Source organism: Sinohyriopsis cumingii, chromosome 1, assembly GCF_028554795.1.
Source record: "Sinohyriopsis cumingii isolate HCF-2022 chromosome 1, ASM2855479v2, whole genome shotgun sequence".
NCBI classification, from domain to species: domain Eukaryota; kingdom Metazoa; phylum Mollusca; class Bivalvia; order Unionida; family Unionidae; genus Sinohyriopsis; species Sinohyriopsis cumingii.
Genome location: NC_142961.1, coordinates 174,152,644 through 174,296,822, shown reverse-complemented (window position 1 = coordinate 174,296,822; position 144,179 = coordinate 174,152,644). Strand labels below are relative to the sequence as shown.

The 144,179-nt window shown below is 38.6% G+C and overlaps 1 protein-coding gene across 3 annotated transcripts; it reads left to right on the top strand.

Moving 5' to 3' along the window:
• Positions 1 to 36,345: 36,345 nt before the first annotated feature.
• LOC149808408 (interferon-induced protein 44-like) lies at positions 36,346 to 136,578 on the top strand. Of its 3 annotated transcripts, XR_016424916.1 has the most exons (8): positions 36,346 to 36,499; positions 87,242 to 87,787; positions 89,066 to 89,130; positions 95,736 to 95,933; positions 105,308 to 105,454; positions 126,644 to 126,815; positions 129,177 to 134,168; positions 134,719 to 136,578. XR_016424916.1 is itself a non-coding variant. In XM_089976791.1 (7 exons), the coding sequence occupies exons 2-7, from the start codon at positions 87,259 to 87,261 to the stop codon at positions 129,485 to 129,487; spliced, it is 1,422 nt and encodes a 473-aa protein (XP_089832917.1). In that variant the 5' UTR covers positions 36,346 to 36,499; positions 87,242 to 87,258; the 3' UTR covers positions 129,488 to 136,578. The 3 variants fall into 3 exon arrangements, 2 of the variants coding, with proteins under 2 accessions (XP_089832917.1, XP_089832921.1); XM_089976791.1 differs by having other exon boundaries at positions 129,177 to 136,578; XM_089976795.1 differs by lacking the exon at positions 36,346 to 36,499 and adding an exon at positions 84,295 to 84,431 and having other exon boundaries at positions 129,177 to 136,578.
• Positions 136,579 to 144,179: the final 7,601 nt, after the last annotated feature.

The window sequence follows — 144,179 nt, the reverse complement described above, 5'->3', positions numbered from 1 at the left end:
CCTGTCCAAAGACACCCCCTGTAGCATTCCTGAAATGCAAAAATTGCAAGATGTCCTAGCTCCACGCTACACCTTGAAAGTGCACCCTCAAGAAGTGCGCGGGCCTCTGTTGTTTCGAGGCAAAGATTTTAGGATTGAAAATACATTCACGTCTATTATCATAATGCACATTTCGATGCCATTACCAATGTCACTGCATTCTTGGGATACGGTTATTACTGTGAGAAATGTGACTATGGCTATAAAAGTCGAGAGCAACACAAACATTGTTGATCGAAATGCTCTGAATGTTTGGCCTCTCAACCCTGTCTGGACGAAGGACAAAAACGAGTGCATTGCTCTGCTTGTCAGCGTCCTTTTGTCAGCCCTGCCTGTTACCAATAACATTTGAAGACGCAAGGTTCACAGCAGAAAAGTGCTTGTCAGCTCCTGCGACTGTGTACTACGTGTGGACAAGGCATACGTATGTTCAGGAAAGAAAAAATGTCACATTTGTCACCAAATCTTGGACTTGGAACACCAATGCTATATTCAAAACTACCTACCCCAAGAGGAAGATGATGACCACAAGAAGAAAGGGAATTTCATCTTTTTCGATTTCGAATGCATGAAAGAGACCGTCATTCACATTCCTAATTTCTGCGTGGCTCATCGTGCGTGCGGAAAGTGCATCCAAGAACCTATCTTTAGTCATTGCCCTCACTGCAGTAGGATTCCTGGAGGACGTGAAAAAATCTTTCGGGGGCCTAACACGTTAGCCGAATTCGCTCAATGGATCTTAGACCCCATCGACGAAACGTGGAACCAAGATGAGATCGAACGTTACGGAGATTGTCATCGCCATGCCACGGTGATGGCTCACAATTTCTCCGGATATGATGGATAGTTTCTTCTCAGATACTATACGGAACAAGGCACCGCACAACCTAATGTGACTTTGAACGGAGCCAAAATCATTTCCATGCAAGTGGGACAAGTAAAGTTTAAAGATTCGATCAGCTATTTGGCCATGCCTTTGACTCAAATGCCTAAAACGTTTGTAATGACAGAAATGGCCAAAGGTTACTTCCCACACTTTTTCGATACCGAAACCAATCAACATGCCGTTCTACCCCATTTGCCTGAGGCTCAATATTACGACCCCGACAACATGCGTACCGAACAACGAGAAACTTTCTACGCTTGGTACCAGGCTCACGCTTCGGACCTCTTCGACTTTCAGGAAGAAATGCTAAAGTATTGTCGTTCCGACGTAGACATTGTACGGCGTTGCTGTGAAAAATTTCGAGAACTATTCATGGAACACGGAAGGGTCGATCATTTGAAAGAAGCTTGCACCATTGCCAAAGCATGTTCCTTAGTGTACCGCCAACGATTCATGCCCGAAAACACACTGGCTGTCATCAGTCCTCAAACGACCAACTTTGTCAAACGTCAATACTCAGTCCAGGCCCTATGCTGGATACATTACTTGTGCGACAAGGAAGACAAATGTATTTAGCACGCCATCAACGGAGGGTTGAAAAGACCATCGGAACGTAATCGGTAGATGGCTGAGACTTAGAAAACCCCAAGATCGTGTACTAGTTTAACGGTTGCTTATTTCACGGATGTCTTGTCTGCTACCCTGAACGTGGCACTAAAAATCAGTTTTTACAACGAACCATGGAAGACTTGTACCAGGCCAATTGTCAGCGATGCTTGAAGTTAGAACAACAAGGATACCAAGTGGTGGAAATGTGGGAACACGAGTACGATCACCGTTTGAAAACCGATCCCGAGTTTAAACGCATCGTGGAATGTTACAAGTTTATGGACCCCCTGAACCCGAAGGACAGTTTGTACGGAGGACGGACAAATGCCACCTGTTTGTTGTACCACGCTGACGAAGAGAAAGGAGAAGAAATCATATACTTGGACGTGTGTTCGCTTTATCCTTATGTGTGCAAATATTGTCACTTTCCTGCAGGGCACCCGCAATTGCTGACGGAACACATCGACCTGGACAATATTAGACAATACGAAGGCTTGATTAAATGGAAAGTCTTGCCTCCCACCAACTTGTACCATCCCGTTTTACCTCACCATTGCCAAGGAAAACTGATGTTTCCCTTGTGCCGTACTTGTGCCGAAACGTGTAACCAAGACCAGACTTGTCAGCACACCCAGGAAGAACGCGCCTTGACGGGAACGTGGGTCGGCGTGGAATTGTTTAAAGCTCTGGACCTGGGATACCAGTTGTTAGAAGTGTTCGAAATTTACCACTTTCCCAAGACACACAAATACCACAAGGGCGACGAGACTCAGAAAGGCATTTTCGCAGACTACGTGGATGCCTTTTTGAAACTGAAACAAGAAGCCAGTGGCTATCCTTCCTGGTGTCACACTCCTGAAGATCAAAAGAAATTCAAAGAGAAAAACTGGGAGCAGGAAGGTATCACTTTAGACCACATCGAGAAAAACGAAGGCAGGCGATCGTTTGCCAAAGTGATGTTAAATTGGTTGTGGGGAAAAATGGCACAACGACCGTGTTTACCCAAGATGGAGTATTTGACAGAACCTTCCCGCTACTTCCAGATGATTCTTGCCAAAACCAAATACATGAAACACGTGGACGTCGTTCGTGAGGATTTGATCTTAGTCAATTACGAAGATGATCTGGACTTTGTACAAGCCGACGAACTTGGAAATGTCATCATTGCAGGCTACGTGACAGCTCATGCTCGCTTAAAATTGTACGAAGGTGTAGAACTGTTAGGGGATCGCGTCCTGTACTTTGACACGGACAGTTGCATTTACATTGATTGCCCGGGTCAACGTCACCCTGACATCGAAGGAGACCGTTTAGGAGCCTGGACAGACGAGCACCCTGACGACAATATTTCAAATTTTGCTAGTGGCCGTCCTAAAAGTTACGGCTACGAATACCGTGACAGACAAGGAGAAGTGCACTCCGAGTGTAAAGTGAAAGGATTGACTCTCAATTATCTCAACAATCGAGTGGTAAACTTTGGAGTATTGAAAGAAGCCTTGCAGTCAGGAGAGGATGGAAATTTTAAAGTGACCACCTACCAACCGCACAAGATTTTACGTTTACCCACTTACCAAATCGTCAGTCGACCTTTGGAAAAAGTGTATGAAATCGTGTACCAAAAGTGAGTGCGTCTTCCCAACCACTTCACTTTGCCGTATGGACATGTCGGTATAAGAAATTGGTTGTAAGAGGATAGCCACCATCCAGAAGGATGACTTCGCCACAGCAAGAGTCGACTGAAAAACCCAATGAGAACTCCAAGTTCAAATCCTTCCATTTTCCGGTCTTCTTTCCTGACTATTGTGATTGTGCCCGTCGATTGGAACCTTTTAAAAAATGGCCCACGGATAGGGATGTATTACCTATGTTTTAGCTAGAACAGGATTTGTCTACTTGTGACCTGAGACTGGCTTGGGATACGAAGTACAGTGTTTGAGTTGCAGCCTGAAGTTACAAATGGATCTATGTATCTATAAAGATTCAACTATTCTGGAACATACTCGATGGTCTCCGCACTGTCCTTACCTTTCTATTACATTTTCACCCATTACACTACGGTACAATTATGACGTTATCTTAGAGAAGGTAGTACCGTTGTACAGGAAGAAAACAAGGAAGACTTCCAAAACTAGACATAAAAAAGGAACGATGTACAATCTTGAGACTTCATTGCGAATAGTATTAAAAGGGACAATGTGCCAGATCGATAGTTCATTGTGACTACCGAGACCAAGCGAAAAAGATGAATCCTTTGAAAGTGACATCATTCAAGTTCGGGGATTGTAAAACAAATTTACCTCCCCATAGTGTAACTAGTAGTGAATGGATAAGACCCATGCATTACGACGGAAAATGTCCGGAAGGAAACTGTAAGTGTCCATGCGGTTACCATTGTAATTGCGTAGCGGACTACGATCCTGTGTCTTGCGATGAGAGCGATCGTGTACGCTGTGACCTCAGTGATACATTAAAGGATCATGGGAACTTTGTTCTAACTACATCTACCACAGAAAGTGATGCTGTGCGTGTCAAACCTGACGGATGTGAAAGCGATGCCACTCCTTATCGTGGACACTTTACTGGTTTTCATTGCGGATGTCAACCTTCACGTCTACCACCCTATGGATGTCATCCATCCCTGAGCAAACTCCTGTCTATGTCACCCTACCTCATCGAAACGAACATGTGAAAGACGATTATTCGTTCCCTGTGCGTTTGCCTGAATACTGCAACTTTGAAAATCGTTTTCAATCGTTCAAAGGAAAATGGCCGAAATATCTGGGAGGACCGACCCCCGAAGAATTAGCCAGAGCCGGATTTTTCTACTTGGGCGAAGGGAATAAAATGAAGTGGTTCAGTTGCGGTGTGTCACTTCATCAGTGGGAACAACAAGATTCGGCAAACCTGGAACATGATCGATGGTCTCCGAATTATCACTATTTACCTTTAGTGGGACGATATCAGTAATCCCTGAATGGATACTTTACAAGAGAACATTCGTAGCTTGCCTGTGGAATTGAGAGAACGTATTTACCAAGAACTGGTCAAAATTCAAGTGAAACGTAGGGAACAATTGCATCCGTTCAGTCACCTGTGTTTGAACCACTGGTACCTAAAAGCTATAAAATGACTGATTCAGTTGAAAGTGTTCCATTGGTCAGACATTCATCAACTACCTCTTGGTTCAAAGGATCGATTTGTTATTGATGATTCTATTTGCTACCAGGTAGACTTACTGCAACAAATTCCAGAGGAAGAGTTAGAGAGTTACCAAAATCTTTTACACAACGTCACCTTAGTGAAAGAGGAAACTTCTGAACGAACTGTGATGTGCAAGTTAGTGACTAAACTATTTAGATTCGTCACTGGAGTAAAATCATCTCTGGCCAGACAGTACACTTATTGTCTCCGACAAAAGAGAGCTTAGTATGACCTAATCATGGATACTTTACAAGAGAACAGTTGTGGCTTGCCTGTGGAGTTGAGAGAACGCATTTACCGAGAGTTGGTCAAAATTCAAGTGAAACGTAAAGAACAATTGCATCCGTTACGTCATCGGTGTTTGAACCACTGGTACCTGAATGCTATAAGATTACTGATTCATGAGAAAGTGTTTTAGTGGTCAGACCTTGTTAAACACTTCGAGGACGAGAAGGATCATGATTTTCATTACTTCGAGCTACACCTACTGCAACGAATTGAGGAAGAAGAGTTGAATGATTCAAAAAATCTTTTACGCAACATCTGCTTAGTGGAAGAGGAAACTTCTGAACGAACTCTGAACTGTAGGTTAGTGCTTGGAGCATTTAGATTCCATACTGAAGAATGAATATCTCTCTGTAGAAAGTACATTTATTGCTTCCGAAAAAAGAGGGTATAAAAACAGGTTGCCATGCCACGGCTTTTATCAAAAGTGATTCAACAGATTCCGTGGGAGGAACTCAGTGACACTATTCAAACCGTGGAAGATTGCCAACACTTAGTACGACAACTGTATCCTTTGAATTTGAGTCGACGTGTGGTGTTTGTCTTAGTGACTTGTTTTCTGGGATTTCGTTTACCAGCCGATTCCTTGTGGACTCTTTATGAACAGTACTTACCACCCAATCAAACATGAAAGTGGTGCCTTTAAATGGTCACGAGAGACATCCCTCTTTTAAACCGAAAGGAAAGAAAATGAAAGGACTGCCTCCTCGTTTAGTCAAACATGGGGACATGTTGTCTGTCCTGCCCAAAACTTCTCCACCCATGCGAGAAAAAAAACTCATTCAATCAGCTTCCAAAGATGTCATTGATACCGTGTGCGAATGTTGTCTGAACGTCTTGAAAGGTACGATCCCTTTGTCGAAACACCAGAAACAATGCTTAGGCAAACATCGTCACGTTCTTCGCCAAATGGTTCAAAAGAAAATCCCCATTCGTCAAAAGAAGAAGGTGTTGGTCCAACGTGGAGGAATTTTGCCACTATTGTTAGGACCTTTGCTGAAAGGAGTCATTTGACCATGTTGGGAGGACTCGTGAGAGCAAGATAAAAAGGCCATCAGGAGTCCCAAGATCTCAGACGTAACCCTTGACATCGAATGGAAGGACGAAAACTAGCTTTAGTGCCTTACAAACGATGGATGGAATACCATCGTTGGCAATAACAACGAACCCCGCATTTGCCTCCAAATCCAAATTTGAGCGAGATGGCCCAGTTACAACAGGAATTGCAGTCGTTGATGGATCGCCACGATTTGTCCGAAACAGAAAAATCGCAAAAGTACGGTCAACTCTTGCAACGACTGCAAATCTATCACCAGAAAGCTTTAGACGAAACAGCTCTACCCACTCTGAAAGATTTTAAGACCTTGATGAGAAGTCCATCTCCACACCACCACTGCCATCACCACTACCATCCCCAGTGGTCATGAAAGATGCCACCAAACGAAAGCCTGAGGAAGAAGAGATACGAGAAGTTTTTCAAACACCTTTAGCAGCTCCCATTTCTAGTAAGATTGCAGCGTCCATGTTGACCCCTTTCACCACACCCCAACGAGAAGAAATGAAAGCCAGAAGTGAAAAAAGAAAAGAAGACCAAAGCCATTCCATTACCACCTCCACCACTAGCTTCGACTTCTCCCGTGGCGCATCGGACACGTAAATCAGTTTCCAAACCATCCTTTCGTCCTGTCCAAAGTATCATCAGCGAAGAGTGGGTAACTTATTAACAAACAATAAATGGAGAAGGTGTTAGCCAGCATTTACTACGATCCATCCCATCCTGCAGACTACGGAAGAGTTCAGAAATTGTATCGTGCAGGCTAAACCCGTCTGAAAAGTCTCCGTTTACCTCAAGTGCAACGATGGTTACAAGAACAAGCTACCTACACTTTACACAAACCCATTCGACGCAAGTTTTCCAGAAGTCGTACCCGAGTGGAAGGCATCGTTCATCAATGGCAAGGCGATTTAGCCGATAACTCTCATTTGGCCACCTACAATCGCGGCTACAAATATTTGTTTTGTGTCATCGACGTCTTTTCCAATTTTGCCTGGTTCGTGCCATTGACTTCGAAATCGAGCAGTGAGTTAGTGCGAGCCCTGCAACAGGTGTTGAAACAAAGCGGTCGTCATCATCTTCGATGGCAAACTGACACAGGTACCGAATTTCTGAACCAAGCTTTCCAAAAAGAATTAAAGAAACTTGACATTTGTTTTTACCACCGAGAATCCTGAAACCAAGGCCACCATCGTGGAACGTTTTCAACGCACTTTCAGAGAAAGCATGAAGAAATATTTTACGCATCACCACACAACGAAGTGCTGGTTTCTTATCGCCAGTTTGGTACGTCCCCGACGGTGGCTGTCCCCAAGAAAGGTGAAGTGTTGGCAGTAGTAGATTAGGTGCGCATTGGCAAAACCAACCGCTCTTTTGAGAAAGGTTCCTTACCTAACTGGACCACCGAATTGTTTCGTGTCACTGGACGAGTGCATGGCCGTCATCTTGCCGTCTATAAATTGGAAGACAGGAACGGAGAAGTGTTAAAAGGAACATTTTACTTTCCTGAGTTACAACGTGTCACCAAAAAAGAAGACGACGTGTACGACATCGAAAGCATTCTCGAATGTAGAAACCGTAAAGTGGGAAAACGACGTGTCAAAGAAGTCAAAGTGAGTTGGAAAGGATATCCACCCAGTTTTGATTCTTGAATCGACGCTTCGCAAGTCATCGACTATAAAAAGAAGTGACCATCATGCCCTTTCAAACAACTTCAGCTACCGCTACCACTGCAGCGACCACTCCTTCACCCAGTCCTTCTCTTCAAGATTTACAGAAACAACCCTTGTAGGTGTGGTGTGGAGAACGTGTGCCTAAAATGCAGATCGTCTTTTTCTGCCAAATCTTTGTGGTGTATTGTGTCATCGGTGCAGCCATTGCCAATTTGAGTTTGCAACAAGGAGACAAACAATTGTGGACCATTTTAGTGAGTAGTTGCATCGGTTACCTTCTCCCCAATCCATCCCTGAAATTATCCTCGAACGGCAACAACGGGAATCTTGCGTCCAGTGCCAGTCACCACTCCAACATCAACAACAACCCTATTTTGCGCGGAGACACGCCTCTGACTTCCAGTAACCCCTCAGACAGCCACAGAACTCTGGAATTATGAACCTCCATAACCAATTTTACTTAACCTTTCCCAGTGACAGTTCCATGGAGGTGTTTCCCAACAACACTTTGTGCTGTTACACGGCCAAATTACCTCAGGTCATCCAATTAGATCATGAAGCCTATTGCGAAGTGGCTTTGGTGGAAATCATTCACCCGACACAAATCAAAAACATCAGTGAAACTCAAAACACTTTTGAGGTCGAAGTTCTCGACCAAACACTGCAACAATCCTTGATTAACACTAAACAACATAGATTGCTTGCAAAGCGTACAATACCCAACAGCGACCCTCCTTTGTATATCTATGAGTGTAAAATTAACTCCGGCCATTATGTTAGTGGTCAACATCTGGTGGAGGCAATTGCTGAAAAATTCCATGCAGCATTTGACAAAGTTTTGACCGCACTGAAAAACGTGTCACCATTCACTACCATAAAGTGTCTCATCGCTTGCTAATAAACTTTGAAAGTGAAGAAAAAGGGATACGTATTAAATTTTGCTCTGGATTGTATGACATTTTGGGTGGAGACCTCAATATGGTCATGGATAAGCACACCAAAAAGATTAACATAGCAGACATTGACAACAACAGGCATTTTGCGATGTATTTTCGATGTCCGGTAGAACTGAATCAAGGACTGAATTTGATCTTTGTGTACTCTGATGTGGTGGAGTACAACGTAGTGGGACACACCTCCGTACCGTTACTGCGCGTCATTCCTTTCAAAGTAGATTCTACCACGAACACTGCGCAGGAAGGTGGAAACACGTATCATGTTCACCGCGAATTTGTACATCCACACTATTTACCTGTCAGTAAGTCGTATTTGGACACTGTCAACATTGCTATAAAAGGAGATCTGGGACAAAATATTCCATTCACCAAAGGGAAAGTCACGGCGAAACTCCATTTTCGAAAACGATTTTCTGACGACTCGTAAGTCATGTATCCAGTGTACCGAGGCGTTACTCGACAGCGATGACACGGTTTAGGAGATATATTGAAATCAGCCTTTCGTTCGGTGGCTCCTGTGTTGAAACCAATGGTAACACACGGATTGCACGTCTTGAAAGATGCCGCATTGACGCGAGGCAAAGAATTTCTCCAAAATGTTATCATTGACAAACAAAACCCTAAAGAAGCATTCTTGAGAGCAGGCAAAAATGTCTTGCTCCAAGCGGGCAAAGACATTTTGGGCCGACGAGAAACACCTATAAATACCCTGGACGCTGCCAAGTCAGGCATTCCTGCTTCCCTAGTGTCACAGGACAAGGCAGAAAGAGACGAAAAAGAAGAAAACACCCCATCAGAAGCCTTCATACTCCTAAAGCTAGAAAGACTAAGAAAAGAAGTACTGTTCGAGACTTAGACGTTTCTGATTATTAAAAAAATCACAGAGACAAAAAATAAATGATGCACCGAGAGCCTTGTGCCTGTTCCAAGTCGGAACTGGATATGTTTGCCATGCCCCCCACCATGATGACGATGCAAGAATCCCAATGGGTCTAATTTCACCCGTTTCCTCTTTGACGGATTCTGCTCCCATCGAGTTTGAAATCAAAGGACAGTCCGCAGATTACATCGATCTGAAGAGCAGTTACTTGTACTTGAAAGTGAAAGTGATCAAAACGGGCGACGAACCCTATCTAGTTGTCGGATCTAGAGTAACTCCCGTTAACAATTTTATGCATTCCTTGTTCAGCTTTGTGGATCTGTACTTGAATAACAAACTGATCATCAACAGCATGGATACTTAGCCTTACCGAGCGTACTTGGAAAATCCCTTGACGTATGGAAAAGAAGCCAAGAACACTCATTTGGATGCTTGCGTGGTATGGAAGCCTGACGCCCTAGGTGCAAAGTTCGACAGCACTACGACTGATGGAGGTGAGACAAATTCGGGATTTCTAGAACAACGAAACAAAATTGCACTAAGCCGTAGTTTAGATGGATCGTTTGCATTTGGACATGTGGTAGTAAGAGAAGTATTTGCTGAACGGTGTGTATGTCCGCCTGAGACTGAATCGCAACAGTGCCACTTTCCATCTGTTGTCTAATGCTGCCGAGTACAAAACAGTCATCCAATAAGCCAGACTTTACGTGCGGCGTGTGGAAGTGTTACCTAAAGTGGGAAACGAAATCAGTCACACGTTAAGCAGAACGACCGCCAAGTAACCGATATGACGTGTGGAAGTGAAAACGTTCACCATTCACCATTCTCAGTGGAAAGAAATCCATGATCGAAGATCATCTGTTCCAAGGACAGTTACCCAAGCGTTTAATGGTTGGTATGGTCGAGAATGCAGCCTTCAACGGAGCTGTCGATAAAAATCTTTTCAACTTTCGACACTTTGGCGTGTCGAAGATTGAAGTCAGTCGCGATGGCAAGACCTTGTGTACCAGACCCTTCAAACCTAAGTTTGGTGATGAGAAGAAATACTTGAGATCGTACTTGTCCCTGTACGAAGCCACTGGACAGTTAGGAACCAACACCAGTCATGGCATTACGTACGAGGTTTACGCAGGAGGTTACGCTTTGCGGGCTTTTGATTTCACTCCAGACCAAGGCAGCGACGAGGGACATTTCCACCCTATAAAATCCGGCCAGATTCGTGTGGAAATTCAGTTTGCAAACCGAGATCCTGATGGAACGGTGAACGTGATCCTGTATGCAGAATTCGATAATACCATAGAAATCAACAGTTTGAGAGAAGTCATTCTAGACTATTAGAAACCAAGGAAGACTGTTATCCCTCTTTACATAGTGGAGAATCTTTGGATATGGAATGTGAGGAGAGCATGGAAAGAGAACCCCAAGACAAAGACGAAAAGGACCTAGTGATAAAGTCGAGATGTACAGAACAAAAAGAACATTTAGTCTCATGTTTTGCTACATAACTGTCTGAAGAAATTACGGAATTGATCAAGAAAGATTGCTATGGATGTCAAAACGATCATCCCAGTCAAATTCAACACGATAAATGTCTGATGTTGAGTTAAGAAGAAAAATTGGACGAATATCTGGACGAATCTTGGAGTCTCATCTCGGAAGAAGACGTGTTGCATCAGTGGTATAAAGGCTTGCGTGAACATTCTTGTCCTCCATTAACAACTCAAGAGATCCATCGAATTGTAGCTCTCTTAGCTCAGAGTTGGAAGACGAGGCGAAGAAACGGATACTTGTCAGACATTTTCAAAGAGAAAGTTAGTGCAAAAAAAAAAACAACACAAAAGTGGATACCTGGGAACTTTATTACCTTTTGAACCACAGTTCGTACACTGCTTCTTGGAATCCTGTCGTATGCGCTAAAGATGAACTACCTCATCGCAAACCTCAAGACCATCAAGCTTATGTGATCACCACGGACGACATTCATCTCCCAGGAACCCACTGGGTAGCCGTCTACTTTCCTTAAGAAGGATGTGTGGAATATTTCGATTCGTATGGATTGCCCCCTTTGGAAGACGATATCATTGACTTTATGAGTAGAAATGCTCAGACAACACGATTCAATAATGTGAAATCACAAGGCACAGATTCACTGGCGTGTGGACAATATTGTGTGTGTTTTCTACATCAACGCAGTCTGGGATATTCTTTAGAACATTTAGTGACTTTTTTTGATCGTCATTTTTCTAGAAACTATGAGAAAGTAGATCGATGGTTCTGTGACCATTATGGTTATCTTTTGTTTTTAGCTACGAAACGTAGTGTACATCAATGGCCGAATGACTTCCAACAGTGGAAATCACAGTTTAATTCACAACGTTGTCAACCTTGTCCAAAATAAGATAGTTAGTTGAAATATGTTTGTTATTTGATTGAATAGTTAATGTTAAAAAAATTGTTAATTGTTAGTTGTGAGCTATTTGAATAAAAAATGTTTTGAAAAAATTCGTATGTCGTTTGTTTGTCATGGGTAACATGAACCATGCTCTTTGACTTCTCTCTATCCCTCACATCAAACTATTTTAGCGTTCCGACTCGAAACCGTGTAGGGATGTTTTCCTTTGTGTCTGCGCTTTTACCATAAATGCGGGGTGGTCTCCAATCCGACCATCCATTGTTGACTCATCCTCCTAAGAAGATGTGCTCAAGACTAGCCAAGTTGAACGAAGCCTACGTGAATTTGCATCGGGTCATGACAAGTCTGATACCGAGACCTGAAGAGATAGACAATGTTAGAATGTTGAAAGTCACTGAAGACCTGATAGAAGAGCTCTTCAGAGAGGAAATCAAGAAGGAGAAAGAATAACGGACGGAGATGTACAGACTTCAGGATCAGCAAAGAGAGCAGCAGCAACAAGAACAACAGGAACCAGACAGAGGTTATGTCGACTGCCGTGTCGGCACGAAAGAGTTCTCCTTCTCTTTTCGAAAAAGCAGACCCTATCCTGTGGGAAAGCATGTCGCCAGACGAACCCGCAATCTTAGATCATAAAAGATTGACAGAGCTCCTCGTTCACAAAAAACAGTCCTTTTCAAGGCTACCCAATACTCTAGAAAAGAAATAATCATTCAATTGCCAATGGTACGTTAGTCAGTTAGAAAAAAAAAACAGAAGTGAGTATATAAGCACATGATTTCTTTATCTTGGTTAGAAAGTGTGACTCTAAGTCCTTCGTTTCCGTTGCTTGTCAAAACTTTTAGATAAGTGATTGTCAGTAAAAAAAGTGGGTGAGTGTTTCTTTTAGGTCCGCGCGTTTTTGGTGATAATAAGGATAATGTAAGATTTTTGTATATGGGGATGTTTTCCTTCACGTCCGTGCTTAGAGTATTTATAGGAAAAGATCGTCAGTCTGGCTACCCATTGTCAACGAGACATCAGTGAAAATGAGCAGTAGAATCGCAAAACTGTTGAAACTCCAGATGCATCTGGCGCCTCCTGGATGAGCTGGCTATGGAGGCTATCCCAGAAGAAGCCAGGATAGAGGAAGAGGAGGAGAAGAGAAAAATGAAATAATAGGAGGAAAAGAAGAGAGGGATCCTGCCTCACGTAATTATGAGGACTACGTGTGAGGTGAAGCCTATGGTGAGGGCACCTCCACAGGCAATAGCAGCACCACAGCCACAGCCACAACCAGTACAAAGACTAGTGGTTAACCAGAGAGAAAACTGGGAGGAGGAGCTAGAGAGAGAACGGGAACAAAGACAAGGACAGCATCCTAGGCTACGGGATAGAAGAAGAAGACATTGGGAAATCTTTAGAATCCCAGAAACGGAAGATTGGGGTGCTGAGTCTAACCATCAAGCCTCTGCACTCCCATCTGCTACAGTTAACTGGGATAATGACTGGAGCAGGAGATGTGTTTGCGGTGCCAGACCTGGGAGATGCCATCACTAACAGGTGCATGTGGAGTTTAAAAAAACCCAGCCTTTTCAGGGCTAACCAAAGCTCTAGAAAAGAAACACTGTTCAATTTGCCAATTGTATGAGTGTGGAGTAGTGTGATTATAAACAATCACTCCTTTCCTGGTGTAATTGTGTGTGTGTTTGTATGAGCTAAAGTACGTTTGTGTGGATAGTAGATTATTGGGTTTTGTAAGCGCTCATGTACGTTTGTGTAGATAGTAGAGTGTATGTTTTTTTTAAACTTCCCTTCTCTGTGAATGGTATGTTTGCGTTTTGCTTTTGCTTCTTTGTGTGTGAGGATAACATAACTGGGTTTGATTTTTTGGCTTCTTCGTGTGTGTGTGTGGATAGTATATTTGGGTTTGATTTTGCTTCTTCCCGTGTGTGAATAGTATATTTTGGGTTTGTTATGCTTCTCTGCGTGTGTGGATAGTATATTTTGGTTAGTTATTTGTCTCCTCACCTATATGTGGATAATAGATAATGTGAAAAGAGAAAAAATTGGGGATTTTTTCCTTCACGTCCGTGCTTTAGACATAAAAATCAAAGCGTTCGTCATTCGGGCCATTCTACGGAATAACCAAAAAGAAAATAGTGGCAGTGACGGAGTTGTTTAATAATTTGGTAAATATATATTATTGGATAATGGATGCTACCTATTTATTGGAAAGGTTAGAAAAAGAATGGAAGTTACCAGAGTGCCTGGACTATGCTAATGGCCTAATAGTAGCCAAAGACCTGGTAGAAGGGATGATAGAAGAGGAGGAAAAGAGGTTGAGAGGTTTGATTAATCCCCCCTATGTCAGAGTGGGAATCTTAAAGGAATGACTTGACAATGTAAGCAAAGTCAGGTGCTTTGTGGAAAATATGTTGCATGGAACAGAGTGGTCTTATGTGAAGAGGGGTCTGGACAGGCTGAAGAAAGGAGAGGAATTAATGAGAAAAGTGATGGAGGTAGAGGTGAAGAAGATAAAAGAAAAATGGTCAAAAGAAAGAATGGAAGAAGTTTATATTATGAAGAAATTGGACTTCAACTAAATCAGAATTGGATGAAGATACAAGACAAGTTTAGAGTGATGGGTCATCCAGACTGGATGCCAGACAAGGAAAAGAAGAAGAAGAAAGGAATCATTGAAAAGGACAGGCAATGGCTAAAGAAGTGGAGGAAGAAGAAGAAGAACTCAAAGGCCCTTTTCAGGGCCACTCATCTGCCTCGAAAAGAAATGACTTTCTTGCCTTCCCCAAAACAAAATTACAAACCCAATAGTCCCATGTTCCATTTCCCTTGTCGCTATACAGTCCCAGGGTGTATTTCAAAGTCTTGTCACTAAACAGTCCCAAGGGGGTCTGGTAATGCTAATTTCCATTGTCACTATAAATCTTGTCGCTAAACAGTCCCGGGGGGGGGGTCCGTAATGTATTTTCCCATTGTCGCTGAAGCGTCCCCATTCACTACTATCATATTAATGCTGTACTAGATGCAGTATCACAAATTAAGCATATGATTAAGTCATATGATGATGTTGAACGAGACATATATTATTAGGAGTTTGACGATATTGCAACTGTAGAACCTAATATTGATGCAGATTATGACGCGTATCATAGTTCTGATAAGCTGTTAAAAACTATGTAAAAACATATAAAGTTACTGACAGAACATAATACAGAAATATCAAAGAGTTGATTGCTGGATACCTGAACCTACCAGTCAATGACGTAAATATAGAAGCAGATATTAGAGGTCTTTTGAGTTTTGCAACAGCATATGCAATACTTCAGATGAGATTCCATTATATCTGCTATCTGTTAAAATGAAGTATATGATAAGTACAGAGATATTCTTGCTGATCCTGTCAGTAACAATTTTGGAACGCTGATTGAAAAGGTTGCTCCCGAAAATACGTTTACTATGTCAATTGAAATTATTACTGAAACAGTTTCATAATGACAAAAAAAGAAGAAATTATTGATTTCAATCATATTTTATCAAGTCTATCAGACAACGACAGGGATAAGCTTATCAAATGCTACAACTACTATCATGAAAAACTTTACTGCCTCAGACGAGCCAGAAAATATTAAAGCAAAAAATTAAGCATGCTAAACTTCATTCCAATGTTATTTACAACATCGGGAATAGCATCAGCAGGTGCAACTGCAAATCCATTACTTCTGACAGTGTCAGGAGCAGGTATTGTATTATCAACAGTAAAGAAAGCGATCGGACAAAAATATGAGAATAAAAATACTTAGTGTAAAATAGCAGTAGCAACTTATAATACAATTCCTAATTAAATTCGAGGTGAAAAGCTCGTCATGTTAGATCTAATACAAGAACTGCGAGTCAAAGATGATTTGCTAGTTCAGATGATATCGAACAGAGTTGTGAAATATGAAAAACAGTACTCGGTACATTTTGTGCGAAATATGAAATATGGAAGATATTACAGTAGAGGATACTAGGTCAAAGATGAAATTAGCTCTTTTCCGTTGTAAGTATATGACAATAATGCTTGACAATGAAAAATACAGCACGTATTTCAAAAACAGAAATAAGATAAAGTTGTATCTGGTTCGCAAGGAAGATTCAAATTATTTTAGTGGGCTTGCTTGGGTTACAGACTCACTTTCTGATGCTAGTGATAATCTTTACAATCCAATATCTCAGAACAAATATTCTAAGATCACAGTTGATGGCGAGTTAAAAAATATTATGTCGATAAATTAATAATCTCACATGGAAATTGTATCAAGATGCTAGAACCTGGCTCTCTCATCAGTGTCAAAATTAAGTTGTACTTTTTTTCGTGATGATGAGAGTTATATAATAGCAAGTCAGAAACGTTAATAATATCTCGACAAGTGCCTGTGTAAAATTTTGTTTAAAAAAATATAATAAAAACCTCAGTAGTCTTATATAAAGGGAATGTTTCTGAACCAACCCTATTTTGTTGACGACGATGATTTCCTAGATAGGTCCTCGAGTTTGGCAATTGATTTTGTTGCCTCAACAAAATTGGTTTTCGTTTTTGTTTTGCTAGCTCGGGGTCTATGTGTAAGATTGTCTGGTCGTCCTAATACAAAATAGAGATTTGACTCAGAAACCCCCTTATATAAGATTACTATCACATCATTAATATTGAACCTTGTCTTTTTTTCAAAAAGATGTGGAAGAGCTATATTCGGCGTTAAGGCGAGATCCACATTTAATTATAAGGTACCCATGTTAGCAACCAAAACGAACACTTGTGAAATAATAACTGTTGGGGAAGAAACGTCACCTATAAGGGACAATATAAACAACAAAACTGTACTTTTCTTAGTGAAGGGATGCTATTGAACAGGCTATTAGAAATGGCTATTTTTATCGCCATCAATTTTTATAGCAGTGTTTCTCGTCTCACTAAGAGGAAGATGGAAACATCTATAAGTATTTCACGAACAGTGTACGATAGAGGTACGAAATTTGCACAGAAATAAAGAACAGCTGCCCATATAGGTACAATGAAAAGGAAAATTTTATGTGACTACAAGTAATTTTGTAAATTCTCTTTAAAAAATGTCTGGTCACTATAAAACATTATATATATATATATATATATATATATATATATATATATATATATATATATATATATATATATATATATAAGTAGTGAATGGGGGCACCCTAGCGTCAAGGGGAATTAGCATTACAAGACCCCTTGGGCAACTCTAGCGTCAAGGGAAAATTAACATGGAGAAAAATCGTGGGTCAGATTAGCGTCAAGGGAAATTAACATGGAGAAAAATCGTGGGTCACTCTAGCGACAAGGGGAATTTAACATGGAACTATAGTGTGGGTCTGTCTAGCGACAAGGGGAAATTAACATGGGAATAGAGTTTGGGTTTGTCTAGGGACAAGGGGAATTGAATATGGGATTTTTTTTTAAGTTTAAATTTAAATTTAAATTTAAAAAAGGGGTAGGCAATGGAAAGGCTATCTCTTTTCGAGAAATATGGCTGGCCCTGAAAGGGCCTTTGGGTTTTCTTCTTCTTCTGCTTCTAATTTCTTCTTTTTCTCCACCAAGTTCTTATTTTATCTCCAACACTCTTTCTCTTCTTCTCTTTCTTTTTCTCCTACTCTTCTTTCTTCTTCTCTTCCTCCTCTTCTTTCTTCCTCTTCTCATTTTCTTCTTCTTTTTCAATCTTTTCGTTCCATTTGCTTATTCTTATTCTTTCCTCTTCATCCTCCTTCTCCTCCTTTATCTCTTTCATGACACCACTAATCTTGTCCTTTACCTTTTTTAAGTTATTAATTTCCATCTTTACACGATGGAGACTATAGGAATAATGGTCTTCAACCAGTCTTATTAACATCTGCTCCATCATTCCTAAGTTGTCTAAAACGTCTTGTAATGTTTGTATTTTGTCCATTTGGTTAGAAGCCATCTTCTTTTTTTATTCTTTGCAGAATGGTTTGAACGACGAATACTATGGGTTCTTATACTTAAAGCGCGTACGTGAAGGAAAACATCCCCCTAAAACGTAAAATTGATCTTACCTAGATCATGACCAAACAAGGCGCGAACGTGAAGGAAAACATCCCCCTACTTTTTCATTTCATATAATAAAACCCAAACTATACTTTCTCATTTCATATAATAAAAACCCAAACTATACTCTCCACATACGCTAAGAAACTAAACAAAATCCATAATCTACTATCCACACAATCTTACGTGAGCGCTTACAAAACCCAAACTATACTCTTCACATACGCTAAGAACAATAAACAAATCCATAGTCTACTATTCACACAATCGTACGTGAGCGGGTACAAACACAAACACACAAACACAAACACACAAACACATACGCTAAGAACAATAAACTAATCCATAATCTACTATCCACACAATCGTACGTGAGCGCTTACAGAACCCTAACTATACTCTTCACCTACGCTAAGAAACAATAAAGAAATCCATAATCTACTATTCCCACAAACATACCTGAGCTCTTACAAGCACCAACACACAAACACATACCCTCACATTATCTTAAAAAAGAGTTAGTGTTTATAATCACACTACTCTACCTACACACATTGGCAAATCGATCGTTATTTCTTTTCTAGAGTATTGGGTAGCCCTGAAAAGGGCTGTTTTTGTTTTTTTTTTGGAACTTCATGGACACCTGGTTAATGGTGGCACCTTCCAGGCCTAGCGCCACATACACATCTTGTCCCCCAGTTACTTTTTACCTTTTTGGGGGAGAGAGCAGAGGCAGGATATGTCGCTTCAGAATCCCAATTTTCGCTCTCTGGGATTCTGAAATTTCTTCTTCTTCTCTCCTTTTCCTCCTCCTCCTCTTCTTTGTATCTTCTCTCCTCCTCTTTGTATCTTCTTTCCTCTTCTTCTTTATATCTTCTCTCCTCCTCTTCTTTGTTACTTCTTTCTTCCTCCTCTCTTATCCTTCCCTCCTCCACAATGGCTTCCGCGGCCAGTTCATTTAATATGCGCCTGGCATATTCCAGATGCACATGAAGTTCCAACAGTTTCTCCAGTTTCGTGTTCATTTTTGGTGTTGATCAATCAACAAGGGTAGCTGGACTGCCGAACGAGTTTCAATTTATAGTGAAAGCGCGGACGTGAAGGAAAACATCCCCTAAAAACATAAAATTGATCTTACCTACATCATGACCAAAAAACAACAACGCGCGGACCTAAAAGAAACACTCACTCACTTTTTATGCTACCCATCACTATTTTAAAATTTTTTATAAAACACTTCAATAGAATATCCACATACGCAAAGCAATCCAATCTAACCCCAAATTTACACCTCAAACACCAAAAAAAAAGACATCATTTTAATCTACTATCCATACCAACTTACTTAACCACTTACAAACACAAACACACAAACACATACCCTCACATTTTTTTTAAAAAAGAGTTAGTGTTTATTTTCACACTACTCTACCTACACACATTGGCAAATCGATCGTTATTTCTTTTCTAGAGTATTGGGTAGCCCTGAAAAGGGCTGTTTTTTTTGTTTGCTATGGCATTCTTTTTAGTTTCTAAGAATGCGATGTCCTCTGAGGATAGACTTTCTGGCGATAGGTCTGCTTCTTCGGAAAGAGAAGAAGAACTCTTTGGTGTCGATACGACAATCGACAAAGCCTCTGTCAGCTTCAGGTTGCTGCTGCTGCTCTTGTTGTTGTTGTTGCTGCTGTCTCTGAAGTCTGTACTTATCTGTCCATTCTTCTTTTTCCCTGTTCATTTCTTCTCTGAAGAGCTCTTCTATCAGGTCTTCAGTGATTTTTAACATTCTCACATTCTCTATTTCTTCTGGCTTCGGTATCAGACTGTGTCTGACCCTATGCAAATTCACGTAGGCTTCGTTGAGTTTAGCTAGTTTGGAGCACATCTTCTTAGGAGGATGAGTCGACACTGGATGGTTAGACTGGAAACAACCCGGTTCTTAAAGTCAAAGCGCGGACGTGAAGGAAAACATCCCCACACGGGTTTTGAGTCACAACGTTCAGTGAGTGTCATGAGAGGGATAGTAAGAAATGAAAGAGCATCAATCCAACATTCTTATAGCTAAACAAAAGACAAAGGCATTTTTTTCAAAACACAACATTTTTTATTCAAAAATCTCTTAACACTAAACAACAACTCTAACATTTTTAACAATAATCCAACAATATAACATCAAACAATTTTTTCAAAACACAACATTTTTTATTCAAAAATCACTTAACACTAAACAACAATAACTCTAACATTTTTTAACAACAATGCAACACTAAAAGTTTCTCCACTAGGTAAAGAGGGATAACAGTCTTCCATGGTTTCTAGTAATCTAGGATGACTTCTCTCAAACTGTTGATTTCTATGGTATTATCGAATTCTGCATACAGGATGACGTTCACCGTTTCATCAGGGTCTCGGTCTTTAAACTGAATTTCCACACGAATCTGGCCGGATTTTATAGGGTGGAAATGTCCCTCGTCGCTGCCTTGGTCTGGAGTGAAATCGAAAGCCCACAAAGCGTAGCCTCCTGCATAATCCTCGTACGTAATACCGTGACTGGTATTGGTTCCTAACTGGCCGGTGGCTTCGTACAAGGACAAGTACGATCTCAAGTAATTCTTCTTGGCAAAGTCAGGTTCGAAAGGTCGGGTACACAAGGTCTTGCCATCGCGACTGACTTCGATTTAGGACACGCCAAAGTGTTGAAAGTAGAAAGGATTTTTTTCGGCAGCTCCGTTGAAGGCTGTATTCTCGACGATACCAACGATCAAACGTTTGGGTAACTGTCCTTGGAACAGATGATCTTCGATCATGGATCGCTGTCCCTTGGGAATGGTGAAGGTTTTCACTTCCACGCGTCGTATGGGATACTTGGCGGTCGTTCTGCTCAACGTCTGACTGATGTCGTTTCCCACTTTAGGTAACACTTCCACACGGCGTACGTAGAGTCTGGCTTCTAGGATTTTGGTTTTGTAACCGTCACTATCAGCCATCAAATGGAAAGCGGCACTGCTAAGATTCAGTCTCAGGCGGACATCCACCCCGTTCAGCAAATACTTTTCTTGCAACCACATGTCCAAATGCAAACGATCCATCAGTTCTAAACTTGTGTCGGCTCCCGTGATTCTCTTTCTTCGTTCTACAAATCCATCATTGTTGTCTTTCTTTTCATCAGTTTCCAATATTTCAAACTTGGTAGGTTCGTCAGCTTCCCATACCACACAGGCATTGAGATGAGTGTTCTTGGCATCTATTCCGTACGTCAAGAGATTTTCCAGGTAGGCACGATAAGGGTAAGTATCCATGCTGCTACTGACCAGTTTGTTATTCAAATACAAGTCCACTCCACTGAACAAGGAATGCATGAAATTGTTGACGGGAGCTACTGCTTCATCGTCTATAACACCTCCAGTCTTATCTAGAATTTGACTTTCAGGTACAAGTAACTGCTATTCAGATCGATGTAATCTTCGGGCTGTCCTTTGATTTCAAACTCGATGGGAGCGGAATCGGTCAGTGAGGAGACGGGGTGAAATTCCACCCACTGGGATTCTTGCATCGTCATCATCGTGGGGGGCATGGCAAACAGATCCAGTTCCGTCTTGGAACAAGCGCAAGATTCTCGGTGCATCATTTTTTTGTCTCTTTTCTCAATAATCGAAAACGTCTAAGTCTCGAACGGTTCTTCTTTTCTTGGCCTTTCTCGCTTCAAGTCTGGTGAAAGGGTGTTTTCTTCGTCGTCTCTTTCTGCCTTGTCCTTGCTGAATGCCTGACTCGGTAGCGTGCAGGGCATTTATAGGTGTTTCTCGTTGGCCTAAAATGTCTTTGCCCGTTTGCAGCAAGACATTTTTGCCTGCCCTCATGAAGGCTTCTTTAGGGTTTTGTTTGTCGATGATGACATTTTGGAGAAATTCTTTGCCTTGCGTCAGTTCCGCATCTTTCAAGGCGTGCAATCCGCGTGTCACCATCGGTTTCAACACCGGGGCCACCGAACGAAAGGCCGATTTTAACATATCTCCTAAGCCGTGTCCTCGCTGTCGAGCAACCCCTCGGTACACTGGATACATGACTTAAGAGTCGTGAGAGAACCGTTTTCGAAAATGGAGTTTCACCGTGACTTTTCCTTTGGTGAATGGAATATTTTGTCCCAGATCTCCTTTTATAGCAATGTTGACCGTGTCCAAATACGACTTACTGACCGGCAAATAGTGAGGATGAACAAATTCGCGGTGGACGTGGTAAGTGTTTCCACCTTCCTCGTCAGTGTTCGTGGCAGAATCCACTTTGAAAGGAATGACACGCAGTAACGGTACGGAGGTGTGTCCCACCACGTTGTACTCCACCACATCGGAATACACGAACATCAAATTCAGTCCTTGGTTCAGTTCTACCGGGGCACGAAATAACTTGCTAAAAGACTCGTTGTCGTAAACGATGGGTAATTCGTTTTTCTTCATCAAGGTCTTTCTCATGTCCATGTCTCCGCCCAACATGTCATACAATTCAGGACAAAATAAAATGGACAGGATTTTACTCCGTTCAAATTTCATCAAGAAGCGACGAGCTGTTTTGTGGTACTCCATGGTGACATTTTTGTTGACATGCTCCAAAGCTTTCAGAAACACGACATTAAACCTGGAGGTTATGGTGCTGACCAAATGTTGACCACTAAAATAATAGCCTGGGGGAATGAACAAATGATAGGTGGTGTACTTTTGTGTACGGGTTTTCTTGTCATATTTGACATTGCTATCCATCCACTGTTGCATTTGCTCGTCATGAACTTCCACATCAAAAAAATTTTGATTGGGAAGGACATTGAGGACTTGGGTCGGGTGAATCATTTCTACTAAAGCCACTTCCCAATGGGCTTCGTGATCTAACTGGATGGCCTGAGGTAATTTGGCCGTGTAACAGCACAACGTGTTCTTGGGAAACACCTCCATGGAACTGTCACTGGGTAAAGTTAAGTAAAATTGGTTTTGGTGACTCATAATTCCAGAGTTCTGTGGCTGTCCGAGGGGTTACTGGACGTCAGAGGCGTGTCTCCGTCTAAAATGGGGTTCTGGTTGTGATTGAAGTGGTGACTGGCACTGGCACTGGACACAAGGTTCCCGGGGTTCCCGTTCGAGGTGAATTTCAGGGAGGGATTAGGAAGCAGGTAACCGATGCAACTGCTCAATAAAATGGTCCACAATTGTTTGTCTGCTTGTTGCAAACTCAAATTGGCGATGGCTGCCCCGATGACACAATACACCACGAAGATTTGGCAGAAAAAGACGATTTGCGTTTTAGGCACACGTTCTCCACACCACACCCACAAGGGTTGTTTTTGTAAATCTTGCACAGAAGAACTAGGTGAAGGAGGAGTGGTCGACGTAGCTGCGTCTGTGTGAAAGGGCATGATGGTCACTTCTTTTTATAGTCGATGACTTGCGAAGCGTCGATCCAAGAATCAAAACTGGGTGGATATCCTTTCCAACGTACTTTGACTTCTTTGACACTTCGTTTGCCCACTTTACGGGTTCTGCGTTCGAGAATGCTTTCGATGTCGTACACGTCGTCTTCTTTTTTGGTGACACCTTGTAACTCGGGCAAATAAAACGTTCCTTTGAGCACTTCTCCGTTCATGTCTTCCAATTTATAGACGGGAGGATGACGGCCATGCACTCGTCCAGTGACGCGAAACAATTCGGTCGTCCAGTTAGGTAAGTAACCTTTGTCGAAAGTGCGTTTGGTTTTGCCAATGCGCACCCAATCTCCTACGGCCAACTCTCCACTTTTCTTGGGGACAGCCCTCGTCGGGGACGTACCACACAGACGCTCAAACATCAGCACTTCGTTGTCGGGAGTCACGTCTTGCGGGGCACGTCCGATGCTTCGATGGTAAGATTGGTTGTACGCTTGCACCAGGTGCGGTAAGATGTCGATGTACTTCAGTGTGTGGTGATGCGTAAAATATTTCCACATGCGTTCTTTCAAAGTGCGTTGAAAACGTTCCACGATGCTGGCTTTGGTTTCGGGATTCTCGGTGGTAAAAAAATGAATGTCACGTTTCTTTAATTCTTTTTGGAAAGCTTGGTTCAGAAATTCGGTGCCTTTGTCCGTTTGCCATCGAAGAGGGTGACGACCGCTTTGTTTCAACACCCGTTGCAGGCCTCGCACTAACTCGCTGCTCGATTTGGAAGTCAAGGGCACGACCCAGGCAAATTTGGAAAAGACGTCGATGACACAAAACAAATATTTGTAGCCACGATTGTAGCTGGCCAAATGAGAGACATCGGCTAAATCGGCTTGCCATTGATGATCGATGCCTTCCACTCGGGTGCGACTTCTGGCAAACTTGCGTCGAATGGGTCTGTGTAAAGTGTAGGTAGCTTGTTCTTGTAACCATCGTTGCACTTGAGGTAAACGGAGACTTTTCAGTCGAGTTTTGGCAGCACGATACAATTTTTGAACTCCTGCGTAACCTGCAGGATGGGAGGGATCGTAGTAAATGCTGGCTAAGACTTTTTCCATTTTTTTGTGTTGGTTGGTGTGTTAATAAGACACCCACTCTTGGAGGATGCTACTCTTTTTCTCTTGGGGTATTTTCTTGGATTGCAATGATTTGCGTGTGCGGCCAGCAATAGGTGTCGAAGAGGAGAAGGATGTCTGAGCGGGGGATACCGGTTCTTGTTTCACTTCTGTCTTCACTTCTGTCTTCACTTTCTTTTTCTCTTGTGAGGAAGAAGGGGTGGCCATCATCTTTTTAATCCATCCAATTCTGGAGGTAGGTGGTGTTGTTAACTTGCGTACTTTTTCTGGTGGAGTTTGAAACCCTTCCTCTTCTTCTCCTTTTTCTGTCTTGGTCACGGGTACTGGTGGTACTGGTACTGGTACTGGTGATGGTGCTGGACTTTTCATCAAGGTCTTAAAATCTTTCAGAGTGGGTAGAGCTGTTTCGTCTAAAGCTTTCTGGTGAAAGAGTTGCAGTCGTTGCAAGAGTTGACCGTACTTTTGCGATTTTTCTGTTTCGGACAAATCTTGGCGATCCATCAAGGACTGCAGTTCGTGTTGTAACTGGGACATCTCGCTCAAATGGGGACTGGGAGGTAAATGCGGGGTGTGTTGTTCTTGCCACCGATGGTATTCCATCCATCGTTTGTAAGGCACTAAAGCTAGTTTTCGTCCTTCCATGGGGTTGTCAGGGGTCGATTCTGAGATCTTGGAACTTCCGAGGCCTTTTTATCTTGCTCCCACCAGTCCTCCCAACATGGTTCCCAAGACTCCTTTCAGTATGGGGCCTAACAAGAGAGGTAAAATACCTCCACGTTGCACTAACATCTTCTTTTTTTGACGAATGGGAATTTTCTTTTGAACCATTTGGCGAAGAACGTGACGATGTTTGCCTAAGCATTGTTTCTGGTGTTTGGACAAAGGGATCGTGCCTTTCAAAACGTTCAAACAACATTCGCACACGGTATCGATGACCTCTTTGGAGGCTGTTTGAATGAGTTTTTTTCGTAGGGGTGGAGAAGCTTTGGACAGGACAGATAACATGTCCCCATGTTTGGCTAAACGAGGTGGCAGTCCTTTCCTTTTCTTTCCTTTGGGTTTTCTAGAGGGTGACATCTTTGAGTCTTCAGGAGCACCAAAAAACAGATACCCGACTTGGTCACAGGCCTTTTTTATACTGGAACGCGTCGCCACTGATTGTCTTGACGTCGTATTAGTTTGAGGACAGGCATGACACGTCGTGCAGGGGTACGTAACGGACTAAATCGAGCCAGTTCTTGCTTGGAAAAATCCAGTAAAGTTTGTAACATGCCCGATCTTTCTTGAACTTTGATTTTGGGTGATGGTACTTTGTGAGCAGCAGCCACTGCCACTAAATTGGAAGGTCCTGCCACTGGGGAAGTTCTTTTGGGGGTCATCAACGGAGAAGTTCTTGGTGTGATCAACGTCTCCAAGTACTCTTCAGTTCTGGGTGTCATTAACGGAGAAGTGGACAAACGTGAAGCTGCCGGAGACGCAGTCACCGCCGTGGCAGGTCGTGGTTTGCGAGTGTAAGGTTGCGTCCTGGCCGAAGTACCTCTCTTGCGACTAGATTTCTGTGGACTTTTCTTTTTCTGGGGGCTTCTTTTCTTTTTCCGGGGTGGTGGTGGTGTCTGGTCAGAGGAGGGTCCTGCCACTGGAGAAGTTCTCCTTGGGGACCTGGTCTTTTTCTTCATGGGGCTTCGTTGGACTTTTGTCTTGGGTATAACTTTGGGGGCATTAGGATCCCATCTTAAGAGTGAGCGAATGATGACCCCTCCTAGAGTACCGCTCCCTCCAGGTTTCAAAATGATTTGTTTTTTGGTTTGAGTGTCGATGCGGGGATCGGCCAGTTGGACCAAAGCGACTTTGTTTCGATCAAAAAAGCGTTTGGTTTGATGAGGAATCTGAATGATTCCTTGGAGTAATTGACGTGCCGGCACCGTGAACCATCGTAAGACTTCTTTGAGACTAGCTTCTAAGACACGAGCTCGTGTTTGTGGATTTTTTTCTCGACTGATGCCATACAAGGCACGAATCAATTTGACGGGAAGATGCGGCTGAAGGGACGTCATGTTCGCACTGTGTGAGACAGACGAAAAAGGGTCTGAGGTTTTTATAAATTTTTTTATGGGGAGTGAAATGAAGTCGAGGACGGAGACGTGTACAGGACAGGCCCTCCGTCTTGGCACCAGTGGTGAAACAAGTGGGTACTAAATCGCAAATCCTCAGGAGTCGTAGGTTTCAAATCGACGAGTAAATAGGCGTGTGGCGTTTGAGTGGCATCGTCGTAAGCCTGAGTCAGCCAAGGCGTTCCTAACTGTTTGGCTAAGACTTGCACTTGCGATTTATCTCGAGGGCTTTTAAACAAGACCACGTAATGCGCATTAAGACTGATGGTGCGATGGGCTTTACTTTGTTGAAACAAATTTTGGGTGATGTAAACGACACTGGCATTACGGTGATGCCCTTTGCGCGTGAACCACAGTTTAATTTCTTCTTCGTCTTCTCCTAACATGTCGTCGAAAATGACCAAATGGGTTTGACGGGAGTCAGAGACGATGCCGTCGTCTTCTTTAGGAATGCCTTCCACAAACACGATGGAATCGCCTTGACTTTCTCGCAAAAGGCTGTACACCGATTGCCACTCTTTGTAACACCACACGATCCGTTGAGGGGGTCGATCGATCAAATGATGTTTATGTTCGATCAAACGTTTGACGAATTCAGTTTTGCCAGAACCGCTAGGTCCAGCAATGAGCATGTTAAAGGGATGGCGAAGATACAAAGCCTCCCAACTGGCACGATCTAAGTGTTCGTCGATGACTTTGACAGTAGAGGAAGAGGGAGCAGAGACAGTAGAGGTAGCCATGGTGTGAGGAATGTCACTTGTGACACGAAAAAACAAACAAGACAAGAGTTTATATACTTTTTCAGAACACGTTTATTGAATGTTTTTTTCAAACATGAATACGAAAGACAAAACTACATAAAAGCCAAAGGCTTAAGTACAAGAATAAAAGGCACATGAACGTGGAATAAAAAACAAGTGTCTGTACAACAACCACATGTTTTGGGTAAAGTTCTAACCAGTTCTATAGTAGGGGGTAAGGTCACACAAGTGTCCTCCCGAAAGGGTCTTTCAGGCCTGTCCACGACAGTCCTGTCCTGGGTGACGGGTTCTTCTGGCACCGTCACTAACACAGGTTGAAAAGTAACTTTTTTCCTTGAATAACTCTCGTGCATACTGGGCCACCTCTTGTGTCCAAGCCTCAAAACCCTGGTCTCGGTGATGTCCAACATTTGACTCCTAACCAATCTGGTTTCTTCTCCGTCAACGACATGGTAAGTTACTTCAATGAACAATGAACTATTGGTCTTGGACGTTGTCCCTTTTTATATGCTGACCAATATCGATGTGACCGTACGGCAACGTAAAGTGATTGGGAAGTCTCACTCGCTTCTGGTACACGATTTGATAGATTTTTTCCAGGGGTCGACTGACGATGTGGTGAGTGGGTAAACGTACAATCTTGTTCGGTTGATAAGTGGTCACTTTAAAGTTTCCATCCTCTCCCGATTGCAAGGCTTCTTTCAATACCCCAAAGTTGACCACTCGACTGGTACGATGATTCAGAGTCAGTCCTTTCACTTTGCACGTCGTGTGCACTTCTCCTTGTTTGTCCCGGTATTCGTAGCCGTAATTTTTGGGACCACCACTGACGAAACTTAGAATCTTGTCGTCAGGATGCTCGTCTGTCCAGGCTCCTAAACGGTCTCCTTCGATGTCAGGGTGCTGTTGAATCGGGTGATGGATGTAAATGCAACTGTCCGTGTCAAAGTACAGGACGCGTTCTTCTAACAGTTCTAAAGCTTCGTACAATTTTAAGCGAGCATGAGCTGTCACGTAAGCCGCAATGATGACATTTCCAAAAGGGTCGTCTTGTACAAAGTCCAGATCTTCTTCGTAATTGACCAAGATCAAATCCTCTCGAACGACGTCCACGTGTTTCATGTATTTGGTTTTGTCGTGAATCATCTGGAAGTAGCGGGAAGGTTCTGTCAAATATTCCGTCTTGGGTAAACACGGTCGTTGTGCCATTTTACCCCACAAGCAATTTAAAATCACTTTGGCAAACGATCGCCTGCCTTCGTTTTTTTCGATGTGGTCTAAAGAGATGCCTTCTTGTGCGTAGTATTTCTCTTTGAATTGTATTTGGTCTTCGGGAGTGTGACACCAGGAAGGATAGCCGCTGGCTTCTTGTTTCAGTTTCAAAAAGGCATCCACGTAGTCGGCGAAAATGCCTTTCTGAGTAGGGTCACCCTTGTGGTACTGTTGTGTCTTGGGAAAGTGGCAAATTTCGTACACTTCTAACAGTTGGTATCCCATGTCCAGAGCTTTGAACAATTCCACGCTGACCCAGGTTTCCGTCAAGGCACGTTCTTCCTGGCTGTGATGGCAAGGTTGGTCCTGGTTGCATGTTTCGGCACAAGTACGGCACAAGGGAAACATCAGTTTGCCTTGACAATGGTGAGGTAAGACGGGATGGTATAGGTTCGTGGGAGGCAAAACTTTACACTTGATCAAGCCTTCGTATTGTCGAATGTTTTTCAGGTCGATGTGTTCCGTGAACAATTGCGGGTGCCCTACAGGAAAGCGACAATATTTGCACACGTAGGGATACAGCGAACACACGTCCAAGTATTTGATTTCTTCTCCTTTCTCTGCGTCGGCTTGGTACAGCAAACAGGTGGCATTGGTCCTTCCTCCGTACAAACTATCCCTCGGGTTCAGCGGGTCCATGAACTGGTAACTTTCCACGAGGCGTTTAAACTCGGGATCGGTTTTCAAACGGTGATCGTACTCGTGTTCCCACATTTCCACCACTTGGTATCCTTGCTGTTCTAACTTTAGGCGTCGCTGACAAGTGTCCTGGTACAAGTCTTCCATGGTTCGTTGCAAAAACTGATTTTTAGTGTCACGGTCAGGGTAACAGACGGGACATCCGTGAAATACGCAACCGTTAAACTCGTACACGATCTTGGGGTTTTCTAAGTCCCAGCCATCTACCGAATACGTTCCGATGGTCTTTTCGCCTCCTCCGTTGCGGGCATGCTGAATCCATTTGTCTTCCTTGTCGCACAAGTAATGTAACCAACGTAGGGCTTTGACCGAGTATTGACGCTTGACATATTGGGTCGTTTGAGGACTGATGACAGCCACGGTGTTTTCAGGCATGAATCGTTGACGGTACACTAAGGAACACGCTTTGGCAATGGTGCAAGCTTCTTTCAAAGGATCGACCCCTCCGTGTTCCATGAACAGTTCTCGAAATTTTCCACAGCAACGTCGTCAAATGTCCACGTCGGAACGACAATACTTTAACATTTCTTCCTGAAAGTCGAAGGGGTCAGAGGCATGAGCCTGGTACCAAGCGTAGAAAGCTTCTCGTTGTTCGGTACGCATGTTGTCGGGGTCGTAATAGTGAGCCTCAGGTAAATGGGTTAGAACGGCATGTTGATTGGCTTCCGTATTGAAAAAGTGTGGAAAGTACCCTTTAGCCATTTCTGTCATTCCAAACGTTTTAGGCATTCGACTCAAAGGCATGGCCAAGTAACTCATCGAATCTTTAAACTGTACTTGTCCCACTTGCATGAAAATGATTTTGGCTCCGTTCAAAGTGACTTTAGGACGTTCGGTGCCTTGTTCCGTATAGTATCTGAGAAGAAACTGTCCATCGTATCCGGAGAAATTGTGAGCCATCACCGTGGCATGACGATGACAATCTCCGTAACGTTCGATGTCCTCTTTGCTCCATGTCTTGTCGATGGGGTCTAAGACCCATTGGGCAAAATCGGCTAACGTGTTTGGTCCTCGAAAGATTTTTTCACGTCCTCCAGGAATCTTGCTGCAGTGAGGGCAATGACTGAAGATAGGTTCTTGAATGCACTTCTCGCACGCTCGATGAGCCACGCAGAAATTAGGAATGTGAATGCCGGTCTCTTGCATGCATTCGAAATCGAAAAAGATGAAATTGCCTTTCTTCTTGTGACCGTCCTCTTTCTCTGGTGGGGGTTGGTATTTTTGCACGTAACATTCGTGTTCCAAGTCCACGGTGTGGTGACAAATGTGACATTTTTTCTTTCCTCGACATACGTGTGCCTTGGTACTATTGGTACGTATGCCTTGTCCACACGTAGGGCACAATCTCAGGAGTTGACAAGCACATTTCTTCTGTGAACCTTGTGTTTTCAAATGTTGCTGGTAACAGGTAGGGCTGACAAACGTGCGCAGACAAGTTGAACAAGGCACTGGTTCTTCGCTCAGACAGGGTGGAGAGGTCAAACATCCTGGGCATTTCCATCCACAAGACTTGTGTTGCTCTCGATTGTTATAACCATAATCACATTTCTCACAATAATAACTGTATCCCAGGAATCCAGTGATACTGGTAATGGTATCGAAATGTTCATCGTGATAATAGACATGAATGTATTTTCCGTCCTTAAAATCTTGGCCTCGAAACAACAGAGTTCCACGCATTTCTTGAGGGTGCACTTTCAAGGTGTAGCCTGGAGCTAGGGCATCTTGCAATTTTTGCATCTCAGGAATGCCACAGGGTGTGTCTTTGGACAGTCCGGCTTGTTGTAACAGGAGTTCTGCTTCATTTCGTTGTTTGGCTCGATCAGATTGTTGAATAGTTTTCCAGGTTCTTTTCCATTCTACCGTGTCGTTCTTGTTGGCATAGGTTCGTCCCACCACGATGGCACGGGCTAAACACATCTGGTCTTGAGGGTTGTGAATTCGGACGAGACTTGTTTTGGTGTTGCGAAGGTTGTCCACCAATAACATCTTTTTGCGTCATGTCCCTTGAGGAAGAGAGACGTGGGCCATTTTCAGTGTGGCTTTACCATCGGTGATGTCAAACTGGTCATTAGATTGTTGTACGTGTTGAATCTTGTCCATGATTTTGGAAGGGGTTAGTTCTGCGGGTCTGCTAAACTCGATCCAAACAGGGGATTTCAAACCGTCGTGATCTATGGATAGTGTCAAGCGATCGTCTTCTTTGGGTTGACATTGTCGCTTGAGTGCGGTGAGCAAAAAATCCCACATCTCGGTGATAAACCCTTCTGCTTTCTCCAAGGGTACGTCGGCCTTGAAATCTTTAAACTTCACCGTGTAGGTGTAAGCCGTGGTTCTAAATTTTCTAGAGGAGCGCTTTTCCGTCTCTCGAATGGAATAGTACTTTTCAGGGTTGACTAAGGGTGGTGAACTTGGTTTAGAGGGTTCGGATTCTGGTTCACTCATGTCCTCTTCAAAATCACTGGCATGAATTTGTGCCAAGATTTCAGCCCTGGTACGAGGCGATAGATCACGTTTCTGCCTCTTACTTTCTTCTTCTTCTTTCTTCTCGAATGAATAGGATCGTTTCATCTTGAGTGCAAAACGTCAAATGACTCAAGTTCAAACACCATAGACTAATTTATAGTCATGGCAAACCAGCGTATATAAAAAGGGTGTGTCTTGTCCTTTCACTATTCATTTCACTCTCAAACCGAGGAGAACAATGGAAGAGACTAGCCAAATCGAACGTTTCGTCAGAGCTTTGCGAGGGGTCATTAGAAAATTCTCTTCAGACCAGCCGACAGACTACTCTCCTTCCTTTCGAGATAAGAGTCAGGATACTTGCTATATCTGTCAGAAGAAAGGGCATTGGTCTTCAGAGTGTCCAGACCGTCAAAAAAGAAGAAAAAAACAGGGGCTAAAAAAGACAAAAGTCAAGATACCTGTTATTATTGTAAAGAAAAAGGACATTGGTCTCCAGATTGCCCAAAAAAGAAACAAGAGGAGTCAGAAGAAAAGAAGGATTCTTCAGAAGAAGAGAGGGATTCTTCGGAAGAAGAGAGGGATTCTTCGAAAGAAGAGAGGGATTCTTCAGAGGAAGAAAGAAGACAATTCTATTTAAAAGAAGCAAAGAAACAGGAGAAGAAAAGAAGAAGGGAAGAAAATGAGGAAAAAACGGTGAAGAAATTCAAAAAACAGAGAGACTAAACAAGGAGAAAGAAGAAGTCAATGAACTTTTAATTAAAGTGTTGTGCTGTGAATTGGATTGTAAAAAATGGATAAAAGAATACATGAATGATATAAGGTAAGTGTCTTTGAGTTTTGATTTTAAAATAAGAAGCTACAATCACGCACTCATACACAGACACGTACTATACGGGTAAAATGGGTGGGGTTTATTTTTGAGTTATTGGCAAATTAAAATTGTATTTCTTTTCGAGAAATGCGGGTGGCCCTGAAAAGGGCCTTTTTATTTTGGTGTAGGGGTGAGTTTAAGCAATCAACTTTAACTGCCTTAAGCCTTTGCCACGGCCAAGGCCTACTTCTGATGATTGGGTTGAAATCACTAAGGGTGGTACGATAGGGTTAGTCACAGGGTTGGCGTGTTTAGCTCGGGAAGGTCGTATTCTCTTCGGTCGTGATAAAGAAGTCTGATACATTTGTTTCAGACTTCTTAACTCCGCTAAAATGTCCAACAGTACCGTAGCCGTTTGATTTTCACCCTCTTGTTTCTTTGCTGCTGCTTCTTCTTGCTGTTGTTGCTGTTGTTTTTTTCTTACCTCTTCTTGTTGCTGTTGCTGTTGCTGTAGGAGAAAAGCTTGTTCCGCTTCCTTTTGTCGTTGCATAAATTTCTCCAATTCTTCTTTCTGTCTCTGTCTAAAATTCTCCACTTGCGGTAATGAAGAAGGTAACGAAGGTTCCGGAACAAATTCTTGCGAGGTAAGAAAATCCACAAAATCCCAATGTACCTCTTCTGAAAGTAAGTCCGGGTTCCCTTGGGCAGTCTCCCCTGTTGGTGCACCCCAATGGATCGTTTTCTGAGTTTCCGTCATGTTGAATCACTGTCGCATAGATTGACTGCACACAAGCGCTAACGAATCTATATAGACCACGTGACGTCACAGACTGCTCTCTTCGTATTGGATGCGAGCTGACTGAATTTTGTAACGCGTGTTCGGATTGGTGAATGAATTCAATCCGTTTCAATCCTTCCTGTACCTATAAATAAGCGCAGTTCACTGCATTGATTCACCTATTCTCGTCGCTTCAAGATGTGGACCACAGTTGAGTCATCCACCCTTGTGTCTTCCATGATGTTTAGGACGGACATGCTCATGTATGTCAGGTCCAAGTGGACTGTTGTTGATAGGACAGATACTAGTCAATGGATGAGGAGAGTTTACATAGAAAGACAAGGATGTCTCAAGAGGGTACTTGTGTATGGACCGGCAGTTAGAAGGAGTTTAAGAAGAAGAAGAAGAAGATGTGACAGATGCCATCTATGTTAATATTAATATTAACATAAACCCAAAGGCCCTTTTCAGGGCCAGCCATATTTCTCGAAAAGAGATAGCCTTTCCATTGCCTACCCCTTTTTTAAATTTAAATTTAAATTTAAATTTAAAAAAAAATAATCCCATATTCAATTCCCCTTGTCCCTAGACAAACCCAAACTCTATTCCCATGTTAATTTCCCCTTGTCGCTAGACAGACCCACACTATAGTTCCATGTTAAATTCCCCTTGTCGCTAGAGTGACCCACGATTTTTCTCCATGTTAATTTCCCTTGACGCTAATCTGACCCACGATTTTTCTCCATGTTAATTTTCCCTTGACGCTAGAGTTGCCCAAGGGGTCTTGTAATGCTAATTCCCCTTGACGCTAGGGTGCCCCCATTTACTACTTATATATATATATATATATATATATATATATATATATATATATATATATATATATATATATATATATATATATATATATATATATATATATATCACTTCATAAAAATCCCATATAGCAACTTAATGTTTCTCCAACTTTGAGAACACATAAACATATAAAACGTTTTGAGAGAAACAGACGCACACACGTACACTATGTCTAGCTATTTGGTATTATGCTAGAAACTATAGTTCGTTCAACACGGTATGGTGAATTTTATCATATCTGTCGGCCTACCTCAGTAAATTTTCAGGTCTGCGCCATTAAATGTAGCTAAAAGTACCCAATTAGTGTTAAGTACTTCGTGTGAAACGAATTAGGTACTGTTAGCTACATTTAATGATATTGACCTGAACATTTCTTAAGCAAAATAGGATAAAATTCGCGATGCTGTGTGGAACGAACTATGAGAGAAAACACCATTCCAGGCACACAGACTATACAGATCCCTGTCTACAAAAGATGAAAAAATCCAAACTCTCAAGAGCTACAAAGAAGACCGCAACAATCAGAAATATGTTATATCAGACTTGCATTCTTCAAATTTTGTCAAACACGCCCAAACAATACCAGTTTAATTAAAAACAAATGAAAATTACTGGATTTACCAATCAGAGTGTTTCATTCATCAGTCAACAGCTATTCCACAAGATTTCCATCGAGCATATCATTCACTGCACTAGTAATAGCAACACTTGCCGTATTTCCACGAAATGCAATATTAATTTCCAAGAATATCAGGAATTAGAAATCTGATCCGTCACTACACACATAGAACTGTATGGTAGTCTGCACCCAGTATTGTAATGTACCATACTGTTGCCTACCATTGAACTTCTTCCAAATTAGAACTGATGAAAGTTAAAAGTTTTCCGTATAAAATATATTAATTACTTATTGTTTTTGTTATATGACACCAATCGATTAAATAAATAATACAGTAATACTATCAAATGGTTTTGTTTCTATTTTCTCATGCGTAGAATATGTTTACTTATGGTCAGGTCACCTCATTGCTCTCATTAACTTATTCGTATAATTACGCAGTACTGTATTTTGAACAACAATAGCACGTGGCTCGAGACGCTCGTTGCGCATTGCTTCTAACACCTAACCATTATAACCTTTTTCTTGATATTTTTACTCCTTTTTCTAACAAAGACATATACATATCTAGATTCTACTGAAAAAGTTATTCAGATTTCCATAAATGCACAAGACCTGATGACCTTTATATAGAGTGAGAAGTAATGATAATACCTGATGAATAATACTGTTTTTAATCTTTTAACTAAACTGCAAAAGTGCTGGGTTATTTTAATCAAATTGAAAAGCATTGGGTGAGAAAACAATCTATTCGGTGTTTGTACGAAGACAGCAAAGTTCCAGTCACAGCGTTACAATTTTTGCCCCCCACCCCCCACCCCTCGGCACAGCCTCGTGGGGAGACAAATAATGTAACCCCATGACTGGGATTTCCTTGTCTCGGTGCAAACCCCAACATAGATTCTTTTAGTCTACGGTTTAGATAGAGCGAACTCGGTAGTTCATCTCATACTATTGAATAAAAAGTTTCAATTCTCAGTAATTATAATCAGGGCTGCAGAGAGCGATCACGGGCCCTGGGGTAAAACTTTCCTAGTTCTTGTTCAAACAAAATTTCTCTTTAATAAAATTAAAAAGTGTTCATCGGCTCAGGCCCCCTTACGGCCCCGGGGATATATCCCTGGTTGCTCGGCCCGCCCCCCCCCCCCCTTCTCGGCCCTGATTACAATATACTACTTTGCAAAAGAACAAATTATAGTACGCTCTTCATTACACTTTCCATTAATTCATCTAAATGATGCACGGAACGATGAATTTGTTTGAATATGTTTTCCTGTATATAACATTTCTTTAATCACATCACATTCAAACAACGTGCAGTCAATGTATTTATCTTTATTCAGACACCTGAACGGTCAGTCATCTAGCCTCTACCATTAACTTAACCGGAACAAATAGGAGAGATAAAAAGCCGGAAGGACTTGAAGCCAGTCAACGGGCTGATGAAATCAAGGCAGCAAGTATTACTACGGATTTGATCTGACCTCTGACCAAAATTGTACGGAAAGTGTGACGGTAAGTTAGCTGGATTTCAAAAGACCATAATACTTGCTAATCAACGTAATTAGTACACATACCAGGTGTATTGGGAACGAGAAATAATGTAATATATTGCAGTGTATAGTTAAGGCACAACCGAATTTGTCAAACGTTTGATCGAGAACAAATCAAATTTGTTCGTCTACCCTAAGCCTATATTGTGGTGTTATGCTCCAAGAAAGCCAAGAGGAATCTATTTTTTAATAAATGTTAGTGTTTCAAATATTTGATGATATCATGTTATTAAACCAAGGCACAATTTATTCTACTTTCATTTTCAGCTGTCAAGCGCTTACTGGTACTCTAATACACGTGTTTTGTTTTTCTCGGCGTGAATTACAGACTTAATACTCAGAATGCGACCACGCTAAAAATGTATTGATTGGTTATTGAAAACAGTGCATTCAGTTATATACTAAACATTATTACTACATTCTTTATATACAGGCCAAGCGGGAGATTGATAATGAAAACAGTTTCGTTTTGAATTCGTCGGAGATTGATCATGAAAACAGTTTCGTTTTGAATTTGTCGTAGATTGATTATGAAAACAGTTTCGTTTTGAATTCGTCGTAGCACAATCCCGCGTTATGAACTGCTTTACCATCTCCTATTTGCACAGCCATAAACAGAGATAACCCTTTTCCTGGAAATCCAATAGACATCGTTAGAAACTCAGTTTTGCAGGGTCTAAAAAGTTGTAGAAAAATTAAATACTTGTAACTTTATATATTTGATCAGGGGTGGACCACAGGGTCTCGTATCGTTGCTTAAAACTGACCTGTCATACATGCACAATATAATAACTAGTTATATTGTACATGTATGGCAGGTCAATTTTAATTTTAAGCAGTTAACAGTTATGTATGACAGGTCAATTTTAAGCAATTAACTAGTTATTATATTGTACATGTATGACAGGTCAATTTTAAGCAACGATACGAGCCCCTGTGGGGTGGACACGTTTTCCAAATGCAATTATATCTACCGGACAGATGGACTAAAAAATCTGGCTGCATAAGAAATGTATCTAATTGTCTGATTGCAGTTATTTATGGTAATTTAAAGTTTAAGATGGAAAAAATGTAGCTAAAGTAAGCACCAAATTTATTGTGATCATGTTAAACTGAGTGTCAATGTATATAATGTGTTCTATTTCATGCCCACATCATATTTTATTGCTTTTGTATCATGGAGAACAATTAACATACTACTTATTTTAAACCATTGCCAGCAGAATTTGGTATTTGACTCCTTTGTCATTTTCTTCTCCCTGTTTAGTTTTAATTTTTCCTGGGCAATGGATTTTTTAAAATTGTTTGCAGGGCAGGATGGGGAATGGTGGTGATTTTAAGGTGTCTGCCACACCCAGCAACAAAATAACCCAACAAATACGTACCCACAAAGGTACACTTTTAACTTGAAATTTGGTCATCATTTTATTATTGTTCACGTTTATTTGACATCATGTGCACCTTGAATTATTATGACTCTCTGGTCTTATGTAATAGAAAAGAACAGATACCACAAATTGTGTAAAATTCAAAAAATAATTTATTTCCCTAGAACACAAAGTGAAAATATAAAAAGAACTTATGATATTGCAAATTAAATCCCAAATAATCCTAGAATTACTAACACAAGTACTAATATTCAAAATACACTTTAGTGGTATTCCAAATAATTTCCAATGCTGGAGGTGTTGATATGTATCTTGTGGCTGGTAGTCTCTAATGTACTAATTTACCAATGGTCTGAATTGTATTGATGTGCAAAAAATCTTTTATTGACTCACTGTAATATAATCCAAGGTTTTGTTGTTGATCTCACTAAAATTCAAAGATAATGTCTCTTTCGAAGAATATTATAAAGCACATTATATTTCAAGAGAAGAATAAATTGAATTAAAAAATTTCACCAAAGTCAATTTACTGAACACAACAATGATTGAATCTGCTTCAAAATCTTACAGCACAAATAATTATTTTTTTCTAGATAAACAAGATTATAAAGTCCTATACTGGACTGAACTCACAATTAGCATTTTCTGAAAATGCTATGACTTAATGGTGTTTTTTTTTCTTCTTGAATGTTACTTGCCACATGTAGCAATAAAAACCAAATAAGAAAAAGATGTTTATTTCAATTTACATGCAGACCAACTGGTTTCCACCATTTTTTATTAAACAACTATAAGTATTATGCTATCGTCTGTTGGTCCATTCATCTGTTACTAATATTGTTTCAGCACAATAACTTATTAATTTATTTCCCTAGAACACAAAGTGAAAATATAAAAAGAACTTAAAGTATTGCAAATTAAATCCCAAATAATCCTAGAATTACTAACACAAGACCTAATAATCTAAATACACTTTAGTGGTCTTCCAAATAATTTCCAATGCTGGACCGAAGTAACAATTAGCATTTTCTGAAAATGCTATGACTTAATTTCTTTTTTCTTCTTTAATGTTACTTGCCACAGGTAGCAATGAAAATCAAATTATAAAAAGATGTTTATTTCAATTTACATGTTGACCAACTGGTTTCCACCATTTTTTTATTAAAGTGCTATAAGTATTATGATATCCTCTGTTGGTCCATTCATCTGTTACTAATACTGTTTCAGCACAATAACTTAAGTGTTTCACAATCAATGGTTACCACACATTGCAAATGGCTTCCATATGTGGTGAGGAAGAAGCCTCTTTCACATTCGAAAGGTTAATGGTAAAGGTCACTTGCTTACAAGCAATAGTATTAGTTCAACACCACAGACCTACACCAAACATTATGACTGCTTGCACTTGGGATAAGAAAGATGTCTATATTTTTATGATCCAGAGGTCAAAGTTACTGACTGAAAGAACAAAAATGATTTCTGCAAAATAGCTTTAGTTCTCCATTACATACATGGACCAATATTTGCAGTTTGCTTGTACCAAGGTAATCTGAGGTCAAAGGCTACTAACTTAGGTTAATGTGATTCAATGAGGCAAATGTTTCCATCAAAGTTTTTTAGTTCTTGAACGTCTACCTTCACATAAGTTTGTGCTTCACTTGTGCTATTGGTAAGAAGTCTATATATTTTGGGTGTTTTTACGAGTCTATGCACTTAAAATAAGTAACAAAAAAGAGTGAAGACAACAAGATTTGCAAAATTTAACAAATAATTTATTTCCCTGGAATACAAAGTTAAAAATGAGAAAAAATACCTATTGCAAATTAAATCCAAAAATAATCCAAGAATTAAAGACATAAGTATTTGTAATAAAAAGACCTGAATAAAACTCAGTTAAAGTCCTGAAGAGATTTAAAATAGAAGGCAATGATGTGTCTGTTGTGGTTTATGAAGTAATGATGTGTCAACAGGCTCTTGTTGAATCACAGAAATTTTATTCCAGGTTTGAATTCAGTATAAATTCCAATGAATGTCATTATCCAAGAATTTTATGAGAGCACTTTTGCATTTCCAGAGAAAGTAATCACTTAAATTCAATATTTTTAAGAATATAAAATTTAGCCCAAACTAGATACAACATAATACAACTTTAAGTACCAGATGTAAAAGCACGACTAGTAAAATTCTGACAGTCACAAGATAATATAGTTCTCTGTTTGACCTCAGGTCACATATTAGCATTTTCTAAAAACAACAATTGCCTAATGGAAAATAACTTTCTAGCATGATTTAATGAGCCTTGTTTACTTACAACACAATAGTCTATAAAATTCACTTTGATTTCTCCTAAACCCTGACCCAGATCAACATGTTTACCTAAATACTAATTTGATTAATTAGCTCATACACATACAGAATAATGAAGCTATTATTAGTTGTTTACATAAATGAAGTTAAAAAACAAGTCAATCAGGTCAAGCAGAAATGAACTAAATTTTGGGCAAGGTCAAGTCCAGCAAACAATGTTACCATACAATAACTTGTAATGAAATCAAAAAATTTAAAACTAACAGACAAATAATTAAATTAAATATACATAACAGTGTAAAGAGGTCTAATACTAAGGTCACTGTGGCTCAGTGAAATAGGATTTTTTTGCAAAATAACTTTGTAGAGTATGCTCCTTGACCAACCTCTGTGGATGGCATGCACTTAGGGTAGTAAATAAACCTTTAGGATTTGCTGTCTAAAGGTCAAGGATCAAGGTCATAGTAACTCTAATATGAAAATGGTTTCTTCACAGTAAATATGCTTCAAACTTGACCAAAGGTCCAGGTTAATGGGACCGATGGTAAATGTTCTTCAGAGTAAAAAATTCCATTCTAATTCATATTAAATGCAAAGTGGGTGTATATTATATGACATACTCTGTACTCTTTTGTTTGACACTGTTGAGGATGATCCTCAAGAATGTCCAAAAGTATAGAAGTGGCACAGAATAATGTCGATTTAGTAGATATGACCTCCATTGTGCAGTGCACACAGAAATTATAGATAATAATAATAATGAGGACTTTGTATAGCACCTAATCTTTAGAAGCTCTAAGCGCTTTACAACAATAGACAACACCTATAAGATAAAAAAAAAACATATAATGATATGATTACAAAACAAACACCATGAAATTAGAAAAACATTAAAAAAAACATGCTGAGAATATTTAAGGTAAGAAACATTATTAGGTCTTTAAGTTTGTTCTTGCATTTGAAATAAGTGAGTTTTGAGAGCACTCTTGAATTCGATCTCTTGTGTCTTTTTGTCTAAGTTCAGTGGGCAATTCATTCCACATTGCTGGGCCCTGGTATGCAAAAGAATGCTGTCCATATGACTTTGTTTTCATAGTGGGAATAATGAGTATACGATTTTCAGAAGAGGAGCGTAAGTATCTTGCTGGTGTGCACACATTGGTGAGGTTGGATAGGTATGTTGGACTAGAGTCCGACAGTGAAACATAGCACAGAGATCTAATTTTTTGTTTGATTCTGGATCGAATGGATAGCCAGTGTAGGGTACAGAGCAGCGGGGAGGTGTGCTCTGAATGTGGTACTCTAAGTATGATCCAAGCAGCTTTGTTTTATACTTTTTGAAGTTTCTGGAGCAGATATTGACATAAACCAGACAGAATTGAGTTACAATAGTCCAGTCTTGAAAGTACTAATGAACACACAAGTGTTTTAGTGGCATCAGCTGAAAGATATTTGCGAATGGAGCTGATGTGTCTCAGCTCAAGATATGCAGCCTTGCATATGTTCGTGACATGTTGGTGCAGTGTGAGAGTACTGTCCAGAGTAACACCTATGTTTTGTACTGATTGTGTGAATTTAATGTTGGTGTTGCTGATATTTATTGTTTGAAGTAAAGGATGTGAATGAGAAAGTCTTTGTGTTGTGATCAGAATGGCCTCAGTTTTATCATCATTCATCTGCAGCTTGTTACATGTCATCCATGATTTCACATCAGAAATGCACCCCTCTACACCTTGGATGGTAGCATCAACTTCAGTTGGGTGGCTAGATTTGTATATTTGGGTGTCATCAGCATACAATTGGTGAGACAATGGATGATGATCTATGACACTTGAGAGCGAGTGAGTGTACAGAATGAAGAGAACAGGTCCAAAAACAGGCCTCTGTGGAACACCACAACATAGATCAACTGGGCTGGAGTGTATTCCATTTGCAGATACAGTTTGTGTCCTGTTGACTAAGTAGGACTTGAACCATAGTAAGGCTGTATCATGAATGCCAAATACATGCTGGAGACGGTGAAGTAATATATCATGGTCTATTGTGTCAAATGCTGTAGACAAATCAAGGAGGGTGAGGACTGTAATCTTTCCGCTATCCAATGTAGAGAATGTCATTAACTACTTTTAGAAGAGTAGTTTCAGTACTGTGGCAAGGGTGATATGCAGATTGTACATTGCTTAAAAGACTGTTTGAATTTAGATGAGATACAAGCTGGGATAGAACAACCTTTTCTAAGATTTTTTATATGAATGGGAGATTCGAAAATGGGCGGTAGTTCTTTAAATCATTATGGTCTAGTGTTGGTTTCTTCAGCAGAGGCTTTACAATGGCAGTTTTGAAAAATGATGGGAATTCCCCGGATGAGAGAGAGGTATTAATAACTTCAGTTAGTGAAGGCAATACTGGATCTAAACAGTCAAGCAGCAGTGATGCTGGAATTGGATCAAGTTCACATGACTTTGGTGCACTCTTCGCCATGATTGTACGTACGAAATCCAGGTTCAAATGCTGCTAATGGTCACACTCAGATTCTGTATCCCAACTGTATGGTGACGATGAGTCAATTGAAATTGTGGTGTCAAGCTTATCTCTAATGGTTTGTACTTTGTCATGGAAGAAATTTGCACTTATGTCCTGAAGGTCGACTGGAGAGACAGAAGTTGGAAGTGGTGTAGATTTGTTCCTTGACATTAGCTTGTTAGTAATCTCAAGGAGCTCTTTGCAGCTGGAACTTTCCATGATCTTAGCAGAGTAGTGGGCTGATTTCGCTGCATGGACTATATTTGTGACATTCTTCTTAGCGGCTTCATAGATTTGCTTATGAATAGTGAGTCTGGTGGGAAGCCAAAGCCTCTCAGCTTTACGGTAGTCTCTTTACGGCTGGTCCCTAACACTGCTATACCATGGAAAACACTTTTGAATTGATACTCTGCAGTTGGTAGCTGGGGCATGTTTGTCAAGCAATGAATGCAGGCAGTTATTGAGTTGTTCTGCTGTAGGAGGTAAGCAAGTTGCTAGGTTAGCATGGATGTCATGCATTAGTTTGGTTATATTTATCATATGGAGGTTTCTCTTAGTAGCAGATAAAGGTAGAGGGTTAGGGACTGATACGTCAAGATGGCATATAATGCAGAGATGATCTGATGCAAGGTCATGGAATACCAGGGAGGACCGTAAAATGTTGTCATCAGGTCTGTGAAGAATCCAGTCTAAAATGTGACCATGTTTATGGGTGGGTTGGTTAACTGACTGTTTGAGGTTGAAAGCATTAATGGAATCTATGAGTTTTGATGAATTCGGGGTTTCAGGGACAGTCAAAGTGAAAGTTGAAATCTGCAAGAATAATCACGTTGCCACCTATCGAATTTCCATAGTCAAGGAGATTTGGAAACTGCTCCAAAAAGAGAGTCAGCCAGCTTGTTTTTTCTACTAGGAGGAGGGAGGTATAGGCAAAAAAATGGACTGACCTTTGCTCCAGTGTGAGTGTGGTTTGGACTAGTTCAAATGATGTGTGGTCGAAATTGAATGTTGTGGTGTGGTTAAGACGTTTGATGATGGAGTTCTTTGTGATGACAACATGCAATGATAAGAATGACAAGACTTTGTCAGCTGGTGATAATGGTACAGTACAAAGATTTTCCACAACAGAGGGATATGGCAATTTGACTGCTCAATATATTTGAGTATCCTCAAAAAAAAATGCCTATTCAGTTATCCAGGAAGTATTTTTTGGCCTAATTATTATTTTAGTACCAAGTAAGCATGCATGTATTTGAATTTCAACAAAATACTATTCAGTCTGGATTAATAAAAACAAACATATATAGACATTTTTCACACTAGTGAAGAGTGCATGTGTGTTTTGATGTGCACTTATAAATAGTTAATTTATCACAATGCAGTAAAAGTAATATAACATGTACAAGATCAAAAACCATATTACCTACATAAATATTTAAGGAAGGAAAGACTGAAAAAAGAAAAAGCAAGAGCAGAACAATATGTCAATGTAAAGTAGTGCTAATTTCTTGTTTACGAATATAAAATGCATTAGGGGAGTGAATTTTATGTCTTAAAATATCTCTTTTATTTGACATCTATGTATGCACTTATTTTGCTACAAAACTACTGGAAGACCATTGTGCACATACTTTTTTGGGTTTAAAAAATTAGGAATTTAGAGGATTTAATACACACTGGTTTACAATAGCACCATTGTTTCAATTTAGTGAGGTATGTTTTAATTATTTAACTTTTTGGTGAAATACTCAATTGCTTCATTATTTGATAATACATACCAGCATACATGTTATCTTTGAGTAATGGATTTGCTACCTGCCCCATCCAGATCAGTTGGGATGCCTCAGTGTAAAGTGTGCATACTTCTAATATACTTACTATCAACCAACATATACTGGTACACTGTACATACTTATAATGTACTTATTACTTACCAAAAAGCAATATTGTTTGTCCTAATTTTTCAAAATTTGTATAGGATACACCTATGCAACATCTGTACAAAGGGGCATGCTCTCCCCACACAGTACAGTATAGCTATATTGTTATTACCCTCAGGTTCTTGCAGCACCTTGTCTGGCAGCAATCCCAATCAAACAACCCGTCCAACACTCTAAAGTAATTATTGTTGAAGAGGGAAGGTTTTGTTCAAATTTGTTCCCATTTCATGGGGGAGGGGGGAATAAAAAGACCACACTGAAGATTCACGATGGCTTCATTATGGCACTACTGGAAGTTCTTAGACAAAATATAACAAGTTTAAACTAGAATATGAGAAATCATACACTCTGATGAAAGAAAACTTTTTGACTTAGGGATGAGGGTTTTTGCCCAAACATTAATGCCAATTTTATTCCCTTGCATGTGAAAATGAAAAGTATAAAAGATTTGTATGGGTCACAATGAGAGAGAGATTCAGAGGATCATGGGAGTTAAATTTGTGTCTGACACAAGAAATATTAATATGTCCTTACAGCAACAACTGTTAGTTCATACATTTTAGTCTGTTTCCAGAAATAGCTGCATTGAGAATTGCCTTCTACTGTTGAGATGCCCTGTTTATTGGTCCTCTTTATTTCATTAAAAATTGCACAACAAAGCAGGCATAAATGTTTCCTGGTTATGTAGTGTTTATTTAGTAGCAATGATCTATATAAATACAGGTTATATTCAGAATAAGCACATGATCAGTGATAACTCAAGGTCGTTGAGAATTATGCTGTCTCTGATATTAGGCATATCCACAACAAGCATGCAACAAAGGTCATCAAGTTTGACTGCAATGCTCAGTTTGAAATTATAGTCAGGTCACATATATAATTAATGATAGTTTCAGTCAGGGGCGCCTGCAGAATTATTTTTGATGGGGGTGGGGCAAACACGTGGTGGTCAGCTATTAAATTTTACAGATGTAGGCCAAAACATGTTATGCAGGGGCTCCCATGGGTACAATATCTTACCTGTGATAACAATGTATGATACAATTCATTTACTTCTCTTTATAAAATGTACTGAGATAATTATACTTTTGACAAACATTTGACCTGATTAAGATGGGGTCAATTAACATGGATTTAATTAATGACTGATAATCAGTGCACAACTTGATATATTTAATGATGGACAATATATGTACAACTTGACATGTTTAATGTTGGACAATGGGCGTACAAATTTACAACTATATTATTGGACAAATGGGTATACAACCTGACATGTTTAATGATGGATAATGGGTGTATAACTTGACATGTTTAGTAATGGCTAATGGGTTATAACTTGACATGTTTAGTAATGGCTAATGGGTGTACAACTTAACATGTTTAATGGTGGATAATGGGTGTACAACCTGATATCTTTAATGATGGATAATGAGTGTAAAACTTGACATCTTTAATGACGGATAATTGGTATACAACTTGACATGTTCAATGATGGGTGATGGGTATACAACTTGACATGTTTAATGATGAACATTGGGTGTACAACTTGACATGTTTAATGATGGCTAATGGGTGTATAACTTGACATGTTTAGTAATGGCTAATGGGTGGACAACTTGACATGTTTAATGGTGGATAAATGGTGTACAACTTGATATGTTTAATGGTGGATAATGTGTGTTTAACTTAACATGTTTAATGATGGATAATTGGTGTACAGTTTGACATGTTTAATAATGGATAATTGGTGTACAACTTGATGTATTTAATGATGGGTGATGGGTATACAACTTGACATGTTTAATGAGGGATAATGAGTGTAAAACTTGACATCTTTAATGATGGATAATTGGTATTCAACTTGAAATGTTTAATGATGGGTGATGGGTATACAACTTGACATGTTTAATGATGGGTGATTGGTGTACAACTTGACATGTTTAATGATGGGTGATGGGTGTATAACTTGACATGTTTAATGATGGGTGATGGGTGTACAACTTGACATGTTTAATGATGGGTGATGGGTATACAACTTGCCATGTTTAATGATGGACATTGGGTGTACAACTTGACATGTTTAGTAATGGCTAATGGGTGTACAACTTGACATGTTTAATGGTGGATAATTGGTGTACAACTTGATATGTTTAATGGTGGATAATGGGTGTACAACTTGACAAGTTTAATGATGGATAATTGATGTACAACTAGATATGTTTAATGATGGAAATTGGGTGTACAACTTGACATGTTTAATGATGGATAATTGGTGTACAGCTTGACATGTTTAATAATGGATAATTGGTGTACAACATGACATGTTGAATGATGGATAATGGGTGTATAACTTGAGCAGCAGGGAGGGCGAACAGACTCTAATTGGTTCACCTGTGTTTTCGCAAATTAAGACCTCCTGGGGGATCGCAAAAAATCGTTCAAAAAAATGCGCGATCGTCGGTGACGCGTTAAGAGCGTTGCCCTCCCTGCTGCTCAATTAAAATTTTTTCTAACCCGATTCGATACCGTATTCAAGGATCGTGTAAATTTATTGTTATAAATCCGTGTGGGGTTATTTTAGCACGACTAAAGAAATTTTTAAATTTAATTATATCCATATCATCACTACACTAAGTTTGATGAATATTTCGTAATGTGTGAGTATCAACTCCGTTAAAGACAGTAAGAATATTACAGTTATCTCTGATCACTTTAGAAATCTGTGTATACCGCTGGGTTACATAAATGACATCCGTTTTTTTATGTCTACCTCTGGAAAATATCCTAGCTGGATTTGATTGTCTATCCAACATTACATCATCGTAAATAACTAAATTGTTAATTGACCCGTCAATGGAATCGATACTTGGTGCTTCATTAATATCAGTAATAAATTCAACCACATCATCTCCGCTTAATGATTTTGCGCTTTCATTATAATCTTTTATTACGTCATAACAACGTTGATCGTCTACAGATGGAGCTACCAAATATAATTTATCCCATTTCATCCGTTTCATTATTAAATTAATTAACAACTGCGTTTTGCCACTTCCAGATGGACCTATAATAATCATACGAACAGAATTTGGTAGCGCTGCGTGATGCTTAACTGGTTCTCGTCGTTTTGTAGCAGAAAAGTCAGTGATTTCCATTAGAAAATATATAAAAAGAATATGGATTTATATTGTGTGAAATGTAGGCATGTACACCGACAAGTGATCTAACAACCATTACAACAAAAAATAATAGATCTGCGGTTACGTGCAAGTGTGAGCGATGCGGTACAAAGAAATTTGAATTTATTTCCACTGGCAAGTCAGGTGAAAAACCAAAACCAAAGTCAAAACCAAAATCAAAACCAAAATCAAAATCGAATAAAAAAAAAAAAAGCAACACGGAGGTGATATTGCAGCAAAATTAGGAAATCTACCCGGGACTCCGTGGGCTAAATACCCAGGAGAAAAATATCTTCCAGGATATAGTTACTGCGGCCCTGGAACCTGACTTGATATCAGACTTGATGACCAGGATCGACCAAAACCCGGAGAAGAACCAATAATGCTATTGATAAAGCGTGTCATGCTCATGATGTAGCTTATAAAAGTAAAAATCTACAAGATAGGCATCTCGCAGATGTGAAGTTAATTCACGCGTTAAATTCCATCACTGATAAATCTCTTAAGGAAAAATTAGCTAATTGGTTAATAAAATCCGCGATGAAAGGTAAATTAGCGCTAGGTGCTGGTAATTAATTATAATGGAGTCAATTTATTATTCCCCAAAAGGCTATTGGAGAGGTAGCGCAGCAATTAGTAAACTCGCTAAAGCAGTAAAAGTTACGCTAGTTACTGCTAAAAATTGGTTATCCAAACAGGCAATATGGCAAATTTATCAACCACCGCCTAAACAAATTCACTTTGTACATTTCAATGTCATTGTGCCAAATGAAGTTCACCAAGCTGATATATTATTTCTCCCACATGATACCATTAAAATCCGAAGACGTCAAAACACATACAAATACGCGTTAACTGTAGTTGATGTTGCAAGTAGAGACAAAGATGCGGAACCGTTAATGACTTAAACAGCATCTGAAGTATCCAGTGCTTTTGAACGAATTTATCAACGAGGTGGTCTACGATGGCCAAATCTATTACAAGTTGATCCTGGCAAAGAATTTCAGGGTGCAGTATCATCACTGATGAAACAACATAACGTCACCATCAGACGAGGGCATACTGAAATTCATCGTGATCAGGCAATTGTTGAACGATTTAATTGAACACTTGCTGAGCGGTTATTTGGATATCAATATGCGAAGATATTTATTCAAGATAAAAGATCACGCGAATGGGTCGCAAGATTGCCAAGCGTGATAGCTGCATTAAATAATGAAATTACTCGAACAACCAATATGAAACCTATTAATGCAATTACCAAAAAACATATACCCGTACGACGTGATTCTTCAGCACAACCAATACTGGGTGATGTTACTGTGAGATATTTATATGAAACAGGTGAACTTGAAGGTGGTAAAAAAAAGAGCGACTGATCCCATCTGGAGCATCACTACACAAAGATATCTAACATAACTAGATCTACTGGTAGACCAGCAATCTACAGGCTGGATTCAACTGCTCCTCAACGTGGGTTTACACGTGAGCAATTACAAGTAATTCCCGAGGATACACAATTACCACCCAAATCACTTAACTAGCACCATGACTTCGATTACACTCAAGACAGGTCAGCATCACATTTTCGCGTGTATGACCAAGATGATTATCTTTTCTATCTACGGTGAATTGTCTTGAATGTTTATCCGAATACTGCCACAACATTATACAATTACAGCTCGCACAGTTATTATTCTGCTGTTTTTTCAGTGTCATGATAAATTCAACATCAAGGTCAAATTCTCGATTATTTTTTGTCACTTTGTAACCAGTTAATTTTTTTCTGATTTTATCACTGTTGTTTTCATTATTAATTTCATAAGCCATTGACTCATCCAAGATAATCCTTCGCAGTTGAGATATTCTTCTGACTCTGGATACAGCCAAGTAAACTAAGTTTGACCACTCGATACGATCATCAATGATCCAAACAACTGTATCAGAGATAGTCAGTCCTTGAGATAAATGTATCGTCATTGCGTATCCTAGCGTCCACGGGGATTTATCAGCGCGCAGTGCATCTTCAACAACATTGACATCAACTGTGACAATATCATTCAGCACAAGATTCTGCTTTCCGCCTGACTGTCCTGGTATATCAACGTCGATATTCTGTAACCGCGTATCAGCTGGTCTATAACACAATGGCACTGGCAGTGTTGGGAATTTGTTCTTGTGTAATTGAAATAACTGCCGTTGAAGTGTGTCTCTGACTATCTTTCTACTTGCCACTATCAAATCGTTTGGTTTCCACGTTTTCCAAAAGTCGCTCAAGGAAGTTTCTGAAATCACCTTGCGCATAATTTCACATTGAATTTTATTCGGTTGTAGTCTGATTAATGTTTTAAATTCTTTTCATTCTGCATCGAGAGATCTATGATCATCAGTCACTACTTCGTAATAATCAACAAAATTCTTCAACCAATCGTGTGGAGATGGTCCAACAAACGGAGGTGGTTGACCGTGATCGCCGCACAATATCACAGCTGTATTTTTTGTTAATAACCAATCGAGAAATGTTTGCAATGTTTCTAACGGTACCGTACATATCTCATCCCAGATAATAACTTTTGGAATATATTTCTCCCCCATTCGATCTGAAGTCCACACACCACCGCTGTATTTGAGAAAGCTGTGATAAGTACTAGAATTGACTCCTCGTTGTTTCATCTCTCTGGCAAGTCTGTGTGTAGGTGTTAGCACAATCATATCCGAATTCTGTCGAAATAATTCGATTACTCGAGTTGTCTTACCAGAGCCACCCGCCCCGTTCAAATAAATGGTTTTGTGTCTGGATATTGGATCGTACACAGTTGGTGCATTTGACATTTCTGATAATTCTGATTTACAATAACTATCTTTAACCGCAATATCAGCGGATTCACAATAACAATGTAACATTTCCATTTTTACTCTCCATGAACTCCATGATTCGTCATTGCTTGTGAAACGAGCTAGTAATTCTGAATATTTTTTATCGATATAAAATGAATCCGTTGCAACTCTAACTGCAGTGTCAGGAAATCTATTTACTTGCGATAGTAAATTTTTAGAAACATAAGTGAGCATCGAAGATCTTAAATGGGTGTACTGAGGCGATTCTCCTTCGATGTAACTTACAATTGTGCCCAACTTTGTTCCGTCAGACAAGTAAGCATCTTCCCGATTACAAAGTATATCTCTGGCAGTGGCATCATTAATTATAAAATCTAATTCAGCATCATCCATAATCAATCGTGAGTGATGCCGTTTATGATCATATGCACCACCCTGAGTAAATTTACCGATTATTCTTCTACCAAGATCTTTTGCTGTTTGGGGCCCCGAGTGGCCGAGTGGTCTAATGCGCTCTCCGTTACGGATCACTGCCATCTCACCTCTGTCTGCGTAGGTTCGAGTCTCGGATTCGGCCAATGTGGATATGTGAGAAAGCTTGCCAGTAGCTTCTCGAGGGTCGGTGGTTCTTTCCGGGGTTTTCCCGGGTTCTTCCTCCACCATTAATACTGGCCGCCATGTATAGCCTATCGTGTGCTGAAAAATGGCGTTAAACCCGACAACAACAACAACAACTTTTGCTGTTTTTTCACTGTTGTTGAGTTTAATCTTACAAATATTAACAATGACATCCGCAGACAGGTCTGGATATTCTCGTGCACATTCTTCGAGACTGATACACTCCGGTGTTGGTAACCAAACCGAAGTTTGTTTTCGGTACGATATGATCGCTTCACTGACCGTCAACGATATCAGTATTTTACTGTCAAGCATATATCGTAATAACACTATTGGCGCCCAACGTTTCTCCGAAAAATGTCTGCCAAACCAAACATAACAAATCGGATGAAGATTCATAGTGAATTCAAACGACGTTACACGAGCAAATCCTATCAGATCAAAATCGGGTAATGGACCATTAATCGATACTCTTACCATCTCATGACAAGGATGACCAAACCTCTCAAAATATCCAGCACACTCACCCATCCCAAGAAAACTTCCAGGATAACACGCGGTCATGTCCACGGAAATCATCTCACCGATATTATACTTGGTGTTCCACAAACCTCCGTGTCCGTATTCGATACAACTGTCCTGGACATCTTCAAGGAACTCAGATATGGTTGGTCTCCATGAATTTCTTTCTCTCCGTTAGGTCTTACAAATTGATCATACTCGCCTTCTTCGGAACTTTTAAACATCCACACTGACACAGGGTCGTTTTTGCTTATTCGGCTGATAGTATCAAATATTCCATTCCAAAAGCTCTCTAATATCTCACAACACAATTTCGTGGAAATATTGTGACTGCATTGGTCCAAGCGTGAGAGTTATGGTCAATAATTTCAATTGGCGCTCCTCTTGATTTACTATCTGATTTATATAAAACCTCCCCCGTTAACGTTTTTACTATCATTGGAAAATTTAATTTACTTGATAACTCGGCAACATCGTTTATTGACGCTCCTGTGTCCTTAACCAATTCAGCCCATCTGTTTATTTTTTCACGTCGCAGATCAGTTAAACCGTTTCCATGCTTCGCATTTTTAAAATGTTCTATTACTCACTCGGCTACACAATTCAGCTTTGAAAATCTCATCGGGGTAAGATTATTTATGTTGGGGTTTTTTGTCGGATAAATTCCATAAATGACCGCTGTTACAGGATACGCTTGAGCATAATATGGTTTGTCATCTCCAGTCAGTATTCCTGGTTTGGAATCTTTACTTAATAGAGCGGTTTTTCCACCAGCAAGGACAGGGTCACATTTGTCACGGATAATCCAAGTATCATCATCCGAGCGCACAATAAACTTTATTCTGAAATGGTATTTGTGATTGAGGTAATCGATAATTGTTTTTGCTCGTGCATCGCTCATTGTAGCATCAATGACACCTTCGGTGTCGAGTATAATTTTGAATGTGGACCACACGTGAGATGCTCCATCATTGCGAAATTCGTTTTTGGCATCTCTGATAATATCAAACTGATCAGTCAGGGCTCGCCTTCGCGAATCAGGGGTTAGTCTGTCAAGATCAAATCTAGAAGCCTTTCTGGGTTTGATTGCAGATAATCTCTCAAACTCCTCCATATTATATTTAAGGCAACATTTAAATAAGAAATATATATATATATATATATATATATATATATATATATATATATATATATATATATATATATATATATATATATATATATATATATAATGAACCATTGCAGGTGGCTCAAAGTAGGGTCTATGACTGTCTGTAACAAATCATGCAAAAATGAATTCTTCGGAGAACATTCCCAAAGTATCCGAAAAGGGTGTTCAGGACCAAAACCATGTTTGCAATGTGGTGTTGGGGTCAGAGGTAAAACACAATTATGCGCGGGTTGTGGGGGTAAGCCATACCGCGAACTTAAAAGATATTATAACAACAACAAAAAAATGTTGTGTTGAGATGTGAGCGCGATTATATAACTAAGTTTTCAGACAAATATAAATTAGACAAATGACATTGTTATAATGAACCAAGAATTTGTCCGACACCATATCATCAAGAATTACGAAGCGAATCGTAATGGAATAGTTAGAAATTGCAGGTTGAAAAAAATAGTTGGTGATGTTAGTAATGCTGGTTATCTTAGCTTTACCGTTGGAAAGAAAAGATATCTGTTTTGTGTTTGAGGTATTTAATGGAGTGATCGAAGATGGTCTTGTGATCGATCATACAGATAAAAATAAACTTAATAACTCTCTTCAAAATTTACAAGCCATCTCACAGAGCGAAAATTCTGCACGAGGAGATACTGGTAAATTTAAGAGCATTACAAGGAAAGTTGTCAGATCTCTTAACATAAGCACCGGTGAGAAAAAAAATATTTCATTCGATGTATGCAGCTAGCAAGTATTTCGGTATTCACCAGATATCAGTCAAACGTGTTGCAGAAAATATAATCAAATCAACGTTTTCATATAAATTTAATAGCTGGATTTCATTTCGTTATGTAGATGCAGATAACGGAGATAGCTCTGTAACGGCTGTGTAAAAGTCAAATGATGCAGTTATCCCGAATCAAGGTCATTACCTGTAAATCAGCGAGCAGAACTATATATAGTTTTTTTTTACACAGCCAATTGTAACAGCAGTCTATTTTCACCTTGCGTTTGATTGTCAATCCAGGTAAATATTTCGTCAGGGAGATTGCACAACACATATCATTACCTGTAAAGGTGCATTATCCAGCGGCGGGCAGGACTGTGTACAGTTTTTCACAGCCAATTGTAACCGTCTTATTGTTTACACACTAGTAGCAGTCTATTTTCGTATTAACACTTCCGTGTTTGATTGTCAGTACAAATAAATATTATTTTCACAAAATCAGAACTTAAAATCTAGTTCAGCTTAAAATCTAGTTCAGAACTTAAAATCTATCTCAGAACAGAATTCAGCTGCAGCTGTGTCAAGTTACCTATATGATGTTTTTTAAATCTTATATCTTCAGATTGCGACCGTGGCACAGTGGTTAACTCAGCTGACTTTCGTCCCTGTGACTTATCACTGTCTTCGGATCGAATCTCGCCACGGACAAATTATGTCGACTCTACCGATTATTATTGGTTTTTTTAATATAGGTTGGGGGCCGCAGCAAAGGTCCTTCATGTACATATCCTCCTCCTCACGTTAAATTGTGGGGTGACGTTTTTCACCCCGGGATTTAATTCACAGGGGGAGGGTATGTACATGAAAACACAGACAGCCTTCTGAATACTCTAACATTTCGCCTCGCTTTCGCTTCGAGAATTCACTGGGGGTATGTCTGTGAATAACGCCCCCCAAAAATAAACAGTTGCCTTCGATGCAGAAAGCTCTACGTCACATGGGTCCCACAAAAACAAAACATTCAGAAAGAATGCGGCCAAAAAGAAACGGATCACGAAGAATGCCGAGAATCGACAAGAAACGATCTGTAAGACAAAAGTCTCCGAAGATAAAATCTTGGAACTTAAAGTCTGAAAGGATCTTCGTGGAGACACACAGGCCAGTGCAAGACCCATGATTGATAACCGCTCATCAAGAAACTGTTTATTTTTTCTTTTAAATTTATAATTATATAAATATGAACTACGAAAATATCAACCAAGTAATTGTTGCTATTAAAAAAATTACAAGAAAATAAAATTAATATATCTCATGACTTAAATCCTGAAAAAATCACGTCTGATTTTGAAACACTATATGAGGCTAAATTGGAAGGTCGGTATATTTTGCCTGCTCAGTATAAATTTATAAAGAGAATCCAGACAGCGTTATATAAATCACTGGCCACAATACAAGAACAGCAGCTAGATGAATTTGTCTCTCTGTTCTGTGCAATAGAAAAAATCAGGTTAGTGTTATCCCAAGAGTACGAGGCCAAGAAGGTAATTAGTACGCGTGTAAGACAGCTGAAAAAAATTATATCAGATCGTGAGTTAGATCCCCTTGATGAACTCAAGGACGAAACTACTGGGAAATGAAGTCAGGTATGTGGAAATGAAATCGAAAGTAGAAGTCTCGTACTGACAGAAAAAAAAAATAGTTTACCCGCATTTTTTTTACCCACATTAATCTGACCTGCATCAATCAATCTGATACAGATTTTTTTCAATCCGATAAGTTATTTTCACTTGTATCATCTGCATCTGGATTTGGATCAGTTTGATCCACAGGGTTAAATAATATTTCCTTACGCTGACTAAGTGTAATACACGAGTGCGCGTAATTTAAAATCTGATCTCTGTCACATGTGATCAGGCAAATACGTTTTTGCTGCAGCTCATCTAACTGTTCCTGCGTTAATAAAAAGTCTTCATTACCAAACATATCAATAAACAAATCAGCTGTACTGACCGAGGACTGCATAAACACCTCCTTGATGTATTTTTCAAGTGCTTGCTTGTCGTGAATAAAAACCTTCACATGCTGGTACATATATGATACTCGTTTGATTAATTAGAAATCAAAGTCTGTCAGGAATAAAATTCTTCACAGGTATATTTTTATTTTACTGAATTTATGCAGCGGTTGATTTTTATGATTCTGAAAGTATATTACCCTGCGGAATTGAGAAATTTGACAGTTTTTCAGTAAAAATTCCCTGTCAGATAATCATCAAAAAATTTTATGTTTCATGGAAAATGGATGATTTTTCATGACCATACTGGGGTAATTGCCTTTCAGAATCAGTAAAATGGATGATTTTGTTGACCATGCTGGGGTAATTGCCGTACGGAATTGAGGAATTTGGCAGTTTTTCAGTAAAAAATCCCCGTCAGAAAATCAATATTATCAAAATTTTATTATTATAAGAAATTTTATGTTTCATGGAAAATTGTTGATTTTTCATGACCATGCTGGGGTAAATGCTTTTTGGAATTGAGAAATTTGACAATTTTTCAGCAAAAAATAAATTTCTTAAGATTGAAAATCTCTAGGATTTCACAAGCAAATTAATGTACAGAGTTTCGTGTTTTAAATCCAGAAGGTGGTTAGATTGGTCTGTTAGTTTGAAATTTATTCTTGATAACAGTGGATTATAACACTGCAGATAAACCTGATTGATCGGCTCTTGCACAATCAAATATCCAGGTGGGTCTTTCGAGGTGAATGAATAAAGAACAAATCCTTGCTGGGCTTGATTTGATACTGTTGTGTCCGTGCTGTAGCTGCCATCGATTACATCACACACAAGACTGACCGCGACCGCATTGGTTATATTTACGATATCCGGGGATACATGTCGGCCTATCCCTTCCGGGTCATTGTTGTGCCGGAGAATAGTTGCTGATGGTAGTGTTCTTCTCCACGCAGCAAGTATGTCAGGAAAGAACTCATCAATGAGATCGTTGACGGATTTTTTAGTTCGTCTGGGTTATATCCGGGAAATTAAAAATTTGGCAGTGTAGCTTCTGTCAGCGCGTATGCAGTTAAAAATTGTTGCTTAGATGTACTCCTCTCGGTAATTATTGCTCCAAGTAATCGCCGGTGAATGCATTCCATGTCGGAAACAAGCTGATTTAATACTTCCACACGTTTAATGATTTCGCTGCGTGAGTTATCAAAAAGATGTTCTTGGAAACTTTGCCGTAGTCGTTGCAGTTGTGTTTTATGTAATTGATTAATACTTTTAAAATGCTCAGTGATTTGACTTAAAGTAATACCAATACTTGATTCTCCAGCTTGACGTTTTTCAGAAACAAACTCCCATTCCATATCATCCTTGTCGCAAAAATTAAATTTGTCATCCAATTTCGCTTGCTTCATACGATCCATCGCCGTCTTGTACAATGGTTCCAGATCGTAATACGAAGTTGTATCCGTGATATAATCAGACGTTTTCGGTTCTGGTGGTATCGGTGGTGTTGGTGGAATTTCAGGCCATCCTAACACTGTTCTGATCGAACTCTGATATATATCTACGGCGTAGTCTGGGGCGCTTATTTCAATCGCAGAAGACAGGGATGGTTGATGAACAGTTACTGTTATCTTGGATTCTTTTCGGGTGATATTTTTTATCCGTGGCTGTAATTCCTCATTGATGTCTTCGATTTGATAAGACCCGGTTGGTATCCCAATGACATCCCAGTCGGGAGTACCATCTTCTTTATTTTTATGTGCAAACACGAACGAATTATTCGCTGGTAATCCACCGAACGATTTTGATCTGATATTGGGCCAACTGTGATATACTCGTAATTGTGCTAGTGCGATTTCTTTTACGGGAATCGCAGTTGGAAAATTAATACTAAATTCAGGGTTAGTCGAACTTACCGTTGTCATCGAAATTCTTCTCGGGGTTGTATTTTCGACTATCTGTTGAAGTAATTCCGTCATTATTTATTTTTGTTGTCTTTAAATAGCGGGTGCAGTCTTCGTATATCTTAACCATTAACGCGAATTCGGAATCTGATATTGTTGCATCATCAATGCTTGATTATATCAACGACGATAATTTTGAGTATGCGACTGTGGCTGTGTTTAGTTGCATGACGTAATCGTGGTATTTTGTGCTCGTGCACGAGGATATTTTTTTCGCGATTACATTAAAAACCCCTGCGATGACAGTTGATGAAGAGACGATTGTTGCTACGATTGTTACTGGTGTTAGCGCTGATAATGCTACTCCGGTGGATGCAACTAACGCGGATACCGAGTACACTAATGCATCCAGGATAACCGCTCGTCATTTATATTTTTTTTACCTTTAGGTTGTATTTGTTGATGAGGGTTTTTAACTCTGATTGCCATTCGCGCACTTGATCATATCTATATTGTTGCGCATCCAATGTTGTTGTTGACTTCGTCAAGAGGGTCATTTATTATCTTACGCAGTAACCAGTTCAGGTGTTTCAGCTTCGAATTCCAAACACCACCAGTAAGATGTTGAGTTTAATGTATTATCGACGGCTTCCAATATAAATATTTCTTCGGTTCCTTTATTTAATATTACAGTGACAACCCCGGAAAACCTGTCGGTGAAATGTCGCTAGGGATAATTTGTGAAAATCTCAAACTCCTCCTTGGAAAACACAGACAGTCTGTGCACACCAGTGACTGCTGCGGTATATTTGATATTATTTTCCGGGGTCCATGTTGCTTTTCCGGATGATATCGTGTATACCATGTTTTTAATCTGCGCAGGGATAACCCCAGATGGAATTTTAATGAGATTAGATTTATTAACGATATCAGGAATTCCACTTATAACATCCTCAAGTGTTTTTCTGACTGTGTCCAGGCTATTTTGAGAGTTTCTACGAAATTTTGAAAACACAATTACGTGATCCCTATGCTCGCTCTGCAACGTGGATAATTTATGGTTAATGGTGCCGTGGTTAATGTCTACATATCTTTTTGTCACTGCATCTTCGGGAGATGTTGGATCCACTAACGCTATTATCTTGTTCCCGTTCATGTTGAGCTCACCTGTCATTGTGTCACCGGTATTTTTTAGGCGATTAGTTACACTTGCTGACATTTGATCTCTGATGGTTGTAAACGACATACTTGAGTCTCTGATTTTTCCGCTGTCAGTAAACACAGGAATGTTATCCGGGACAGCTCCAAGAACCCTGCGAACTATGTCATTCCATTTGATATTGCTGATTTTTAGTTTTCCGTATTGGTCCTGAAAAATAACAACCTCATCTGGGTCTATTCCGATCAGGCTTAAAAGATTATCAATTTCATCTTTGGTCGCATATTTTGATAAATCTATATCAGTGAGTTTCACTTTTCTGTTGAGAAGAGATATTCCATAAATATCAACCATTATTTGATAGGAAACTGTTTAAATTGACCCGCGGTATACTCATGCACGACTTTATGAGGCGGTTTGGTTCATTTTGATATCGCGGTGAGAACATTTAATACCTCACGGCCACATATAGGTGGATCGGTCAGTGTTTGTGTTGGTAGCGTTGAGTACCAAACTGGAATTGGAGTTGGAGTACTTCGTACTCTGTGCACATATTTCAGGAATTCAACTGGCGGTGCTAACCCATACGAATCGAAATAGATAATTCCACGTGGATCGATCGCGTAAGCAACCCAGTGAGTTCCTGGACCGTTACTGTTATCGAGATTAATAATTCCGGTTTCTGGATTATTTGGTTTTGTGGTAATTGATCTCGCATAAAGACGCCTTTGAATTTTTGTATACTTAATTGTTTAGCAGCATCGAGCAAATCAAAATTTGACATCGGTGAAAACACTTTATGTTTTATCAGAACCGTTTTGGGTACCATGAAGGCGGAGTTCCTGGAAGTATGAGACCTCGTCCTTTTTTGTATCCTTTTCCAGTTGCTTTTTTTAAATGCCATTTCAGCAGCTGTTCCAACAGCTCCCAACGCGGCTGCTTTAGCGACAGCTGGGGCAGCAGCAGCTATCAGCGCTGGTATTGCTGCGAGAAGTGGAAATATACCACCTGATTTAATCATATCCTTGATAGCTTTTGGAGCGAAATCAAGTTGAACTCCGGTTATTGCTTGCTTCGCTTGCTTTATTGAAATGTTTTAGTTGGGTTTTAGTCAGCGATAACCTGTTTGGACCGCCGCCAGAGATTTGATCGTTTTTTAGTGTTATCGCCGCCCCACATACTTTTGCGTTTTTCGATTATAACTTCTTTACCTGACCAGAAGTCAAAGCGACATTAACGTGACTATATGACATTTTATAATAAACGCGATTGATCTAATTGTCTTTGAAAACTACATGTTTTCCACTGGTGCATCAACGAGTCTCATTCGGCCACTGATACCTTCAAGTAACATTGCCTTATTGCTAAGTATGACCGCGATTGCTTTGCAGGGATCATAAACAACTGGCGGACCAGCCGCGATTTGGGGTAGGGCGCCGATATGAGCTCGAAAGTATATATCAACGACAGACTGCTTGGATAAATCGAGAGGCTCCAACGGGAAGTAATAAATCGGATATAGATTTGTAAAATCAAACTGTGATATCTGCGTCCCATTATATATATTTGTATTACGCGCCAAGAACGTCAGCCAGCGATGATAGGCACGCGCTACATGATTTTGTTCAAAATTTAGTGATATATTTTCGGATGGTTCTTGTTGCCCATTTATTCTCAACGAGATATCAGTAACACCAAGTTTGTCAAATATCATATGAGATCGTTTTTGGTTATCTTCCCGGCTTTTACCCTGCATCGCAATAAAAATTTGTCGTGGCGCAGAAATACCCTGTTGTGATGCTATATGCCAAGTAAACAAACCCGCGGAAGAAATTTGAGCGGAATTTGTGGTTACTGTTAACCACGATAACAATGATTTACCACATTGATTCATAAAAGAAAGTAATCGCGGTTCTTCCGTGATCGATGGAGTTAATACCGGCATCCACAATGAAAGTTTTGATATCTCTACTTTGCCAGCAAGAAGAACGTCATCATTAGGATCAGCAGCAACAACACCAACTCCTCGCCAGATCGCATTATTATCACTTTCTTTTCTGTAAAGCACAACTGTGTTTTTAACTCCAAAGATAACCCTTCTAAAATCTCTGCAAAATCCAAAGATATGGGTTAGTGGAATCGCACACGAAAAATTTCTACCGGCTCCTGACAACATTCCTCGGCGTGTTGCAAATCCCATGTTGTAGGTCGGCGCAATATCTTTTATGATTTCAAACGCAGCACCTGGTCTAGCTTCACGGTCTGGGTGGTCAGCTTCGTGCTGATTATCAACCGATGTAGCTTGTGGCGTAAGTAACTTGGTATATTGAAAATGGTTGGTGTTATCGGTAGTATCAGTAGTGAAGGGGGATACCCTACGTACAATGGGAATTAGCATTACAGAACCCCTTGGGACAATCTACGTACAATGGAAATTTAACATGGCGAAAAATCGTGGGTCAATCTACGTACAAGGGGAATTAACATGGGAATAAATCGTGGGACAATCTACGTACAAGGGGAATTTAACATGGGAATAAATCGTGGGTCACTTTACGTACAAGGGGAATTTAACATGGGATTTTTTTTTTTTTTTAAATTTTAAAAAAAGGGGTAGGCAATGGAAAGGCTATCTCTTTTCGAGATATATGGCTGGCCCTGAAAAGGGCCTTTGGGTTTCTTCTAACACTTCCACTTCTTCAACCATCTTCTCAATTTTGTCACTATTCCTGTCTTCTTTTTCTCCTTTTCCGGCATCCAGTCCGGGTGACCCATGGCTCGGAACTTGGCCTGTATTTTCATCCAGTTGTTATTCAGTTGGTCGAATTCTAATTTCTTCTTCTTATTCTGTTCTTCCTTTCTTTCTTTAGTCCACCTTTCCTTTATCTTCTCTACTTCTTGGGTCAGCACTCGTTTCATAAGTTCCTCGGCTTTTATAAGTTGGTCAACACCCCATTTCACAAATGACCACTCACTCCATACTAATATATCTTGTAGGAAGCATCTTACTAATCTTGTATTATCCAGAGCTTCCTTTAAGCTACCTACTCTTACATAGGGAGGGTTAATGAATCCTCTTATTTTCTTCACTTCTTCTTCCAACATACCGTCAAGGAGATCCATAGCTAGTTTCAGACTCCTCACTTGTCTTGTCACAAAATCCCTTGTAACTGGATATTTCCATTCCTTTTCTACTCTTTCCACAACATATACTCCATCAACTATCCAAAAATAACTGTGTTTCAAGTTGTTGAACAGGTCAGATACAGCTACCATTTTCTTTCCGTTATTCCGTAGAACGGTGCGAACGACTAACACTGTGGGTTCTTATAGTGAAAGTGCGGACGTGAAGGAAAACATCCCCCTAATAACATAAATTTGATCTTACCTAGATCATGACTAACATCGCGCGTACGTGAAGGAAAACATCCCCTTACTTTTTCATTTCATATAATATAAACCTCAACTATACTCTCTACATACGCTAAGAATCAATAAATAAACCCATAATCTACTATTCACACAAACTTACTTCATCATTTACAAACACAAACACACAAATTTACTTCAACATTTACAAACACAAACACACAATCACATACACTTCCACTATTAATAAAGAGTTAGTGTTTATATTCACACTACTCTACCTACACACATTGGCAAATCGATCGTTATTTCTTTTCTAGAGTATTGGGTAGCCCTGAAAAGGGCTGTTTTGTTTGGAACTTCATGGACACCCGGTTAATGGTGGCACCTTCCAGGCCTGGCACCACATACACATCTTATCCCCCAGTTACTTTTTACCTTTTGGGGGGAGAGAGCAGAGGCAGGATATGTCGCTTCAGAATCCCAATTTTCGCTCTCTGGGATTTTGAAATTTCTTCTCTCCTTTTCCTCCTCCTCCTCTTCTTTGTTTCTTCTTTCCTCTTTATATCTTCTTTCTTCTTCTTTGTTTCTTCTTTCCTCCTCTCTTATCCTTCCCTCCTCGACAATGGCTTCCGCGGCCAGTTCATTTAATATGCGCCTGGCATATTCCAGATGCACATGAAGCTCCAACAGTTTCTCCAGTCTCGTGTTCATTTTTGGTGTTGATCAATCAACAAGGGTAGCTGGACTGCCGAACGAGTTTCAATTTATACTGAAAGCGCGGACGTGAAGGAAAACATCCCCCTAATAACATAAAATTCATCTTACCTACATCATGACCAAAAAAACAACAACAACGCTCTGACCTAAAAGAAACACTCACTTTTTTATGCTACCCATTACTATTTTAAAATTTTTTATAAATCACTTCAATTCACTATCCACATACGCAAAGCAATCCAATCTAACCCCAAATATACACCTCAAACACTAAGAAAAGATATCATTTTAATCTACTATCTCCACCAACCTACTTTATCACTTACTAACTCAAACACACCAACACATACCCTCACATTTTTTAAAAGAGTTAGTGTTTATTTTCACACTACTCTACCTACACACACATTGGCAAATCGATCGTTATTTCTTTTCTAGAGTATTGGGTAGCCCTGAAAAGGGCTGTTTTTTTGTTTTGCTATGGCATTCTTTTTTAGTTTCTAAGAATGCGATGTCCTCTGAGGATAGACTTTCTGGCGATAGGTCTGCTTCTTCGGAAAGAGAAGAAGAACTCTTTGGTGTCGATACGACAATCGACAAAGCCTCTCTCAGGTTCAGGTTGCTGCCGTTGTTGCTGTTGTTGCTGCTGTTGCTGCTGTCTCTGAAGTCTGTACTTCTCTGTCCATTCTTCTTTTTCCCTGTTCACTTCTTCTCTGAAGAGCTCTTCTATCAGGTCTTCAGTGATTTTTAGCATTCTCACATTGTCTATTTCTTCTGGCTTTGGTATCAGACTGTGTCTGACCCTATGCAAATTCACGAAGGCTTCGTTGAGCTTAGCTAGTTTGGAGCACATCTTCTTAGGAGGATGAGTCGACAATGGATGGTTAGACTGGAAATAACCCGGTTCTTAAAGTCAAAGCGCGGACGTGAAGGAAAACATCCCCCACACGGTTTTCGAGCCGCAACGTTTAGTGAGTGTCATGAGAGGGATAGTAAGAAATGAAAGAGCATCAATCCAACATTCTTATAGCTAAACAAACCACAAAGGCATTTTTTTCAAAACACAACATTTTTTTATTAAAAAATCACTTAACACTAAACAACAACTCTAACATTTTTAACAATAATAATAATAACATCAAACAATTTTTTTCAAATCACTAACATTTTTTTCTCAATAGACAATCTACTTTAAACAAGGCTGACAACGTTGTGAATGAAATCGTGATTTCCACTGTTGGAAATCATTAGGCCATTGATGGACACTACGTTTCCTAGCTTGAGACAAAAGATAAGCATAATGGTCACAAAACCATCGATCTACTTTCACATCGTTTCTAGCAGAAGAACGAGGATCAAAATGAGTCACTAAATGTTCTAAGGAATAGCCCAGGCTGCGATGATGCAGAAAATACACACAGTACTGTCCACACACCAAGGAATCTGTGCCTTGTAATTTCACATTATTGAATCGGGTGGTTTGAGCATTTCTTTTCATAAAGTCAATGATATCGTCTTCCAAAGGGGGCAATCCGTACGAATCGAAATATTCCACACATCCTTCTTGAGGAAAGTAGACGGCTACCCAGTGGGTTCCTGGGAGATGACTGTCGTCCGTGTTGATCACGTAAGCTTGATGGTCTTTAGGTTTGCGATGAGGGAGTTCATCTTTAGCACAGACGACAGGATTCCAAGAAGCCGTATACGAACTGTGGTTCAAAAGGTAATAAAGTTCCCAGGTATCCATTGTTTTGTGGGTTTTTTTCTTCTTCACAGGTAATAATACGTCGTCAATTCGATCCTGACGTTTTGCTTGAAAATGTCTGACGAATAAACGGTTATTCGTTCTGTTTCCTCACTCTGATTCAGGAGAGCTTCGATACGATGGATCTCTTGAGTGGTTAATGGTGGACAAGAATGTTCACGCAAGTCTTTATACCACTGGTGCAACACGTCTTTGTTCGAGATGAGACTCCAAGCTTCGTCCAGATACTCGTCCAATTTTTCTTCTTGACTTAACATTAGGCATTTATCGTGTTGAATTTGACTGGGATGATCGTTTTGACATCCATATCAATTTTTCTTGATCAATTCCGTCATTTTGTCGACCAAGTGTTTGGCAAAACAGGAGACTAAATGGGCTTCTTGTTCTGGCCATCTCGACTTCATTATGATATCTTCTTCGTCTTTGTCTTGAGATTCTTCTTTTTCCACGGTCTCCTCACATTCCATGTCCAAAGTTTCTCCACTAGGTAAAGAGGGATAACAGTCTTCCATGGCTTTCTAATAATCTAGAATGACTTCTCTCAAACTGTTGATTTCTATGGTATTATCGAATTCGGTATACAGGATGACGTTCACTGTCACTGGTAGTTCTTTTGCAAACTGAAGTTCCACACGAATCTGGCCAGATTTTATAGGGTGGAAATGTCCCTCGTCGCTGCCTTGGTCTGGAGTGAAATCGAAAGCCCACAAAGCATAGCCTCCGTCATAATCGTCGTACTCAATGCCGTGACTGGTGTTCGTTCCTAACTGGCCGGTGGCTTCGTACAGGGACAAGTACGATCTCAAGTAATTTTTGTTGGTAAAGTCAGGTTCAAAAGGTCGGGTACACAAGGTCTTGCCATCGCGACTGACTTCAATTTTCTTCACGTCGAAGTGTTGAAAGTTGAAAGGATTTTCTTTGATGGCTCCTTTGAAGGCTGAATTCGAGACCATACCAAGGATTAAACGCTTGGGTAACTGTCCTTGAAACAGATGATCTTCGATCATAGAATGCTGTCCCCTGGGAATGGTGAACGTTTTCACTTCCACACGTCGTATGGGATACTTAGCAGTCGTTCTGCTCAACGTTTGACTGATGTCGTTACCTACTTTGGGTAACACTTCTACGCGTCGTACGTAGAGTTTGGCCTCTAAAATTGTGCTTTTAGGACCCTTAGTAGCATCATCAGTCTGCAAATGGAAATCGGTACTGCTGCGATTCAGTCTCAAGCGAACATTGACCCCGTTCAGCAAATATTTTTCTTGCAACCACATGTCCAAATGCAAACGATCCATCAGTTCTAAACTTTTCTTGTTTAAGATTTTCTCTTCTCTTGCCTCAAAGCCGGAATTGCTTGGATCCACTTTGTCGAACTTCTCCACTGTGTCAGATTCCCACAGCACACAGGCATTGAGATGAGTATCCTTGGCATCTATTCCGTACGTCAAGAGATTTTCCAGGTAGGCACGGTAAGGGTATGTATCCATGCTGCTGCTGACTAGTTTGTTATTCAAGTACAAATCCACTGAGCTAAACAAGGAATGCATGAAATTGTTGACGGGAGCTATATTATCATCGTCTTCTACTCCTTTATCATCCTTTTTTAGAACTTGGACTTTCAAGTACAAGTAACTGCTATTCAGATCGATGAAATCTTCGGGCTGTCCTTTGATTTCAAACTCGATGGGAGCGGAATCGGTCAGTGAGGAGACGGGGTGAAATTTCACTCACTGGGATTCTTGCATGGTCATCATGGTGGGGGGCATGGCAAACAAATCCAGTTCCGTCTTGGAACAAGCGCAAGACTCTCGGTGCATCATTTTTTTCCTGTGTTTCAATAATCGAAAACGTCTAAGTCTCGAACGGTTCTTCTTTTCTTAGCCTTTCTAGCTTGAAGTCTAGTGAAAGGGTGTTTTCTTCGTCGTCTCTTTCTGCCTTGTCCTTGCTGAATGCCTGATTCGGTAGCGTGCAGGGCATTTATAGGTGTGTCTCGTCGGCCCAAAATGTCTTTGCCCGTTTGCAGCAAGACATTTTTACCAGCCCTCATGAAGGCTTCTTTAGGGTTTTGTTTGTCGATGATGACATTTTGGAGAAATTCTTTGCCTTGCGTTAGTGCCGCATCTTTCAAGGCGTGCAATCCGCGTGTCACCATCGGTTTCAACACCGGGGCCACCGAACGAAAGGCCGATTTTAACATGTCTCCTAAACCGTGTCCTCGCTGTCGAGCAACCCCTTGGTACACTGGATACATGACTTACGAGTCGTGAGAGAACCGTTTTCGAAAATGGAGTTTCACCGTGACTTTTCCTTTGGTGAATGGAATATTTTGTCCTAAATCTCCTTTTATAGTAATGTTGACTGTGTCCAAATACGACTTGCTGACGGGCAAATAGTGAGGATGGACAAATTCGCGGTGGACGTGGTAAGTGTTTCCACCTTCCTCGTCAGCGAGCGTGGCAGAATCCACTTTGAAAGGAATGACACGCAGTAACGGCACGGAGGTGTGTCCCACAACGTTGTATTCCACCACATCGGAATACACAAAGATCAAATTCAGTCCTTGGTTCAGTTCTACCAGGGTACGAAAATACTGGGCAAAAGTCGTGTTGTCGTGAATGACTGGTAATTCGTTTTTCTTGAGCATGGCCATTCTCATGTTCATGTCTCCGCCCAACATGTCAAACAATTCAGGACAAAATAAAATGGTCACGATTTTACTCTGCTCAAATTTCATCAAGAAGCGACGAGCTACTTTGTGGTACTCCATGGTGACACTTTTGTTCTTGATCTGCTCAAAAGCTTTCCCAAACACGCCATTAAACTTGGAGGCTATGGCGCTGACCAAATGATGACCACTGAAATAATAGCCTGGGAGAATGGACAAGTGGTAGGTCCACTTTTGAGTTTTCTCATTATAGGTTTTTTTAACGTCAGATGGTATGGGTCTCTTATCCAATTCCTGTTGCAATGGCACGTCATGAACTTCCACATCAAATTTATTTTGCTGGGGAAGGACATTGAGGACTTGGGTCGGGTGAATCATTTCCACTAAAGCCACTTCCCAATGGGCTTCGTGATCTAAGGGGATGGCCTGAGGTAATTTAGCCGTGTAACAGCACAACGTGTTGTGGGGAAACACCTCCATGGAACTGTCACTGGGTAAGGTTAAGTAAAATTGGTTTTGGTGACTCATAATTCCAGAGTTCTGTGGCTGTCCGAGGGGATATTACTGGACGTCAGAGGCGTGTCTCCGCCCAAAATGGGGTTCTGGTTGTGGTTGTTGGAGTGGTGACTGGCACTGGCACTGGACACAACGTTTCCGTTCGAGGAGAATTTCAGGGAGGGATTAGGAAGCAGGTAACCGATGCAACTGCTCAATAAAATGGTCCACAATTGTTTGTCTCCTTGTTGCAAACTCAAATTGGCAATGGCTGCCCCGATGACACAATACACCACGAAGATTTGGCAGAAAAAGACGATTTGCGTTTTAGGCACACGTTCTCCACACCACACCCACAAGGGTTGTTTTTGTAAATCTTGCACAGAAGAACTAGGGGAAGAAGGAGTGGTCGACGTAGCTGCGTCTGCTGAGTGAAAGGGCATGATGGTCACTTCTTCTTTTTATAGTCGATGACTTGCGAAGCGTCGATCCAAGAATCGAAACTGGGTGGATATCCTTTCCAACGTACTTTGACTTCTTTGACACGTCGTTTACCCACTTTACGGGTTCTGCGTTCGAGAATGCTTTCGATGTCGTACACGTCGTCTTCTTTTTTGGTGACACGTTGTAACTCGGGCAAATAAAACGTTCCTTTGAGTACTTCTCCGTTCATGTCTTCCAATTTATAGACGGCAGGATGACGGCCATGCACTCGTCCAGTGACGCGAAACAATTCGGTGGTCCAGTTAGGTAAGTAACCTTTGTCGAAAGTGCGTTTGGTTTTGCCAATGCGCACCCAATCTCCTACGACCAACATTCCACTTTTCTTGGGGACAGCCCTCGTCGGGGACGTACCGAACAGGCGCTCAAACACCAGCACTTCGTTGTCGGGAGTCACGTCTTGCGGGGCACGTCCGATGCTTCGATGGTAAGATTGGTTGTACGCTTGCACCAGGTGCGGTAAGATGTCGATGTACTTCAGAGTGTGGTGATGCGTAAAATATTTCCACATGCGTTCTTTCAAAGTACGTTGAAAACGTTCCACGATGCTGGCTTTGGTTTCGGGATTCTCGGTGGTAAAAAAACGAATGTCACGTTTCTTTAATTCTTTTTGGAAAGCTTGGTTTAGAAATTAGGTGCCTTTGTCCGTTTGCCATCGAAGAGGGTGACGACCGCTTTGTTTCAGCACCCGTTGTAAGGCTCGCACTAACTCGCTGCTCGATTTGGAAGTCAAGGGCACGACCCAGGCAAATTTGGAAAAGACGTCGATGACACAAAACAAATATTTGTAGCCACGATTGTAGCTGGCCAAATGAGAGACATCGGCTAAATCGGCTTGCCATTGATGATCGATGCCTTCCACTCGGGTGCGACTTCTGGCAAACTTGCGTCGAATGGGTTTGTGTAAAGTGTAGGTAGCTTGTTCTTGTAACCATCGTTGCACTTGAGGTAAACGGAGACTTTTCAGTCGCGTTTTGGCAGCACGATACAATTTTTGAACTCCTGCGTAACCTGCAGGATGGGAGGGATCGTAGTAAATGCTGGCTAAGACTTTTTCCATTTTTTGTGTTGGTTGGTGTGTTAATAAGACACCCGCTCTTGGAGGATGCTACTCTTTTTCTCTTGGGGTATTTTCTTGGATTGCAATGCTTTGCGTGTGCGACCGGCAATAGGTGTCGAAGAGGAGGAGGATGTCTGAGTGGGGGATATCGGTTCTTGTTTCACTTCTGTCTTCACTTCTGTCTTCACTTTCTTTTTCTCTTGTGATGAAGAAGGGGTGGCCATCATCTTTTTAATCGATCCAATTCTGGAAGTAGGTGGTGTTGTTAACTTGCGTACTTTTTCTGGTGGAGTTTGAAACCCTTCTTCTTCTTCTTTTCCTTTTTCTGTCTTGGTCACTGGTACTGGTACTGGTGATGGTGCTGGACTTTTCATCAAGGTCTTAAAATCTTTCAGAGTGGGTAGAGCGGTTTCGTCTAAAGCTTTCTGGTGAAAGAGTTGCAGTCGTTGCAAGAGTTGACCGTACTTTTGCGATTTTTCTGTTTCGGACAAATCTTGGCGATCCATCAAGGACTGCAATTCGTGTTGTAACTGGGACATTTCGCTCAAATTGGGATTGGGAGGTAAATGCGGGGTGCGTTGTTCTTGCCACCGATGGTATTCCATCCATCGTTTGTAAGGCACTAAAGCTAGTTTTCGTCCTTCCATGGGGTTGTCAGGGGTCGATTCTGAGATCTTGGGACTTTCGAAGGCCTTTTTATCTTGCTCCCACCAGTCCTCCCAACATGGTTCCCAAGACTCCTTTCAGTATGGGGCCTAACAAGAGAGGCAAAATGCCTCCACGTTGGACCAACATCTTCTTTTTTTGACGAATGGGAATTTTCTTTTGAACCATTTGGCGAAGAACGTGACGATGTTTGCCTAAGCATTGTTTCTGGTGTTTGGACAAAGGGATCGTGCCTTTCAAAACGTTCAAACAACATTCGCACACGGTATCGATGACCTCTTTGGAGGCCGTTTGAATGAGTTTTTTTCGTAGGGGTGGAGAAGATTTGCACAGGACAGATAACATGTCCCCATGTTTGGCTAAACGTGGTGGCAGTCCTTTCCTTTTCTTTCCTTGGGGTTTTTTGGAGGGTGACATCTTTGAGTCTTTAGGAGCACCAAAAAAACACTGATACCCTACTCGGTCACAGGCCTTTTTTATACTGGAACGCGTCGCCACTGATTGTCTTTACGGCGTATCAGTTTGAAGACAGGCATGACACGTCGTGCAGGGGTACGTAACGGACTAAATCGAGCCAGTTCTTGCTTGGACAAATCCAGTAAACTTTGTAACATGCCCGATCTTTCATGGACTTTGATTTTGGGAGAAGGTACTTTGTGAGCAGCAGCCACTGCCGCTAAATTGGAAGGTCCTGCCACTGGGGAAGTTCTTTTGGGGGTCATCAACGGAGAAGTTCTTGGTGTGATTAACGTCTCCAAGTACTCTTCAGTTCCTGGTGACATCAACGGAGAAGTGGATAAACGTGAGGCTGTCGGAGACACAGTCACCGCTGTGGCAGGTCGTGGTTTGCGAGTGTAAGGCTGCGTCCTGGCCGCAGTGCCTCTCTTGCGACTAGTTGTCTTCTGTGGACTTTTCTTTTTCTGAGGACTTTTTCTCTGTTTCTTTTTCTGGGGGCTTCTTTTCTTTTTTCGGGGTGGTGTCTGGTAAGAGGAGGGTCCCGCCACTGGAGGAGTTCTTCTCTTTGGGGACCTGGTCTTTTTCTTTTTCTTCTTGGGGCTTCGTTGAACTTTTGTCTTAGGGATAACTTTGGGGGCATTAGGATCCCATCTTAAGAGTGAGCGAATGATGACCCCTCCTAGAGTACCGCTCCCTCCAGGTTTCAAAATGATTTGTTTTTTGGTTTGAGTGTCGATGCGGGGATCGGCCAGTTGGACCAAAGCGACTTTGTTTCGATCGAAAAAGCGTTGGGTTTGATGAGGAATCTGAATGATTCCTTGGAGTAATTGACGTGCCGTCACCGTAAACCATCGTAAGACTTCTTTGAGACTAGCTTCTAAGACACGAGCTCGTGTTTGTGGATCTTTTTCTCGACTGATGCCATACAAGGCACGAATCAATTTGACGGGAAGATGTGACTGAAGGGACGTCATGTTCACACTGTGTGAGACAGACGAAAAAGGGTCTGAGGTTTTTATAGATTTTTTTATGGGGAGTGAAATGAATTCGAGGACGGAGACGTGTACAGGACAGGCCCTCCGTCTTGGCACCAGTGGTGAAACAAGTGGGTACGAAATCGCAAATCCTCGGGAGTGGTAGGTTTCAAATCGACGAGTAAATAGGCGTGTGGCGTTTGAGTGGCATCGTCGTACGCCTGAGTCAGCCAAGGCGTTCCTAACTGTTTGGCTAAGACTTGCACTTGCGATTTATCTCGAGGGCTTTTAAACAAGACCACGTAATGTGCATTGAGACTGATGGTGCGATGGGCTTTACTTTGTTGAAACAAATTTTGGGTGATGTAAACGACACTGACATTACGGTGATGCCCTTTGCGCGTGAACCACAATTTAATTTCTTCTTCGTCTTCTCCTAACATGTCGTCGAAAATGACCAAATGGGTTTGACGGGAGTCAGAGACGATGTCGTCGTCTTCTTTAGGAATGCCTTCCACAAACACGATGGAATCGCCTTGACTTTCTCGCAAGAGGCTGTACGCCGATTGCCACTCTTTGTAACACCACACGATCCGTTGAGGGGGTCGATCAATCAAATGATGTTTATGTTCGATCAAACGTTTGACGAATTCGGTTTTGCCTGAACCGCTAGGTCCAGCAATGAGCATGTTAAAGGGATGGCGAAGATACAAAGCCTCCCAACTGGCACGATCTAAGTGTTCGTCGATGACTTTGACAGTAGAGGAAGAGGGAGCAGAGACAGCAGAGGTAGCCATGGTGTGAGAAATGTCACTTGTGACACGAAAAACAAACAAGACAAGAGTTTATATACTTTTTCAGAACACGTTTATTGAATGTTTTTTTCAAACACGAATACGAAAGACAAAAATACATAAAAGCCAAAGGCTTAAGTACAAGGATAAAAGGCACATGATAACTATGAACGTGGAATAAACACAAGTGTCTGTACAACAACATGTTTTGGGTAATGTTCTAACCAGTTCTATAGTAGGGGGTAAGGTCACACAAGTGTCCTCCCGAAAGGGTCTTTCAGGCCTGTCCACGACAGTCCTGTCCTGGGTGACGGGTTCTTCTGGCACCGTCACTAACACAGGTTGAAAAGTAACTTTTTTCCTTGAACAACTCTCGTGCATATTGGGCCACTTCTTGGGTCCAAGCCTCAAAACCCCATTCTTTCCAGGCACGGACATCTGTCCAATGGGGATGTAAGTCACAAGCTACACACACATCGTCATACACGTCTTGGGTAGCTAAAAGTTGACGAATCTTTTTTTCCTGTTGGGGTCGAGAAGTATCCAGATGAAACCGCAAGGCTTTGAGCAAAAGGAGTTTTTCGTGACCATTTAAGGCCATGGAGGTGGTAAGTACTGATCGTAAAGAGTCCACAAGGAATCGGCTGGTAAACGAAATCCCAGAAAACAAGTCACTAAGACACACACCACTTGTCGTCCCAAATTGAATGGATACAGTTCTTGTAATAATCGATGGTAATGATCCACGGTTTGAATATGGTCATTGAGTTCCTTCCACGGAATCTGTTGGATGACATGTGACATAAACCGTGGCATGGCAGCCTGTTTTTATATTCTCTTTTTTTCGGATGCAATACACGTACTTTCTAGCCAGAGATCTTCGTTCTCCAGTAGGGAATCTAAATCTTGCATACTGTAACCGAAACATCAGAGTTCGATTAGGTGTTTCCTCTTCCGCTAAGCAGATTCCACGTAAAATATGTTTGTAATCCTTTAACTTGTCTTCCTCAATGCGTTGCACTAGGTGAATCTCGAAGTAACCATAATCATGAACATGTCGATCATTAGCGACCTCAAAGTTTTGAACAATGTCTGACCATTGAAAGAATTTCTGACGAATCAGTTCTCTTATACCATTCAGGTACCAGTGGTTAAAGATCTGGTGACGTAACGGATGCAATTGTTCTTTACGTTTCACTTGTATTTTGACTAGCTCTCGGTAAATACGTTCTCTCAACTCCACAGGCAAAGCACGAATGTTCTCTTGCAAAGTATCCATGAATAGGTCATACTAAATCCTTTTTGGTCTGACACAAGAAATGTACTCTTTGCACAAACATGGTTTTACTTCAGTGTCGAATTTAAATCGTTGAGTCACTAATCTACACATTACAATTCGTTCAGAAGTTTCCTCTTTCACTAAGTTGACATTGTGTTCAAGATGTTGGTAATTCGTTAACTCTTCCTCTGGAGTTCGATGCAGGAAGTTTACAGTGATGTAGTAGATAGAATCGTCCATACCAAACCAATCCTTTTTAAAACTAGAGGATCGTTGATCAATGTCCGTCCGACGGAACACTTTCAATTGAATCAGTCCTTGTATAGCCTTCAGGTACCAGTGGTTCAAACACCGGTGACGTAACGGATGCAATTGTTCTTTACGTTTCACTTGTATTTTAACTAGTTCTCGATAAATGCGTTCTCTCAACTCCACAGGCAAAGCACGAATGTTCTCTTGTAAAGTACTCATGAATAGGTCAGTCTGTACAATTCACAAAAGTAATCCACATAGTGAGTAATTTCTGACCACTGCCATTCAGGGTAACGTCCAAGAATGTCACTGAACTCTTTTGATGTAAACGGTCTAAAGCGATATAATAGGATGAATGCAACCTTGACCCAAAGAAATCTAACACACTGGTTGACTTTTTTCACTTTCCTCTTATGAATTTCTCGACACAAAAGTTCTACAGTGACCCATTGAGATTTCACTCTGGCAAACCCCTGCCAAACTTCCTTGTAAATCTTCTCTTGCAGTTCTTTAGGTAATGATTCAATATCGTTTTTGAAATGAAGTTTAAATACTGGTCTCGGTGATGTCCAACATTTGACTCCTAGCCAACCTGGTTTCTTCTTCGTCAACGACATGGTAAGTTACTTCAATGTCTCGGTCCCACTAAGGGTAAGTAATGACAATTCGGTGACCATCGAGCATGTTCTACGTAGGCCGAATCTTGCGGTTCCCAGTGGTGAAGTGACACACCGCAACTGAAGCACTTGACTTTATCTCCTTCACCCAAGTAGAAAAATCCGGCTCTGGCTAATTCTTCGGGGGTCGGTCCTCCCAGATACTTTGGCCATTTTCCTTTGAACGATTGAAGACGATTTTCAAAGTCGCAGTATTCCGACAAACGCACAGGAAACGAATATTCGTCTTTCACAGGTTCGTTTCGATGAGGGTTAAGTGACATAGGTAGGAGTTTGCTCAGGGCTGGATGACATCCGTAAGGGGGTAGACGTGAAGGTGGACATTCCCCTTTAAAACGAAACCCAGTTTAATGTCCAAGAGGACGAGCGGCATCACTTTCGCATCCCTCAGGTTTGACACGCACAGCATCCCTTTCCATGATAGGTGTAGGGACACTAAAGTTCCCATGATGCTTTACGGCATCGCTCAGGTCACAACGTACAGCATCGTACACATCGCAAGGCTCACAATCGCACTCGTCTGCAAACTCCGTTACGCAATTACAATGGTAACCACATGGACAATCGCAGTTTCCTTCCGGACATTTTCCGTCGCAATGCCTGGGTCTTATCCATCCAGTATTAGTCACACTAGAGGAAGATACAACTTTTTTACAATCCCCAAACTGGAACGATGTCTCTTTCAAAGTATTCATCTTGTTCGCTCGGTCTTGGTAGTTCCAATGAACTATCGATCTTGCCTAGGGTTCCTTTTTTATATACAGACCAATACCGACGTGACCGTACGGTAAGGTGAAATGATTGGGAAGTCGCACTCGCTTCTGGTACACGATTTGATAGACTTTTTCCAAGGGTCGACTGACGATGTGGTGAGTGGGTAAACGTACAATCTTGTTCGGTTGATAGGTGGTCACTTTAAAGTTTCCATCCTCTCCCGATTGCAAGGCTTCTTTCAATACCCCAAAGTTGACCACTCGACTGGTACGATAATTCAGAGTCAGTCCTTTCACTTTGCACGTCGTGTGCACTTCTCCTTGTTTGTCCCGGTATTCGTAGCCGTAATTTTTGGGACCACCACTGACAAAACTTAGAATCTTGTCGTCGGGATGCTCGTCTGTCCAGGCTCCTAAACGGTCTCCTTCGATGTTAGGGTGATGTTGAATCGGGTGATGGATGTAAATGCAACTGTCCGTGTCAAAGTACAGGACGCGTTCTTCTAACAGTTCTAAAGCTTCGTACAATTTTAAGCGAGCATGGGCTGTCACGTAAGCCGCAATGATGACATTTCCAAAAGGGTCGTCTTGTACAAAGTCCAGATCTTCTTCGTAATTGACCAAGATCAAATTCTCTCGAACGACGTCCACGTGTTTCATGTATTTGGTTTTGTCGTGAATCATCTGGAAGTAGCGGGAAGGTTCTGTCAAATATTCCGTCTTGGGTAAACACGGTCGTTGTGCCATTTTACCCCACAAGCAATTTAACATCACTTTGGCAAACGATCGCCTGCCTTCGTTTTTCTCGATGTGGTCTAAAGTGATGCCTTCTTGTTCGTAGTATTTCTCTTTGAATTTTATTTGGTCTTCGGGAGTGTGACACCAGGACGGATAGCCGCTGGCTTCTTGCTTCAGTTTCAAAAAGGCATCCACGTAGTCTGCGAAAATGCCTTTCTGAGTAGGGTCACCCTTGTGGTATTGTTGTGTCTTGGGAAAGTGGCAAATTTCGTACACTTCTAACAGTTGGTATCCCATGTCCAGAGCTTTGAACAATTCTACGCTGACCCAGGTTCCCGTCAAGGCACGTTCTTCCTGGCTGTGCTGACAAGGTTGGTCTTGGTTGCACGTTTCGGCACAAGTACAGCACAAAGGAAACATCAGTTTGCCTTGACAATGGTGAGGTAAGACGGGATGGTATAGGTTCGTGGGAGGCAAAACTTTACACTTGATCAAGCCTTCGTATTGTCGAATGTTTTTCAGGTCGATGTGTTCCGTCAGCAATTGCGGGTGCCCTACAGGAAAGCGACAATATTTGCACACGTAGGGATACAGCGAACACACGTCCAAGTATTTGATTTCTTCTCCTTTCTCTTCGTCGGCTTGGTACAGCAAACAGGTGGCATTGGTCCTTCCTCCGTACAAACTATCCCTCGGGTTCAGCGGGTCCATAAACTGGTAACTTTCCACGAGGCGTTTAAACTCGGGATCGGTTTTCATACGGTGATCGTACTCGTGTTCCCACATTTCCACCACTTGGTATCCTTCCTGTTCTAACTTTAGGCGCCGCTGACAACAAGTGTCCTGGTACAAGTCTTCCATGGTTCGTTGCAAAAACTGATTTTTAGTGCCACGGTCAGGGTAACAGACGGGACATCCGTGAAATAAGCAACCGTTAAACTCGTACACGATCTTGGGGTTTTCTAAGTCCCAGCCATCGACCGAATACGTTCCGATGGTCTTTTCGCCCCCTCCGTTGCGGGCATGTTGAATCCACTTGTCTTCCTTGTCGCACAAGTAATGTAACCAACGTAGGGCTTTGACCGAGTATTGACGTTCGACAAAGTGGGTCGTTTGAGGACTGATGACAGCCACGGTGTTTTCAGGCATGAATCGTTGTCGTTACACTAAGGAACACGCTTTGGCAATGGTGCAAGCTTCTTTCAAAGGATCAACCCCTCCGTGTTCCATGAACAGTTCTCGAAATTTTCCACAGCAACGCCGTAAAATGTCCACGTCGGAACGACAATACTTTAGCATTTCTTCCTGAAAGTCGAAAGGGTCCGAGGCGTGAGCCTGGTACCAAGCGTAGAAAGCTTCTCGTTGTTCGGTACGCATGTTGTCGGGGTCGTAATAGTGAGCCTCAGGTAAATGGGGTAGAACGGCGTGTTGATTGGCTTCCGTATTGAAAAAGTGTGGAAAGTACCCTTTAGCCATTTCTGTCATTCGAAACGTTTTAGGCATTCGACTCAAAGGCATGGCCAAGTAACTCATCGAATCTTTAAACTGTACTTGTCCCACTTGCATGAAAATGATTTTGGCTCCGTTCAAAGTCACTTTAGGACGCTCGGTGCCTTGTTCCGTATAGTACCTCAAAAGAAACTGTCCATCGTATCCGGAGAAATTGTGAGCCATCACCGTGGCATGACGATGACAATCTCCGTAACTTTCGATATCCTCTTGGCTCCACGTCTTGTCGACGGGGTCTAAGACCCATTGGGCAAAATCGGCTAACGTGTTCGGTCCCCGAAAGATTTTTTCACGTCCTCCAGGAATCTTGCTGCAGTGAGGGCAATGACTGAAGATAGGTTCTTGAATGCACTTCTCGCACGCTCGATGAGCCACGCAGAAATTAGGAATGTGAATGCCAGTTCTTGCATGCATTCGAAATCGAAAAAGATGAAATTGCCTTTCTTCTTGTGACCGTCCTCTTTCTCTGGTGGGGGTTGGTATTTTTGCACGTAACATTGGTGTTCCAAGTCCACGATGTGGTGACAAATGTGACATTTTTTCTTTCCTGAACATACGTGTGCCTTGGTATTATTGGTACGTATGACTTGTTCACACGTAGAGCACAATCTCAGCAGTTGACAAGCGCATTTCTTCTGTGAACCTTGCGTCTTCAAATGTTGTTGGTAACAGGTAGGGCTGACAAACGTGCGCAGACAAGTCGAGCAAGGCACTGGTTCTTCGCTCAGACAGGGTGAAGAGGCCAAACATCCTGTGCATTTCGATCCACAATACTTGTGTTGCTCTCGATTGTTATAACCATGGTCACATTTCTCACAGTAATAACCGTATCCCAGGAATCCGGTGATACTGGTAATGGTATCGAAATGGTCATCGTGATGATAAACATGAATGTATTTTCCGTCCTTAAAATCTTGGCCTCGAAACAATAGAGGCCCGCGCATTTCTTGAGGGTGCACTTTCAAGGTGTATCGTGGAGCTAGGACATCTTGCAATTTTTGCATCTCAGGAATGCCACAGGGTGTGTTTTGGGCAGTCCGGCTTGTTGTAACAGGAGTTCTGCTTCGTTTCGTTGTTTGGCTCGGTCGGAACGTTGAATAGTGTTCCAGGTTCTTTTCCATTCTACCGTGTCGTTCTTGTTGGCATAGGTTCGTCCCACCACGATGGCACGGGCTAAGCACATCTGGTCATGAGGGTTGTTAATTCGGACGAGACTCGTTTTGGTGTTGCGAAGATCGTCCACCAATAACATCTTTTTGCGTCCTGTCCCTTGACGAGGAGAGACGTGGGTCATGTCCAGTGTGGCTTTACCATCGGTGATGTCAAACTGATCATTAGATTGTTGTACGTGTTGAATCTTGTCCATGACTTTGGAAGCAGTCAATTCTGCAGGGGTGCTAAACTCGATCCAAACAGGGGATTTCAAACCGTCGTGTTGTATGGAAAGTCTCAAGCGATCGTCTTCTTTGGGTTGACATTGTCGCTTGAGTGCAGTGAGCAAAGAATCCCACACCTCAGTGATGAACACTTCTGCTTTCTCTAACGGCACTTCAGCCTTGAAATCTTTAAACTTCACTGTGTATTTGTAAGCCGTGGTTCTAAATTTTCTAGAGGAGCGCTTTTCCGTCTCTCGAATGGAATAGTACTTTTCAGGGTTGACTAAGGGTGGTGAACTTGGTTTAGAGGGTTCGGATTCTGGTTCACTCATGTCCTCTTCAAAATCACTGGCATGAATTTGTGCCAAGATTTCAGCCCTGGTACGAGGCGATAGATCACGTTTCTGCCTCTTACTTTCTTCTTCTTCTTTCTTCTCGAATGAATGGGATCGTTTCATCTTGAAAGCAAAAAGTCAAATGACTCAAGTTCAAACACCATGAGCTACTTTATAGTCATAGCAGACCAGCGTATATAAAAGGGTGTGTGTCTTGTCCTTTCACTATTCATTTCACTCTCAAGCCGAGCACAACGATGGAAGAGACTAACCAGATGGAACGTTTCGTCAGAGCTTTGCGAGGGGTCATTAGAAAATTCTCTTCAGACCAGCCTACGGACTACTCTCCTTCCTTTAGAGATAAAAGTCAAGATACTTGCTATATCTGTCAGAAGAAAGGGCATTGGTCTTCAGAGTGTCCAGACCGTCAAAAAAGAAAAAAAACAGGGGATAAAAAAGACAAAAGTCAAGATACCTGTTATTATTGTAAAGAAAAAGGACATTGGTCTCCAGATTGCCCAAAAAAGAAACAAGAGGAGTCAGAAGAAAAGAGGAATTCTTCAGAAGAAGAGAGGGATTCTTCAGAGGAAGAGAGGGATTCTTCTGAGGAAGAAAGAAGACAGGTGAAGAAAAAGAAACAGGAGAAAAAAAGAAGAAGGGAAGAAAGCGAGGAGGAAGAAGAGGAAAAGAGTGTGACGGTGAAGAAATTCAAAAAACAGAGAGACTAAACAAGGAGAAAAGAAGAAATCAATGAACTTTTCATTAAAGTGTTATGTTGTGAATTGTGAATTGGATTGTAACAATGGATAAAAGAACAAATGAATGATAAAAGGTAAGTGTCTTTGAGTTTTGATTTTAAAATAAGAACGTACACTCACGCACTCATACACAGACACGTACTATAAGGGTAAAATGGGTGGGTTTTTTATTGAGTTATTGGCAAATTGAAATTGCATTTCTTTTCGAGAAATGTGGATGGCCCTGAAAAGGGCCTTTTTTATTTATGGTGTAGGGGTGAGTTTAAGCAATCAACTTTAACTGCCTTATGCCTTTGCCACGGCCAAGACCTACTTCTGAACTGCGTAATGTTGATGATGATTGGGTTGAAATCACTAAGGGTGGTTCGGTAGGCTTAGTCACAGGGTTGACGTGTTTAGCTCGGGAAGGTCGTATTCTCTTCGGTCGTGATAAAGAAGTCTGATACATTTGTTTCAGACTTCTTAACTCCGCTAAAATGTCCAACAGTACCGTGACCGTTTGATTTTCACCCTCTTGTTTCTTTGCTGTTACTTCTTCTTGCTGTTGCTGCTGTTGTTTTTTTTCTTACCTCTTCTTCTTGCTGCTGTTGCTGTAGGAGAAAAACTTGTTCGGCTTCCTTTTGTCGTTGTATAAATTTCTCCAGTTCTTCTTTCTGTCTCTGTCTAAAATTCTCCACTTGCGGTAATGAAGAAGGTAACGAAGGTTCCGGAACAAATTCTTGCGAGGAGAGAAAATCCACAAAATCCCAATTCACCTCTTCTGAAAGTAAGTCCGGGTTCCCTTGGGCAGTCTCCCCTGTTGGTGCAGCCCAATGGATCGTTTTCTGAGTTTCCGTCATGTTGAATCACTGTCGCATAGATTGACTGCACACAAGCGCTAGCGAATCTATATAGACTACGTGACGTCACAGACTGCTCTCTTCGGATTGGATGCGGGCTGACTGAATTCTGTAACGCGTGTTCGGATTGGTGAATGAACTCAATCCGTTTCAATCCTTTCTGTCCCTATAAATAAGCGCAGTTCACTGCATTGATTCACCTATTCTCGGAGCCTCAACATGTGGACAGACGTTGAATCTTCAACCCTTGTGTCAACAATGATGTTCAGGACGGACATGCTCATGTATGTCCGATCCAAGTGGACCGTTGTCCACAGGACCAACAGCAGCCTGTGGATAAGAAGAGTCTATATAGAGAGACAAGGTTGCCTCAAGCGGACTCTGATGTATGGCCCTGCTGTAAGACGAAGTTTGAGGACAAGAAGATGTCGCAAATGCCCTTTATGTTAAGGGCATATTAACATAAACCAAAGGCCCTTTTCAGGGCCAGCCATATATCTCGAAAAGAGATAGCCTTTCCATTGCCTACCCCTTTTTTTAAAATTTAAAAAAAAAAAAATCCCATGTTAAATTCCCCTTGTACGTAAAGTGACCCACGATTTATTCCCATGTTAAATTCCCCTTGTACGTAGATTGTCCCACGATTTATTCCCATGTTAATTCCCCTTGTACGTAGATTGACCCACGATTTTTCGCCATGTTAAATTTCCATTGTACGTAGATTGTCCCAAGGGGTTCTGTAATGCTAATTCCCATTGTACGTAGGGTATCCCCCTTCACTACTAGTATCCTTAGCAAACAACATTGATGGGCCAGCCGATCTTGTGTAATCGTCAGAGTATCTTGCTAGACCAATTATTGTTGTAGCAATATCAACATCACTTTGAATCGATTCGATATTTTTTCCATCAATCATGTAGGTGGCGCAGCTCAACAATGCCATGATTCCGTTATTGACAAAACCAACTCGGTCATTGGGATTGTAGTTATTATTATTCGTCTTTACAAGTTTACCTTCCACTTCAGTAAAAGCCTCATGAGGTAGAAAATATCTACTTGTATGATGAGCTTGAAGTTCGATACGCCCTCGTTTATCTGATTCTTTTGCATCATAGGAATAAAATTGATAATCGCGCCCTGACTAATCTTGCTCGACCGGCTCATCCATGTTAAATGCTGTGTCGGATATGCGCTTGAACATTGTATACTATTGCGTGTGTTTTCAAATGGTGATTATCTTCGTCGAACACGAAGTCCACTTCCTGCTATCAAATTCGCTGTTATATTTTTTTGTGCGTCAGATTCTAACGCTAATAGTCTCTGATTTGCAGCTTGATTTATCACCTTACTGACCTCCGCGGGCATAATTCTGTAAGCTGCTCTGTAGATTGGTAATCGTGAGTTTACTGCTCTGATCTGCACAGGTGTATGTCTGTTATATATGACCATGTTATGTTATTTACTATTGTTTAATCGGTGTAATCATCAACGAGTTCGTCAACGAGTTCTCGGTAAATACCAGCATCCATGACACCACCTTGAAACAATCGCCGACAGATATCAGCTGCTTCGTTAATTATTTCTGGTGAGTTATTTCCAGCTCGTTTTCCTCCTATGAGAACTTCTAACCGCGAAAAGTCATTGAAAATACTATCGGGACAGGGAATACTTCCCAGACCCTTGCCGGTTTTTTGTTGTTCTTCTTTTTCTTCGAATTTTTTTTATGAAGTTCGAGTAAAGGATATCTTTTTTATCAATAACAATAGGAACTCCTCTAGCAGCAAAATGTATCACAATAGGCCACTGCTCACGTGTTACTTTTCCATGATATTTATATTTTAAAGTCGAAAAATCATATTCCATAGCAGCATCAACTAATTTATCTAAAGTCACTGGACGCTCTCGAAGCTTTTTTATGAAAGATTCTTTAAACATATCTGCTGGATGTTTTGGAAATCCACCCCAGAATCGTTCTTGCTCTGTTTGCTGCAGTGGCCGAGGAAGTTGATAGGAAGAATCTTCCCCCTGTTTTTCCTCACTTTTTTCTTCTTCTTCAGGTGTAGAAGAAACCTTATACTCAACCTTAACCCAATCTTTCTTTTTTCTCTCTTCTTTTTCTTTTTTCTTTCGTTCTCGCTCTTTTTTTTTTCTTCCAGTACTACTTCCCGTTCTTTCTTTTTTTGTTCCTTTATCTGTTGTTCTAGTTTTTTCTCTTCCTCTTGCCATTCTTTTTGCTTCGCAATATGATCTGCTGCTCCCTGTAAATAATAGATGTAACTATCGCTTGTTTTGTCTATTGGACCAATATCATCTTGATTTACTTTATACAACCAATCATACCACATGCTTCTAGCTACTTTGATATGTTCGGATTTTAAAATATCACCTTTGGTATTAAATCTTTCGGCAGCATACCTACCAAAATCAGCCGCATCCTGGGGACGTTCTATCTTATAAAATCGAATTTCTTCTAAACCCGCTTCAGTAAATCTCTACCTATCATCAGTTATCTTTTTTTTCTTTTCAGGTTCTCCAACAGCACCTTCAAGTTGAGGCTGAACAGCAGCCATTTTTCAGCAGTTTCTTTTAATACCTGAATAAGACTTTCTTGTTTCTCACCTGGTTTCTTTTTAGGTCCTCTGATAGCAGTTAAAACATCTCCAGTCACCGCGGTAATAGGTTTAAACAATTGTTCCGTTTCCGCTGCGTACTCGACTTGTGCTTCCTGTCGCGATTGCACATTTTTTTTGAAATCCTCTTTTACAGGGATATATTTTTTAAGTGCTTGTTCTCGCTCTCTGGCTAGTCTAGCTGTGTAGGATTCCGAGTGTACCATTATTTGGTATAGCAATTTTTAATACAGAGCAGCAGGGAGGGCGACGCTCTTAACGCGTCACCGACGATCGCGCATTTTTTTTAAACGATTTTTTGCGATCCCCCAGGAGGTCTTAATTTGCGAAAACACAGGTGAACCAATTTGAGTCAGTTCGCCCTCTATGCTGCTACTTGAAATGTTTATTGATGGACATTGGGTGTATAACTTGACATGTTTAATGATGGATATTGGGTGTAGAACTTGACATTTTTAATGATGGATAATTGGTGTACAGCTTGACATGTTTAACTTGACATGATTCATATTGGATATTGGGTGTATACTGTGACATGTTTAATGATGGACATTGGTTGTATAACTTTACATGTTTAATGATGGATAATGGGTGTAGAACTTAACATGTTTAATGATGGATAATTTGTGTACGGCTTGGCATGTTTAATAATGGATAATGTGTGTACAACTTGACATGTTTAATGATGGATAATAGGTGTATAACTTGACATAATTGCAATGCCAGTAGCTGGTAAAGGAAAGTAACATTTCCGTTTATCAAAATGTTACCACGTGATCAAAATGAATTGCGTTTATTTCTGTATGAAATGTACGGAGAACTACGTTTCTAAGAATACCCACTTCTATAAATCACGTCACGTGCGCAGCATAAGATAAACACTGCCAGTTAAGGCAGACATGAAGTAAGCAATAAAGGAAAACAACATTCTAACAATTAAAAAAAATTGAATAAATTTGGCTTCCATTGGTTGAAGGACTGATATTTTGATGACCTTATTACGATCAAGTAGGACAATCCCAAGTGCTATAAATAGGTAGGTAAAAGAAAAAAACCCAAACATGTATTACTACGCTCAGTTAAGATTTCTGTTTTTTAATGATGCAAACAAAATAACATAACGAATAATTGACATTTCAATTATAAGAGTTTAACGTTTTTTTTTAGTTTATCGTGGTATAAACTGTCAGTTGGCGACTCACACAGCTTACATAATGCCCTTCGGGCGTTATTTGCTGTGTGAATCAGCAACTAACAGTTTATACCACGATAAACTCAGAAAAACGGTTAAACTCTTACATGTTTATTGATTGACTTTGGGTGTACAACTTGACATGTTTAATGATGGATACTTGGTGTACAATTTTACATGTTTAATGATGGATAATTGGTGTACAACTTGACATGTTTAATGATGGATAATGGGTGTACAACTTGACATGTTTAATGATGGATAATGGGTGTACAACTTGACATGTTTAATGGTGGATAATTGGTGTACAACTTGACGTGTTTAGTGATGGATAATTGGTGAACAACTTGACATGTTTAATGATGGATAATGGGTGTATAACTTGACATGTTTAATGAAGGACAATTGGTGTACAACTTGATATGTTTAATGATGGATATTGGCAGGGCCTAAAAGGGGTTGAGCAACTGGTGATATATCCTGTGGCCCGTAAGGGAGCCTGAACCAAGCAACACTTTTTAATTTTATAAAAGAAATATTTTGTTTGAACAAGAACTAGGAGAGGCCCAGGTGTTTCTTACCCCAAGGCCCGTGATTGCTCTCTATGGCCCTGGATAATGGGTGAACAACTTGACATGTTTAATGATGGATAATTGGTGTGCAACTTGACATGTTTAATGATGGATAATTGTTGTTGTGACATGTCTACTGATGGATAATGGGTGTCCAACTTGATATGTTTAATAATAATAATAATAATAATAATAATAATGACCTTATTTAAAGAGGGTAACATAATTAACTAAAAACTAATCTACCTTGAGGCCCTCATACAAAGGAATTTATTTATTTAAGCTGCATCTCTGAAGCCACTGGATATATTGAGTTTGGAAGAAGGAAATAGAGTGGGCATTTCTAATCTCAACTGGAATACTATTCCAGAGCAGAGTTCCAGAGAATTGGAAACTTTTTTAAAATAACTCCTTATTTGGTTTGGGAATTTTATACTGTTTGGTAGTCATGGATCGCAGGTGGGGAGCATTACCAGGTACTGCCTATACTGCAGTAGTGATTGTAAATAATCAGGAGCACTATTATGAGATATCCTGTACATTAATTTGGCTTTTCTCAAACAGATTTGGTCTTTGATAGGTAATATTTTTAACCTACCAGCTACATTTTCCTTGCTTTCTTTCTGAATTGATATTTGCCCAAATGCTCATTTATGAAGATGTGCCAGCTTTGCTATGTTTTTATCATTTGAATTACCCCATACTATACTACAGTAGTCCAAATAGGGTTGTATGTAACTGTTATAAAATAGTTTTCTGTGCCTTTCAGGGAGAAAGTGTCTTATCCGACTGAAAAGCCACAAACTTGAATTGACTTTTTTACTGATATGTTTGATATGTTCAGTCCATGATAGGTTATTATCTATCAGAACACCAAGTAGTCTATCATGACAGACCATTTACAAATTTGTATCCTTCTATGTCAGACATAGTTCATCACTATCAAGATTTGTCCTTCTTTGCCATGTTGAGATAAGTAATATTTTAGTTTTACCAGTATTTACCACCATGCCATTGCATGTGCACCAGTTTTCCAGTTTAATTAGGGCATTCTGTAAAGAAATTTCGAGTTCATGCTTTGTGTTTTGGATGTCTGACAATGTTGTGTCATCTGCTTAGAGATCTATCAATGATATTGAGTCTCTTAGTAGAAGTGGTAGGTCATTAATAAATAAAATGAATAGTAATGGACCTAGAATTGAGCCTTGTGGTACTCCATATCTAATTGTTTCAGGTTCAGACAGAACATTATTTATGTAAACATGTTGTGTTATCTCACTTAAGTAAGAAGTAAACCATCTAATTGTTCTTTCATCACACTGGTAGATTTTCAGTTTCTTCAAAAGGATTTAATGATCCACCATGTCAAAAGCTTTCCTGAAATCTACAAATACAGATGATATTATTCTACCTTGGTCAAGTGCTTGATGCCATTAATCAGTTAGGGAGACCAAGGCAGTCTCACAGGAATGGTTCTGTCTAAAGCCTCATTGATTAGGGTGTAACAGCAAGTGTTTGGTTAAATATGACATGAATGAGTCATGGACATGTCTTTCAATCAATTTTGACATGTTTGGTAGTATTGAGATAATGGTTGGTAGTTATCAGCATCATCCTTAGAACCAGCTTTGTGAATAGGAGTTACATTTGCAGTTTTCCATATTTTGGGGACAGATGAGGTTGCATTACTTAAATTAATTATGAATGTTATGCTATCTGCAATAGCAGAGACAGAAGATTTAATGAGTCCTGGACCAATCTGATCAAGCCCTGTAGCTTTCTTGGTATCAAGTTCACTGAGACATTTTTGAACAAAGTTTTGTGATACTGGTTGGATAGAGAAACATAACTCCTTAGAGATTTTGCTGCTGCAGAACTTTTTCAGTTCATTAAAGTTGTTTTCTATTACTGGTTCTTTTAACTTTGTGGTAATGTTGGTGAAAAAATCATTGAAAACATTTATATAATTGGTGTACAACTTGACATTTTTAATGATGGATATTTGGTGTCCAACTTGTTATCTTTAACGATGGATAATGTATGTACAACTTTAAAAGTTTAATTTTGTTTATTTATTTATAGGCATATCTTGTTAGACAATGTCTGGAAAGTTGCAGCTGGCACATAAGAAACAACTTGAAGCTTGGATTGGAACAGGACCCAAGGACTTCCAGTTGTTGTACAGCATATCTCAAAATGATGGATATAATGCACAGACTTTCCATCAACAGTGTGATAATCAGGGACCAACTGTAACAGTGCTGTACAATACAAGTAACTCAATATTTGGTGGATACACCAGTGTAAATTGGAACCAACGTGGCAAGTGGGTCACTGATGACAAGGCCTTTTTGTTTCAACTGTGTTTCAGTGGAGCTAACCAATATAACAAATTTCCAGTAAAAAGAACTAATTATTCTATCTACTGTGTCTCTTCATATGGCCCAACATTTGGGGGTGGACATGATCTATACAGCTTTTCTAGCAATGGTGGAAATGTTGGTGGGTACTATCAGCTGAATGGAAGTATGAATATAAACCATAGCTATGATAACAAAGGCATACAGGTCAACCAGATCAACAATGGCCACATGAATGTAACAGATCTAGAGGTGTACAAGGTAGTAGGTGAGTATAAGTCAAATTTTTGCATAAGCTGAATGTTTCTAACTGGTTTGATGTTATTGCTTTTGTTATGTTAACTGAACTCTGAGGCTGAGTGAGTCACTAAAATCTCACATGCTATTTTGCATTCGTCATTTTGTGTGTGCTTGAAATCTATATTTTTGTGAGTACTTGATATAGATGTATATATATATATATATATATATATATATATATATATATATATATATATATATATATATAATTGATTGTTAATTGGTGACATATTGATGTTTTGGGTCTTGATTGATTGTTAATTGGTGACAAATTGATGTTTTCGGGTCTTGATTGATTGTTAATTGATGACATGTTGACATTTTGGGGTCTTGATTGATTGTTAATTGGTGACATTGATGTTTTCGGGTCTTGATTGATTGTTAATTGGTGACAGATTGATGTTTTTGGGGTTTTGATTGATTGTTAATTGGTGACAGATTGATGTTTTGGGGTCTTGATTGATTGTTAATTGGTGGCATATTCATGTTTTCGGGCTTGGATTGATTGTTAATTGGTGACAGATTCATGTTTTCGGGTCTTGATTGATTGTTAATTGGTGACAGATTGATGTTTTTGGGTCTTGAGTGATTGTTCATTGGTGACAGATTGATGTTTTAGGGTCTTGATTGATTGTTAATTGGTGACAGATTGATGTTTTCGGGTCTTGATTGATTGTTAATTGGTGACTGATGTTTTGGGGTCTTGATTGATTGTTAATTGGTGACATATTGTTGTTTTGGGGTCTTGATTGATTGTTAATTGGTGACAGATTGATGTTTTGGGGTCTTGATTGATTGTTAATTGGTGACAGATTGATGTTTTGGGGTCTTGATTTATTGTTCAATGGTGACAGATTGATGTTTTAGGGTCTTGATTGATTGTTAATTGGTGAGAGCTTGATGTTTTCAGGTCTTGATTGATTGTTAATTGGTGACAGATTGATGTTTTGGGGTCTTGATTTATTATTGTTCATTGGTGACAGATTGATGTTTTGGGGTCTTGTTGGTGGGTGAATTGTATGGCTTTTATTAGCTTAAGAAAAAGAGATAGAATTTCACAGTCTGTGATGCAATGCTCATTGATATGGGAGTGATTGGACAATCAGGAATACATAATTAATAAGTGTTGGGGATTGCAATTATGGGTATACTTCTACCTTAGGTTAGATGTTCAACACATTGAGTTAGCAACTATTCATTGCAGTTCTTCTACTGGTATATATAAGTTGTGTGTGCATATTTTCAGATAAACCAGCAAGCATGAAGTCAGAAAGCTCCCCTTGGAGGAAATCTCTACCTTGGAAACAAGAGGTCTGAATTATTTTGATCACCTTCATTTAGTATATGAGAACTTACACTATACCCCTATAGTTGTAGTCATTCATTGGCAGTTCCATTGACTTTGGCATCATTTGTATTTGCAAGAATATTGTAGGTTCCTATGATATCACAGTATTCAGATTTTTCAGCATTTTTCTGCATAATGCCACCTATCATGTGTTTACCTCATATACACCGGATGACCTAAATCACTACTTCTGATTTGCTGCTTCATTTTGAAAAATATCCACATTATTGGTGAGTACACTCTTTTAAAAATAAATCCATGACTTTTCAAACATGGCTATACCCCTATAATTCTCAAATACAGTCTTTATCTTCTTCAAATCAATAATCCTGTTGACCAGTTTTTCATCTGGTAATATCCAATGATGTCTTGCAAGAGTCAGATGATTACCATAATTGTCAAGAATTAAGGAATTGAATCTATGGTTCCAAATAAGAGTCAAAGTGAGAAGTATTGCAACGTCATGGTTTTCTGTAAGGTATGATGGCTTTTAAAATTTAGTGGTGTTCAATTAAAAACTTTTTTAACTTACCTTTTGGCATTAAATGTGCACTTAAGACACACATGTAAGTCTGAAACTGTTATTGTCAAAGCAAACCATTTTCTTTGCACTGTTAATTTGATCAAAATAACAATAATATAATGTACATATTCAAATACAATCCATTTATATATCTGTCAGTCCACTAATATGTCTATGTAACTAATTTCAGACAATTCAATGCAGAAAATGCTACAGCATAATAAAACAAACCTTCAAAGGGCTTTTGAACCCCCACAGAAAGGAATATTATTGTATAGGGCTGCAGCATTCTACAAAGTTCTAGAGGCAACTCTGAGGGACAGAACTTGTAAAAATGTTACATTTGATGGCATTTCTCTGAGGGACAGAACTCGTCGAAATGTCGCAGTTGATGGCATTACTCTGAGGGACAGAACTTGTAGAAATGTTGCAGTTGATGGCATTATTGAATATGTAGCTTTATTCTTTAAGGATGAAAAACAGAAATTAGTCAACCATGTAACATACATGGCTCACATAGGATATGGCTACAACAAATCTTAGCATCCAATATAAGGCCAAAGACTATGCAGAGTATTTGGGGAAACCTGTCAAGACTGTCAACTGAATGCCTAAGTAACTGTTGGTTTTACAGCTTAATGAACAGATGGCCAGGACTGAGTCAAACCACAGAAATTATCAGATGGCCAGGACTGAGGGTAGTCAAACCACAGAAATTATCAGATGGCCAGGACTGAGGGTAGTCAAACCACAGAAATTATCAGTAGCAAGATCCAAGGCAGCTTCAAGAAAAAACTTGACAACATATTACAGAGAACTTGGAAGTATTTTAACTGCCAACAACTTGAATGACAAACCAGAGTGAACGCACAATATAGATGAGACAGGGGTCAGCACTGAACATATACCATTACAAAGTATTTGTAATAAAACCACAAGACCTCAGTGCATTATATCACCAAGATCTTCAACTTTCCCAGTAATTTCTTCTGGAAATGCAATTGGGAATAGTATTCCTCCATATTTTTTGTTTCTTGGACAGAGATCAAATGATGATCTTAGGAATGGAGCCAATCTTGGATGTGTAGGTGAAATGTCAAAATCTGGATGGTCCAATTCACTTATATTGCAAAATCTAATGAAAGCATTTTGTCAAGTATGCAAATGTTTGTGATGGAAAGACAAAATCTACCACTCTCATCTTGTACAATGGACACGGGTCTCATTTTTGCTTACATTAGCAGACTGGGCTGAAAAGATCAATATTTTACTGTTTGACTTACCACTACACACAGCCATTTGACACAGCCTTTAGATGTTGGCATATTTGGACCATTTTAAACTAATGTACAGAAGATAATGATATCATACATGAAAGATAATGCTGGTTTGACCATAACAAAATATTAAGTTGATGACGTTACTGCCAATCCTTACTTGAAAATCATGACTGCAGAAAATTTTATATCTGCATTTAAAAAGACAGTGTGTTAATCCTTTTGACCACATGTCCATCTCTGATGCTTAAGTTGCACCACACTGATATATGCCAAGAATGATCAAAAGGAATGATCAACAGCAGAATTCTCCCATCACAGTAACAAGTCACATTAGGACGTTGTCAAGTAATAACAGTAAATGAGGTGGCACTATCTTTGAACGAAACCTGTGGACAGGGAAGGAAATAGCAAATTTCCGGCATTAAAATTACAGTCAAGTCTACATTTTTTAGGGATGAAATTGTTTCCAATGCCATTATTAAAAAACAAAAAAGAAAATTTATTCCAACCTTTTTATCTATAAGTCATTTTAGAATTCCAATATTGATATTATTTAATCTGCAGCAAAGAAGACAAAACTTACTGATGAAAAAAGTGTGGCTGTAATTATTAGAACTGCAGACCAGAAAAAGAACAGAAAGGAAATTTAAATTTCACAAAGAAAACAAAGAAGCCTTAATTCCCAGTACATCAGGAATGAACAAGAATGGTGCACCAATTGATTTGGAAGGAGTAGAAAGTGAATTGTTTGATGATGATGATGATGTTGAATAATGCTGTGTTTATCTTGACTGGCAGTTCAGTGAAATTAGGGAATGTGAATTTATTGTTTTTGTAACATGGGGAAAATGTGACAAAATTCTGCCCACGCTGGATGCATCTTAAATATTGTTCAAATGTTACAGTTCTGAGGACATACAGTACTGTTAGGTGTCCTCACTGTTTAAACAAAGAATGCTGTTTTCATTTAAACACTGGACTGTAAATATGCCAGTTTTCTATTGAATTATTTCATTTCAGTTCATTATAAACGTGCTTCCTTGACTTCCAGCTACATTTAATGTCATTTTACACTGTGCACAACATACACAGTAACTTTACAAAATTTATGAGAAGTCCATGTACAAATTTTGGGGATTACTGTAATGTCAGAGTAACTCTCCTTGGATAATATGGACTCTACTTGGCATCTATCTGTTGATCACTTCATGCAATTCTACAATATAAACTTTACACACAGTGTATTTTCTTATAGATTAGAGAACAACAAAAGAGACATGTATAATATCTTCAAGTCGTTTTATTTGGTAATTTTGACGATCACTTATTTTAAGACCTGTGATACCATAGCACTTGGGTATAATTTAATCCTATATCAAATACAATTGCCTCTTTAGTTATAAAAGTTGATTTGTGCATGCAGCCTGAGGAGCAAGTCCATCACCATGCTAAAAGTGGATTGCTGTGACCTACTTTTCTTGCTTCAGTGACCATGATTAGTTTCTTGTACACTAGTACTTGTATTCTTGTACAATCATGAAACTGAATATGTGCATACATCCTATGGAGTACTAAACCATCACCCGAGTGGCCGAGTGGTCTAAAGCGCTCTCCGTTACGGATCACTGCCATCTCACCTCTGTCTGCGTGGGTTCGAGTCTCGGATTCAGCCAATGTGGGTATGTGAGAAAGCTTGCCAGTAGCTTCTCGTGGGTCGGTGGTTCTTTCCGGGGTTTTCCCTAGTTCTTCCTCCACCATTAATACTGGCCGCCATGTATAGCCTATCGTGTGCTGAAAAATGGCGTTAAACCCCTACAACAACAACAACTAAACCATCACACCAAATATAGGTCACTGCAATCTACTTTTTGTACACTATGGATCATAGATAATTTTTATAAGTAGGTCAGGTGTTTGTACTATGCTGCTTGTGTGGCCGTGAACCTGGAAATGTGTATTCATCAGAGGAGTACTGCAACTTCATGCCAAGTACATGTATATTTTACCACAACCTACTCTTTTCACTCCAGGAATCATGAATACATTTTATTTTTGGGTGAGCTTTTTATGCTATTGCTCATGCAGTCTTAAAATACACATGTGCATTTTTATTTGGTAGTGCTTCACTTCTGTAGCAAACAAGGTCACAATACGTTTCAGCCATATGTCATTCCTAAACAATTAAACATGCCAGCTCAAAATGTATTTAACAGATTTGAAACTGTGCCCACTATATCATGGCCATAACCTGTTTTTATTTTCAGACCATTACAGCAATATTTCAATAAAATTTTCTTAACTTTCTGGATGTTTTTAAAAAATAACCCTGATCACACTATTAATCAAAAACTGCTAAAGACAGAAAAATGAAATTTGGTAGGCATATTTGAATTTATATTCAAATTTGAATAGATTTTCAGTCCACAGTAAAACTGTTTTGAGCTTTTTCAGCTTTGACTTTAAAAACAAAACTTCATTAGGGTGAGCAGTAACCACTTGAAATGGACCAACGAATTTGTTTGGCATATTTATATTCAGAGGTAGATATCCTGATTAAGTTCTAAAGCTATTGTAAAAAAATTTTTTTTGGGGGGGGGGGAGAGTTTACACTTTTAAACTTTTTAAATTTGGAATATTTTGACAAAATCTTTGTTAGCAGCTTTATGAAAAATCTTAGGTAAACAAAATTAAGGAAGCATATTTGTATTTATTTGTAAATAAACTTGGTTAAATTTCCAGGTCATTGCAAACATTTGTCAAATTTTTACTCAGTTTTGGCCTGTTTTGTTTATTTTTTTTTAACAAAACCCTTACAAGTGAAATTTACACAAAACAATCAGACTAAATGAGTTAAATTTATATGGTATATCTGTATTTACATATAGGACACTTACTTTGTAAGATTTTCAGGCCATTTAACAATGTTCACATTTTCAAAAATTTACATTTTTGGGTCTAGTGGTCATTTTTTTCTTAAGATCAGCCTACTAACCACATTACATTTTACAAACACAAGTTCTATTCACATTTAAGTCATTTTTTTGGACACTTGCTCATACAATAATGCAAATAGATCTGCGCATGGTTTCTTAGAAGTACCTGACCACCATACCAAAGTAGGTCACTATGATCTACTTTTCAGATACTGTTGTTTGTATAGTCATGATACCTGATGTTTGCATGAATCCTTGGGAGTTATACACTGTAATATCAAAAGTAGGTCACCACCTTTGTACACTCCACTGACAAAACTTCTGATGTGTACTGGAGCATCACTGTATCAAAGAATAAATTAAACTGCAACATATTTCTTCTGCCTGGTTTATCCTCATCACCACTTGATGTTCTTTTTTACAGATACAAACCTCATATCATAATAAAAATATGCAGGCAATTAGCTTTGCTAACTTTTCACAGTTTAATTTCTTGTTGTTCTTTCTTGTATTTTTATGTCATGAGCTATCATTGGATTATGGTGCTTTTCTACCATAACCATCGTCGCACTGTGTTGAATGTATAAGTATTTACTTTCAGTGATGAAGCGACCTACCCATAATTACCCTGTCATTATTATTTCACCCAATCACAAAAGTGTGGGGACAGAAATGGCTTCCAACTTTCTGTGCTTCTGTCCAGCCACCTTGTGTATGCTCTGGCACCCCACATTTATTATTGGAATTTAACCAAATTTGCATTAATGCTACATGTCAACAACAGCACATATGAGTTTGATGATTGGCAAATTCTGTAAATATTTTAGCCTTTAATCATCTCATTGTAGGCAAATAAACAACCTTGTGAACTTTCTAGCTTGCAGTATTAATTAATTATCAGATCTGAAGCTTGTGTTGAAGCTAATCATATCAACAAGAACTTGAATGAGTTTGATGAGGAGAACATTCTGAAAATATTTCCTTGAGTTATGGCCCCTTATTATTATAAGATAGGCATTGCTAATGCACAGTCTTGTGAACACTTGCTTCAGCATTTATCGAAAGAACTGAACCAAATTTGTCATGGAGATTCATCTAACAAAGAAGTAGAGGAGTTTGATGAAAAGCAGTCTCTAACCAAATTTCCTTGAGTTATGACCCTTGAAAATCTAATCTTAGACATTGCTAATGCACACCCTCATGAATGCTCTAACTTAAACATTAATCATAAGATTGTAAATCGCCATAAAGATGTATTGTAGCAAGAGCTTGAATGAGTTTGATAATGATTATATAGTTGTACATTTTGTCTTTGCCATCTTATTTGTCTATGAAAAATCTGAAAATTGAGCTAAAGGAAGAAATTTAAAGTAATTTGTTTTTGTATTTTTTATATTGAGAATTCTTGCATTATGATTATGACATATTGTGAATTCAGTTATTTCTTTCAGACAATCGCATCTTTTGTTTAATATCAGCCACATTTCTCAGAAGGTTTTATGTTGATTAGATGAGTTTTATGTTTTTGCCCTCTCTCATGTGATCCATGGAAGGGTTAGTGGTCTCCTACACCAAACCAAAGCCATTGACAATACACCCGGTATGTACTATATTTGGTTATAATAGTCAAAATGAAATCTTTATAAGATGTGGCATCACTGATGCCATGGACAGGAACACTATCTTAAATTGTAATCATAGCTATATAGCCAGTATTGTGCTGACCTACGATTAAACCCAGTACACAATCATTAAGACATGTTTTATATAGTTTTGCTTCAAGGCTCCAAGTTGTCCAATATCCTATTTCTTTTTCATTTTGTTCATTTTAGTCACTCAAGCAATTAATAGAGAGCTTTGAGAATTATGGGCCACCAGATGCTTTGAAACTCCCGGAAACCCGGATCCTGATGGTGGGACCCGTAGGGGCTGGAAAATCCAGTTTTTTCAACACAGTAAACTCCATCTTCAAGGGCCGTATTACCCAAAGGGGCTACAGTGGAAGTTCTGAACACAGCCTCACAACAGTGGTAATATAGCATATCCTCTTGAATAAAACATTCTCTGCAGTTGGTTCATTGATCTCCATCTCTGATGGATAAAATGAGATTTGGCTGAACATATGAAAACAATATATGTGACCCCTATCCCAGAAGCCACCCTCTTTGTAATAATAATAATATACAAGTTTATTTATCCTTGTTATGGTCCACTATCACAGTGTATATGCATTACTCACAGACAGAACTGCACACTTACACACACAAAAGCTACATTTATACATGAACATAATAAACAGCTAGGTACATAGTGTATATTCAGTACACTAAGACAACAAAGAATTTACATTTTAATAGGAGCAATTACTTATCCTGTTGCTTAGCTATTCTATTTTCATGCCAAAAATATACCATCTGTATGATGTGAATGCATCCTCCCAGAGTGGAGAAAAAGTCAGTATGACCTTTGACCTCTTGCACACCAATCTGTAGCATGGTCATGCAGAGAAGGTAGATGTACCTATATGTCATTCTTTTCATGGACGCCATGCTGTACAGACATCTGAAGCCAATGTGACTGAGAAATTGATGCCTGTGGATAACTAATATACTTCAGTTAGTGGTCTCTCTTTCTTTAGTGTTCAATAATTCTCAGTGTTACTATTGTCTGTTCATTTCTAAAAACCCATATTGTAGCTTTTTGTTTTCCCCCTTAGAACTTTGTACTTTGTGGGAATTAGGAAGCTACCTTGTGTTCTACCCATGGTGGTAGACACTTTTAACTTAAATTTTTAACTTAATTGTTTGGGTAAGACCCTGTGATCTGTGAACAAAAACAGGCCCCACTGAAATGTTGAGGATATCGTTTCCTCCAGAAGGAGGGTTTCATCATTTGAGAAGCCATTCAGCTTCCCCCGTAGGGAGATGACAAAGTTTTTGCATTCACACTTCAGGTAGCGGGTTACTCCTTCCTGTTGGGGAGGTTGAGCACTGCAGCTGCAGGCGCCCTCCCATCAGGAAAGTAGAGCACTGCAATAGCGGGTTGCACCCTCCCTCTAAGGATGATGAGTAATGCGACAGTGAATTGTGCCCTTCCTTGAACGAGGTTGAGCGCTGTAACCATAGGTTACACCCTCTTTAGGGAGGTTGAGCACCACATTAGAGGATTGCTCCCTCTCATCATGAGGTTGATCACCACAATACATATTGTGCCTCTTGCAACATGTTGGCCCATTCCGTTAGGGAGACAACACATCACATACATGATGCACAAAGTGAAGATGAGGTATTCTTCATCTATCACTCATTGACCTCATGGTACGGGGCCAGGGCTAGGACCGAGCTTCCCCTTCTCCCCCCTCCCCCTCCACCACCCATTCTGTGCAGGATTTACAATCTGTAGTGTAAGCCTTAATCTAATTAGCTTTGAAATATCACTTGACTGTAAATGTAATCAGATATTCCACACTGGATTAGAACTGATACACACCAACAGCTGGTTTATGTTATATGTTTACTAGGGTTTAAGTTCCATGGGAAAAATACTTTCAGAGCAGTCTTTTCTCCCCTTCCTGACTATACTGATGTCTTGTTTTTAATAAATAGTATAGAACCATTTCTGCAGCGATGTGGGTTGTTTCGGTGTCCCCCACCCACCCAATTATACCTGTGAACCCTTCTGGGATGTGGGGCCTTCCACCTCAGGGACCCTGGTCCATTATGCCCCCAAGGACTATACTGGACCTTGCCATACCAATCAGAGTAATGCTGCGGCTGACCTCCCACCATCACCTCACCAAGTGGTTTCCTTTTGGAAGGCTACAGGTGTTACATCATTGAGGGTAGATAGACGTACTCATCTCCATTCTGTGCCTCCTGATCAATCAGGGACTGTGACACATAGTACTCCTATGCCTCCTCCATAAAGGGACATAGTAATGCCCATCCACTCTCCAACTCAGATTGTCCTTGACTATGAGGATAATGATGCTCTTTCCATCCTTGTTGACTCCAACAAGTTTGAGACAGAAGCTGTGGCAATGACACCTTCTCTCAGGCCCACTCACTCATCTCAGGTGGGTGAGGAGGAAGAGGAGTTGTGGTCCTTTGATAAGGCAGTAAATGAGATTTACCATTTGTTAGTCCCCAATATATGCCCCAAACCATTCGGCACTCAGTTTAATAAGGTTCTTCCAGTTTGGAAAAGATCTCCAAGGTACCACCTCAACCAGACCTCTTCTCTCACATTCATCTATGATTGAGGAAATATCAGGGAGGTTTTCACAAGACCAAAACATTGCTCGATAACATACAGGGTGGTCTGTTCCTTCCTCTGCATTGAAACCCCTTATCTCTTCTTCAAGCTACTGGGTACATTCCCTGAAGTGGCCTATTGAACCTCCTCCATTGGATGCTGATGTGGCCAAAGAGTGTATTTCTTTGGGATTCTGGACACAACTTCCCATCAAAACAATTGATGCCATGGAACAGAAAACCCGGTTACTTGTAACTATAGCTTCACATACCAACCTTTTCTCAGCTACTTCCTTTAGTATGCTGAGAGAGGCCTCCCTGAATCCAGCCACATTACAAAGTATGCTGGAGGCTGTGGCCAAAACATCCTGGCATGTGCTATCTAATGCCATGGCATTATCAGCGGAATTTCTGCACATCTGCTGTGATGTTGCATTGGACATATTGAAAATCTTGCTTCTCTAGAAGCCAAGACCATCTTTGGGGGCCTCATTCCTACTGTAGTGTCTCAAGACTTGCATGAACACCAACATCAATCCTGTTCCATCAGAATCGACCAGAAAATGAGATCAGGCAAATCGTCCTCAGGGACCTTCTGCCAATTTTTTCAAGCAGGCACAACCCCAGTCCAATCGACAAATTCTGGCTAGACCACCTTCTCCCTCATCAGGTCCACAGCACCCAGGTTGCCGCAGATTCAAGAGGAAAATTTCTTACCCACCTTGCGTTCCTACCAGGGCAGGAAGGTGGGGGGGGGGAGCAGCCCTAGCAAATTATCCCCCCTTATGCCATGTATCCCCTTAACAAATGTTTCAGTAGGTGCTCTTCTATGCCTTTTCTCAAAGCTTGGTCAAGCATCACAGACATTTGTTTGGTCCTCTCCATTGTAAACCAGGGTTATCAACTCCACAGTTTTGGGAACAACCCCCACTATCAAGGACCCACATTTTATTTCCCCAGTCCAGTCTGTTGGAAATTTGCAAGAGGTGCACACCCTTTTGCAGAAAGGAGCAATCAAGAAGGTTTTAAACATTCATTCTCCTGCTGGAGGAAACCTTCAAGATGGAGACAACCTCCTCAATCCAGAATACTCTTCATCTGTTTGCTTGTGAAGTCTCCATTTATTTACATGTCCCCATTTTTTCTCTGCACCTCAGATATCTTCATTTTTGTCTTGACCAGGAAGTTTTTCAATTTTGGGTTCTGCCGTTCGGAATCTCTTTTGCATTCTTCACCCGGGTTATGGCAGTAGTAGCAGCCTACCTTCGAATAGAGAGAACATCGATTCTCCAGTATTTTGATCCCTTCGTTAGGATTTGTTCCACTTTTGGTCCACCATAACTTAATTGGGTCTCCTACCCAACCTCAAGAAGTCAGAACTTGTTCCATCACAGGACTTTATATATGTGGGAATGCAATTCCTCATGAACCAAAACTTGGTCCTGTTCCCCTGGCTCGGGTAAATTGAATCCTGGCTCTCCTAGAGATGCTACAGGCAAAAACTGTTTTATCTGCTTGTCTTTATCTTTCCCTACTCGGAACCTTGAATGCCTCTGCCAAATTGGTTCCTTTAGGATGTCTTCCCATGTGTCTGCTACAGTTCCTTATTCAGGCAAGGTGGAAATCTCACAAAGATTCTCTATCAACCCCAATCCCTATATACCCAAACCAAAATGCATCCTTGCTGAAAGCTTGTGGCAAGCTTGCGGTAAGCTTGCGATAAGCTAGTTTGATGTTTATAAGCTAACATGGATGCTTGCGCAAGCTTGTACAAGCAAGTGCAGGCTTAGGCAAGATAGCTGGATATAACCGCAAGCTTGCACAAACTTGCACAAGCTTGTACAAGCTTTCTTGTTTGCTTCAGAAATTAAAACTAGCTTGCACAAGCTTTCTTGTTTGTTTCATAAAGTAAAACTAGCTTGCGCAAGCTTACTTGTTTTCTTCAGAAAGTAAAATTAGCTTGTGCAAGCTTGTTTTCTTCAGAAAGTAAAACTAGCTTGCGCAAGCTTTCTTGTATGTTTCAGAAAGTAAATTTAAACTAGCTTGCAACAAGTTTCTTCATATATATATATATATATATATATATATATATATATATATATCCATTGCTTGTGAAAGTTTGAGACCATGTATCCAAGTAGCAGGCACCATCACTGTCACTCCCCTACGAAAACAAATTCATGACTTGATGAACAATCATGAAGTGTTCATGAAAGTTCCTCAACTAAGTTCATGAACTTCAAGAATTTTGATGAATCATGTACTTGAAGTTCATGAACACACTGATGAATTTTTATGAACTATTATAATATCTTTGAAGTTCCTGAAATGTCATGAACTAATGGTTCATGAACAATTCAAGTACTTTGATGCAATACCATGGTATTTCTTAAAAAAATGTATATTAAATATCTATATCATTATATTCATAAAATGTTCATGAAAATTTATCATACAAACTTCTCACAATATTAGTGAAATTTAAATAAAGGTGAATTTTTTCTTCTTTTTTTAAAATGATATACTGTGTAAATGTTCCGTCAGATCTTTAATTCAATACTTGTGTACTTAACCTGAGTATTTCTGGATTAATATGGGAAAATATTTTCTGGCCAGCATCAACAAAATGTATTTGCTTTAAAAAGCTTTCAATGACTTTGTCCTAACGTTTTTTTCTTCTCTCCATTACTGTTATAAACTGCATATTCTATTGACTTAGTCACTGGTTGCCAATTTGCAGTAAAAACCGAAATATATTAACAACGATTATCCTGATTGGATGACTATGAAAAAAGACGTGATATGATTGGTTAATATACGCGCACGATTTCAACAGTTAAGCTTCCTCAGAAACCAAAGATCATGCAGATGGTTAGGCAAAAACCTCGAACAAAAACCGTGGACTCCATGGAATGGACAGATGAGAATATTTTCAATATCATTTTTTTAAAGTAAGTAGAAGTGCAGAGAAGCGATTTTGAAGAATATGAAGGAAATAATTTGGTGAGAGCAAAATTAGGCGGAAAAGCATACCAAGCCTGGATGACCAAAATTACGGTGAGTATCTTTTTCTTGGTCATTCGTGATTATTTCAGTAGAAGTTATATGGATATTTTATTGGTTTATATATGTCATCATATTATTTATAACCAAGCTAATGACACGATTTTGTTCAGACCTAATTTAAACTTGCTCTTCGAAGTTTTGAAAATCACTAAACATTATCATCCCCACCCCCCAGTTCTCGATACCAGACGTGGTACGATATCGATAGGAGTTGAGATGTTCAAGATCGTTTTCTTTTACATGACATCACTATTTCTATAATCTGATGTAATTTGGTAATTTAAAAAAAAAAAACCTTAAGAAAATAGTTAATGCATGAAACTGTTCACAATAAAAGTGCAAATAACAACGTGATGAAACTGGAAGCAGCTATACGCAACATGCGGAGTCGGAGTGGATGCATTAGTGACATACTAAGGGCCTATACCACACAAGTCTAGCATTTTATCAATAAAACATGGTGAAAGTATTTGAAAGCATGAAATAACCGTTATCTGTAATATATACGGTTATTTAGTGTAACGATGTTGTCAAAAAAATTGTCATATTTTACTGAACAAAACATCCGTCTCCTGTGACTATACCTATGGCTAGACAGATTCAATTAATATAAAACAGTGACAAAATTCTGCAATAATATAAATGCTCAGTATTATGTGTAAGGGATTAAATCATTTTTGAGTTGGATCATATTATTCCAGTAAGTAAAGTGGGGTACAATGATAATGTGCTAAAAGCTAAAAACAATGTTGATCAGAGATTATCTGTAATTAACTAACTTTACCTTTTTTTCAGACCACACAGCAGAAAAGTAAAATTGTTAGAGGATGAAGTTTGTAGGTTAAGGAGGAAAATTTGAAAACTGGAGGATCCAAGATGGAAGAGACATTAAATTGTGACTGCTGCAACAATGTTAAAGATCCAAACAGTAATCGGATGGAACAGCTTAAGTTGCAGAAGGAGACATTCAGTAGTGACAATGGACAGGATTTGATTAAATTATAGACCCTGAACATCTTCACAAAAGAGTTATCAGACAGGTCAGTCTCTGGAAGAAGATTGGCCAGGAGAAACCCCAGCTGAAAGACAGCCCCATGACAATGAAATATGCTTCAACAGTTGATTGCAGGCAACTGCCCCAATATCTCTTGAACATTTTTCAAAGAAAAATTACAGAACATACAAAAAGTGTTGCTAAGGGTAAAAAAAAAGAATATCACTTGTCAGTTTAAATTTATCTGAAATCAAATACAGTTTTTTAGATAATATGTTGCATTTTATACTGTATTAACCCCATCCCCCATCTAAGGTTATTGTATGATTCAGGATGAAATAGGTATTTGTGACTTGTCAGGTAATCATATTTTGTTTTATAGGCACTGTTCATGAAGTCATGAATCATTGAGAAACTTTGTTCATCATAGTTCATGAATATGTTCATGCACTTGTTCATGAATGATGATGATCCAGTTTGTGGACTGTTTTCAGTTCATGCACATTCTAGAATAATTCATGAACCTTTTGATGAACTTTCATGAATGGTTCTTGAACCAAGTTCATGAATAGTTCATGCCAGTTCATTCATTATTCATGATCATTTCATAGGGGCATGACACTTGCAGCTAGGGGAACACATAAAGCTTCTGCAGCCTTGGGTAAGCTTGCAGTGAATGAATAAACTTGAACAATGGAATTAAACTTAATGTTTTGGCGGAACAGATTTGTTTTCCACTGCATTGCAACTATAAGATTACATTATTTAATCATTAAATATGCAGATTACTTCGTTGGAATGAAGTAAAACTTTGCAATATATTATGATAATATGGTCCACCAGGAGCAGTTAAGTCTAAAATGCATTTTTGGACAGGGGCCTTCAGACTCCCAGACCCCCCCTTCACATTTTCAGGGGGTTTTTTTGGAAGGGGGGAAAACACAATCATGTCTGATTTTTGAAAGCCCAGATGCTTGTAGCAAGAAATCTCTGCAAGCTTGCAACAAGCTAGTAACAAGCTTGCGCAAGCTTGTATATACTTATTGTACTAGGTAAATAAATAACAAGCTTGCACATGCTTATACACTTTTGTTAAATAAGCTTGCTGCAATGTTCCAAATACAAGCTTGCCGCAAGCTTTATAAATAAGCTTGTGGCAAGCTTGCTGCAAGCTTTAAAACAAGCTTGCAATTTTGGTTTGGGTAGGACCAGTATTTCACCACCATTTGCTTTGGTGGATGAATTGAGACACATTCCTGATGTGGGTTCCCATGCATGCACCTGATCCCCATTCCTATCTGTTTGCTTATCAAAACCTACATGTAGTGGTGATTTCCACTCTTTTCTTGATAATAAATGCTTAACAGCAACAACATGTGTTTAGTAATTTGAGGTGAGTTTCTTTCAAAGAGTGCATTTCAACAAATATAAAAAAAGTAATGTGTATGTGATTTAGATTTTTTAAATAGCTTTAAAAAAATTCAGTCATATTGCTACAATGTCTGCAGTGTGGCAGTTTATTGTGATTCTAGCACTGGGGAATCATACTGCAGACATATATCATGATGTCCCATCTAATCACGTTATCCTGACACCAGGCTGACCAGTCCTAACACTAACCTCTTAATGCTGAGCGCCAAGTGAGGCAGTTGTTAGTACCATTTTTATATGTCTTTGTTATGACCCAGTGGGGTTCAAACTCACTGCCTCCCACATCTGATGTAACCACATGGGCCACCACAGCAGTCCTAATGAAAAGTGATAATGTAAATCATATGAACAATGCCTTGTGCTGACACATTGTGTATGGTTTTAAGTATAAACTGTTATGTCTTGGCAACTTGTATTTAATTTAATTGTTCTGTGAAAATAAGCAGATAAAGAAAATAATATACCACCATGTCTGCAAATTCTGCGTGTTGGGCAATTCCATTTTGTATCAAGAAAGAACGATTGTACTTTAAGGAAAGTGATATTCATAAAGTGTACAAAAATATCCTGCATTTTGACTCAAAATGCATATGAAAATGTCATTTCTAAATGTCAACATGAAGACCCACTCCATGACCTTCTTGAACCTGCAGTAACCCAGAAAATCTTGACTTACTGTGTATCTTTTAGAATCATACAAATAAATACATTATATAAAAAATGATAATTTATACCTTAAAACAATACTGCATTTTAATCCAAGTTTCCAATTTTGCAAGGAGTTGTCCCACATGTACAAAATCATATGCTATCCAACGTGTCAACTTGCTGCTAGAACATAAATTCTCAAGAAATTCTGCGGCGTATAGTCTGTTTCTAAATTCTGCAGCGTTTAGTCTGTTTCTAAATTCTGTAGTAATTTTTCCCCATCAACAAGACATTCTAAATGCAGTACATCCTACTCATTGTTGTTTCTCTTCCACATAATAACTTTTTTTATTATAAAATGTTGAACTCTACTAACTTTTTTTAAAGATCGGTTTAGTTTGCTTAATATCTCATGACATTTATTGGCATTTTTACGTTTAGTTTTGTAAAACTAGCTATAAACCTGACTGAATTACTCGACTGAACTGCTGACAGAAACAGTCCAAAGTAATGTATTTCATTTCTATAACCCGATGGATTAGCATTACATCTTTTCAAAGGTGTGTGCAGAATAGGCCGACATATTGTGAGTCATGAAGACACCAGGGTGGTATCCCGTGCATCCAAAATTAATATTATTTTAACAGAATGTTCTGGTGACAATTGCCTCTTTTCAATGGTAAGCATTGCAGTATTTTATTTTCATCAACTGGGCGAATTTGGTAATCTGTTTACTTCAATATTGATGATGGAAACCTTAGGTGTGCAGAAATGCCCGACAACATTGTATAGAGAGATCATTTCATTATGGAAAATCAACCTTATACAACAAATGGAACAGTTGCTTCAGCCTATTAAAAAATACATTTTGAGCAAAACGTTTCATAAATGTATTTTACTGGCTTGCCAGTGACAGACATTAAACTTTTTACAGCTGTATATGTGGATATGATAGTGGAAAATACTTTTTTGTTTTGTAAGATATTGTAATTTTATAGACATAAATTTTCAGTACCGTCAGTACAAGATTCTCTCAAGCACCACCAAAAAGAGCATGAGGTTCCGATTGTGTGACACACGTGGTATGGAGGAGAAAGAAGGTTTGGGTCTGATAGAGTTCAACTACCTTTTAGAGGGAAATGTCCCAGACTGGTACAAGGTAGGTACTGGTATTAATTACAGGCTCTAATTAGATGACTAAACACATGCTAGCACAGACAGACATGTGCACTTAGTCTTCATAATCCATTCTTGTAGTGATTGTACTGGTGCATTTCCACATTGAATTATTCCCCAGTCACACTAATATTAGAAAATAAGCTCCACTACATATTGAATCCAATAATCCTGGAAAAGACTAAAAGTTTGTCTTCCCAGTCCATATCTTTCTTTACACAATGGGAAGAAACTCTTACAAATTACCTCCACTTACCACCGTAAAGTGGCTATTCCATTAACCAGTTGTTTACCCATTTAAGCTTTTGCTATGGCACAGTCTACACAATCATGGACTGTCTCTATAAATTTTGTATGTGCCTGTCACAGGTATTTTTCCAAACAGGCTAAAACTGGCAAAAGTAACTCCAGTACATAAGAAGGGAGATTTTTCTGATATGAATAACCACAGACCTATATCAGTTTTATCATCACTTTCAAAAATATTAGAAAACATGTTTGTAATGAATTTAGAAACTACCTGGAATCATTTAATTTGTAAAGAGAGAGAAAGCTACATTCACAACAATCAGGCTTCCACAAAGGACATTCTTGCCCTAGATATATATTTGTTCAAATGCCGTTGTAGAAGGCCTCATGGAAGATTGGTTGTTGTTGTTGTGGGGTTTAATGCCATTTTTCAGCACACAATAGGCTATGCATGGTGGCCAGTATTAATGATGGAGGAAGAACCCAGGAAAACCTCGGAAAGAACTACCGACCCACGAGAAGCTACTGGCAAGCTTTCTCACAAACCCACATTGGCCAAATCCTAGACTCGAACACACTCAGACAGAGGTGAGATGGCAGTGATCCGTAACGGAGGGTGCTTTAGACCACTTGGCCACTTGGGGCCCCCATGGAAGATTGAGGTCTCAAGGGAGGTCAGTGCACATGACTAAAATAAGCACTATGCTCCAGCTGAAAATAAGGTAAATGTTCATGTAAGCCTATAGAAGATAATAGGAATCCAAATAAAAATAAAAATAACTTTTTCAAAGCATTTAATACAGTTACAAAGAAAATTATAGCTGGTAGAATTAGTATTGTCAAATATCATCACCATGTATGTACGCATATATGAAATAATCACAATAATGCTGTTGTTAACAAAAACATACATTAAGTTTCTACCTTTAAAATCCATTGGATGGCAAAATATAGACTTTATTAGATGCATTGTCATTAGTGTTCATTGTTGCACTCACTAGAGATTATATGGTACTGGTGTTCAAACTTCACAGCTGGATTCTCTGAATGAATCCTGGTCAGAAACAAGTTTTTCTTGATGACAATGTTTTGTTTTGTCAGAACTGTATCTAACACAGTCTGACCATAAGATATGCTTGTCTTTATAGACATTGGGGGCCTGACAATAATCAGTGCCTCTGTCCAGTACAGGTGTTAATGCCTTATAAGCACAGATCATCTACAGGTGTTAACACTTTATCAGCACAGATCCACTACAGGTGTTAACACTTTATCAGCACAGATCCACTACAGGTGTTAATGCCTTATCAGCACAGATCAACTACAGGTGTTAATGCTTTATCATTGTAGAATAACTACAGGTGCAAAGACAAGCCTGTGCTTATTATGGTCTCTCAGTCAATGTAATTCACGGCTAAAATCAACTTGAAAAGCATGGGTCAGTTAATAGTAATTTAACAAATTAGCTGCACATGAGAACATTGTTAACAGTGTATGCAAATAAGGTAGATTTTGCAATAATAAATAATAATTAACAATACCATATTTATAGCTTTAAGCTAAGTAAATAAACATTTTATTTCCTGTATCATAAATTTCCGTGCAATGTCAATACAAAAATAATGAGTATCATCAGGCCTGTCCCAGTTACTTTACTGTAAGAGTTGTTGTGAAATAGTATCATTGAGATGATGGTGATTATTATTACCATTATTATTATTATTATTATTATCTGCTGCCAGAAGAAACTAGTCATTTTCATACTAAATTCATACTAAATGCAAACTTGAAAACATATATAGTTTTTGCTTTCTTTGAGACAAACCCATCCCATTCTGCCAGCATTCTAAAAAGAATTAAGTTTTTTTATATAAAGAAATCAAACAATAAAACCACACAAGATAAAATGTGGTTTTCTGCAGCAGAGGCCTAGTTCAGTATTGAGAGCTTAACGGTGGTTATTTCCCTTGTTTGCCGTTCTGAAGACTGGTTTATGAACCTCAAAATATGTAAGATTTAATGTCAGATGAGATTTTGTAACCATTCTCTGAGATGATGACTTTGCAGATCATTACTATTTACAGCTGCTGCAGTTCTTGACACATTGTTGTCAGTTATCAACAATAGATTGACGAAATTAGAAAATTGCATACAGCTTGTTAATCTAATTTCCGTTTTTCTTTGGGATTTTTCTTCTCACATAGCAAATTCAGCAATTCTTCAGAGGTCATTGCATCTACTTTTTTTCATTTTTAAAGAACATCACAGTCATTCTGTTTCAAAGGTACCAAGTAATTTCATTACTTTTTTTGTTTACAGATATAAAGTACCAATAATTTGACATGTAGTCCTTTCAAATTGGATGGTAAAACTAAAATTTAGGATTTCTTTAATGGATGGTTATGAATAACACTTAGAAATGTTTCTAAGACTTGTGAAGTGATTTGGGCATGTTGACCCAAAAAAATAAAATGTTTATGTTGAACTAGTAAATAGTCAGATTTTTCATTGAGGATACATAGAACATGATGCTGTAATCTGTTTCAGTGGATGGTACATAAATGATACAAAAAAGCAGGGGAGGATTCAGGATTTTATTCTGAGTGGAATTTTTTTACAAGAGGTGTTGACAGTGCTCAAAGATTTTTTTTTTTAAACACAGGCCCTGGGGTGATGACTTTAAAAAAAAAACAAGCCCTGACTCAAATTCCACAAGGCCAGACTGCAATTTTCAAGTGCCTAAAATTGCACCTTTTTCAATATTAAGTTTTACAAATCATTGCAATTACTATACTTCATATATGAAAAAGTAAAAACAAAATCATATTAAATTGACTTGTGTTTTTATTTGCTTCTTGAAAAATTTATCCCACAGCAATGTTTTCCTCCAGGACCTGAGATCAACCATTGTCTAACTGCTCTAGCAATGTCTGTCTTACTGAATGGATCAACAATGTTAATGTTCATTAGCATCAGAAGCATGACACACAAAGAAGATATTGAAATCTTTGCACACATCATCTTGAGCCTCAACCTGAAATCATCTTTTGTTGTGAGTATATAGCAGGCAATGTTCCATTGGCACCACAATTCCACCATCTGAAAAAAATACCTTGGACATGACAGTCAACTTCCATAATTACATATCAGCAGCTAGAGATGGACATGGTGAATATGTCTCAGTTGAATATTTTCATGAATGGCACGTGAAATGATTGATTCAGGAGATTATAGCACAGTTACTTTCATCTGAATGGATTTTGTCTTCTTTTCCTCATGCTCTTTCCATACTGTCTATAATTTGGTGTTTCATTGTTTGGATGTGCAGTGAGTGCAATTCCACTACCCTCTCAATTGCCCAAGCATAGGCTTTAGGCCTGTAAAATGGGGCACATGGGGTATAAAGCTGATTTTTCTTACCAGTCATCATCACCTTATGCTACCATCCTGGTTATTGACCTACCTGTCTAGCCCTCTGGAGGTCCATGCTAACCAGGAGGGAGTGGGGATCAGTCCTTTCAATGGATCATATCCATCCATTCTATTTTACACAGAAACATAGAGTCTGATGTAGCTGACTCATTCATTTTATCAGCCAACCAACCACTAAGCTGGTCTTCCTTCAGCCTTCCTTCCAGTCTTCCATCCTTGCAGAGCATACCCTGTCTGTTACTCAGTGTCCATCAAAGCTGGTGAGCCTTACTTTATTGTCATATCTGGTAGACAAATACTGGCCTACACATAGGGACTATTGTTTCCATGCCACTTAGTTTGTTGTAAACATTCATGGAAGTTTTTCCAGACCAGGAGAACCTCAACTGTGATTGCAGAGTATACCTTGATCTGCTGCCTCGCTCTGAACCAACCATGGAAGGAGTTCAGTTTCAAGGCTATGATGAAGGAAATGTTTAGGATTGTAACACTGTCCAACTGATCACCTCCAACTTTTCAAGCCACAGTTATATGTTTACTGCCTTAGTTGACATTGAAAAGAAGGGGGATCATTCCTCATTTCACCTCCTCCCACACTCTGCAAAACTAAGCAAGAATTTCAGTAGTCTCTCTGTCAAAAACTGAGACAGGTAATTATAAGGTATATTTTATCAGAAATCTTGTTTCTTGAGTCTTGTTCCGCATGTTGGTATCACACAATTTTGGACATGTAATGATTGACATTGCAACAGTAGAAATGTCTTTTCTATGGTTCTTTTATTTTCTGTGTTCATGACATTGTCTCCTTGTTCAGAATCTTCTTGACAGAGACATCGGTATCCCTGGACATAATCCTCAGGGAAATACATTGTAAACTCTGTTTTGCTGCAGGAAATATACAACCCTATCTCACTCTTCACCACCTGTACTTCTAGTGAATTGGGAGAAATTTGAATTTTTCCTTTCTCAGCACTTCATCCACCTGGATTTTCTAGTTAGTTGGGAGAAATTGGACCTTTTCTGTGCTTAACACTTCATCCAGCTGGACTTTCTAGTGAATTGGGAGAAATTGGATCATTTTTTCCTGCTCAACATTTAATCCACCTGGCCTTTTTAGTGAATTGGGAAAAATCTGGATCTTTTTGTTGCTCAACACTTAATCCACCTGGCCTTTTTAGTGAATAGGGAGAAATTTGGATCTTTTCGATGCTCAACACTTCATCCACCTGGCCTTTTTAGTGAATTGGGAGAAATTTTGATCTTTTTGTTGCTCAACACTTCATCAACCTGGACTTTCTAGTGAATTGGGAGAAATTTGGATCTTTGTATTACTCAACACATAATCCACCTGGTCTTTTTAGTGAATAGGGAGAAATTTGGATCTTTTTGATGCTCAACACTTAATCCACCTGGCCTTTTTAGTGAATTGGGAAAAATTTGGATCTTTTCGATGCTCAACACTTCATCCACCTGGCCTTTTTAGTGAATAGGGATAAATTTGGATCTTTTCCTGCTCAACACTTAATCCACCTGGCCTTTTTAGTAAATAGGGAGAAATTTGAATCTTTTTGATGCTCAACACTTAATCCACCTGGCCTTTTTAGTAAATAGGGAGAAATTTGGATCTTTTTGATGCTCAACACTTAATCCACCTGGCCTTTTTAGTGAATAAGGGAGAAATTGGGATCTTTTTGATGCTCAACACTTCATCCACCTGACCATTTTAGTGAACTGGGAGAAATTTGGATCTTTTCCTGCTCAACACTTAATCCACCTGGCCTTTTTAGTAAATAGGGAGAAATTTGGATCTTTTTGATGCTCAACACTTAATCCACCTGGCCTTTTTAGTAAATAGGGAGAAATTTGGATCTTTTTGATGCTCAACACTTAATCCACCTGGCCTTTTTAGTGAATAAGGGAGAAATTTGGATCTTTTCGATGCTCAACACTTCATTCACCTGGCCTTTTTAGTGAATTGGGAGAAATTTAGATCTTTTTGTAGCTCAACACTTCATCCACCTGGCCTTTTTAGTGAATTGGGAGAAATCTGGATCTTTTCGATGCTCAACACTTCATCCACCTGGACTTTCTAGTGAATTGAGAGAAATTGCATCATTTTCCTGCTCAACATTTCATCCACCTGGGTATACAGCTGATGAATCTTATTAATCTCACTCAAATTTCATGATTTGTTCAGCTCTCAGTTTTAATCTCAGACTGTTAATGGGTCTCTTTTCAACTGCTCAGTTTACTAAATTTAGCAGTGGATTTGATTCCTCTTGGCTGCCTTTTTATTTACATTGGAATCTCAACTGAGATAAAACAGTTCCTCAGGCAGTGGCAAGACAGTCGGTGTCATATGTTAGGAATTCCTCCAGATGACCCTGAATTAAATGTATTGGCTAGTATGGATGATGAGGTGGATGTTCAGCTGTTGCTTCAATTCACCTTGGTAAGCCCAGAGGAGAAAGCACTTCATATAAACCATTTTGAAATATAGGCTATATTGAATGCCTTTCATGACTGAAGAGATCAACTGTATATATGATACTAGACATTATAATTGGCCAATTCTGTAGTGGTCACATGACTACCTCAAATGGGGGTAGTCCTAATCACCTGATATGTTTATCCTTCTCTACAGTTCAGATGAGATACATTCAAGCAAATCAGTTTTGGACCATTCTCTAATATGAATAGGTCATACTATATTCACTGAATGGCCCCTGAGCCCATTGATCTGTCATCCACATGGTAAAATCATAGGGTTACCCACCTTCTTCTCTCTAGTTTTGTATCAAGACATTTGGGCCATGGATGCCCTTTTCATCATTTGGGATGAGATTTTGGGCTCTGCCTTCAGTCCAACTGTTCTGATCCCAGGGTTCATTCAGAACATCAGGGACCTGACTTGTGCACTGGCTTGAATAGCCCCACTCCGGTGGGACGAGTCTGGTGCAAGATCTGTATAATCAGATGATACACGTTCCATGAAAATCCTGGTGAAATACAGTATGATCAGATAAGTATGCTTGCAGATATTTTATCTTTGCTCTGACAGACTCCTATTGAATGCTTGACTCTTGTCCAGAAAACTTGCATACAAAAAGTTTCAGCCTTAATGTAGAGAGAATCTCACAAGCAAGACGACCCTCCACTCTAAAGGCTTATAAGGGAAGTGGCTAGTGTTATGGTGATTCATGCGGAGACAACAACATCATACCTTTGAATGCATCCTTCTCTCAGCTGTCTAATGTTTGTTCCTTGGCATTTTAAGGAAAAAATGTATGATCCTTTTGTGTTTTATGAGTGGGAATTAACTCAGTTAAGTGTGTCCTTAGCCAGAACCTTATTAAAGTTGCTGTCTGAAATGACATACTTTCTGATAGAACTAGCCCCAGCATTCTGATAGTTGAACTGCATATGCTTTCAGTGGATCCAAATTATGGTGAGTTCATATCAGCTGTTTCCATGGTCCTTATTACATAACTAGATTTCCAAGTTAACAACTGGTTGCCATATGTGGTCAATCAAGGATCGCTCACTCTCACTCTCTTCCCTCCATCAACTTGGCTTGAAAAATAATGATGCAAAACCCAGTTTGTGCTGTTACAACTCAAGGAACTTAAACTATGCAACATAAAAAAGCAAAACCAACACATTTCGTAAATTCAGCAAACAATTTACATCTCTAAGCTACATTGTGAAAATTTAAGAGACACAGTCTTGTGGATTAAATCCCTGATAATTTTAAGTGTCCTATCACAAATCAAAAAGTACAGAATGTTCCTAATGAATTTCAATAATCTATAATGTCCTGATGTATTGAAATAATGCTATCCTGATATTGAAATAATGCTATCCTGAATGTCTTTGACTAAGTTCCCAATAATTCCAAAAGAATGTGTTAATCCTAAGTCAAAGAGTACTTAGTAGTTCCAATGAATAATTTAAATAAATAATTCCTCTCAGATTGTATCCAAACTCAACTGCAAACTCTGATTACCCGTACGAAATTTTCCACATGGAATGGATATGGAATCCATACGTACTTTTACAGAAATATCCATATGTAAATGTTATGGACTCCGTACGTACTCCGTATGGAAAATCTCATGGAATATGCTAATTAGTCCATGAGATCTGTAGGTTGTCCATATGGAATAAAATTAAAATTCCGTATGGAATTTGGTAATAATCCATATGGAATTTGTTAATAATCCATATGGAATTTGGCAATACTCCATATGGAATTTGTGAATAGTCCATATGGAGTTGGCAAATATACCATATGGAATTTGTAAATGGTCCATATGGAATTTGTAAATAGTTCATATGGAATTTGGTAATAGTTCATCCCGTACAAAAATACTTAAGGCGGATTTCAGACGGGTTTTTAAGCGCTTTGTCTAAACCATAAAAAATCTGCTTCAGATTTCTATTAAACTGCCTAATGATTCTTAGGCATTATTAGGAATCAATGATGAATATTACCATGATTTTTAAAATGGATATAAATTTTATTTTGACAGACATCAAATAAGATTTAAGTTTCTCTTGTCCTCATTTTCTTTCTCGCATACAAAGCCTAATCCATGATGGCATCACTTTTTCATTTCACTGAAAGGTCTAGTGAGATTTCACAAATATTTTACTAAAACTTTTGTGAGATTTCACTACAATTTTGATCATTATATAGTATTTTACTGAAGTTTCAGAAGTTTTTCATACATTTCAGAAGGTTTCAGATTAATAATGAATATGACTTAAACAGAACTTTCTTAACCAAGGTGATATTAAGTTTGCATGATTTTTTTTTTACAAATGTTATAATTATATGACATCCAAGGCAAGAGATATGGGAGTTAATAATAATAATAAAATTAGTAATAATATTGACTTTATTTAGAGAAGGTAACTTAATTACAGAACTAATCTGCCTTGAGACCTTCTATCTGTTATGTACAATATTTATAGTATATACAGCATGATGTGAAGAATCTGGCTTGACACTAAATAAGTGATTTAAAAATCAAAGTATCAAGCCTAGAATATATGTACAGGCATCTGTGAACACATAAACATATATAAAATATTAATCTGCATCGAAAAATTCGACTGTGAAAATAATGCACAATTACAGAAAAGCATCCATTTGAGACATGAAAAGAAATGCTAAAAGCCTGCCATGTCACTTGTACTGCAACTTGATTTTTGATTAATGTACAAACTATGATGCTGTTGTGGTCTCTTGAATTAGTCCTTGTTCAATAAGCAGCCATGACAAACGTTTATCATGATAGAAGTACTCGTATTTTACACTGAATTCCAACACACCTAGAATATTTAGATAATATAACAATAATGCCTCACGATATTGAACGATGATTCTACGTGTGGGCCAAGAAAATTCCGCAAAGATATGACCATCTTTGATAGACATGGGTATTTCGCAAGAATTCCCACCAGTGATCCATACATTGTCCTCCTTAAATTCCTCCTGGAAGTTAATCAGTTTTGAGTTATATAACTTCGAAATCATCCTGGTTCAATTCCTTGTCCTATTTAGCACGTTAGCTGCTACTGTAGAGCTGTTTATGGATAAAAAAGCAAAATGCTTGTCCTGGCGTTCAGTTTTCATACACACTGACCAATTACGCTCCCATCGACTGTGATTCAAGCTATTCTCTTTGCCGCACATTTTTCAAATGGTTATTCAAACTCGTATCCCACTCGAATCGCCATGTTTAGCATTCCCGTCAGTTTCCGTTATGCAACGATTGATTGGACAAGTACAAAATTTTGACCAATCAAAAAGCTCTTTACAACGGTCATCCTTTAAATAATAAACGGAACAAATACTTATTAGAAAGCCCGTTGCGGAATGGGACTGGATAAAGCATTATTTTATAAAAAAAGTTTCAGAGACGATATTAAAAAAAGGGTCCGTATCGAGGAAAATCAGATTCAGGTCAGGAGAAAAGCGAAATTCTGATTCAAAACAGAAAACAAGAAAACTTGTTTGAGGGCAGTTAAATCCAGTCTAAGTTTAAAAAAATACAACAACAACAATAACAAAATTTGATATAGAAATATAATACAGAAAGATGCGGAAAGAAGTTATTGTTCCCAAAATAAACAATACAATTACAGCTATCAGAAACAGGGAATATAAATGCTGCTGAAAATCAATCAAATTGTACAAGAAACAAAAATAAATTATATCTTATTTATATTTTTTTTTACTAAAATGTCAGTGATATTACAATCACAAAATATCACTATATTTTTAGAATTTTTGACAAGCTGTCAGTGAAATTTCAATCAAAAATTCCCATTGATATTTTCAGAAATGTTGGCAGAGTCATTGAAATTTCAATCACAAAATTTCACTGATATTTTCTTAAATTTTGGTAAAATCTCCTAAAATACCATAATTTTAGTGAAAATGGACATTTGAGTGAATGTCAGGAAATATTCATTGATTTTGCTGAAATTTAAGTCACATTTTCACTGGAGTATGATTTTTTTAGAGCATATTTTTATAGGAAGCCAACAAAATTACTTTTCAGAATAAACATTAGATCAAGCCCAAAATCCACCTTGTACCAAAGATTCATCTATGCTTGTATTTTAATATTAAATTTCTGATCATGTTTTCATTTTCCCAGCTTTTTTGGCCATATCTTTGTTTTTAAACATCTATGGAAATAAATTAAAGAAAACTGACATACATGTGTATCTTCAAATTTATGAGTATATATTCATCCTTCCACATCAGCTACACTGACATATACATGTACTCAAACTCCCACCAATATTTCTATCTTAATCAGATAGTTTAGGTTACTAATTTTTCAGAGAGTATTATCCATATGGAAAAAAGTGCTTATGGATTAAAGCTGCAACTTTATTCCATATGGAATTTTCACTTGCTGTGAAGTACTTATGGAATTGATATGGAATAAGTTGTCTGATTCCATAAGTTTTTCAGTCCATATCAATTCCATACGGATTCCATAAGTATTTCATACGGAATCCATGAGAAATTTCTGTACGGGAACAAACAGATTCCTGACACTGATCTTAAAAACAGGAATGAATTATTTGTTTACCAAGTTTATATATATATATATATATATATATATATATATATATATATATATATATATATATATATATATATATATATATTTGTTTCCAATTGACCTATAACATACAAGAATGTGAAGATTCCTGACAGAAAACATAGTATAGCTATAAACAAGATGGACTTGGAATCTTGCTATATAAATAAGTCTGTTCAGAACTAATGTATTATGTCAGCATGTTATTTACAATTGCAGACCACGGTTACTTACATAGTATAGATATACATAACAGTGCTCTCAAGCACCACCTAATGTGGTGCTCTCAAGCAACTAATGTATTATGTCAGCATGTTATTTACAATTGCAGACAATGGTTAATTACATAGTATAGATATACATAACAGTGCTCTCAAGCACCACCTGAAATGCACAGAGAAGAGCCACGGCTGGAAAGAGGCCTGTAACGCCTCAGGAATTGGTGCCATTTTTGAGCATTTTCTGAATAATCACAGGATTTGATATGCCTCCTCTGCATTTTTATCCATGAAATTAGAGCTGTCTTTGAGGGTCTTTTGCTTGAAAAGAACATTTAAATCTGAGATATTTGGAAGCCATTGACTGGAATGTACAATCAGCCCTCTCTAGTTCTTTTTTATTCCTGAGATATATCATTTTACAGACAAGAATTGAATCTGGTGGGTATAGTTACTGCAGCCCATACAACCACCAGAACCAGAGGAATAACCTCATAATGGGCATAGGTTTAGCACTTTGGGTGGATTCACCCAAAGTTCCTTGCTTTATAACAAAAAGACATTCAATCAGAATGTTCTTCTCACATGTTATGTGTCTGATGGTTGTGCTGTATTCATATTAGGGGATCAGTCCATTATCTCTATATCGAATTCAAGCCATCTTTAAGGGTTGGATGTTCGTTCATTTCCTCGTCCTTCTTATTCTTCTAATGTTAAAGTGATCAAGTTTTCGGTATATTATTTTTCTCCAGTAATACTCACCCGATCACGTTACAATTAATTCCTTACACACCAATGTGCAAATGCAAGCATCTTCATTGATGTATCACTCAGCTTAAATTGGTCAGCAGAAGGTTGATAGGTGGAGGTAATGGTAAAGAGTGTTTCCATTGCTCTATATAGTCTATAGACAAAACATATGAATATTTCTTAAAGGTAGTGGATTGAAGGGCTGGCTGAGCTGATTTCCTAATGCAAATCAGGGACAAAAGTTAGTCAAATATTCCTGGAGAAACATAATATACAAAACAAACTGATTATTTACAATATGTTAAAAGGACATTCTTACTCTTTATAATCCATTTAGCCATCAGGCAAAAATGATGATTTTATAGGAAGAGATTTGAAACAGAATAGACGTACCTCAGTATGACATGACTTTTACCATAAAAACGGGAACATCTTTATTTTAACAAATTTTGGATGATAAATATCTTTTTTAATTTGCATTTGATATATACATGTCTTTTATAATTGATTTGTGGTTGAATACAAGAAAAATGTTATCAAAACGTTTGCCATCAGAATGGGGACATGCAAATTAAAAGTGTCAGAAATTATACATTCAAAAAGGGGACATTCCATAATTGTGCAATTTGATTCTAAATAAGTATTAATTTCATTCAAGTACTGCAGTAATCTCATTTTCCATTCCATATTAATAAATTAAATTGAAATATCATTTTGAATGTTTACGTTATGTTTGATATATATATATAAAAGTAAAAATCTATGTCAAAAGTTTCAAGAGAAAAAAAATCATCAGAAATATGTGAAAATATAAAAAATGGTCCCATTCTGAAATGAAACAATCCAATATCTGATTCTGATCTGAATGCCAATCTTCAATTAAAAGAATTTTATCGGCAATAATACACTTTAGAATTTAGAATGTCTCACAAATTAACTGATTTTGAGTACTTAACTTTGCCACTTTTATTCAAACCCCTTCATTAATAAACCAATGCATGATAAGGTCTATTATATTTGAATCACACCAAAAATATATTTTAAAATGTCTAATTTCAGCAGGACACAATTATTTTTTTAATAATTCATAGGTAAATGTCCCCGTCTTGTAGGTATCGTGTCACAGTTGTGTGAAAATATTTTCTTTTAACATGTATGTCAACTTGCACATTATGGCACTAGGTATTAGCATATTTAACACCAGGTTTTACACCAAGTTCATTGAATTGAGTGGAGCTGTGTTAAAACCATCTTGTTAGGTCCTATTTCAAACATTATTTAGTTATATTTTCACTTGTTTTTTCAACAGTATTAAAAGAGTTAGCAATTTTTTCCCTAAACACTACGTTATTTTTTTTCAAATCTGTATTAATATAAATCCTAACAGACAAAACAATGTGTCAGTGAAAAGAAGGTAAGCTAAGTACAGAGTTAGAAAAGAATACATTGGCATTATGTATATCTATATTTTTATAACTCTTGGTATATAACTATATTTATATTATGTGTATTTTATGTTCATGACTGTAAATTCGTCTGTAGTGAAGATATTAGATACTTAAGTTGAATGGGTGTAAAATGCTATTTTAAGATATTAAAAAGTAGATTGCGTAGGATCTATAAATAGTTGATGACATAGTGTTTACAAACATTAATAATAAAACCAATTTTGGGGTAATTTCTCATTGGCTGATGGGGATAGGTGGGTTCTTAGAAGGATTAAGTTATTTTCTGTTGGATGGGTTAGGCCACACTGGTTCTTTTACGATGTGGGATATTTGAAAAAGTCACTCTTGTATATAAATGCATGGAGATGGACTGTTTTTGTCAGTCCTATTTCTTATGTTCTTGTTGTAACATCAGTCTTCAAACATACTTAATGTTCTGTTTAGGTATTATTTGAGAGGAACATTTGTTTAGATTATTCATTGAAAGTACAAAGTGCTCATTGGACTAAAATATTATTCTGGGACTATTGTGAATTATTCAGAGGAGTTCTGGACAACACATTAAAAAGGAATTGCTATTAATGAACTGAGATATATAATTATCAAACATTTGCAGGTAAAATTATATCTTATGCAATGATGTTTGCAAGAAATACTACATTTTCCTTACAAAATTATGTTTATTCAACTTGCATATATTAAAATGGAGAACAATTTGGAGTTTTAACATCTATTTATATTAAGTGATTAAATTATTTTGTTTGTATGTCATATAATTTAAGATTATATCTTTGAATAATTTCTGTAAGACACAATATGCATACCAAATCATTTAAAATGAAATGATAGGGCATGAACCAACAATTAATGGTACATCTTTCTTACAACAGAGGTTCTGGTGTCTGCCATTAGTTCCATTTTTACCCTCCCCTATTGGCACTTTGGAACTAATTCATACTGTGAGTTACATCTGCTGTTAATAGACCCTCTGTGAACATTTTAGGGTTAAATAGGACTGTCATAAAGTAGCAGATTTAAATATCTAAATTTGTATACAAATAACTAAGTCCTAAAATCAATTATAGAAGCAATAATTTTATCTTGGGTATAAAAAACTAAAGCCAAAGAATACTGCAGATAATACATTTTAACTGGATGGGTATAAAAGGATTTAAGATTATCAGTTCACATTTCCAATCAAATGTAGAAGAGAAGGGCTTGCTGGGGTAGTTTATAATCTCTTTGTTCATACCCATCAAACAAAATGCAAGCACCCAAATGTGAAAATGGAAGTATGTTGGTCCCAATATTATGTACAAGAAGGAAAAAAGGTTCCTGTTTGTGCAGTTATGGTGCAAATAATAGAGTTAAATAGTGAGTTCTGCTGGAAAATCATATGATACAATATTGACATAAATGGAACACCTCAAGCATAGTTGTATCATATAGTCAATGGAAACTTGTCATTCAGCCAAGATTCAACATGAAATTGTTTTATGAATATTGTTTGTTAACTTTGTTTTTTGTAGCATATTAACAACTTTCATTATAAATGTTGCTTAAAAGATATCCATATTGTTTGATGGTGTTCTCTGCTTTGTTTTCATCCTTCCCTCCCAGATTTATGGAATCAAGAGAGTTCCTGAACCTCAGTCTTTTTCCACCATTCACTGTCTTCATCAGGAGCTTGCTGCCTCATGTTACCTGAATTGAGCAATTCTTTTTTCTGACCCCGGATATCATGACAAAGACGACTGGCTAGAATATAATATCTGTTATCTTCATGCGTATCAGTTGTGACATGGTCACATTTTGTTTTCTTAATTTGACAGAAGTTAATTGATTGGGTTCTTTTGTGTCAAACCTTGCTACAAACATGCACATCATAAATGCAATCTCATACATTTTGCTATGGTGAATTAAAATGGGTTTGATCTTGTGAAACCATTGATCTCTTTTCATTTAACTTTTCTAAGTATTTCATGGTCTGACTGTTGAATAGATCTGGTACTGCTCTGCCCCTTTCTACCCCATTTTCAAACATAGTCAAGGTCTTCCATAGCTTTTTCTCCACTTGAGTTTGGTCATTTACAGTAGCCATGTGTACATGTGTGCATTCTCCTGTTTTCATGCCAGACCCTTCTCAGGAATGACATCAGTTGAAACATCGAAGCTAACACAATTTCTGAAAGTTCAACCTAATATTGTCTCAGTGCTTCATTCTGTGTGGAGGATATGAGAGACTATTACAGGAAGGAGCATTGAATTGATGGATCCATCATTTGTTGTTTTCCCTTTTCTTTCACTGGTTTAAAAGAGCAACTGTGCCGCCAAAACTCCCTGTGCATAAAATAACCAATGCAGTATGGACATGGGCCATAGTCGACAGTTTTAAAGTTCTCCCATGTAGACCGATCATATCTCTACCATCCCCATTTTTCAGCACATCACAGTTGTGGATGTAATTAGCTATATTTCTGTGTCTATCTAGGAGCTCTTTCTCTTTCATCTCTTGTTCATTGTGGGGACTCATCATGCTGAATACTGGATCCAAACAGGTAAATCGAACTGTTATATATTTGGAATTGATTTTGCAACTTTAGGAGTTACTTTTTTATGTAGTTGGTTTGTTGAGACTTACACTGTTTGATATGGACATTTAATTGGATGTCATTCATGGATGCGGTCTTCCTTTTCTTTGAAGCCTTGGGTTTTGGATATTCATCTCGTATAGGCGATCCAATTTAAGCCAATATGGTATTATATCTGTAGCAAACAAGTCATTAGAATACGAACAGGAGACTTCCCATCTTCAGAGGGCATGTGTTCACTATCCGAGCCCTTCCTGCAATCCAGAAAAAGTAAATGTTACTAATCTTAATATCAATCATCACATCAATAAAATATCAGTAAATACCTAACTATAAATTAAATTAGTGGTCACTTATACTCATCATTTTTACACTATGCAAACCAAATTACAAGAGAGAATGATGCTTAATCACGGAAATAGCCTGAATATGCTTGTACCTGTAGGACATGTACCTTGTATATACATGTCAAATCCTAGTTAATTGCTGCCCATTACTCGATTGGAGCTATTTGATCATTTCGATAATTCATGTGGAGTTATGCTCATGTTTGACATTTTTCTGAGATGTAAACCTTAACGTTGCACTGAAAGGCTCATTTAAACAAGGACATTATTGTTAATACTGTACTGCTAATCTTAAATATTTTGAAAAGTGAAATAATAAATACAGTATTGGTAAGATAATTATGTTCACTTTGCTTCCCCTAATATAGGAATCATATGATGACATCTAATTTGGTGAAATCTGTTATGAACATTGGACAACTCTTTAATTAAAACACATACATCTATATTGCTCTATGTCTTAAAAAAGAAATATATAATAAATATATGTCTGTTTACATATCTGATTTCAATCTTGGTAGATCTTCTTGATACCGGCTTCAATGAGTAATTCAAAGCAAAGTGTGCAAGCCGACAGTGAATTAGAAGTGAATTTTTACAGTGTAAACGGAAATGCCATTTTCTGACTTACACACATGGGGTTTCATGGCTTTTATCACTCAGTAAGGTCACAGCAGTCCATTTTAGCCACTGTTGAAAAACAGGGACGTCCCCAGGTCTGTTGGTGTGTATTCATGACTTTCACACACACATACACACACAGACACTCCCACACACACACACACACTTTAGAAGTTTGGAAAGGAAGTTTGGAAAGCCAGGGTCATATCACCCAAACACACCTCCAAAACAAAAAGTTCAGAGGTTTACAAAGTAACTATAGACAAAATTTTGACTATCAAAGGTCATGTCACAGATGCTGAAAACCCTAATGCTGAGATTCCAGAAATCTTAGATAATGCATAATTGCAGATGAAAAGATTTTTTATAGACATGCAATAAATATAAATTGCATTTGCATGCAAAGAAAATGTGCAGAAAATATTTTCAGTTTGCAGTGATAACACAATTGAATGTTTGAAAATGAAGAGGATAGAAATGTAAGAACATATAATGTATGGGCAGGCACAGTCATTACCTGCAAATCAGAAACTACTGATCAAAATATGACACATTTGACAGAAAGCATCATAAAGGGCTTTCAGCGTTGTACATTATGGTCCAAAATATGGCAGTCATTACTGCAAATATAATAACTTTTAAATGGCCTCTTCTCAAAAACCACTTGGTAGAATTTGACCAAATTTGACAGCATTCTACCATATTTACAGTGCGACCCCGTTATAACGTGCCCTGCAATAACTTGAATTCAGATATAACATGGTCATCATGTGGCTTTCGAAATTTAATATATTCATTTGCACATGAAAAAATATTTTTCTGTTCAAAGTATGTGAAATAGTGTATAAAAAATTTATTATCATTTTAGGGAAGAGATCTTGTATGAATTCGAATATTATATGATCGTGGCATGGTTCCTGAAATTTTAAATACATGTACATGCATTTTTCTCATACCTGGAAAAATATATTTTTTTAAAGCATGAGAAATAGTGTGTAAAATGTTTATTATCATTTTGTGGAAGAGTTCATGTATGAATTTGAATATAAATTACAGTCATGGAGTGGCTTATGAAATTTAACAATTTCACCAGGTTCTTGAAGTGTTATGCCAAAATAAACATCATCAAAAATGTTACTTATTACTGATCCATGAGTAAAGCCAGTAAGTCATCTTTGTGATTGTCTTCAATTAATTCTGTATGCAATCGTTACTCAAACAATAGCCAACATTTGTTTCTTCTTTAACTGCATACACAACCAAGCAACAGACAATGTGGTAGTTGATAAAAGATTCTCACAATTATATAAACATAAAAAAATGAAAGCCACCAACATGTTTGCTGGGCTTGGCGGTGTTATTAGATGCAGTCAGATGACCTGCAGTAATTAATGTCCACTTTATTTGCTGGAAATTGAAACTTACTTGGCTATGAAATTGTACATGCGTTCAGCTTAAAAGATTTATAAAAGTGACAGTGACCTTTACAGGCCTACTGCACTTAGTTCTTGGGTTTTACATGTGTATGGTGTTTGCTCATAAACTCGTTATTAATTTTCTATTGTTTTACAAAATATTTTACTGTTATGGAAAAGTGGGTTCACAAATGCAAGTTGTTCTCAGCCCAAGTGAAATTGTATGCCCTGAATCAAATATAGAAGGGCAAACAACAAACTCAGCTTGCCAGAGATCTAGGAATTAGCAAGTCCACTCTGTGAGGGTGGAAAACAAGAAGAAATGCTCCATTGTCTGTCCTATATTCTAGAAGAGGAAACTGGTTTACAGCGTAAAAGGGTTAAGTTTGCTAATGACGAAAGGTGAGTAAGAGCTGGCTGGACGAATTCAAGAAAAGAGACAATATCAGCCGAGTTCTTGTGTCTGGGGAAATCCACTCAGCTGATAAATAGGCTACCAATTCCTATCCAACCGAGCTTAAAAAGTTGCTGGAAGAAATATGCTACACAGCCAATCAAGTTTATAATTATGACGAGACTGGTTTATGCTTCAAAATGTTACCTGATTGTACCCCTGCAACCTGGACTTTTAGTCACAAATGAGAAGGCTTTAAGAAAAGGAAGGACCAAGTCACTCTCTTGTTTTGCATCAACAAGTTTGGCAGCCACAAATTCAGACCTCTGATGATTGGGAAATTGAAATTTCCCAGATGTTTTCATCATGTTAATATGAAGGCCCTTCCCTTTGAATACACTAACAGCAAGAATGCATGGATGAAATTAGTTCCATATTTGATGACTGGTTCCCTAAAATGTTTGTTCCAGCATTCAGGCTCATTTGTGAAAACTCAGACAGGAGGAAAAAGCTCTCTTTCTGTTGGATAATTGCCCTGCCACCCCCCAGCAGAAAATCTTGTCAGTCATGATGGCAAGATTAAAGCCTTATCTCCAAAAGAACACTATGTCAGAAATCCAGCCACTGCACCAAGGCGTCATATCGGTATTGAAGCAAAACTATCATTGTAAAATGATCAAGCAGATGGTAGCAGATAAAAGCTCCTCCTTTGACACATTACTGGCATCACTCAACTTGAAAGAAGTCTGTCACCTCGGTGGGAAAGCCTATGATGCTATCTCTGCACGTTGCATTGAATGATGATGGATAAGGGTTCTTTAAGGTCCAGCTTTTCCGTCATTTACACACCATGATAGTGATAATGATGAGTCTAAATTTACAGGATTCACTGTACATTTAGCTGAAGCACTCAGATATTATGAGCATAGTCATCATGATAATCCTCAACTGGTATTCAGCAGATGACATTTGTTCCATATATGAGCATATCTCAGATAATGAAATTGTTGCAAATGTCAGCAGGAAGAATGAAGCTGCATAACTAGAGCCTGAAACCAGTGATGCTAATGATGACGATGATGATGTCGTGGTTCCCCAACTGCACCACCAAATGTGTTAGAGGCAGTAGAGCACATAGAAGCAAGTTTGAGGTGGCTGAAAACTCGAGATGTGGACAAGGTCAAAATATTCCAACTCAGAAGCATTCTCGACTTTGCTAGAAGCCAACAGTTCACTGCAAAGAAGCAGACTCCACTAGTGTAAAATTTGTACAGACACCGTTCATAGAACCTGGAACATAGTGAACCATACATGTGCTTCGTCTTTCTTAACCTAATTTTGCTGTTAATTTTTCCTATTGAATTCAGACACATAATGATCTGTGACAAAATTATTGAATAGTTTAAATATGTATGCAACTTTTGCAATGGAATTACATGTATTATGGATTAACTGCATGCCACGATGGTATAATATCAGATGGTAAGTAAACAGTGTTAATACTCTGTTCATGTTATATATTAGACGTTGAATTCAGACACAATGATCTGTTACAAAATTTTGAATATTTTAAATCTGTGTGCAATTTTTCAATGTTATTACATGCATTATGAATGAACTGCATGCCATGATGGCATGATAGTAAACGGTGTTGTTACCCTATTCATCATATATATTAGACATGAATACATGTATATCTGCTAATGCATTGTTCTCTGAAAAAGTAAAATAAGTAAAACCCTGCATTAACGTGACCCTGCTACTAACGTGATCCAATTATCACGTTATAGTGGGGTTCCACTGGAACACTTTAAAATTCATCCAAATGATGCCAGTTCACAATCAGAATATGACTACTATTACTAAAATTAGAAAACTTTTATATAAAGCCTTAAAAATTGCTTATCAGAATTTAGCACATTGACAAAGTACTCTGTCATGAAGGACTTTCAGATTATACAAACGATACTGATCTGCCATGAAATATATCTAACTTTAAACAACTTCTCAATAAACTGCAGAACAAAACCTTTAAAAATTTCACAGAAAGCATAGAGGCATATTATGCCTTCCAGTTTTTGTACAGTGATGTTGATCTATCATCAAATATGGCTGCTGTTACTAAGAAAATGAAACATAAACAACTTGATCTTATAAAAGCTGCTTAACAGAACTGTACCTATCTTGCCAGAAAACATATTGCCTTTGAGGCATTTCAGTATTGGGCAAATGATGTTAATGTACCCGTCATTGTGGATGAAGAGTTCAACACTAGAGAAACCTTGAACCAGTTGTTTGAATCACATACAGAATCAACAATATTAACGAAATTTGTGCATAAACATCTTGTTAACCTTGATTATTAACCAACTTATTTTGTATTTCACCATTAAACAGATATCAACCAGATAAGTGATCTCAGACCCACTTGGGCCTGTTGTTATATTGCCCAGTCCACAGTACTTATGAAAACAGAACAATAAACTTGGTTTATGACACAGTTTATGTTGGATCAAGTAATGCCTTATTGTGAATTAGTACTGATAGTATACTTGGTGATTTGTTCAACCCATTTTTCAGTTTGATGGAGCATCCCCACTTTGTACAGAGACTCCTGGCTTCATCCACATTCCCAAAATCAAGGACAAAGTACACTGTGTGATGTTCATCTTTGACTGCAGCACTGTGGATGTAATCCCAAAGAACACCCTGGATAAAATAAAAGACATGCAGAAGAGGTTGATTCAAAGAGGTATCTCACTAAAATTTCCTCCTCCTCATTACCATTACTATAAGTAGTATTTGATTTTTTTCTCAGAGTTTTAATGCCTATGTTGTTCTGCCATGATGTTGTCTATTTTCCATCTGTCCATTTGTCTTTTTGTTTCAGCGACTGAGTTCTTTTAAGAATAATTTCATTAAACACAGGTGAGTTACCTTAAAAGAATCCTTCTGAGTTTATTGTCAGAACGAAAGATCAAGGTCTCCCTGACTAAACATACCATCACCAAACCTCACAGAAATGTTTGTACTTAATAGTATGACAGGTCTATTACATTAGAAGTGTAAAGTTCAAAGTTTAAGGTCATATAAAGATTTCCGTATCATCAACATGATTTCTCCTGAATGTCTCTTCATCCACCTGATAAATAGTTTGCTTTACGGTACAATGAAGCTTATTAATTTCATAGTCTTAAGTCAGAGGTCAAAGTTCATGTAAAAAGAAAGATGTGAAAACAGTTTCTGCATGATAGACATAAATCTGGTTTTTTGTCTGCATATATCTTCAAGAAATGTCAAATGAAGATTCTTGAGGATAGAAATACTGGTAGTTGGCCAATTTCAAGAATAATAGATTAAAGTCAGGGAGACCTTCCTCTACCAAAGAAAAACTGATTTACTTTCAAAGTACCAGACAGAAATTTGACAAAATATTTATTTGAAATTCTAGTAAATTCTTTGAGATCTAAATTTTCTTTCTATGTCATCACCGTACTTTCACACAAAATATAATGATTAGTCGGCTTCTTTGAAAACATGCCAGCAGTGGCATCCAAAAATAAACATTAGTACAAGTGAGGTCATGGGTTTAAGCAATGATTTCTCAGAATTAAGTTTAATGGTAGGGTTGGGGAAGGAAGAGGGATTTTTAAGTATCATTATGCTTGATGTCATCTTTAATTATTGTAGCGTTCTGAAATATTTCAGAAAATGATATATTAAGTCAGTTAAATGTTTACAATGTAATATGACACAAATATACATGATAAACTCCCATTTGGGCAAAACAGTCAACTTGGATTTGCTTCCCATGTCAGACTTATCATTTATACTCATCTATCAAATGCAGGAAGTAACATTTCAGAACTTGACATGCGTTCATCAGCTGTTATAATAGAACTCATAAATATGTTTGCACAAAATTATTCCTCAAGTTAATGATTTGATATGCTGGTACAAACAATCCTCGGAATTTCCAGACTGACTTCCATTATTCAGTTTTTTTATCTGTAAATTTTAAAAAATACGTTTTAATCAGTACCTCTTGGCTATATTGGGCTGATGTGCCATTAAGTCCTTTGGATACATAACTACATATATATACTATGTACTCTGTGTTGTTTCTATTAATAGAGTGTGTCAGCATACATCATCATTTAGTTCTGGTAAATAGTTATTTCACAGTTTGTGTTTGTATGCTTATCCCATAGATTTATTATTAATCTAACTCCCATAAAAGTGCATAATACAAGTGTCTGTAAATCACTTTTGTTTATCTGAAAAATGTGAAGTGAAAATTCAAAAGAAAAACTGAAAACAAAGAAAAACTTTGTTTTGATTCCTTCCATGCATTAAGCCTGCCCTACAATAGATTTATTCAGTGATAGAAGAGATGTTTGTTTTTCAGATGGATTCGTATATTGTATATTTTACAGGTAATTTATCTATTTGAAAGAATAAATAGAGGATATTTGCTTGAAATGAGTGAATAATGGATATATTTCATCGAGTGGATGAAAATACTAGTTTTTGACCTATGAGAGAGAAATGTATCCGTTATTCACTCGTTTCAAGCAAATATTCTTTTTATTTTATGCTCACATACGTTGGCTAACTAAAGTTTGTGACACAGTGAACTAGCAGATTTCTTACGATAATGTCAGCTGTTTACCGTACATGACAGAAAATCAAAGGGAGGTAAGTATGTTCTGACCCAAAAAAGTAGTTCCTTTAGTGAAAAAGTATTGTTATTTTTTCACTACAGTGAAATATCAATATTATTTTAATTAGAAAATCAAGTAATTCACTGCTTAGCATAAAATAAAGATATTTATTGTTATACAGCATGGTTGGCAATAACCAGCTCTGATTGTTGTGAAAATTATGCCAGGCTAAGTAAGTAGAATTAATCAAAATTGGCTTCTGTTATCCTTTTGTTCACACAAACTTAATTTACTCCATACCCTAGTAATTCACCATGAGACAAAGCACTGTTTTCCAATATAATCTATTTATCACTTATTTCTGTTTTACCTGATCATATTATATACATTTGTCAAAGTATCAAGTGCATATATGAAAACATCTGAACTTTAATATATGTATTTTATAGGAGTTCCCCAAACAGTGATCTTGACAAAAGTGGATAAAGTGTCTGAGATAGTAGAGGTTGATGTCTCAAAGGTTTTCCAGTGTGAGAAGGTAAAAGATGTAGTGGACAAGGTATCCCAGACCCTGGGTGTACCACGCAGTAATATTTTCCCTGTCAAGAATTATGAGAATGAGACAGAGCTGGACCAGAACATCAACATTCTGGTACTACAGGCGCTGAGACAGGTGCTTGGATTTGCTGATGATTACCTGGAAAATTACCTGGAAAGAATGGAATGTGAAAATATTGCACAGATGAATATCAAAGAGTAGAACACTTTGTTCAGAGATGGGTGTGTTTAAAAATTGATGAACCCTAACATTATCATACATGTTAAAATGAATGAAAAGTTCTGTTTTCTTGAATCACTGTCTTACCAAAGGTAGCCACTTTTGTTGACGAATCTATCTTATTTGAAATATGTCACAGAATATGTATGCATATATGATTCTCTTTGCTTGTGTTGCTGCTTTGTCATAATGCTAAAGAAGGGAGGGTGAGGATATAGAGATGGAGAACTGAACTATAATTATAGCACAAAATCTTTGGGGGTGGGTACTAGCTGTGTAGATGATACTGTTAAGTAACATAGTAGATAATCATTTTTTTTATTATATAGACTCTCATATATATAATATATATCTATATACATATACATATCTATATACATTTATATATATATATATATATATATACCTCTCCCTCGATAACTTGTGCACAACAGGGTCCAAAAACATAGACCTCATTATAAGTAAGGGCACTGATTATCAAGGGACCTCCATACCAACATTAAATGATGAGTTCCCTGCTAGACATCGAGAAAACTGCCAGGGGGGAGGGGTAGCCAACTGATCTATTCAAAGGCTGAGTGTTCATTTTAAAGTTGCGTTGGGAATACTTATCAATAAATCACTTTTTTAATGAAGTTATTCGTTTTTATGTAAAAATGACATTTATTTTCAAGATGCCCAACCACTGAGAGATCATTAACATTATTCCAGCTGGTTTCAACATTCCTTCACCTGTACACAAAAACATTGCATTTTGTATCACTGCTTTATGTTGTTGTTGAGTAGTCGGGTTCCCTGAGCAATGTGTTTCTTGCATTACTCTCTACTATAGTGGAATGCACTGAAAGGTGCACAGTTATCAGGGAACCAGACTATTTATTGATTTAAATTCACATCAAACAAGATTCCTTTTCTTAAAAAAAGAAACAGAAGATTTCCCTTGTGAAACAGCCATCAATGTCGAAAGTCAATTTTATAAAAATTGTTTTATTAGTAAGAAATTGATGCCATGATTTAATTGCAAGTAATAGTGAAAACATTCTCATAGATAAGGAAATTTCCAAGTGCCAATTCAGGAATTATAAGTTCATTACAAAACTCTGAAACTAGCTTCTCATTAATAAAACATATTTGTGAACAAGAATTTTATTTCATCAAGTATCTTTTTTTGCTTGGTTTTCTTTCAATCTTTGATCACATTTGTGAATGAATATGCTAATTTAAATAGTTTAATTATATTACGTTCACCAAAAATGTTGTTAACAGTATTTGATTGATCACTTGAAATAAGTAGACCTGACATTCAATTGGGGCTGCTAGCTCTTACGCAGGTTGGATTTGCACGCCTTTTAACTTTTCATTTATTCCACCTCCTTTATTTGATACAAATGACAAAATGTGGTAATACAAGAAGGTCAGCTTTTTTAATTCATTGCAACAAGACAATAAATACTTATCCAAATCAACCGCTCTGGTGTCCTAGTGGTTAGAACATCCACCTCGGATGCATGAGTATGTGGGCTCAATCCCCAGCCGAGTCATACCAAAGACTTACAAAAATGGTACTAACAGATGCCTCACTTGGCACTCAGCATTAAGAGGTTAGTGTTAGGAATGGTCGGCCGGGTGTCAGGATAAAGTGATTGGGTGGGACATCATGCTACATGTCTGCAGCATGATGCCTCAGTGTTAGACATCACTATAAACTGCTACACTGCAGACATCATAGTAATATGACTGAAATTTTTTTAAAGCTACGTTCAAAATCCAAATCACATGCACACACACACACTTATCCAAATCAGGTATCAAAATTCTATCGGCACTTAGTTCTCAAAGAATTGCTTGCAGACATTGCTGTTATGGTAGATTGACATATTTCACATTTGAATACAACTGAGCACATTGTATTAATGCTCATTACACTTAAATTGAAATAAAAGATAAAACTAATACACGAACTTAACTTGATAAGAAAACTTATTTAATTGGTATTTATTAATGAAATTGCTGCCTCAAGTAGGTGTTAGGACATTGATCAAAATTTCTTTGCATACTATTACCAAACAAATGGTATCAGATTTGATCTTTTTTGGAAAGTTTATCTAAATAAGAATAAACCAGTTTCTTTATCCAAGATGAAAATTCAAGCAGCAGAAAATGGAAAATGAAAGGCCTTAATGGAAGGAGTAGATACTTCTGCCATTTACAGTTTTTATAAGCACTATATTTTTTACACACTGAAATGAACAGCAACAAACTTTTTGAACTCTGACAATTTAGGCCTGTCCTTTTTAAATCAACATTTATAAATATACTGAACTTTTATCAGGATTTCATGACTCTCTAGTACACACACACACACACATTTTAAGTCATAAAGATGAGCCTTTTATGGGATTATACATATTAGAAACATTGCTATTTTAATATACTGAATGTAAAAACCCATCTTTTATAAGTAGATTTCTTGAAATATTATTAACTCAAGTGATTTCCCTTTCAGTAACAATAGTTATATTCACAAGAGTTATTTCCCATACTAAGACTGAAGACTGACATACAGTACAACTTATTTGTTGATTTGCAGTAAGCAGTATGTAAATGTATACCTTTAAAAATGATCATGCAAATAAATACAAATTGAAGTAATCTACGTCTTTATCTTCAAGACCATAATATGGAAAAGTTATGGATTTCATTATGTTCATAAGAATACAATATGGAAAAATGGATTACTTATATATTTATGGAAATCAGATGTAAGATACTAATTAGCACATGAGTGCTGTAGATTTAAAGATCAAAATTCTGCATGTACTTTTGAATATTCCACATGGAATATGGCAGTAGACCATATGGTAACAGTCCATAGGGACTCTGGTCACATTTATTTTCTTATATGGTCTATGTATTTGTTTCTTAGCACTGAACTTTCGGTTGTTTCCAAATCCTGATAAATCATATGTTAATATACAGTACCTTCAAAGATGAACTCGCAGTGAAGTTCTTGTTTTAGGTTATGGCCAGCATTTTTTGAGCAAAGCATTTTACTATCAGATCATCATCAATGCCTTATTACTCACTGTGCAATGTTACCAAAATACACACAGACAACCACACCATAATGCTCAAAATCTAAATAATAAGCAAATACCTTTAAATCAATACTAAGAATTCCTAAATATAAACATATTATCACCACTAAATTGAAAGAGGAAAAAAAAATGATTTAAAACTGGATTGGGACTACATTAATGGGTGCTGACCTGGAAGTAATAATTGTGACCTGGGTCCTATAAGATCAACTCATTTATGACTAGTTTTCTTTAAACTTTTATATTTGCATGCCACAACTATTTCAACTTTAGTCACGAAATCTTGTTGAATTCCATTTCAAACAAGGTCTGTGGCAGCTATCAGAATTTATGTAGTGTTGGTGTTGTACAGGGTGCAAGTTTTTGGTCAAGTGTTCTTGAGATGCCAAACCTAATTTGCTATATCTTTCTTACTTATAGGAATTTTTCAGTGCAGTAAAACCTTTATTGTAATAGAAGGTAATTGCTATCAGAAAACATGTTTGAAATATAATAACACTGAAAAACTAAATTTTAATAGAATTTTAAATAAATATTCACATTTTCTATTAAACGTTTTTAATGTACAATTAAATTTTTGTACAAATTTTAAAATTCAGACTGACATATTTGAATCAGCAATGTTGACTAATTTACAACAAGTGGTAGCTTTGTCTGTCATGTAATATTTTGTCCAGGGGTTGTGAAGCAAGATAGTTGACAGCAATTTTTTGTAGCAAATTCCAATATGCATGTTCAGATGCATATAAGTGTACACACCAAAGAAGCAATGACAAGTGTCACATTCCACATTTATTGTCAGGTATTCATCCAGTTGTTATTATAAGTAATAGTTAAAATGCACTGCATTTCAATGTCAATGACCACTAATAGTGACAATATAATTGAGGCTTAGCCTTACTGAACAGTGGTGCTGATCTCTCTCATGAAGACCAAAGCCATGTCTTTGAGGTGCTATATACGGTACCAGTGTGGTAGTGTGAACTAATCCTGGAAATATATTGGACATGTCTTGATGAGATGTTGATAACACTATCTGACAACTTGTGAACATCAAAACTCTTCAAACTCTTCCATCTTGTTCCAGATGCCAGTCTAGACCTGAAAAGATTTAACATGTTTCACTTAATCTTATAGATCAGTAACATGTAAATGAAGTGACAATGTTAGAGATATGGAGATTTCAAAATCACATTAAGGGTGCAAGAACAGGAAAAACATTAAACTTGACATTGTGACACTAAGAAATGTGAAATGGGCATGTATGAAAGTTACTATTCATCCCAAAATATATGAGGTTTCTAGAAATATGTTATTAGATTCGATTCTGTCCAGCCATTTACATGTTAAGTAACTACTAAATTACACTAGCGATCATAGAGTTTAAGGCAATGTAAGATGGTGAGGTTTGCAACAGTTAGTACATACCGGTATAAAGGAAATTAAGTGACAATGAATTAAATTAAAGCTATTTCCTTAAGTAAGCTTATTCATGACGGAAATATCATTTTTGGAATGAATACAGCCAATTATATGCCTCATAGATCAGATATAGATAACAGTAGGTCCTCAGTCATCAATTAAATGTGAATAGATCAGATATAGGTAAGAGTAGGTCCTCAGTCATCGATTAAATGTGAATAGATCAGATATAGATAAGAGTTGGTCCTCAGTCATCGATTAAATGTGAATAGATCAGATATAGATAAGAGTAGGTCCTCAGTCATCGATTAAATGTGAATAGATCAGATATAGATAAGAGTAGGTCCTCAGTCATCGATTAAATGTGAATAGATCAGATATAGGTAACAGTAGGTCCTCAGTCATCGATTAAATGTGAATAGATCAGATATAGGTAACAGTAGGTCCTCAGTCATCAATTGAATGTGAATAGATCAGATATAGGTAACAGTAGGTCCTCAGTCATCAATTAAATGTGAATAGATCAGATATAGGTAAGAGTAGGTCCTCAGTCATCGATTAAATGTGAATAGATCAGATATAGGTAAGAATAGGTCCTCAGTCATCGATTAAATGTGAATAGATCAGATATAGGTAAGAGTAGGTCCTCAGTCATCGATTAAATGTGAATAGATCAGATATAGATAACAGTAGGTCCTCAGTCATCAATTAAATGTGAAATTCTGATCCCTGAAATTGTAAAAAAGGATGTGGGACATTACCATGTACTTATTAACATCGACTGTGCAAACTTAATTCAAATGGTCTGTTTAAACATTTCTAGTGCAGTTAACAATTAAGTATTAATGGTTCATTAGAATCTGATATCATCTGATACCAAACTCTGTTGAAGTACTAAATTAAATTATATTACTATGCATATCAGCTGATACCAAACTCTGTTGAAGTACTAAATTAAATATTACTATGCATATCAGCTGATACCAAACTCTGTTGAAGTACTAAATTAGATTATATTACTATGCATATCAGCTGATACCAACTCTGTTGAAGTACTAAATTAAATTATATTACTATGCATATCAGCTGATACCAACTCTGTTGAAGTACTAAATTAAATTATATTACTATGCATATCAGCTGATACCAAACTCTGTTGAAGTACTAAATTAAATTAAATTACTATGCATATCAGCTGATACCAAACTCTTTTGAAGTACTAAATTAAATATTACTATGCATATCAGCTGATACCAAACTCTGTTGAAGTACTAAATTCAGTTATATTACTATGCATATCAGCTGATACCAACTCTGTTGAAGTACTAAATTAAATTATATTACTATGCATATCAGCTGATACCAAACTCTGTTGAAGTACTAAATTAGATATTACTATGCATATCAGCTGATACCAACTCTGTTGAAGTACTAAATTAAATTATATTACTATGCATATCAGCTGATACCAACTCTGTTGAAGTACTAAATTAAATTACATTAAAATGCATATCAGCTGATACCAAACTCTGTTGAAGTACTAAATTAAATTAAATTACTATGCATATCAGCTGATACCAAACCCTTTTGAAGTACTAAATTAAATATTACTATGCATATCAGCTGATACCAAACTCTGTTGAAGTACTAAATTCAGTTATATTACTATGCATATCAGCTGATACCAACTCTGTTGAAGTACTAAATTAAATTATATTACTATGCATATCAGCCGATACCAAACTCTGTTGAAGTACTAAATTAAATTATATTACTATGCATATCAGCTGATACCAACTCTGTTGAAGTACTAAATTAAATTATATTACTATGCATATCAGCTGATACCAAACTCTGTTGAAGTACTAAATTAAATATTACTATGCATATCAGCTGATACCAACTCTGTTGAAGTACTAAATTAAATTATATTACTATGCATATCAGCTGATACCAAACTCTGTTGAAGTACTAAATTAAATATTACTATGCATATCAGCTGATACCAACTCTGTTGAAGTACTAAATTAAATTATATTACTATGCATATCAGCTGATACCAAACTCTGTTGAAGTACTAAATTAAATATTACTATGCATATCAGCTGATACCAAACTCTGTTGAAGTACTGAATTAAATTATATTACTATGCATATCAGCTGATACCAAATGCATAATCAAAATCCAACATGAAATAACATTTTGGGATATTTCAAATGCATACAGCCAAATACATACCTAACATATCATCTATAGGTACAATGAGATCCTATATGAATGTGAAATTCTAATCCCATACATTCTAAAATATACAGATATGTGGTCATGTGGGATATGTAACCATGTTAAGACCAGTTGCACAAACTTAATTCAGATTATTAGTTTGAACATTTCTGGTGTAATGTTTAAATTGTCAGTTATAATTATTTTTGTGTCATTAATAATGCGTAAAGTAAAATGGTTCATTAGAATGGGAAAACAACTTATGCCACAATGTTGCACTATGTCAGTCAATGTATTAACCAAAATGAATAAAAAGGAATCTAAATGTACTTCATTTTGCTGTTTTCTTACATCCAGGGTAAATAGATTTAAGGAAAGTGAATTCATCCCTTTTATCTATATTTCTTTTGACATTTTTCATTCTCTAACAGTTTAAAATGTCAAAGTAGACAACCTGAGTCAACTTTACCTTGGTTTTCATCTCCATCCTTTCATCAAGTACTGTATAACTGTTTATAAACAGTCATTGAAAGCCATTCAAGCAGATACGTGTTTCTTCTTCAAATACATTGCCTAATTTTAATATCTTAGGAAAACTACTACTACCTCGCAAATCCAGCCCACCCACATTAATAACGTTTAGCTAAAGAGCTAAAAGCTATCTGATCACATCAATGGCAGTCGGACAGAGTGATCTCCCCTTGGTACAGTGACTGGTGACAAAACTCAAGAATAGTCTAGAATGTTATTGGACGTTTCCTACAGGTAGGATTGTCTCATCATGGCTATTTTCTCACACACTTTGTAAGTATCTAAATAATGGTGCTTCAATTCCTTTTTTATGTAGGGTTTTTTGTGTGTAATATAGAAACTTGTTTATATTCCCGTATAGCTTCCCCTCTGGTCGGGCAAGTACAGATATTAGTTCTATACATGATATACTCAGTTGCCTCCTGCTCATACATGCTACTATAGGTGACGCTTGAATGATGTTTTATCTGTACAGGCAATCCATTAGCCTTCCTATGGGTAATCTATAGCTAGAATTAATCTTTTTGACTTCCTGTTTGTACATGTAAATACTATAGTGATGCTCCAGTGATTCACACCTTGCTGGTTATTGTGGTTAGAACTGATTATTTAGCATCTATTTTCTAAATATTCATAGTTAGGCTCTAGTCTATCTGTACAGGTCAAGTGCACCCCTGGGTTATTTTGCATGGATAATCACTCGCTATTTAAACAGGACACTCACAACACCACATATATAGAGGATCTTCTCTATTTGGTCTTGCAGATTTAGACCATGGGCAAGAAGTCGGACAACCAATCGACATGCATAGTTTCTCCAGTTGTCATCCCTTGACAACCTGTCGGACTTGCATATTATCGACAGAAGTCAATCATAACACCGGGACAAAAATATCTTATTGCACACAAAGGCAGCGAGATGGAGAGCAGCAACAAACATTAGTTACAATCTCTCATATCAGACTTGTGAACTAAATACGTGGCTCCAACTTCCCGAAACTCCTACTGACCTCAAGAACTACAATGCATCATGCCAGCCAAGATGGCAATGTTTCTCCACGAATGGTCATGACCATATAGCTCTGATCGTAATGGGTCACGACCACAATTTAATAATACAGTACTAGCCAAAAATGAACTCGTCCAATTTCACAACTCGCATAGTAATGCCAAGTTCTTCATGAATAGACACTTCCTGCAGACAACGCACAGTCTATCTTACCGTATGGTACCTCAAACACTTCTGACGTACGATGCCCATTTTGGGGCCTCGGTTTTCTCTGCCATCCAAGAGACTATACTTAGCGATGTTAGAAGTAACGTGATCTGACTTATAAGTAGTGGGCCACATCTCGATATTCTTTTCCAACTACTTCGCAGGTAGTTCAGGAGATGATGACTTCACTATCTTCCTTTATAAATGACAATACTGGCATTCGAGTTCATTGTTACTAGCTCTTATATAGATGAGCAAAACACCACCTTGCATTATTTAACTGAAATTTCCCACACAATCCCATCGAACTTTGGTCCTCTTTTTCCAACATCATCTGCCGAGTCTATAGTTCTGACACAGGTGATAATTACCTATGGAAGATTCTAATTTCAATTGTTTCCACTATCGAATCTTTATAGGTCACCACCACAGGTCTCATCATTGTTGGCGATTAATATAGACTATGCCACCTCAGGACTCGCTCTGTTTCTAGTGATGTACGGCGAGGGCAAAAGCGAAGCAAACAGTCGAGTACCTTCTCGCACAGCAGGTGCATGGACCATATGATGATCAAACACCCCGTAACTCGTCCCAACATAATGAATCGAATGCAGTTCTTCCAGCACAGATGCTTTTGTTCCATTTTGACCGGAGTAGTCCATATGTATCGCATCGTTGGGTCCTCGACCACAACATGTCCATGACAAGTCACAGTACCAATTCAAGGCTCCCCAGGATAGTCTTCTTTATAACAGAGACACAGTATACTATAAATGTAGTAGGTACGAATTTAGAACTGGCGAAAAAGAGATGCAATGCTTTCTACCTCCACCTCACAGACCAATCATGGCCCAAGATACGTTCGCAACTTTCATCAACTATTCTCCTCTTGAATGATCAGGTTAAATGAATTTGCAGCATATCACCATCCCTCTCAGTCTCAGACTCAGCAGATGGATTTGCAAAGCAGCCAACAAGGTCGCAGTGATATCCCCAAAGTGCATGCCACTGCGAAACATTCTTACAACTCCGCGGAATAGTCAGAGGGAGGCCGATCATTTTCACCGCATTCCATGAGATCATCTCGATGGCATATATTCAGGTCCCCTTTCCCATCCTTATCACAGATCCCGGTGGGGAGAATGCTCCAATCTTTCGTGGCTAAACGGGGATGATTTACCATATCATGGGGATCCAAAAGTAGTTCCTAAGGACTTAGTATCACGATTAGCTCTTGGGCTTCCTATGCCTACAACAGGCTACAAAAAAAGAACATTTATATTTTAGAGCAAGATATACTTGTACGTGTTGCTTCCGTTTCATTCTAAATCTCTTGTTGTCTACAAGAGCATCTTAGACCACATATCCTTTCAATATTCGGTTGACCCCAGGGAAAGAGACTTGAATCCATGCAATGGTATGTTCTGTACCTCTTTCGAGCAATCCATCTGCTAGACTATTCATTCGCCAGCGGATATTCGCTTATTAGATAGCGGACTTCTTCGACCTTGATCGCTTTTTGGGCTCTTATAACAATCGTTACATGGTCCAAATGGAGATCGAATATTGACTAGACAACCTCTCTCAATCAGCAACCATTCGAGGTTGCTTCACAAAGGCACTTTGGACTCACATCGGTGATACGTCTACAAACACAAACTCCACCAATCATGATCGCCAGGGATGCGAACATAGATGGCTGGGGAAGCAAGTCTCCTACTTTTTTGGACTGACTTAGGAGCGTGGTCCTCTCAGGATCATTGTTTATATGGAGCATCACACACTAAATGAAGAAATAATGATAAGTACACATTAATTGACATGGCATGGTCGCGAAGGTTTTCTGTCATACTTCTTTGCATCAAAGAAGTCATGATGCCCAAGCACAGCAGCGTGTCTCAGAACTCGGTTCGCGCAGTAATTATTTACCCAGCCGGATCCGGGAAAACTCAGCTGTTAGTGAATCTGGAGCGTAGAAACACAACTGTTCAAGATACCAAGCATTCTTGGATACATTTCCCAGTATGAACAAACCTTACTGAGAAATATCATCCGATGCTCTGTCAGGGGAGAATCTGCCTCCTAAACTACACTACCCACGAGCGACAACGAATAATATACCTCACCGGTGTAGGCTGTCCCCCAGAAATTACCTCAAACGAGGAAGTTTTTTTTGTAAGACCGTGGTGGAAATTCGTGTAGACCTGTGAACCAGCAACATGAGAATTAACATGTAGACGGGTTAGAAACGCTTGTAGGGTCGAATCGCGCGGATAACAACTCACCAACAGTAATCCATGAAGCCTTGTCGATTTGTCAGCGATCGCTAACTATAACGTTATCGAGCTAACACCCTTTGAGACTGAATTGGTATTTAAGAAATAACCAACACATATGCGAGTGACAATAAAAAGATGTATTATTCTCTCACACTAATGATAAAGTAACATGACATCAAAATAAATACAAAGGTGCATAATATGGATCCAAGTGGAAAACCATGATGAAGTACGATAAAACAACGCAAACGTATAATACAACATTGAACGTGTTTTTAGAAACTGAACGTTAATTAAAAAGAGTTGAATAAAAAGAATAAAACTCTCCCAACTCGTTGGCTCAAACTAAGTAAGACATAATGGCGATCCCGCCCCGACAGCTAAACATAAAGAGCTTACCCCTAATGGCTGTGTCAGTCAAGATACCTAAGTAACATATATAGTCGCGCGTTAACATGTATTACGCACGTGCCGCGCAAGCAATGAAGGCGTCACGCGATGCAAAGAAAAAGTATATTTACAAGAATCTATGGCGCGCAAAAAATCGTCAAATACTGGAATGTATGGTGGTCTAAGCAAGCCATATCAGGTATTTCGTAACACTAATAAAAACATCATGGACATGACCACGTCTCGAACTTTGATGCACGAACATACTTAAAACATCATTGATGTATATAAAAATGCATCTACAACAATGATGATGAGTTTTGCGTCGAGCACCTAGTCTCCTTGCGCGTTTATTACAGTTGGCATAATATTCGGTCTCAACCTTTCGGAGAATAACTCGCTCGAGTCCTTGTTGGACTAGGGATCATCCTGGGACGCTGTTGGAGACATGACGAGATCCAACAGAGGTTTACGTTAGTATCGACAAAGACTCCAAATTTTTTCATAAGCGAACACAGCGATTAAATCTCCACAGTTTGCGGTTGAAATCACGCAGTTGTCGATGAGAACGGTTGTCGGGTGTTCCGAATATATTTTTGAGATTACTGCTGACAAACTAATCTTACTGCCGCCACATGTCGTGTGAAATTCGATCTCGCATCAGACACTGTCAGAAACATATCAATGATTGAGGTCAATTTAGCATTTGCTGCCTTTTTTACCGTGCAGCCACCGGAAGCCTAACATCGCAGGGTTACATTGTTCGGGTTTTCCACGAATTCACCCCCGGGTAATTTTCTGACAATTACTCCGACAGTGCTAATGCATCTTCCACGGAACAATATCTGCTTCACGAAGATTTGTTTTCCCTCGTGGGCCTTTGCGGGGAGACCTTGAGGATACAATAGTAGTGAAGTGGGATACCCTAGCGTCAATGGAAATTAGCATTACAGACCCCCTTGGGACAATCTAGCGTCAATGGAAAATTAACATGGAGAAAAATCGTGGGACAATCTAGCGTCAAGGGAATTTAACATGGGAATAAATTGTGGGACAATCTAGCGTCAAGGGGAATTTAACATGGGAATAAATCGTGGGACTGTCTAGCGTCAAGGGGAATTGAATATGGAATTTTTTTATTTTTTTAAAAAAAATTTTTAAATTTAAATTTAAATTTAAATTTAAAAAAAAGGGGTAAGCAATGGAAAGGCTATCTCTTTTCGAGAAATATGGCTGGCCCTGAAAAGGGCCTTTGGGTTTCTTCTAACACTTCCACTTCTTCAACTATCTCACTTTTGTTACTATTCCTGTCTTCTTTTTCTCCTTTTCTGGCATCCAGTCTGGATGGCCCAAGGCTCTAAACTTTTCCTGGACTTTGATCCAATTTTGATTTAGCCTTTCAAAATCAGCCTGTTTCTTTTTGTTTTCCTGATCTTTTCTTTCTTTATACCATCTCTCTTTAATCTTCTTGACTTCTACCTCCATCACTTTTCTCATCAACTCCTCTCCTTTCCTCAGTCTTTCCTGGCCTCTCTCCACATAAGAGCACTCTGTCCCATGTGACATTTTTTCAAGAAAGCACCTGACTTTGCTTGCATTGTCAAGTGCTTCCTTTAGGCTTCCCACTCTGACATAGGTGGGATTTATCATACCTCTCAATCTTTTTTCCTCCTCTTCAATCATTCCTGCTATCACTTCTTTTGCTATGTTTAGACATTTAGCGTAGTCCAGGTACTCTGCTATCTTCCATTCTTTTTCCAGTCTCTCCACTACATAGATACCATCTATTATCCAGTTGTATATATGTACCAAATTGTTGAACAAGTCACTTGCAACCACCATCTTCGTTTTTATTATTCCGTAGAATGGTTCGAACGACGAACGTGGTGGGTTATTATAGTGAAAGCGCGGACGTGATGGAAAACATCCCCTAAAAACATAAAATTAATCTTACCTAGATCATGACCCATCAACGCGCGTACATGAAGGAAAACATCCCCACTTTTCTCATTTCATATAATCAAACCCAAACTATACTCTCCACATACGCTAAGAAACAATAAAGAAACCTATAATCTACTATTCACACAAACATACCAGAGCTCTTACAAACAAAAACACACAAACACACAAACACATACACTCTCACTATGAATAAAGAGTTAGTGTTTATATTTACACTACTCTACCTACACACATTGGCAAATGGATAGTTATTTCTTTTCTAGAGTATTGGGTAGCCCTGAAAAGGGCTGTTGGTTTTTATTTTTTTTTTAACTCCAGATGCAGCTATCTAATGGTTGCACCTTCCAGGCCTGGCGCCGCACACGCATCTTTGACTCCAGTCTCTTTTTACTTTTTGTCTTGAGAGTGCAGAGGCGGGATGATTCGCTTCAGCACCCCAATCCTCTGTCTCGGGAATATTGTATGACATCCTCTCTCCTATTTTCTTTTCCTCTTCTTCCCTCTCTCTTCTTTCCACCTCTTCTTTCTTTATTCTTGCTTCTTCTACGATAGCCTCCGCTGATAGTTCGTTTACTATGCGCCTGGCATATTCCAGGTGCATCTGGAGTTCTAACAGTTTCACAATTCTGGTGTTCATTCTTCTGGCTGTGTTGATCAATCAACAAGGGTAGCTGGACTGCCGAACGAGTTTCAATTTATAGTGAAAGCGCGAACGTGAAGGAAAACATCCCCTAAAAACATAAAATTGATCTTACCTATATCATGACCAAACAACAACAACAACGCGCGGACCTAAAAGAAACACTCACTTTTTATGCTACCCATCACTATTTTAAAATTTTTTATAAATCACTTCAATAGACTAACTCCAAATATACACCTCAAACACCAAGAAAACATGATTTTAATCTACTATCCACACCAACTTACTTAAGCACTTACAAACACACAAACACATACCCTCACATTTTTTAAAAAAGAGTTAGTGTTTATTTTCACACTACTCTACCTACACACATTGGCAAATCGATCGTTATTTCTTTTCTAGAGTATTGGGGTAGCCCTGAAAAGGGCTGTTTTTATTGTTTGTTATGGCATTCTTTTTTAGTTTCTAAGAATGCGATGTCCTCTGAGGATAGACTTTCTGGCGATAGGTCTGCTTCTTCGGAAAGAGAAGAAGAACTCTTTGGTGTCGATACGACAATCGACAAAGCCTCTGTCAGCTTCAGGTTGCTGCTGCTGCTGTTGTTGTTGTTGCTGCTGCTGTTGCTGCTGTCTCTGAAGTCTGTACTTCTCTGTCCATTCTTCTTTTTCCCTGTTCATTTCTTCTCTGAAGAGTTCTTCTATCAGGTCTTCAGTGATTTTTAACATTCTCACATTTTCTATTTCTTCTGGCTTCGGTATCAGACTGTGTCTGACCCTATGCAAATTCACGTAGGCTTCGTTGAGTTTAACTAGTTTGGAGCACATCTTCTTAGGAGGATGAGTCGACAATGGATGGTTAGACTGGAAACAACCCCGGTTCTTAAAGTCAAAGCGCGGACGTGAA

Coding starts and splice junctions, on each gene's coding strand:
- LOC149808408 (XM_089976791.1), top strand. CDS start 87,259: ATGTCTGGAAAGTTGCAGCTGGCACATAAGAAACAACTTGAAGCTTGG. Junction 95,934..105,307: donor AACACAGCCTCACAACAGTG/GTAATATAGCAT, acceptor ATAAATTTTCAG/TACCGTCAGTACAAGATTCT. Junction 126,816..129,176: donor GAAGAGGTTGATTCAAAGAG/GTATCTCACTAA, acceptor TGTATTTTATAG/GAGTTCCCCAAACAGTGATC.